The sequence below is a fragment of the Siphateles boraxobius genome, unplaced genomic scaffold (genome assembly GCF_051911475.1).
Source record: "Siphateles boraxobius isolate OS27281-9 unplaced genomic scaffold, OSU_SipBor_1 136, whole genome shotgun sequence".
NCBI classification, from domain to species: Eukaryota; Metazoa; Chordata; class Actinopteri; order Cypriniformes; family Leuciscidae; genus Siphateles; species Siphateles boraxobius.
In genome coordinates, this window is record NW_027508740.1 from 86,158 (window position 1) to 229,484 (window position 143,327).

At 43.9% G+C, this 143,327-nt stretch overlaps 8 protein-coding genes across 8 annotated transcripts in view; 5 read left to right on the top strand and 3 right to left on the bottom strand.

Annotated features, from left to right (window-relative positions):
- Positions 1–3,837: 3,837 nt before the first annotated feature.
- On the top strand, positions 3,838–57,669 carry LOC143738004 (uncharacterized). The gene is made up of 85 exons (XM_077229843.1): positions 3,838–4,240; positions 4,498–4,539; positions 4,873–5,087; positions 5,223–5,366; positions 5,445–5,601; positions 5,850–5,877; positions 6,268–6,379; positions 6,459–6,551; positions 6,643–6,706; positions 6,793–6,891; positions 6,975–7,078; positions 7,259–7,397; positions 7,483–7,601; positions 7,706–7,855; positions 7,944–8,114; positions 8,190–8,496; positions 8,635–8,705; positions 8,785–8,872; positions 8,944–9,061; positions 9,156–9,279; positions 9,372–9,508; positions 9,597–9,852; positions 9,940–10,182; positions 10,267–10,443; positions 10,541–10,686; positions 10,774–10,864; positions 10,971–11,360; positions 11,508–11,634; positions 11,791–11,909; positions 12,009–12,205; positions 12,289–12,472; positions 12,556–12,721; positions 12,810–12,934; positions 13,041–13,349; positions 13,459–13,662; positions 13,758–13,883; positions 14,283–14,453; positions 14,550–14,654; positions 14,737–14,832; positions 14,943–15,074; positions 15,210–15,224; positions 25,132–25,267; positions 25,427–26,021; positions 26,564–26,642; positions 26,844–26,897; positions 29,888–30,023; positions 43,927–44,138; positions 44,274–44,417; positions 44,496–44,652; positions 44,900–44,927; positions 45,321–45,432; positions 45,512–45,604; positions 45,696–45,759; positions 45,846–45,944; positions 46,028–46,131; positions 46,301–46,439; positions 46,525–46,643; positions 46,748–46,897; positions 46,985–47,155; positions 47,231–47,537; positions 47,676–47,746; positions 47,826–47,913; positions 47,985–48,102; positions 48,197–48,320; positions 48,413–48,549; positions 48,639–48,894; positions 48,981–49,223; positions 49,308–49,484; positions 49,582–49,727; positions 49,815–49,905; positions 50,012–50,401; positions 50,549–50,675; positions 50,832–50,950; positions 51,050–51,246; positions 51,330–51,513; positions 51,597–51,762; positions 51,851–51,975; positions 52,085–52,393; positions 52,503–52,706; positions 52,802–52,927; positions 53,327–53,497; positions 53,594–53,698; positions 53,781–53,876; positions 53,987–54,118; positions 57,548–57,669. Exons 3-85 carry the CDS (start codon positions 4,887–4,889, stop codon positions 57,566–57,568), a joined length of 12,627 nt encoding a protein of 4,208 aa, XP_077085958.1. The 5' UTR covers positions 3,838–4,240; positions 4,498–4,539; positions 4,873–4,886; the 3' UTR covers positions 57,569–57,669.
- A 7,463-nt stretch (positions 57,670–65,132) lies between these two features.
- On the bottom strand, positions 65,133–69,019 carry ora2 (olfactory receptor class A related 2). The gene has a single exon (XM_077229845.1). The coding sequence runs from the start codon at positions 66,024–66,026 to the stop codon at positions 65,133–65,135; it is 894 nt and encodes a 297-aa protein (XP_077085960.1). The 5' UTR covers positions 66,027–69,019.
- A 1,574-nt stretch (positions 69,020–70,593) lies between these two features.
- Positions 70,594–71,538, top strand: ora1 (olfactory receptor class A related 1). The gene has a single exon (XM_077229846.1). The coding sequence runs from the start codon at positions 70,594–70,596 to the stop codon at positions 71,536–71,538; it is 945 nt and encodes a 314-aa protein (XP_077085961.1).
- A 2,693-nt stretch (positions 71,539–74,231) lies between these two features.
- Positions 74,232–102,201, top strand: LOC143738018 (rho-related GTP-binding protein RhoA-B). Its single transcript, XM_077229860.1, has 5 exons — positions 74,232–74,313; positions 75,284–75,441; positions 89,691–89,811; positions 101,268–101,398; positions 101,824–102,201. Exons 2-5 carry the CDS (start codon positions 75,286–75,288, stop codon positions 101,995–101,997), a joined length of 582 nt encoding a protein of 193 aa, XP_077085975.1. The 5' UTR covers positions 74,232–74,313; positions 75,284–75,285; the 3' UTR covers positions 101,998–102,201.
- tmem43 (transmembrane protein 43) lies at positions 102,173–117,291 on the bottom strand. The gene is made up of 12 exons (XM_077229858.1): positions 117,112–117,291; positions 116,900–117,037; positions 116,671–116,805; positions 115,457–115,551; positions 110,704–110,753; positions 110,533–110,602; positions 110,327–110,397; positions 108,066–108,193; positions 105,815–105,889; positions 105,482–105,583; positions 105,284–105,401; positions 102,173–102,933 (listed from the first exon to the last, which is right to left on the bottom strand). The coding sequence occupies exons 1-12, from the start codon at positions 117,121–117,123 to the stop codon at positions 102,731–102,733; spliced, it is 1,197 nt and encodes a 398-aa protein (XP_077085973.1). The 5' UTR covers positions 117,124–117,291; the 3' UTR covers positions 102,173–102,730.
- LOC143738010 (uncharacterized) lies at positions 108,300–109,668 on the top strand (the record flags this gene model as incomplete). The annotated part of the gene is made up of 4 exons (XM_077229847.1): positions 108,300–108,647; positions 108,690–108,956; positions 109,164–109,279; positions 109,329–109,668. Coding segments are annotated over 4 exons (1,071 nt in total), but the record flags the coding sequence as incomplete, so codon positions are not given.
- A 9,368-nt stretch (positions 117,292–126,659) lies between the features above and the next one.
- On the top strand, positions 126,660–136,745 carry LOC143738014 (rab GDP dissociation inhibitor alpha). Its single transcript, XM_077229856.1, has 11 exons — positions 126,660–126,823; positions 126,906–127,013; positions 127,355–127,451; positions 128,792–128,926; positions 132,297–132,495; positions 132,689–132,820; positions 132,910–133,009; positions 133,382–133,553; positions 133,646–133,790; positions 133,859–133,913; positions 135,652–136,745. The coding sequence occupies exons 1-11, from the start codon at positions 126,782–126,784 to the stop codon at positions 135,790–135,792; spliced, it is 1,326 nt and encodes a 441-aa protein (XP_077085971.1). The 5' UTR covers positions 126,660–126,781; the 3' UTR covers positions 135,793–136,745.
- A 102-nt stretch (positions 136,746–136,847) lies between these two features.
- ndufaf3 (NADH:ubiquinone oxidoreductase complex assembly factor) overlaps positions 136,848–143,327 on the bottom strand; it is a 7,737-nt gene continuing 1,257 nt past the window's right edge. Inside the window, exons 2-5 of the mRNA XM_077229861.1 lie at positions 140,910–141,105; positions 140,761–140,827; positions 137,106–137,206; positions 136,848–137,026 (exon numbers count right to left, since the gene is read on the bottom strand). Coding sequence (XP_077085976.1) covers positions 136,934–137,026; positions 137,106–137,206; positions 140,761–140,827; positions 140,910–141,105 — 457 coding nt within the window. The 3' untranslated portion in view covers positions 136,848–136,933. The remainder of the gene's footprint in view (positions 137,027–137,105; positions 137,207–140,760; positions 140,828–140,909; positions 141,106–143,327) is intronic.

The window sequence follows — 143,327 nt, forward strand, 5'->3', positions numbered from 1 at the left end:
CTGGCTCTGCCTCCGGCTCTGGAACAGGCACTGGCTCTGCCTCCGGCTCTGGAACAGGCACTGGCTCTGCCTCCGGCTCTGGAACAGGCACTGGCTCTGCCTACGGCTCTGGAACAGGCACTGGCTCTGCCTACGGCTCTGGAACAGGCACTGGCTCTGCCTCTGGAGCAGCAGCCACCGGCTCAGGAACTGCAAACACCGGCTCAGGAACAGTCACTAGAACAGAAATGGTCACAAGGACAGACACAAACACTGGCTCTGGCGCTGGCTCTGGAACAGACATTGGCTCCAGCTCTGGAACAGGCCTTGGCTCTGCCTCCGGCTCTGGAACAGGCACTGGCTCTCCCTCCGGCTCTGGAACAGCAGACACTGGCTCCGGCTCTGGAACGGACACTGGCTCTGCCTCCGGCTCTGGAACGGGCACTGGCTCTGCCTCAGGCTCTGGAACGGGCACTGGCTCTGCCTCAGGCTCTGGAACGGGCACTGGCTCTGCCTCAGGCTCTGGAACGGGCACTGGCTCTGCCTCAGGCTCTGGAACGGGCACTGGCTCTGCCTCAGGCTCTGGAACGGGCACTGGCTCTGCCTCAGGCTCTGGAACGGGCACTGGCTCTGCCTCAGGCTCTGGAACGGGCACTGGCTCTGCCTCAGGCTCTGGAACGGGCACTGGCTCTGCCTCAGGCTCTGGAACGGGCACTGGCTCTGCCTCCGGCTCTGGAACGGGCACTGGCTCTGCCTCCGGCTCTGGAACGGGCACTGGCTCTGCCTCCGGCTCTGGAACGGGCACTGGCTCTGCCTCCGGCTCTGGAACGGGTACTGGCTCTGGAACGGGCACTGGCTCTGCCTCTGGAACGGGCATTGGCTCTGCCTCCGGCTCTGGAACAGGCATTTGCTCTGCCTCCGGCTCTGGAACGGGCAATGGCTCTGCCTCCGGCTCTGGAACGGGCACTGGCTCTGCCTCCGGCTCTGTAACGGCAGACACGGCATGTCCAGGATCCTAGCCAGACGCTCCAGATAGTCCAGGTCCATGAAGGCAGACGGAACGTGAACAGTCTCTGACTGGGCAGACGGAACGTGAACATTCTCTGATTGGGCAGACGGGACGTGAACAGTCTCTGACTGGGCAGACGGGACGTGAACATTCTCTGACTGGGCAGATGGGAACTAAACAGTCTCTGACTGGGCAGACGGGACGTGAACAGTCTCTGACTGGGCAGACGGGACGTGAACAGTCTCTCGCTGTGCAGACGTGACGTGAACAATCTCTCGCTGGGCAGACGTGACGTGAACAGTCTCTGACTGGGCAGATGGAGCGTGAACAGTCTCTGAATCGGCAGAAGTGACGGTAGACGTCTCTTTCTTCCTCCTCCTCCGCCTTCGGACCACCAGACTGGGGACCCCCGGACTCGGGACCACCGGAACTGGGACCACCGGACTTGTGACGGCGTCGGCATAGCGAGGCTCCAATACATCCCACTGACTCCGATGCTCAAGGTATCTGGTAAAACTCCAAAAGTCCAAGACTTCCAGACCCTTCATTTCCCACCCCGGCAATGGGTCATCAAGACAGGTAATAAAAATGTCTTTTAATGCTGCCTCACTGTATCCCATTCCCCTCGAGAGCGTCCAAAATGACTGGGCTATGCAACCCACCGGCAGGCATTGCTGACGAAAGCTCATCAAATTTAGGACACGGCCCATCCTCTCTTTCTCCGTGGTAGGAGGGAGGATACGGAACCCCATCATGCTGGATCTCTTTGTGACGGAGTCCTTCTGTCACGATGCACACACGGGAAACAGAGATCCAATTGCAGTTTTATTTAAAGGGTAATCCGTACTCACAAACTCGTCCAGGCAAGGGTCAAATCCAAAAGGCAAGCCAAAAACAAGAAAACAAACAAGAACAGGCAAAAACAGGCTACCAGAAGTGGTGTGACAATATACAAGGACTCCGTAACAAACACTAAACAGGCAGGGTATATATAACACAGAACTAACAATGATAATGGGGAACAGCTAAGTGCATTGATGATGGGAAACAGCTGAGTGCAATGATGCAGTGATGGGTACAGACAAGGATTGTGGGGAATGCAGTTCATAAAGTGGATGACACCGTGGGGAAGGAGGACATCTAGTGGACACCTGGGGAACACAAACCCAACACTGTGACAACTTCTTGTTGTGAATTCTCCTAAGGAAAGCACTGGAGCAAGAAAGCATCCAAAGGGCCAGAGAATCTCTGTATTAGCGATTACACGATACATAAATTACAGCGATTATAAATACATATTTTTTTAAAGAAATGTTACCTGGCCAGTTCAGCTGAGTCCCACTACTGTATGACAACAACAGGAAAGCCAACGAATGAATCAATGCAAGAACAGCATGCCTGCAAACCAGCTGTTGAATAAAAGCACCTGCTAAATGAATAAATAAAGATAAACACTAATGTAAAGTCTTTCTTTATACTGACCAAACAAAGGAATGACCAATAATAAAGATTAAATTAATCAATAGCTTCCTACAATATTCTTATAAATATGGGTGTCCGAGACGGAGTTGATTAAAGCGAATGACCATCTGATATCAAACTTTCAACTTGACACCACAATAACGCTTATGATCTTTGGCAAATGGCAAAGCCCTGATGGCATAGCTGACCGGCCAGCTATATTTGTGGAAAGTCCTAATATGACCACCCTTAGGGAAAGATGCCTTTTCTCATAAGGTGTCAACATCTTAGAATTTATTCCACAGCCTCCGGCCAAACCCTAACAGTGAAGCCGATTTGAAATTGTGTAGTGTGAAAAGTGCTATACAAATAAATTTGACTATAATATGAATACGACTTTGAGATCAACATCATTTATTCACAAATTAACAGACACCTGATGCCCAATAGACTAGCACAACAATTAGTAGAGTGTAAAACTGAAATAACAAGCTGGAAATGAGCAAAGAGAAATTAAATGCATGGCCAAAAACAAGGTTTGCATTTAGTCCAAATAAGAATCATACGCTCTAATTCACAAAATTTGCTATGCGTCTTATTTATAAGCTATTTCTATTATCCACCTGATTAGGCTGTCTAAAAGAGACTCCTATATATATTTGAAAGTCACACTTTATTTCGATGGTCCAGACATTCTACTAACTATAAGTAACCTGTCAACTACATGCCAACTAACTCTCATTAGAGTATTAGTAGACTGTCTGCTTAATATCTGCTAACACTTCATTTAAAACAGACATTGTACTGACTACAAGTTACTTTGCAAGTACAACCCTATAAACTAACCCTAACCTAGCAGTCTAATAATACTCTAATGAGAGCTAATTGACATGTAGTTGACAGGTTACTTATAGTTAGTAGAATGTCTAGACCATCGAAATAAAGTGTGACCAATTTGACTTATATTAAGAGCTGTGGTTGACCATTACTTGTAAATGTGTTTTTTTAATCCGTTATTAATTTAAAAATTTGACCAGGGGGGAAAGTACACTTCTAAAGCTATGAATGATGAAATTAACTAGTCTCATGCCTTTTCATAGGTTTGTCTACACAGCATTATTCTGCCAGATCTTGTCTCAAGGCCTTCAGCATAAGTTCACAGAATGACAACTGTTGTGCCCAAATTTGCTGCTCTGACACATGAAAAGCTTTCCAGGCTTCTGAGAACAGAACCCCAGTGACATTTGAGAGCTTCTCCACAGCTAAACTGGGCTCTACTGTGGTGCCAAGGCACTTGAAGAAGATTATGCTCTACATAAGACCCAAACAATGTCTGAACTCCAGTAACTGATACCCTTCACATAACAACCCTTTCTCAAGGTTAAGGCGCTTGATCACAAGAGGAACCTATAAATACATCAAGTGTAATTTTTAATCTCAATATTGGTGGCTTATTTTCAAATATTTTTGGTTTAATTCATCTAATGCCAATTTACCTCATCTTACTGAAGGGTTCACTGCCATTATCTCAACCCCATTATCTGTTCTTCTAAAACAATATTTCCTTTAATAAAACTAATTAAAACTGGACCGTTAATTACATCATAGTGATAACATATTTGGCTAATGTAAGGATATTGATGAACGTGACAATCAGTTACACAAATTCCTGTTGAAACGGAGCTAAATTTACATGACCAAATACAGTGAGTGAGTTTTGCTGAGTGAACAGTATTCTGTCTATATAAGAAGCTGCTTCAGGCTCCTTTAAGGACTGACTGGAACTCAAAGGTGGGTGAGTTGTTCATCATGCTCTCCTTCTACTATTAACATAACATCACATCACATACTTGTGTTGACCAGTTTAGAGACTAAATGGCTAACCCTGATGCATGGTAATCAGTCAGATTATTTAAGAGTTTAGAGTGTGGTTATGCACTGTTCAAAATGCTTTTGAAACTAATCTGACTGAATTAATCTAAGTTACACTTGTAATTCATGTCATTCAAAGCAAATATTTGAACTCAAGTTTTTTTCCTTTCTCTCAGCATCTCCTACCTCAGACACATTCTCTCTGGCCAGGACAGCAGGTATTACGAATGTGATTAATAAACAAAATATACGCATACTTATAATCACTGGTTTTCATTTTAGAAGCTAAGAAAATAAGAGATCCTATCTCAGTTCTAAAGCAAACCTTTGGTTGAATAGAGTACCAAATTGTTTTAATTGTTAAACTTGAGTAAAAAGAGAGTTGCTCAGGATAAAAAACTGCTTTAGAACACAGAAGCTCAGAAACATTCACATGGAGTAGCATCATTGCGCTTCATAGGAATTAATAAGTTTCATTCCACTTGCATTTGTTTAATATTTAGAAGTTATGAAAGTATTAATCCCTCTGCACATTCTCTCTCTCTTCTCAGAGTAAACCGCAACCATGGGAGATGGTGAAATGGAGTGCTTCGGCCCGGCGGCCATTTACCTCCGGAAGCCGGAAAAAGAGAGAATAGAGGCTCAGAACACCCCCTTTGATGCCAAAACGGCATATTTCGTGGCAGAGCCGAGCGAGATGTACCTGAAAGGTGTTCTTGCTAGTAAAGAAGGCGGCAAAGCTACTGTCAAAACTCTGTGTGGGAAAGTAAGTAGAATTAAAATATGTGTTGATCTTCTGTAAAACAGTTTTACATGATGCTGTGGACTGTAAAACTACTTGCAAGGTGAAACAAATATAGTGTTTGTACTAAATGTCTCATCCGTGTTGAAAACTTTATAGACGCTCACGGTGAAAGACACTGAAATCTTCCCCATGAATCCTCCCAAGTATGACAAAATTGAGGACATGGCCATGATGACCCACCTCAATGAGCCTACTGTGCTGTATAACCTCAAAGAGCGTTACGCAGCATGGATGATCTACGTAAGTATAAGCAACTCATATTTTATTCCTGGGATGGGGTGCAGCATTGTAAAACTGGACTATCTATCTCCGTTTCAGACCTACTCTGGCTTGTTCTGCGTCACTGTCAATCCCTACAAGTGGCTCCCAGTGTACGATTCAGTCGTTGTGAATGGATACAGAGGCAAAAAGAGGATTGAAGCCCCGCCTCACATCTTCTCCATCTCCGACAACGCCTACCAGTTCATGCTCACTGGTAAGTGGAGATACACATTTTCAATCCGTTTTGCAATCCAATCAACTTGTGCTAAACTTGAGCCTGCTTATATTTTACTTATTACACCTACAATTTCTTTATTTAATGGACTTTTTTTACTTCATGGATCTCTTATGAGTAATTTATGTAGTGGTGCACATTTTGTTACAAATATGATACATACAAAAAAAACTGAAAATACAATCTGTTTAGCGGTTTCACTTATAATAATACTAAATGTGTTTCAGACAGGGAGAATCAGTCTATCCTGATTACGTAAGTAGGCTATGATAATTGCAATTATTGTATAAAAATCATGTAAATGCTAACATTGCTTAAGCTATTGAGAGAAAATAGTTTAACACCTGGCTTTTCTGCTTTTGAAAGCTTGTAACGTAGTCATGTAAATGCATAACCATCGTTCTTATTGGCATGTGCTGGGAAAGACAGGATAACTAAAGTAACAGAAAGGTGTGGGAAAAGCCGCTTACTGACAGTGCTGCATGTATAGGAGTATAAGACCACACTCCCAGCATGATGCATGTACTCAGGTTTCCCATCTGAAATTTATGGATTTTAAAGAAGAACTTACATAAAAGCCAACATATCACAACACTTAAAATATTCTGAAATATGTTATTTTCCATCTTTAACATGTCCACTCAGTGGAGAATCTGGTGCAGGAAAGACTGTCAACACCAAACGTGTCATCCAGTACTTTGCGACAATCGCTGTGGCTGGCGGAAAGAAGACAGAATCTACCCCTGGCAAAATGAAGGTGACTAAATAATCGAATATCATACACAGTTCAGTGATAGAATTATTCTGCATGATGAAATTACTTAACTACTCACCAGGGGTCGCTAGAGGATCAAATCATTGCAGCCAACCCTCTGCTAGAGGCTTATGGAAATGCCAAGACTGTGAGAAATGACAACTCTTCTCGTTTTGTAAGTTACTGTGGCCAGATGAATTGTACTAATTCAGTTAACATTCCAAAGATGGGGAGTTCGAAACTTCAAAATATTTCAATCTGCTTAGGGTAAATTCATCAGAATTCACTTTGGGACCACTGGAAAACTGGCCTCAGCTGATATTGAAACTTGTGAGTCATCACTGTTTTAAGCCAAAATATAAATGTTTAATGTCGAGGCAAAAATGTGGATACATTTTTTTTGTTGTCTTTGTAAGATCTGCTGGAAAAGTCAAGAGTAACATTCCAGCTGTCTGCTGAGAGGAGCTACCACATCTTCTACCAGCTCATGACCGGACACAAGCCAGAGCTGCTCGGTGAGAAATCTACAGTATTATGCATTTCATTTATTTCCATGTTTGAGAACACTGTGAACATACTGCACATCAATTCTTTACAGAGGCCCTGCTCATCACCACCAACCCTTACGACTATCCAATGATCAGCCAGGGTGAAATCACTGTCAAGAGTATCAATGATGTGGAGGAGTTCATTGCCACAGATGTATGTGGACAACTACATTATTATTAGTAGTAGCAAGTATTTTCATATTTTATTAAATTTATCTGAGCAAACAAACATCAAAAAGACACTACAATAAACTGAATGACATAAAATATAAAATACCCTTCTTTTTTACTCGCAAAAGAATAATGTGTGAATCATTTGGTCATATAAAAACAGACTGCCATTGACATTCTGGGCTTCACTGCGGATGAGAAAATCAGTATCTACAAGCTGACAGGTGCTGTGATGCATCATGGAGGCATGAAGTTTAAACAGAAGCAGAGAGAGGAGCAGGCAGAGCCTGATGGCACCGAGGGTAAGACGTACAATTAACACATACTACAAACATGTAAACGTATACTTCATTAGTGACAATAATGCATAAAACTGTTCTTCCTCAGTGGCTGATAAAATCGCCTACCTCATGGGCCTCAACTCCGCTGACATGCTGAAAGCTCTGTGTTACCCCAGAGTGAAGGTCGGAAATGAGATGGTGACCAAAGGCCAGACAGTACCACAGGTGATCACTTGTCTACTCGAATAAAGTGTCTTATAGACATTCATAGTGGTCTTGGGAAGTAAAAGGGTAATGATATGATCTACACTGACCTTTCAATTTCTCAGGTGAACAACGCAGTCTCTGCGCTCTGCAAGTCTGTCTACGAGAAAATGTTCTTGTGGATGGTTGTCCGTATCAATGAGATGTTGGACACAAAGCAGCCTAGACAGTTCTTCATTGGTGTGCTGGATATCGCTGGATTTGAGATCTTTGATGTGAGCATCAGTTTTTATTGTCTGTGTAAGAATCAAGACAATAAAGATAACAGTCAGTATTAAGAACTTGCCTCTGCTTAATTGGCAGTACAACAGCTTGGAACAGCTTTGCATCAACTTCACAAATGAGAAACTGCAACAGTTCTTCAACCACCACATGTTTGTTCTGGAGCAAGAAGAGTACAAGAAAGAAGGCATTGAATGGGAGTTCATTGACTTTGGTATGGACTTGGCTGCCTGCATTGAGCTCATTGAGAAGGTAAGAGGACATTCAGCACATTAAAATGATTATTCATATTGTGCCTGTACTTGAGCGTGAATATTTCTTCAACAGCCAATGGGTATCTTCTCCATCCTTGAAGAAGAGTGCATGTTCCCCAAGGCTACAGACACAAGCTTCAAAAACAAGCTATATGATCAGCATCTGGGCAAATGTCCAGCTTTCCAGAAGCCCAAGCCTGCCAAAGGTAAAGCAGAAGCCCACTTCTCTCTGGTGCACTACGCCGGCACTGTGGACTACAACATTACTGGCTGGTTGGACAAGAACAAGGATCCACTGAACGATTCCGTCGTCCAACTCTACCAAAAGTCATCGCTCAAAGTGCTGGCCTTCCTGTATGCCGCTCATGGAGCTGCTGAAGGTACGACCATTAGCATTTCCTCAATTCCTTTGTGTTATGACACAATTAGACATTCTCTAATAGTGATTTATTGAAAGGGTTGTTGGAAAGCAACACAAGGACAATAAAAAAACTATTTCTTTCATTGACATAAAACAGCTGAGGGAGGTGGAAAAAAGGGAGGCAAGAAGAAGGGTGGTTCCTTCCAGACAGTGTCTGCACTTTTCAGGGTAAAACAGATTATCTTTTAATGAAGAATGTGAATTTTTACACCATTACTGATTAGACTAATGACAAACATTTCCACAGGAGAACTTGGGAAAGCTGATGACTAACCTGAGGAGCACTCACCCTCACTTTGTGCGCTGCTTAATTCCTAATGAGTCCAAGACTCCAGGTAATCCTAATCTCTGAAGACTCAAAGGTTTTGAAAATATCTCTGGAACCTTAAGAACATTTTCATTGCAGGTCTGATGGAGAACTTCCTGGTTATCCACCAGCTCAGGTGCAATGGTGTGCTGGAGGGCATCAGAATCTGTAGGAAGGGTTTCCCCAGCAGAATCCTGTATGGTGACTTCAAGCAAAGGTAAAGACACCTTTTTGCACCACATAATCTTCACCATTTTATGAATGTTTTTGTGGCTCCACGAGAACATGACTGTCCTCTGATTGTTCTCTAGATACAAAGTATTAAATGCTAGTGTCATCCCCGATGGACAGTTCATTGACAACAAAAAAGCTTCAGAGAAACTCTTGGGCTCTATTGATGTTGACCACACCCAATATAAGTTTGGACACACCAAGGTGAGCTGCACAACAAATGGCTAAGCTCAAATCAACAATAGAAGAGAATGGCTTCCATAATATACAGGAAACATCATTATATGTTCTTGCAGGTGTTCTTTAAAGCTGGTCTGTTGGGTACACTTGAGGAGATGAGAGATGAGAAACTAGCAGCGCTGGTTACCATGACTCAGGCTCGTTGTCGTGGCTTCCTCATGAGGAAGGAGTTTGTCAAAATGATGGAAAGGAGGTGAGAGAAATATACATTATTTAATTTACAATTAAATAAATAAAATCTATATTATTGTTAAACTAAAACCAGAAACTCCGTCTCCCAGAGAGTCAATTTATTCCATCCAATACAACATCCGCTCATTCATGAATGTGAAACATTGGCCATGGATGAAGCTGTACTTCAAGATCAAGCCTCTTCTAAAGAGTGCAGAGACCGAGAAAGAAATGGCAGCCATGAAGGAGAACTTTGAGAAAATGAAGGAGGATCTAACAAAGGCATTAGCTAAAAAGAAGGAGCTTGAAGAAAAAATGGTGTCACTTCTTCAGGAGAAAAACGATCTTCAACTGCAAGTATCATCTGTGAGTATTTTAGGTCTTATTGATCCTAATATGAATGCTACAGCTACAAACATAAGCCATTAAAACTAAATCCATCTCAATGAACAGGAATCTGAAAACCTCTCTGATGCCGAGGAGAGATGTGAAGGTCTCATTAAAAGCAAGATCCAGCTCGAGGCCAAACTCAAAGAGACAAACGAGAGACTGGAGGATGAGGAGGAAATCAATGCTGAACTGACTGCCAAGAAGAGGAAACTGGAGGACGAATGCTCTGAACTGAAGAAAGACATCGATGACCTGGAGCTCACCTTGGCCAAAGTGGAGAAGGAGAAACATGCAACAGAAAATAAGGTCAATAATCTTTTCAGCTATTCTTCACACTGCTGATATTTTAGGATCTTGAGAATGAATCCAGTGAACAATGTTTCCATTTAGGTTAAAAACCTGACGGAGGAGATGGCCTCTCAGGATGAGAGCATTGCCAAGCTGACCAAAGAGAAGAAAGCCCTCCAAGAGGCACACCAGCAGACTCTTGATGACCTTCAGGCAGAGGAAGACAAAGTGAACACTCTGACTAAATCTAAGACAAAGCTTGAACAGCAAGTGGATGATGTAAGATATTTGGCATGAGAATAAGAGCGTGAATCAATAGGAAATAAATGTTGTGTCTCTATCTCAGATTTAAAAGCTCTGGTTTCTGTGACAATAGCTTGAGGGCTCACTGGAGCAGGAGAAGAAGCTCCGTATGGACCTTGAGAGAGCCAAGAGAAAGCTTGAAGGTGATTTGAAACTGGCCCAGGAGTCCCTAATGGACCTGGAGAATGACAAACAGCAATCAGAAGAGAAGATCAAAAAGTGAGTGGACATCAGTCTCTACACAATCACACATTTAACAAAAAGTAAGTATTGTGCACATTTTAAAAAACAATACTTTAAAAACAGGAAAGACTTTGAGATAAGTCAGTTTCTCAGCAAGATTGAGGACGAACAGTCTTTGGGAGCACAGCTTCAGAAGAAAATCAAAGAACTTCAGGTAAACCTAACCCTAATATTTTCTATGTGAAACTGTGAAGTAGTTGCAGAGCTGGAAAAATCCACGTTGCCAATACCACTGCATCATTTTTTATTTATTTATTTAGGCCCGTATTGAGGAGCTGGAAGAGGAAATTGAGGCCGAGCGAGCTGCTCGTGCTAAAGTGGAAAAGCAGAGAGCTGATCTCTCCAGGGAACTTGAAGAGATCAGTGAGAGGCTTGAGGAAGCTGGTGGTGCCACTTCTGCCCAGATTGAGATGAACAAGAAGCGTGAAGCTGAATTTCAGAAGTTGCGTCGTGATCTAGAAGAGTCCACCTTGCAGCATGAAGCAACGGCTGCAGCTCTCCGAAAGAAGCAGGCGGACAGTGTGGCTGAGCTCGGAGAACAGATCGACAACCTTCAGCGGGTCAAACAGAAGCTGGAGAAGGAGAAGAGTGAATACAAGATGGAGATTGATGACTTGACAAGTAACATGGAGGCTGTGGCTAAAGCAAAGGTATACTATTGGGAAAACTTCAAGTGAAGATTTAGTTTTAGTTTTACAAAACTACTTTAACTTTAGCAGCTTGAAACATAAATAATTGCCAAAAGAACACACCACAAAGAGGTCAAAAAGTTTGAAAACTTTTTATAATTTATGTAGGCAAACCTTGAAAAGATGTGCCGGACATTAGAAGACCAAACAAGTGAGCTAAAAACCAAAAATGATGAGTTTGTACGCCAACTTAATGATTTAAATGGACAGAGGGCAAGGCTGCAAACTGAAAATGGTACGTAAATAAACTAAATATACCCCGCACACATTGAATACATCATGCATACAATTATAGAACTGAGCAAAAACCTGTGATGCAAAAACCCAATACTGACATGATACAGCTCTTGTGGACACTTATAAAGATAAATTGCCCATTGTCTCATACTAGGGGAAATTGGGCGTCAATTGGAGGAGAAAGAAGCTCTTGTTTCTCAATTGACAAGAGGCAAACAAGCTTATACTCAGCAGATTGAGGAACTCAAAAGACATATTGAAGAAGAGGTCAAGGTATGTACCTACAAAAATGCTACTATTTTCTGTTACCAAGTACCGTGAATAACTATGAACATAGCGGTGTACAATAAAAGGAAACCTTTTGACTTCAAGGCCAAGAACGCTCTGGCCCATGCGGTTCAGTCTGCCCGCCATGACTGTGATTTGCTCAGAGAGCAGTTTGAGGAAGAGCAAGAGGCCAAAGCTGAACTCCAGCGTGGAATGTCTAAGGCCAACAGTGAAGTGGCTCAGTGGAGAACCAAATATGAGACTGATGCCATCCAGCGAACTGAGGAGCTTGAGGAATCCAAGTAAATACATCAATGGAAAAGGTCTTCCTACATTAATATGAAAAATATTATAAGATTTCATAATTTCATATCACTTCACTCAGGAAAAAGCTGGCCCAGCGTCTGCAGGATGCTGAAGAATCAATTGAGGCGGTGAACTCAAAGTGTGCCTCTCTGGAAAAGACCAAACAGAGACTGCAGGGTGAAGTAGAGGATCTCATGATTGATGTGGAGAGGGCAAATGCATTGGCAGCCAACCTTGACAAGAAGCAGAGAAACTTTGACAAGGTAAGAAAGACATGGATAACCTAAAAACCTAAACACTGATGAACTTAGGTAATTCACAATGACTACATTTGTTTCATTTTCAGGTGCTAGCAGAGTGGAAACAGAAGTATGAGGAAAGTCAGGCTGAACTAGAAGGTGCTCAGAAAGAAGCTCGTTCTCTCAGCACTGAGCTTTTCAAAATGAAGAACTCCTACGAGGAAGCTCTTGACCACCTTGAGACACTAAAGAGGGAGAACAAGAATCTGCAACGTAATGCAACTTTTATTTGTTCACCAAGGACTAAAAAAAGAGATGCATTTAAACAAATTTTTACATTTCTGCTTTTTAAACCCTTTAGAGGAGATTTCTGACCTCACTGAGCAGATTGGAGAGACTGGAAAGACGATTCATGAACTGGAAAAGTCAAAGAAGATAGTGGAGTCTGAGAAAACAGAGATCCAGACTGCGCTTGAAGAAGCTGAAGTATTGTTATTTAAAACCGTCAAACCATGGAAAACATTCTAACATGGTGAAAATTACACAATTTTTCTACCAGGTTGATTTAATTCTTACTTTAACTATCCATCAGGGCACCCTGGAGCATGAAGAGTCCAAGATTCTTCGTGTACAGCTGGAGCTAAACCAGGTGAAGAGCGAGATTGACAGGAAGATTGCTGAGAAGGATGAGGAGATGGAACAGATCAAGAGGAATAGCCAAAGAGTGATCGAGTCCATGCAGAGCACACTGGACGCTGAGGTCAGGAGCAGAAATGATGCCCTGAGAGTCAAAAAGAAGATGGAGGGAGATTTGAATGAGATGGAGATCCAGCTGAGTCATGCCAACCGCCAGGCTGCCGAGGCCCAGAAACAGCTCAGGAACATCCAAGGTCAACTCAAGGTATCTTTCTGTAGAATGTGGAAATGCATTAAGCATTGAATGTTTGACAAAATGAATATGATACATGAACCAAAGCAAGAGAACTAACAAAGAAAGAATGTTGCCACAGGATGCCCAACTGCACCTTGATGAAGCTCTCAGAGGACAGGAGGACATGAAGGAGCAGGTGGCCATGGTGGAGCGCAGGAATAACCTGATGCAAGCAGAGATTGAGGAGCTGAGAGCTGCACTGGAGCAAACAGAGAGAGGCCGCAAAGTGGCGGAGCAAGAGCTGGTTGATGCCAGTGAGCGTGTCGGACTGCTGCACTCACAAGTACAAAAAATGACTAAATACTTGGAACAAATTCAGGATACATGATAAACTTTCATATAAAAATGTAGACTAAACTGACTGCTTATATCCCACAGAATACAAGTCTTATTAACACCAAGAAGAAGCTTGAGACTGATCTGATCCAGGTTCAAGGTGAGGTGGAAGATTCAGTACAGGAGGCCAGAAATGCAGAGGAGAAGGCCAAGAAGGCCATCACTGATGTGAGAGTTTACATTCTGCCTCTCTATCCTAATTTAAACAGTTATATGACTTTATATTTAGGTTCATGTGGCAACAAATGGAATATTCATAGAAGGTATTTTTAGCTATGATGTGAAGTGAAGACCAAGTATGGTAACCCATACACGGAATTTGTCCGCTCCATTTAACCAAGTTAGAGTTAGTGCACACACATCAGGAGCAGTGAGCAGCTATTTTTTGTTGTGACACCCAGAGAGCGATAAGGGGTTATGTGACTTGCTGAAGGGCCCCTCAGTCATTACCTGTCAGAATTGAGAATCAAACCCTTGACTTTCGGGTTACAAGTCCGACTCTCTAACCATTAGGCCACAACTGCCCATCTATATTGGTTAGTTCACTTAAATTGGCTTATATTTCAGGCTGCCATGATGGCTGAGGAGCTGAAGAAGGAGCAGGACACCAGTGCTCACCTGGAGAGGATGAAGAAGAACCTGGAGGTGACTGTCAAAGACCTGCAGCACCGTCTGGATGAGGCTGAAAGTCTGGCCATGAAGGGTGGAAAGAAACAGCTCCAGAAACTGGAGTCCAGGGTAAATTTGAGTGTTCAGGAGCTTAACAAAACTCATTCTTAGATGTACTGGTCGTGGCAGAGATTTGACAAGCAAAACAATAACTCTCTACTGAAGGTGCGCGAGTTAGAGTCTGAAGTTGAAGCCGAGCAGAGACGTGGAGCAGACGCTGTGAAAGGAGTGCGCAAATACGAGAGGAGAGTGAAGGAACTTACCTACCAGGTAAAACTAGTAGAATAAGAAATTTATCACCTTTTACAATATACAGTTTAACTAAGACCATGACCAATATTTACACCCAAAGACTGAGGAAGACAAGAAGAACGTGACTCGACTGCAGGATCTGGTAGACAAGCTGCAGCTGAAAGTGAAGGCCTACAAGCGGCAGTCTGAAGAAGCTGTAAGTATAATATCAAATCTTGAGCGTGAAGTTTTAATATTGATAAGAACGTTCAGTGCCATGAATGCACTGCTATGAAATGGGTTGAATATCTTGTGTAATCGTAACAGGAGGAACAGGCCAACACTCACCTGTCCAGGTACAGGAAGGTGCAGCATGAGCTGGAGGAGGCTCAGGAGCGCGCTGACATCGCAGAGTCCCAGGTCAACAAGCTGAGGGCCAAGAGCCGTGAAGTTGGAAAGGTATTGTGATTTTTTTTGCAAAAGGGGTAGGGGGTTCATCTTAATGTTCACTGCTTAATATACATGCGTTTCTGACTGGGGGAAAAACATGCAACTTAATTCTTGTAAATTTAAATTTCGTTTTATTTACTGCAGAGCAAGGATGAAGAATGAAGATATGACATCACACCACATCTACAAGCAAGCATATAATATGACTTGTACTGTGTCTTACATGTCCATTATTAAATGCAGTTTATCAAGGCGCTCTCTGTCTGTCTTTATTGTAGACTGGTAGAGCATGTCAAGATCAAGGGTTCAATTCTCAGGGAGTGCATGGACTAATAAAAAAGAATTCGTACCTTAAATCCAATTTATGTCGCTTAGGAAAGTTTCTACCAAATTTACAGGTGTGTAAATACCTAATTTACTTAATATCTCAAAATACTAATTTTAAAATTCAGCTAAATGAATAATAATTTCATCTGTCAAACATAATACAAAGCTATACAGTCCAAGCTCCTCACTTTTATTAATGAGTGAGAATTGCTGTGTGCAAATTAAATCTCAAATTCTTTAATAATAATTTTAATAATAAATTGATTATATTTATATAGCGCTTTATATAGCTCGGCACTCAAAGATCTTTACATTAGATTAGATTAGATTCAACTTTATTGTCATTACACAAGTACAGGTACAAGGCAACGAAATGCAGTTTGGGTCTAACCAGAAGTGCAATAGCAGCAAGTGTACAGAGCCTGGACACCTTCAAGGCAGAACTGAAGACTTTTTTATTTAGAAAGGCTTTTATGTGCTGATTTTATTGTTCTTAATATTCTGTAGCTATTGTATTGTTGCTCTTTTGTAGCACTTTGAGATTCTTTGGAATGAAAAGTGCGTTATAAATAAATCTATTATTAAGTGCAGGATATACAATGGTTCCGTAAGTGCAGTACATGGATATGTACTGAATAAATATAGAGTTGAATACTATTATAAACAGAATTTTCCAGATAGATTAGTCCTATGAATATGATATACAGATAACTATTATTGTGAACAGAATTTAAAGCTAGATATGTACTGAATATAATATACAGATGGCTATTACTATAAACAGAATTTTTACAGATATGTAAAATTAACATAATATACAGATGATTATTACTATTAACAGAGTTTACAGGTGAATGTGTACTATGAATATATATACAGATGGCTATTACTATAAACAAAATGTGAGCTTAGTATACTAATGTGATATATATAGAATGTGATAATATACAGAATGTGAGCATAATAAACAGATGGTTATTACTATAAACAGGATTTACAGATAGATATATGTAATAAGTAAGGCTAAATGAGCAGTATAACAGGACAGAAGCTATCCGAGTAAAAGTGCAATGGAAAGTAATTGCATATTACAGTTAAAGTACGGTATTGCAAATGTATATGTAAACAATTGGTACTGTAAATAAACAGTCGGCAGTGCAAATTGATATTCTAGTCAGGTGAGTAGTGCAAGATGCATATGTAAACAGTTGTTACTATGATAATAGTAATCAAAACTAACTTTAGCTGGAAAAAACATTTTTCAAGAGCCACTATAAAACCAAACCAATCTATGTTACCTTAAATTATATGTTTATCTCTGTAAAGCTGCTTTGAAACAATCTACATTGTTAAAAGCGCTATATAAATGAGGCTGACTTGACTTGACTTGATAGTCAGCAGTGCAAATTAACATTATAGCATTGCAAATAACAAATAACCAATAACAAAAATGGAGTTAGGTGTGAGGAGGGAGAGGAGAGATTATCAGTATATGAGGGGAGTGGGATCAGTGAGGGTTAGAGTTCAGTAAAGAGACAGCTCTGGGGAAAAAGCTGTTCTTGTGTACATTACATAGGGGGCACTTTTACATTTACATGGGGAAACTTAACATTCAATGATATTATTTATCTGAATGTATCAGAGTGAACAGCAGCGGTCCTAGTACTGAGCCTTGTGGTACGCCATACTGAACTTGTGATTGATAAGACATCTCTTCATTTACTGCTACAAACTGATAACGGTCAGATAAATATGATTTAAACCATGCTAATGCAATTCCACTAATGCCAACATAATTTTCAAGTCTATTTAAAGGAATGTTGTGGTCAATAGTATCAAATGCAGCACTAAGATCGAGTAACACCAATAGAGAGATACAACCACGATCGGATGATAAGAGCAAATAAGAGCAAATCATTTGTGACTCTAATGAGAGCTGTCTCAGTACTGTGATACGGTCTAAATCCTGACAAAAAAAATCATTGCAGATACCATTTCTTTCAAGAAAGGAACACAGTTGTGAAGATACTGCCTTTTCTAGTATCTCTGACAGAAAAGGTAGATTCCAGATCGGCCTGTAATTGACTAATTCTGTAGGATCAAGTTTTTTTAACAAATGGTTTATAATCATAGCCAGCTTAAAAGTTTTTGGTACGTATCCTAATGACAAAGATGAATTAATGATATTAAGAAGAGGATCTATGACCTCTGGAAGGATCTCTTTCAGTAGCTTAGTCGGTATAGGGTCTAACATACATGTTGTCGATTTAGATGATTTAACGAGTTTAGAAAATTCTTCCTCCCCTATAGCAATGAATGAATCAAATGTTTCGTCAGTGAGACTACAATGTCTGATGCGATACTGTAGTAGACGGTTGCATAGTTATAATTTTCTCCCTGATATTATAAATCTTGTAAATGAACAAGTTATTACTGCTGTGCTGCATGCAAAGGTCTGGGCTTGAAGCTTTCTTTTTCGTTAATTTAGACACCGATTCAAATAAATACCTAGGGTTTTGTTTATTTTCTTCTACTAGGGTTGAAAAATAAGCAGATCTAGCAGTTTTTAAGGCCTCTCTGTGTGAGTTAGTGTGTGTGTGTGTGTGTGTGTGTGTGTGTGTGTGTGTGTGTGTGTGTGTGTGTGTGTGTGTGTGTGTGTGTGTGTGTGTGTGTGTGTGTGTGTGTGTGTGTGAGTTGTACCACGGCATTTGACTATTTTCTTTAATCTTCTCTAAGCGCAATGGAGCAATAGGGATGGGCAATATGGACTTAAAAATATATCACGATATTTTCTGGAATTTATTGCGATAACGATATCAATTACAATATAAATATAATACCATATTCACCCCTGTTTTTGGCTACAAGTGATAGCTGCATGCAAAGTAAAATGTACCCTTAATCAAATAGGCTCCTATAAAATACCAAATACCGTACATAAAATTATTTAAAAAACAGCAAAAATCCAAACACCATCCCTTGCAGAAATGGAAACGTTGCATATATACGTTTCTTCTGTAGAAGTGCAGATAATGTTTAAATAGTGCAACTATACTGAAAAACATCACACAGTTCAAATCATTTACAAGTTTGAAATGTAAAAAAACTAACCACGAATTGTTATAGCTACTAATACTACTACTACGAATTCTGATACTAATAACAATATAAACCGCACTAAGGATTGATGAGCTGCTGGGTTCATGAATATTATTACGTCTGCGTTTGCGCATTAGTTTCTGCTTGCTCATTAAAGCTGAATAATTCCAAATCAACTCCATTATTTTTACAGGAAAATACAACAAATAAAATCATTTACATGTAGACGTCTTGTACACTTCAATTCAGCGTGGTAAGTAAGACTCTCTCTCTCTCTCTCATTGAGTGTGTGAGAAACACTAAGCGCTCTCAGCAAAGTGACAGCAAGTCGTTCGCCTCACACTAGTGTTTACTGCGCGTCAAATACACTGTATTCATTGAGATGAACTGATATAGTGGGCTTTACGGATCACTTGACGGAGAGCGAAACTCTCAAGAGCTCAGTCAGTGTTCGGCGAGATGGGCGGGTGAAAATCTATCTGTGTGTACCAGTTCCAGATTGTAGAGGTAGTAAAGATTGGTGTGTTCAATGCACACCGAACGCGAATAGAGCGTCAAATACGCGTCTATCGTGTCTAGTTAGACGCTTGAACATTCGCTCGAGTTCAAATTTTTCGACTTGCCCGTGGCAAACGCGTTGCCGAATTCACGTCATTCACGACGCGAATGATGCGTCTTTTATATTGACTTTGTATGTAATCTACTCGGGCAAATAATTAAATTCGCGTTTGGTGTGAACACACCATTACTTGTTTAGCGATAAACTTCACCTCAGCTTCACGTCCGCCTTCTGCCATGGGCGTGAGCTGCGAATGGGTCCCGTCATCAACTAGGCTTTATCGTTATTATCGCGGGAAGACAAATTGTTATCGTGAGGAAAAATTTTACCGGTATATCGCCCATCCCTACGGAGCAACTGTATCGAAAGTGCTGGAAAAGAGAGAGTTAAAAGTTTCTGTCGCAATATCAAGTTCTTCTAAGCTATCTGGGATGCTGAGATGATGAAACTGATCAGGAAGATTATTCATAAAGCAATCTTTAGTGGCAGAAGTGATAGGTCTAACATATTTGTAACACGGAGTCAGCTTTGAAGCCTTGGCTAAGTGAAGTTTACACGAGACTAGATAATGATCTGAGATCATTTAATGGCATCAACATTGATTCCATACAATAATATTAGATCTAGAGTATGATTGCCACAATGAGTAGGTCCTGACACGTGTTGTCTAACTCCAATCCCAATGTATCTTTTTCCGTTATCTATATGTATTTTAAAATCACCAACAATTAAGACTCTGATAATAAATCAGCAAATTCTTTGATAAAGTCTGTATGTTACCCTGGTGGCCTACACAACTCTCAAACGTGATTTATCATTTACACTGGATAGTGTTACTGTCACAGTGTGGTGCAGGCAGAAGAAGAGGGAGAATAAAAAGTTCCAATGCAAACTTTTACTAAAAATATAATTCAAACAGACAGGCAGAGGGTTCACACACACTTAGTAGGACGGAGATCGCACTACGAGCAATGTAACACACAGAGCTTAAATACATAGGGAAACAGATCAGGGAAACGAGACACAGCTGAAAAGACTAACGAGGTAACAGGTGAGACAGATTAACTAATAAGGGTTACCACTTGTTTACAAATGTTTACTCACTTTGCTGGGGAAGTTCGTGTTAGCCAAATCTGCGCGGATATAGCGCAAATACGCAACTCATGAGTCCTCATGATATATTAAATACAGCGTATTGCGCAGAATCTGCGCATTTCTGGCTTACTTGAACACACACGTCACTAAGCAACAAATAACGGCGCACTTGTTCACTTGCATTGAAGTAATAGCGAATATTAAAAAGCATTTGGTTAACAGAAAAGACATTGTTATTTTCTAACATCCTGACAATTTTCATTTATATATTTCGGTTACACACCACATCCCTTGTTTGAGTTTTAGCGAGTTTAATATATATTTTTTGATCGTCATTCATTCATTCATTCATATAGTAGGCAAGGCTAGCGTGGGTGAAACTGCACACGATGTCAGACAGTGCTAATATTGTCGACCTGATTTTGGCGAAGTCATTTGAAAGTCTTCCTTACGAGGAAAAGCTTAAAATTAAACAGAAGGGCAGATCAACACCTAAGATTGATTTAGTGCAAAAAATAGGGAAAAATAACAGGTCCTTTCAGCTCTCCTGGTATGACAAAATTAGCTGGCTGACTGGAAGTGCTGTGACAAATAAAATGCACTGCTGGCCATGCCTCTTAATGAAACCATTTCACGGATGTGTTGTTTGGTCAAAGGTGGGGTTTGAAGATCTGTCTAACTTTGACAGGGCATATAAAAGACATGAAAAGAGCCATGAACATGTGAGTGCATGTGCAAGATTAAGTTGCATGGACAGGATCAGGGTTGAGCAATCATCCAACAAAGGGGAATTACAGGGAGTTCACAGAAACATTAGCTAAATATGAAAATATAAATAGTCACTGGAAAAGACGCCTAGTTGGTACGACAGAGTCACAGAGCATTTTCTTGAAAAGGAACGCAGGTGTAGGATTACAAATTTTATTTTAAATGTATAATTGAGCTTCCAATACAATAGCATAGAAACTGAGAAAGTTTATTAGTGTGAATTTTGTATCTAAGGTAAATGATGTCACAAACCTGCCTGTTCCTGCCTGTCCAGCTCTCTATTGTAAGTTAAATTGGTCAGAGCACTGAGACTATCACCTTTTGTCTTTATGCACTGCCTGGCCATTAAGATAATGTGAAGGTATCGGTGAAGAGTCTGGCTGATTGGATTAGGATATTTACATTACACTGTTATGCTGATTGGATTAGGATTGGTAACACTCTCAGTCTAGGGCACATCCTTAACCCAGATGCCTCATTTGCATGCTTTTGTTTCCACCTTTATGTAACTCCTCCTCCTGAAAGGGTATATGAACTAAATGTATACTGCCTTAGTTAGACTTGATTGAGATGACTACAGCGACGAAATAAAGAACTTATACCTCAACAATCTCCTGGTCTGCAACTCTATCTTTTCTACACTTGAGAAGAAGAAGTTCACAACAGATGGTGCCCTGTGACCCGGATGGAGAAACTGAAACTCAACAAAGAATGAACTTTTGAAACTTCAAAGCTCAAAGATCTCAACAAAGATCTGACTTTCCAGTTCCAGACTGAATCTTTTGAATCCAGAAAGATCTCAACAAAGCTGCCTGAGTTCGCGAACTGAATCTCAACAAAGATCTCAACAAAGCTGACTGTGTTCCAGAACTGAATCTCAACAAAGATCTCAACAAAGCTAACTGAGTTCCAGAACCAAGCTCAACAAAGATCTCTGACTGAGTTTCCAGACGGAATTTTTTCCATACAACAATAATTTGGTGAGTTTCACTCCATTCAAAGAACCGTTGAAAAACCAGTAAAAATTATCCTCTGTGCCGTCAGAGAAAGAGTTATCAGACAGCTGTAGTGTTTGATTACCCAAAGTTATCCTTTAGAAGTTGTCTTTTAAAGATGAAAATATATCCTCTGTTCAGGCAGGGACGTTTTTAACATCACATGTTAAAAAGATATCCTCTGTGTCAGGCAGGGAAGATTAGTATTATTTTGCTAATTATTTGTTTTGTTGTTTGTTACCTTGTGGTGTTACCCTCTAAAAAATTTCTTTTAGAGAAGAGAGTTTGATCCTCTGAATAGTCAGGGAAGTTGTTGGTATCCTCTGTGCAGACAGGGAAGATTTTAGCATTCAAGTTAAAATATTGTTAGCCTCTGTGCAAGCAGAGAAGAGGTAGTCTTACAGGCTATTTATTTTGGTTACCCTTTTAAAAGTTTTTTCTTTTAGAGAGGAAAGTTTGATCCTCTGTTTCAGGCAGGGAAGAGTTAGCAATACATGCTAGTAATTTTGTTTTATCCTCTAAAAAGTTAGGAAGGTGAAAGATCCTTTCCGTTTCTTTCAGGGAAGATTAGCGTAACGTGCTAATATTTTGTGTTTCATCCTCTGTTTCTGGCAGGGAAGTTAAATGTGATGTGTTGGTAACAAGGAAGGTTTATCAACAGTTTGATCTGTGACATAAGTGTAGACTCTTTTGATCAGAGAAGTTTTAGTGTTTTTGATTGTGTGATAAAGAAATCCACAAAATGGTTAGAACGAATGCTAGGCTGGTTCCAACAACTGAAAAATTTGGTCTTGCGACTCCTTTGTGGTCAGATAGTGAATTTAAAACACTGTTAGGAGAACAAATGAACCTAATAGTCACTGAGAAAGTTAGAAAAGAACTAACGCAGAAATATGAGATTCATCCAGACAAAACTTGGTCGGTAGATGAGTGTAAAAAAGTACTAGGAGCAAGTATTCGCAAGAACAATGTGAAAGGCATAATATGTTGCCATAGAGAATTTGGTTTAGCACTAGCTACAGAACAGTCTAAACGCAACTCAGAGCTAGAGAAACAGATTAATGAGCTCCGGGCTAAAGTTTCCTCTTTAACCAAGAAATTGAACCGCAACAAAGATGCAGAAAAAACTGATGGGGAAGAAGTAAGTCAGCCTGATAACATTTACCCTGATTTACGAACGTTCTTTGAAACAGATGTAGCCGTCCAATCAGTCACTGATAAGCCTGTTAATTCAGTTTATGTGTGTGGAGCTAGAAAAAGATCACAGGGAATTGAGGAAAATGAAAGTGTTTCTACCCACCCTTATGTAGTCCGAATACAAACTGTCGCAAAAGCCCTTGGACCTAAGGATATAGAACGACTCTCTGAGAGTTTACCCTCACCACGTAAACAGTTTTCTGAATTTAGAAGGGCATTCATAGGCAAAATTCGTCTATATGACATGTCGTTAACAGAAGTCACACAGTTAATGTCACAAATTTTAACTGATTCTGAATTCAACAGTTTTGAATCTGCAGTGACTTCTGAACTACAACATGCCAGTAGAGGCGATATGAGAGAAGGTGTTTTGAAAATCCTAAAGACTATCTTAGGACCCAAAATAGACTGGTCTAGAGTTACTAGCTGTGTACAAAAGAAAGAAGAAACGGTAAATGAATATACTGAACGGTTTTGTCAGTCAGCCATAACTTACAGTGGAATAGTGGATGATTCCGAAAGTGTGCTCGATGACAAAGGACCACTAATTCGTATCTGGTCAGATGGCCTTGTAGCCGAATACAGAAGAGCTTTGCCATTCCTAGATCTAACTTGGTCTAACAGAACTCTCAGAAGTAACGTTGACAGGTTAGCTGCATGGGAAAGAGATGCTGATGTTAAAACCAAAGTGAGAGTAGCAGCAGCAGCTACATTTAGCACAGCAAAACAAGAAAACAGGTGGTCTAAAAAAGAAGGGAGCTGCCACTATTGTGGAAGATTAGGACATTGGGAGAAAGAGTGTAGGAAGAAATTGCAAGATACAAAAAGAAATGCTATGCATAATTCTGCTCCTTCTCAGCCTGCTTACAACCCGGAAGCAGTTCCGCAAGTGTCCACTGAAACTTTAGGACAGCTTGTTCAGGCTCTTTTAAGAGCACAAAAAGACCAGGAAAAAAACTAATTGTTGGGGCTGTGAGTAGCTACCTTACCCCTGTAATACATCATAATGACACAAGAATTTTTGTGAAAGGTAGCATACAAGAGAAAGAAATTGATTTTTTGCTTGATACAGGTGCAGAAATTACCATAATTCCTACAAAATTGGCTAAAGGTTTAGACATTCCGTACAAGAAAACCAAATTTTCTTTAACTGGCGTAATAGGTGAAGATTCCGATTTGTATGAAACCCCGCCCATAGATGTACAATTTGGCCCAAAAACTCTGACTACAAAATTGTTATGTGCTCCATTAAATACAGGTGCAATTTTAGGCATGGATCTCCTGAGACAAATACATCTAACTTTAGACGTGTCCTCAGAATCTGCTAGCATTCAAATTTCCTCAGCACAAGTTTCTACCAATAATGTAATCCCTCCAGAGTATGCTTTCTTACAGAATCATCCAATTTGGGCTAAAGACAAGGATGATTGTGGTTTGTTGACAGGTGTAGAACCAATAAAATTGACGGGGACTCCACCTCCGGTCACCAAACAATATCCGATCAATAAGGAAGCTATACAGGGGATCAAACCTATTGTAGAAAAGTTGCTGACGCAAGGAGTGCTAGTTAAAACCAACAGTCCCTGTAACTCACCCATTTGGCCCATCAAGAAATCCAATGGGACATGGAGACTTACAATAGACTACAGAGTAGCCAATAAAAATATTGATAAAATCACCCCTCTAGTGGCAGATCCTTCCACAATTTGTAATGGCATACCATTAGAGAGTAAGATTTTTTCAGTAATTGATATGTCTAATGGATTCTTTTCTGTACCGTTGCACTCTGACAGCCAGCCATGGTTAGCTTTCACAGTTGACTATGAGCAATACCAGTGGACACGTTTTGTCACGATTCATGAGTTCGCTGTTTTCTTCATGTCTCGTGTCATTGTTGTTGTGTGTGTGTGAGTGGGCGTGGCCGCTCGTGCCACTGATCAGCGTGCCAGCTGATCTCGTTCCCTGCACCAGCTGCTGCCAATTCACTCACCTATAAAGACTCAACACACTCTCCTCTCTTTGTCAGATCGTTGGTTTGGTGTTCTCTGTGTCGTGCTTCGTGTTCCTGTCGCAGTCTGTTCCAGTTGAGTTCCTGTTCGGTGTCTTCGTGTCCTGTCTCGTCTGGATGTCCATCTGCACTGGATTCACCATCACCCGCACCGGTATCACCACCACCTGCACGCTGACCACTGAGTCCCTGCGCCACCATCTGCAGTGTTCCTCGTGATTGTCTTTGTGTCTTCTGACCATTAATAAAAGAGTCAACTTGCATTTGCTTCCGTCCAGTTCTTGTGACAGAACGATCTGACCTACAATGGAAGCAGCAGGGGAAACAGCCTCTTCCTTGGAAGACTTCATCAAGACCTGCATGGCGCGGATGGATTCCCAGGAGAGGAATACTAATGAATCGGGTCGAGCTATTCAAGCTCTTGTGGCGCAGGTGTCCGAGCTCACCCAGCGATTCCAACTGATGCAAGCTCCCACTGCGCCACCCACACCAGCCGTTCCTCTCGTACCACCAGAGAGCGCCTCCCAGTCAGAGCCCCGCTTACCTGTTCCTGAGTCCTACAACGGTGAGCCGAACTTTTGCAGAGCATTCCTAACTCGCTGTTCGATGCACTTCTCTTTGCAGCCCAGGACCTTTGCCAGTGAACGCAGTAAGGTCGCGTTCGTGCTCACTCTTCTGACTGGGAAGGCAGCGCTATGGGGAACGGCGGTGTGGGAGAACCAAGACTCGTGCTGTAACTCGTTCCAGACACTCGCCGCCGAGATGAGAAGAGTTTTTGACCGTGCGGTCGCGGGAAGAGAGGCGGCCCGGATTCTAGCAGACCTCAAGCAAGGTGAAGGATCTGTATCTGATTACTCTATCGAGTTCCGGACCTTGGCGGCAGAGTGTCAGTGGAACGAGGAGGCGCAGTGGGATATGTTCCTGCATGGGCTGGCTGACCGCGTCCAGAGAGAGATTTATGCCCTGGACTTACCTACTACCCTCAATGGGCTGATCGAGTTGGCACTCCGTGTGGACTCCCGACTCTCCAGAGTCGAATCTCGGAGGTTACCCGCACGGGTATCTGGAGCGGCGGAGACTTCGCGAACCAGCGGCGGGGACGCGGTCAGCCCCGTCTACGATCACGAGCCCATGCAGGTCGGGCGAGCTCGGCTTTCCCGGGAGGAGAAGGAGAGGCGGAGGTCCCAGGGCCTTTGCCTTTACTGTGGTGCAGCAGGACATTTTGCTTTCAACTGCCCGGTAAAAGGCCAAGCCCGGCAGTAAACCTGAGGCTACTGTCGGGTGGGATCTCCGCCGAGAAGACCTCATCAACATCAACGCTCCTCCCGGTAAGACTCAGGTGGTCCGTTCACTCTCACGACTGTCAAGCACTACTGGACTCTGGGGCTGAAGGTAACTTCATGGACCACACTTTTGCACTCAGGATTCAGGTTCCCCTTCTACCCCTCAGTCACACCATCGCAGTGCACGCGATTAACGGACAAACACTCCCTACCATCTCTTATACCTCTGGACCCCTCACACTCAGCGTATCCGGCAACCATTCCGAAACCATCTCTTTTTATATCTTGGACTCCCCCCTGGCACCCATTGTTTTAGGTCATCCCTGGCTCCTCAAGCACAATCCCAAAATAGACTGGCAGCAGAGATCAGTGTCTGAATGGAGCAATAAATGTCATGAGTCCTGTCTTGTGTCTGCTTGTCCGTCTGTTTCTGTTTGTACGTTTCAGGAGGAAGCAGCGGACTTGTCAAGCGTGCCCACGGAGTACCTAGACCTGAAGGAGGTGTTCAGTAAGTCTCGTGCTGCTTCTCTTCCTCCGCATCGTCCCTATGACTGTGCTATAGAGTTATTGCCAGGTACGTCTCCGCCTAAAGGCAAGTTATATTCACTTTCTGTCCCAGAGAGGGAGGCTATGGAGAAATATATTTCTGATTCTCTAGCAGCGGGGTTCATCCGTCCCTCCTCTTCTCCAGCGGGGGCGGGGTTCTTTTTTGTGGGGAAGAAGGATGGGTCTTTGCGACCTTGTATTGACTACCGGGGGCTGAACAACATCACGGTAAAGAATACTTATCCTTTGCCGTTGATGTCTTCAGCCTTCGAGAGGTTGCAAGGAGCATCTATCTTCACAAAGTTGGATTTACGTAATGCCTATCATTTGGTCCGCATCAGGAGGGGGGATGAATGGAAGACTGCTTTTAATACCCCCAGGGGGCACTTTGAATACTTGGTCATGCCTTTCGGCTTGTCCAACTCCCCAGCGGTCTTCCAGGCACTCGTCAATGACGTGCTGCGAGATATGGTCGACCAATTCATATATGTCTACCTGGATGACATATTGATTTTTTCTTCTTCTCTCCAGGAACACGTGCAGCACGTTCGACGAGTGCTTCAGAGACTGCTAGAGAATGGGCTTTTTGTCAAGGCGGAGAAATGCGCTTTTCATGCACAGTCTGTTCCTTTCCTTGGGTACATTGTGTCGTCTGAGGGAGTGCGTATGGATCCTGAGAAGGTTAAGGCTGTGGTAGATTGGCCAAGTCCAGATTCCCGTAAGGCCCTACAGAGGTTTTTGGGGTTCGCCAATTTTTACCGACGATTTATTCGCAATTTCAGCCAACTAGCCTCGCCTCTGACCGCCTTGACCTCTCCCAGAACGGCGTTCAGGTGGTCAGACGCAGCGGAAGCTGCGTTTGCCAAACTGAAAGGCCGCTTTGTTTCAGCCCCCATCCTGGTTACCCCTGATTCATCACGTCAGTTTGTGGTGGAGGTCGATGCGTCAGAGGTGGGGGTAGGTGCAGTACTATCCCAACGCTCTCTCACAGACGACAAGATGCACCCATGCGCGTTTTTGTCCCATCGATTATCCCCTGCCGAACGTAACTATGATATTGGTAATAGAGAGTTGTTGGCAGTCAAATTGGCATTGGAGGAATGGCGCCACTGGTTAGAAGGGTCGGGGGTACCTTTTGTCGTCTGGACAGACCATAAGAATTTGGAATATATCAGAACTGCTAAAAGATTGAACTCTAGGCAGGCTCGGTGGGCACTTTTTTTCGGACGTTTTGACTTTTCTCTCTCGTACCGCCCGGGCTCCAAAAACATCAAGCCCGATTCTTTATCGCGCATTTTTGACCGTTCCGATCGCCCGTCTACTCCCGAGAGCATTTTTCCAGAGACTCTAATTATCTCTACTCTCACATGGGAGGTCGAATCGAAGGTCAAGACGGCCTTACAAGGGGTAACGCCTCCGGTCGGTTGCCCACCGAACCGTTTATTTGTGCCAGAGGAATTACGGTCCGACGTTGTTCAGTGGGGGCATTGTTCCAATGTGGCTTGTCATCCAGGAGTTAGCCGCACTACATCTTTAGTCAAGCAACGATTTTGGTGGCCTCGTATGGCTCGCGACGTTCACAGTTTTGTTTTGGCTTGCTCAGTTTGTGCCACTGGTAAGACTTCCAATCGACCCCCAGATGGGCTCCTTCAACCGCTGCCGGTTCCTTCGAGACCCTGGTCCCACATCGCTCTAGATTTCGTCACCGCCCTCCCACCCTCTCAGGGTAACACGGTAGTTTTAACCGTGGTGGACCGGTTCTCGAAGGCGGCCCACTTTATTCCCTTGCCCAAATTGCCCTCAGCCAAGGAAACAGCGGTAACAGTCGTTAACCACGTCTTTCGGTTACATGGCCTCCCGACAGACGTGGTTTCCGACAGAGGTCCCCAATTTGTGTCCAAATTTTGGCAAGAATTTTGTAGATTACTGGGTGCGACTGTTAGTTTGTCCTCAGGGTTTCATCCCCAGAGCAATGGCCAAACTGAGAGAGCCAACCAAGATTTGGAGAGAACGTTGCGATGTATGGTTTCCAAGAATCCTTCCTCATGGAGCCAACAACTGTCAATGGTGGAGTACGCCCACAATTCATTACCAGTATCATCCACGGGCCTATCTCCGTTTGAGTGTAGCATAGGGTACCAGCCACCAATTTTTCCTAGTCTGGAACCCGAGGTCGCGGTTCCCTCCGCTCACGCCTTTGTCCAGAGGTGTCATCGCACTTGGACTAGAGCCCGAGAGACTCTACTCCAAGTGGGAGCGCGCACCAAGGCCAAGGCTGATCGCCACCGGCGGAGGCCTCCCGTATACGTCGTCGGTTCCAAAGTGTGGCTTTCTACCAAGAACATTCCTCTCCGCTCCGTCTCGAATAAGCTTGCTCCCAAATTCATTGGTCCGTTTACTGTCACCAAAATCATTAGTCCGGTGGCAGTCCGCCTCAATCTTCCTCCAGTGTACAGGAGAATTCATCCCGTGTTTCATGTATCCAAAATTAAGCCCGTTTTTCGTTCTCGTATTAATCCGCCTGTCCCGGTTCCCCCACCGCCGCGACTCGTAGACGGGGAGACCACATATTCGGTTTATCGTATTCTGGACTCAAGGCGGAGGGGACGCGGGTTCCAGTACTTGGTGGACTGGGAGGGTTACGGTCCGGAGGAGAGAAGTTGGGTGCCTGCTAGAGACATTCTGGATCACTCCCTTATTGATGATTACAATCGACAGGTAAGGGAGTCTGGGGACGCCAGGAGGCGTCCCTAGGAGGGGGGGTACTGTCACGATTCATGAGTTCGCTGTTTTCTTCATGTCTCGTGTCATTGTTGTTGTGTGTGTGTGAGTGGGCGTGGCCGCTCGTGCCACTGATCAGCGTGCCAGCTGATCTCGTTCCCTGCACCAGCTGCTGCCAATTCACTCACCTATAAAGACTCAACACACTCTCCTCTCTTTGTCAGATCGTTGGTTTGGTGTTCTCTGTGTCGTGCTTCGTGTTCCTGTCGCAGTCTGTTCCAGTTGAGTTCCTGTTCGGTGTCTTCGTGTCCTGTCTCGTCTGGATGTCCATCTGCACTGGATTCACCATCACCCGCACCGGTATCACCACCACCTGCACGCTGACCACTGAGTCCCTGCGCCACCATCTGCAGTGTTCCTCGTGATTGTCTTTGTGTCTTCTGACCATTAATAAAAGAGTCAACTTGCATTTGCTTCCGTCCAGTTCTTGTGACACGTTTGCCACAGGGATTTCAAAACTCCCCAACCATATACCATCAGGCTGTCAGACGTGATTTGTGTGACCCAGAATGTCCGGTAAAACAGTCCACTATGATCCAATATGTCGATGATATTTTGATTTCCTCAACAGATCACGAGGTACATCAAACTGAATTGGCATCATTGTTGGACTATTTGCATAAGAAAGGACACAAATGCAGCTTTCACAAAGCTCAAATTGCTAAAAAGCAAGTCACATTTCTGGGTCAAACAATTGGTGCAGGAAATAGATCCATTACACAGGATCGAGCGGCTTCAGTCAAAGCCATACCCCCGCCTACTACCATTAAAACACTCCGATCATTTTTAGGAACAGCAGGTTACTGTAGACCTTGGATTGAAGACTATGCCTCAATTGCACAGCCGCTCTATGACTTGTTGAAAGGCCATGGTAAAGATTCTGATACTGTTTGTATGGAAGAATGTCACCTCAAAGCGTTCAATGATTTGAAGAGAGCACTATGTCAAGCACCAGCATTAGGAATTGCCCAAACTGATAGACCATTTGTGCTTTATGTCCATGAACATTTAAGCTTCATGACTGCATGTCTAATGCAAGATCATGGGGGCAGTTTACGCCCAATTCATTACTATTCTGGTAAACTTGACATAGTAGCTCAAGGTATGGGCCCATGCCTCAGAGCAGTACAGGCAGTGCATCTAGCGCTTCAGGCTTCATCAGGAATGGTGTTAGGACAGTCTGTAAACGTAAGATGTCCGCACGCAGTGTCCGCATTAATGAATCAAGCAAAAGTCACTTCTGTCACTTCCTCTCGCTGGGGAAATTGGTTGGCAACTCTCACAGCCCCGAATATTGTCTTACAGCGTGCACCTGTCACGAATCCGTCCTCATGTATGATGTCTGCTATGACTGAAGTTTTGTTAGAGGATGAAGGAGAAATGACACACGATTGTGTTACGCTTACATATACACCTATGAGTGAAATAAAAGAAACTCCCACAGAGAATTCAGAATTTGAGTTGTTTGTTGACGGTTCAGCTCAAGTAATTGAAGGTAACAGACGAGCAGGTTATGCAGTAACGTCCACCACGGAAGTGTTAGCTTCAGGACGTCTTCCAGATCATTTTTCAGCTCAAGCTGCAGAACTAGTAGCCCTAACAAGAGCATGCACGCTAGCTTCAGGATCAGTTGCTAATATCTACACAGATTCCAGATATGCTTTTGGGGTAATTCATGATTTTGGTGTCATTTGGCAAACCAGACAGTTTCTAACTTCTGCTGGATCCCCCATTAAGCATGCTGAATTAGTGAAAGATCTAATGTTTTCCATGAAACTTCCAAAGAAATTAGCAGTGATCAAAGTGAAAGCACATCTCACAACTAATACTACGGAAGCTAAAGGTAATGCTCTTGCTGATATGGCAGCTAAACAGGCTTGTTTCTATGCAACTGTACAAGTGTGTTCAGGTAGTGCAGCACAGAAGACAATTATGCCTCCTGAATCAATAATTGATCTGTACAAAGACGTTCCTCTGTATGAAGCATGGACATGGTTAGACAAAGGAGCCACAGTGGATTCATCTGGTTGCTGGACCAAAGGGGGAAAGTATGTCGCTCCCGAATCACTGCTGCCATATTTGGCTCAACAAATACACAGTTTAGGTCACAGTGGTCCAGCAACGATGAATCACAGGTTCTCAAATCAGTGGTGGAATCCAAAATTCAGAAATGTAGCCACAGAAACAGCCAAGAGGTGTGTTACATGTCAGAAAAATAATGATATACCAGCAGCCACTACACCAGCAGCACATACCCCAGCTCCACCAGGACCATTTCGTCACCTGCAAGTTGATTACATATCATTGCCTCGTTGTAAGGGAAAAACTGATGTTTTGGTAGTAATAGACAAGTTCTCAAGATGGGTAGAAGCTTATCCAACAGGGCGTGCTACAGCTGCACATACTGCTAAATGTCTTGTCACTGATTTCATTCCCAGATGGGGATTACCAGATTGGATTGACTCAGATCAAGGTACACACTTCACAGGACAGATAGTCAAGGAAGTGTCTAGAATGTTGCAGATTAAGTGGAACCTTCACTGCCCCTATAGGCCACAAGCATCAGGACAGGTTGAACGTGCAAACAGAACAATCAAAATCAGGCTAAGCAAAATGCATCAGGAAGGAGTACCATGGGTTGAAGCGTTGCCAGCAGTACTGTGTAGTATGAGAGCATCACCTAACAGAACAGTAGGACTGAGCCCTCATGAGATTATTACTGGACGCCCCATGCAGATGCCAGGTGTGATTGATCTTAGAAATGCTGATGTACACATTACCTCAGATGCCCTGATTGCTTACTGTGAAAACCTAACAAAGGCGGTACAGAGTGCCAGAGGGAGAGTTGAGTCATGTTGGCAGACTTCACCAGAAGGGGGACACACAATCATCCCAGGTCAATGGGTCATGATAAAGTCATTCAGAAATAAGCCATTAGAACCAAAGTGGCATGGGCCACATCAAGTGATGTTGATTACAGCCGCTGCAGTATTGTGTCAGGGAAGGAAAACCTGGACTCATTGTACACACTGTAAGGTTGTTCCCCCACCAACAGGGATAGGTTAGGACACAGAACCAGTGAGGAGCCCCGGGAAGAACCGAATGCAATAGGCTTCGAGGGTTAACCCTGGGGTGAAGACTTCCCTCATAGGCCCTATCCTAGTCCATCCTTACCTCACTGTTCTTTAGGTGTCAAAGGAATTAAGAAATAGGGAGAGATGGAACGACAATAGCAGACCCAGAAAAAGTTTACAACCCTAGTGTTTGAACAAATACTGCTCTACTGCTTAGCAGACTCGGAAGTTTACAACCCTAGTGTTTGAACAAATACTGCTCTCCTGTCTTTTGTTTTCTTTCTTACTCTGTGCAGATACCACTGATGACTTCCCGAGACCCATACGCACTGACCTCGTCATCTGCGTATGAAGCCACAAGAAAACCTCAAGAAACAACTTGACCCTCTTCCGAGCCAACTATCACAAAAGGATAAAGAAAAGAAAAAGAAAAAAATACACAACGCAGAGACTCACATACGAAACCTTCAGTCATCCATCAACATGATCAAGATTGTCGTACCAGTAACATCACAGACACTCTCGCTTCGCACAAGATAATGATCTTACAGAACAGAGTGGCCTTAGATTACATTCTAGCAACGGAAGGAGCCTGCACCATCATCGGACCTGAGTGCTGCACCGGGTTTTAATGGATCCAACAGAGAACTTGAACAAAATCCAACAAGACATTCTTGATCTTTCAGCAAAATTACACCAGATGACTGAAGTAAATTTTTCATGGTTCGGAAACTTGATTGGGAAACCCTGGCTGTGGATAAAGGAAATAGCAATTCTGCTGTTATTTCTTCTAATAGCGTACTATCTATGCGTCCACAGTATCAAGTGTTTCATTCAACAAATGACTCACGCCCCTCACAAAGAAATGACAGTTCCAAACAGAAAAGACTATTACCCTTAAGAACTTCACGGACCCTAAATTTGCATGTTTGTTTCTGTGTCAGCATGCAATTGCAGAAAAGCAAACATAGAACACGCATTATGTGCCTGTAACGATCACAAGTTACAAGAATGAACTTTTAAGTCTTTAAATTTGTATTTTGTGAGAGTTATTTAGAACTCTCAAAGGGGGAACTGTAGGATTACAAATTTTATTTTAAATGTATAATTGAGCTTCCAATACAATAGCATAGAAACTGAGAAAGTTTATTAGTGTGAATTTTGTATCTAAGGTAAATGATGTCACAAACCTGCCTGTTCCTGCCTGTCCAGCTCTCTATTGTAAGTTAAATTGGTCAGAGCACTGAGACTATCACCTTTTGTCTTTATGCACTGCCTGGCCATTAAGATAATGTGAAGGTATCGGTGAAGAGTCTGGCTGATTGGATTAGGATATTTACATTACACTGTTATGCTGATTGGATTAGGATTGGTAACACTCTCAGTCTAGGGCACATCCTTAACCCAGATGCCTCATTTGCATGCTTTTGTTTCCACCTTTATGTAACTCCTCCTCCTGAAAGGGTATATGAACTAAATGTATACTGCCTTAGTTAGACTTGATTGAGATGACTGCAGCGACGAAATAAAGAACTTATACCTCAACAATCTCCTGGTCTGCAACTCTATCTTTTCTACACTTGAGAAGAAGAAGTTCACAACACAGGGCAGAATTTACTTTTAAATAAATGGACAATTCTATGATGTAGGCCGAAAATGAGCTTCCCCTCTTTGAGAGACCAGCAGCCGCCACTGTAGGAGTGGTAAGGGTGAGAGTAAGGGTGAGAATAGGAGTGGTAAAGGTGAGAAAAGGAGTGGTAAGGGTGAGAATAGGAGTGGTAAAGGTGAGAATAGGAGTGGTCAAGGATGAGAATAGGTGTGGTAAGGGTGAGAATAGGAGTGGTAAAGGTGAGAATAGGAGTGGTCAAGGGTGAGAATAGGTGTGGTAAGGGTGAGAATAGGTGTGGTAAAGGTGAGAATAGGAGTGGTCAAGGGTGAGAATAGGTGTGGTAAGGGTGAGAATAGGAGTGGTAAAGTGAGAATAGGAGTGGTAAGGGTGAGAATAGGAGTGATAAATGTGAGAATAGGAGTGGTAAGGGTGAGAATAGGAGTGGTAAAGGTGAGAATAGGAGAGGTAAGGGTGAGAGTAAGGGTGAGAATAGGAGTGGTAAAGGTGAGAATAGGAGTGGTAAGGGTGAGAGTAAGGGAGAGAATAGGAGTGGTAAGGGTGAGAATAGGAGTGGTAAGGGTGAGAATAGGAGTGGTCCAGGGTGAGAATAGGTGTAGTAAGGGTGAGAATAGGTGTGGTAAAGGTGAGAATAGGTTTGGTAAGGGTGAGAATAGGAGTGGTAAAGGGGAGAATAGGAGTGGTCAAGGGTGAGAATAGGTGTGGTAAGGGTGAGAATAGGAGTGGTAAAGTGAGAATAGGAGTGGTAAGGGTGAGAATAGGAGTGGTAAATGTGAGAATAGGAGTGGATAACGGTGAGAGTTAGGGTGAGAATAAGAGTGATAAAGGTGAGAAAAGGAGTGGATAACAGTGAGAGTAAGGGTGAGAATAGGAGTGGTAAGGGTGAGAATAGGAGTGGTAAAGGTGAGAATAGGAGTGGTAAATGTGAGAATAGGAGTGGATAACGGTGAGAGTTAGGGCGAGAATAAGAGTGATAAAGGTGAGAAAAGGAGTGGATAACAGTGAGAGTAAGGGTGAGAATAGGAGTGGTAAGGGTGAGAATAGGAGTGGTAAAGGTGAGAATAGGAGTGGTAAGGGTGAGAATATGAGTGGTAAGGATGGGACTAGGAGTGTTAAGGGTGAGAATAGGTGTGGTAAGGGTGACAATAGGAGTGGTAAGGGTGAGAATAGGAGTGGTAAAGGTGAGAATAGGTTTGGTAAGGGTGAGAATAGGAGTGGTAAAGGTGAGAATAGGAGTGGTCAAGGGTGAGAATAGGTGTGGTAAGGGTGAGAATAGGAGTGGTAAAGTGAGAATAGGAGTGGTAAGGGTGAGAATAGGAGTGGTAAATGTGAGAATAGGAGTGGATAACGGTGAGAGTTAGGGTGAGAATAAGAGTGGTAAAGGTGAGAAAAGGATGAGAATAGGAGTGGTAAGGGTGAGAATAGGAGTGGTAAGGATGAGAATAGGAGTGTTAAGGGTGAGAATAGGAGAGGTAAGGGTGAGAATATGAGTGGTAAGGGTGAGAATAGGAGTGTTAAGGGTGAGAATAGGAGTGTTAAGGGTGAGAGTAAGGGTGAGAATAGGAGTGGTAAAGGTGAGAATAGGAGTGGTAAGGGTGAGAGTAAGGGTGAGAATAGGAGTGGTAAGGGTGAGAATAGGAGTGGTAAAGGTGAGAATAGGAGTGGTAAGGGTGAGAATAGGAGTGGTAAGGGTGAGAATAGGAGTGGTAAGGGTGAGAATAGGAGTGGTAAGGATGGGAATAGGAGTGGTAAGGGTGGCAATAGGAGTGGTAAGGGTGAGAATAGGAGTGGTAAAGGTGAGAATAGGTTTGGTAAGGGTGAGAATAGGAGTGGTAAAGGTGAGAATAGGAGTGGTCAAGGGTGAGAATAGGTGTGGTAAGGGTGAGAATAGGAGTGGTAAAGTGAGAATAGGAGTGGTAAGGGTGAGAATAGGAGTGGTAAATGTGAGAATAGGAGTGGATAACGGTGAGAGTTAGGGTGAGAATAAGAGTGGTAAAGGTGAGAAAAGGAGTGGATAACAGTGAGAGTAAGGGTGAGAATAGGAGTGGTAAGGGTGAGAATAGGAGTGGTAAGGGTGAGAATAGGAGAGGTAAGGGTGAGAATATGAGTGGTAAGGATGGGAATAGGAGTGGTAAGGGTGAGAATAGGAGTGGTAAGGGTGGGAGAGTGAGAAAGGAAGGCAGGATGAGGATTCTATCCGGACCCAATCTGGTGAGTGGTTTATGAAATGTGAACCTTGCCAGTAAGTCAGAGCTCTTAGGTTACAAACCCAATAATACAAATACAAATTTGGGAGAGCCAGCCGCCACCCTTTTTTCTCTCAGCCCTAGTAGATAATAATAAAGATAATAAAGAAAAACAGAAAAACAAACTCAGTGTTAAGAGATAAGAGGAATGTTCCGCAGGAACACACACGTTCACTCTGGACACAGTAACCTATTCCTGTCTTTTCTTTATCCTGTACATGTAAGAAACGGCTTACATTTATATTTAATTACACACTATCATGATTTTCCAGTTACCACTCTCATAAAATATTACATGTCTGTCCAACAATAGATATTTCAGCAAAATGGATATTTTTGCACTGATTATTAATTGTCTCCCTCTCTTATACATCCCGCCGGCGCTCGTTCAGTAAAGTCTGAAGTTTAACGCAGACAGTCAGGACGAGCCTTCATGCAAAATGGAAATACTCGCATCAATTTGTAAGACTTACAGATATGGATATAACCATAAAATGAAAGTTTTACACCGAGGAAACATCACACATTAAACAGCAAACACATCTGTCAAAGTTCCTGACAGGCAAGCCATGTTAAACATTACGCGAATGCATTACCTTGAAGCTTAAAATAAAGAATGCTCATGTTTTGGGCAGCTTGGATAAAGCACCTTTCCTATTTTTAGATGCATGTGGTCCATAGAAATGCGTTAATCAAAGCTGTAATTTGCCGTGACTGGCGGAAGTTTTCCGAGCCCGGTCGGCAGACGTGACTAACCGATTAGTTGTTGCAGCCCAACAATTTTAGTTAACATGGGCTTTTTATTGGACACTTTTGGCCACAGAACAATTAATCATCATGGCTGATGGCCATTACCCTTTTTACAGTGGCATCATTATCTGAAAAGTCTAAGACGACTGATGTTTTAGCCAGTGTAACAACATTACTGAGCACAACTTTGAGTTCCATGAAAAGAATGTGTGCGTAGATGTGTGTTGATGTATATTTATTCTGAAGCTGTTAGATTGGAGACGATTACAGTACGGTTCTATGAAAAGACAGCATAGATCAACAAAGTTCTGTTAGCGGAAGGGGCAAAGAAAAATAAATAAGAAAATGGAAACACTTTACATTAAGGTCCCGTTATCAACATTAGTTAATAGCTATCATGAATCAGAAATCAGAAAAAATATTTGTTCAGTCTTTATTAATCTTAATAAGCACAGAATTGTTGATTACATGTTCATGTTAGTTCACAGTGCATGTTAACACTCATTAAAAGATAATGTGAAATTTTGTAATGAGTTTTTTGTTTAATTAATATTAAGATTTATTTATGCTGTAACAGTATTGTTCAAAGTTAGTTCATGTTAAATAATGTAGTTACCTGTTCCATCTTAAAAATATAACGTTACTAAAAAATGTTTCCCACTAAATAAATGTAAATGAATAGATCATTAATTGCCATTCAAATAAGAGAGAACTCCATTTCACAACAGAGTTATTACCAAATATATAATCTGACAAAAGCACTCAAATGTATTCTAATGCTCCAGTTTGCATCCCAAAAATATCACATGGTAAATGCCTAGTCTAAGTGTAAAACTCAGGTTTAATCTAAATACTACTAGAAATTCAGAATGACTAACAGATGCCCAAATCACCAGACCCCATCTGTCCTCTAAGACAAATAATACCAAAAACACTACAGGTACATTCTCATCACATGTATTAGAAACTATGTAAACAAACTGTAAACATTTTTCCCCTGAGTCAACCACTTTATTTCTCTAAAGATTTACTTCTTGTTGTGAATTCTCCTAAGGAAAGCACTGGAGCAAGAAAGCATCCAAAGGGCCAGAGAATCTCTGTATTTTCGATTACACATATAAATATTACATATTTTTTTAAAGAAATTTTACCTGGCCAGTTCAGCTGAGTCCCACTACTGTATGACAACAACAGGAAAGCCAAGGAATGAATCAATGCAAGAACAGCATGCCTGCAAAACAGCTGTTGAATAAAAGCACCTGATAAATGAATAAATAAAAATAAACACTAATGTACAGTCTTTCTTTGTACTGACCAAACAAAGGAATGACCAATAATAAAGATTAAATTAATCAATAGCTTCCTACAATATTCTTATAAATATGGGTGTCCGAGACGGAGTTGATTAAAGCGAATGACCATCTGATATCAAACTTTCAACTTGACACCACAATAACACTTGTGATCTTGGGCAAATGGCAAAGCCCTGATGGCATAGCTGACCGGCCAGCTATATTTGTGGAAAGTCCTAATATGACCACCCTTAGGGAAAGATGCCTTTTTTATTGAGAACATGTCCCCTTCTCATAAGGTGTCAACACCTTAGAATTTATTCCACAGCCTCCTGCCATCATTTCAAAGAAACTAAGAAAGCCTGTTGGACACATTGCATTGACCTTACAAGGTAAAGTAAAAGGACATGGGCAGGATCCAAGGAATACGGCATACCCAACTCCACACAATCATGGAGAGCTCTGAAGAAATCAGGGCTGCTTTTTCATGATGCAATCATCCTTGGTTATTGCTCAGAACCACCATACGAGACTTGCTGATCATGGATGTAGTCAGCCAATCATCATCAATTTACTTTAATTTAGCACAATGGGTTTTACCATTAACTGAATATACCACACACTGACCCTGGTCTAGCTTATAACAAAACTGACCAATATTTAAACCTCTTAATTGCCTTGACATCTCCAAGTCACTGCGGCACAACAAATACGGTGAATACAATATATCTAGACCTAAGTCTGAAAAATAAGTTTTCACAGCGATATATATAGCCCAGCTCTAAAATTTGTTCTATGGTAAAGTATAAAGGCATTATAGACATAACAGTGAAGCCGATTTGAAATTGTGTAGTGTAGTGGCCGTTTGTCAACAAACTACACAAATTACCACTACTGAAAGCACACTAATGTAGCTTCAACAGTGTAGTGTGAAAAGTGCTATAGAAATGAATTTGACTATAATATGACTATGACTCTGAAATCAACAGTATTTAATCACAAATTAACAGACACCTGATGCCCAATAGACTAGCACAGCCATTAGTAGAGTGTAAAACGGAAATAAGTTGGAAATGAGCAGAGAGATGAGAGAGGACAAATTAAATGCATGTCCAAAAACAAAGTTCGCATTTAGTCCAAATAAGAATCATACGGTTTTATACATTTAATTCACAACATTTGCTATGCGTCTGTTGTAAACTTTTTCTTCGTCGTCGAAGCAGAGACCAGGAGACGTTGGAATATCTAGCAGAATTTACTCTTAATTGAGAAGTCGCTGTGTGTCACTGTAGTCATCCAAGTTTAAGTCAATAGCTCAGCACAATAGAGTTTACACCTTTCAAGGGGGAGGGATTTACATAGAGGTGGAGACACTCGGAACAAAGCATGCAAATGAAGTACAGAGTCAGCGTTACCTGATCTCATCAGCATAACTGTCATTCAAATGCATAGATGCTAATCCAGTCAGCCTGACAGTATCACACATACCTTCACATTATCATAGCTTAACTTGCGACACTTACACTGCTCAGGAGGTGCTTAAAGACAAAAGGTTAATCTCAGACACCTGGGTTGCTTGACTTAATCTTTTTTGAATCCCATCATCTATGCCTCAAAATGTAAAATAGAATGTACAGAATTTCTCAGTTTATATACTATTGTATTGGAACCTAGATGTAACATTTTATAAATTTGTAATACAACAGTTCCCCCTTTGAGAGTTCTAATAACTCTACAAAATACAAATTTAAACACTTAAAAGTTCATTATTGTAACCTGTGATTATTACAGGCACATAGCACTGGCTCTGTGTTGATTGTCTGTAATTGCATGCTAACACGGAAACAAACATGCAACTAGTAGTCCAGTCATTTAATGAAAAAAGGTTGAACAAATTGCAACAGAAGCAAACTCAACTGATTTTGTATCCTCAGTAAGTCCTGAGTAAGGAAAAAAAGCCCAGAAGGATCCCATTAGGGGAACGTTTAGAAAAAGACCCAAATATAGTCTATTCATACACCTATTCATTCTTTTTCTCACGTGAATAGGGTAAAAATTTTAACCTTTAGATATCACCATGAAAATTGATTGAAATTGAAGAGTTGATTACTTACATCAAGACAAACAAAAAATGTATTATAAGTTTTTTGAAATTGTTTGTTAACATGGACAAACGGTGCATAATCTAATTACATATGTGCTAATTTGCATAAATACCCAACAGACCTAAACATTGGGTATAGCAGATGAAAATGTCTTGTTGAATCTTGTTGACATATAACAGTAAAAGACTTAATGTTAAGGTCTGAATGGAACTCACTTAGGCTACCCATGAACATTAATACATAGAGGCAGGAAGAAGTACTTTAGAAACCAGCCTTTATTAATTATTATTGCAGAGATGGGGGCTGGGGCTGGGTCTGTGAGACTGTTTCTGGGGGGATGAGTCTGAGGGAAGAACAGGAGACAAGGGTAAGGAGAATGGAGAAGGTAGGTAAAATAAATGTGGCTGGATCAAAAAATCATATTACTTACACAGTGCACTCAATGCCCAAACCCCATCTCTGCAATAATAATTAATATAGGCTGGTTTCTAAAGTACTTCGTTCATCGGTAGCCTAAATTGGTTCCATTCAGACCTTAACATTAAGTATTTTACTGTTATATGTCAACAAGATTCAACAAGACATTTTCACCTGCTATACCCAATGTTTAGGTATTTAGGCAAATTAGCACATATGTAATTAGATTATGCACCGTTTGTCCATGTTAACAAACAATTTTTAAAAACTTGTGATACATTTTTTGTTTGTCTTGATTAATTAATCAACTCAGTAATTTTCATGGTGATATCTAAAGGTTAAAATTTTTACCCTATTCACGTGACAAAAAGAATGAATAGGTGTATGAATAGGCTATATTTGGGTCTTTTTCGAAACCTTCCCCTAATGGGATTCTTCTGGGCTTTTTTTTCCTTACTCAGGACTTATTGAGAATACAAAATCAGTTGAGTTTGCTTCTGTTGCAATTTGTTCAAGGTTGACCCCCATTTTGGCTTGAAATGACTGGACTATAGGGTCCGTGAAGATCTTACGGGTAATAGTCTTTTCTGGTTGGAACTGTCATTTTCTCGTGATGGGGGTGAGTCATATGTTGAATAAAACACTTGATACCATGGATGCATAGATAGTACACCACTAGGAGAAACAACAGCAGAATTGCTATTTCCTTGATCCACAGCCAGGGTTTACCTAACAGGTTTCCGAACCATGAAGAATTATCTTCAGTCATCTGGTGCAATTTTGCTGAAAGATCAAGAATGTCTTGTTGACAATCTTGATCATGTTGATGGATGACTGAAGTTCCCATATGTGAGTCTCTCTAATGTATAGGCCTAAGCTATTTCTATTATCCACCCAATTAGGTTGTCTAAAAGAGACCCCTATATACATTTGAAAGTCACACTCTATTTCGATGGTCCAGACATTCTACTAACTATAAGTAACCTGTCAACTACATGCCAACTAACTCTCATTAGAGTATTAGTAGACTGTCTGCTTAATATCTGCTAACACTTTATTTAAAACACATTGTACTGACTACAAGTTACTTTGCAAGTACAACCCTATAAACTAACCCTAACCTAGCAGTCTAATAATACTCTAATGAGAGTTAATTGACATGTAGTTGACAGGTTACTTATAGTTAGTAGAATGTCTGGACCATCGAAATAAAGTGTGACCAATTTGACTTAAAAAATATTAAGAGCTGTGGTTGACCATTACTTGTAAATGTGTTTTTTTTTATCTGTTATTAATTTGGAAATTAATTTGCAAATTTGACCAGGGGGGAAAGTACACTTCTAAAGCTATGAATGATGAAATTAACTAGTCTCATGCCTTTTCATAGGTTTGTCTACACAGCATTATTCTGCCAGATCTTGTCTCCAGGCCTTCAGCATAAGTTCACAAAATGACAACTGTTGTGCCCAAATTTGCTGCTCTGACACATGAAAAGCTTTCCAGGCTTCTGAGAACAGAACCCCAGTGACATTTGAGAGCTTCTCCACAGCTAAACTGGGCTCTACTGTGGTGCCAAGGCACTTGAAGAAGATTATGCTCTACATAAGACCCAAACAATGTCTGAACTCCAGTAACTGATACCCTTCACAAAACAACCCTTTCTCAAGGTTAAGGCGCTTGATCACAAGAGGCACCTATAAATACATCAAGTTTAATTTTTAATCTCAATATTGGTGGCTTATTTTGAAATATTTGTTTAATTCATCTAGTGCCAATTTACCTCATCTTACTGAAGGGTTCACTGCCATTATCTCAACCCCATTATCTGTTCTTCTAACACAATATTTCCTTTAATAAAACTATTTAAAACTGGACCGTTAATTACATTATAGTGATAACATATTTGGCTAATGTCAGGATATTGATGAACGTGACAATCAGTTACACAAATTCCTGTTGAAACGGAGCTAAATTTACATGACCAAATACAGTGAGTGAGTTTTGCTGAGTGAATAGTATTCTGTCTATATAAGAAGCTGCTTCAGGCTCCTTTAAGGACTGACTGGAACTCAAAGGTGGGTGAGTTGTTCATCATGCTCTCCTTCTACTATTAACATAACATCACATCACATACTTGTGTTGACCAGTTTAGAGACTAAATGGCTAACCCTGATGCATGGTAATCAGTTAGAATAATTAAGAGTTTAGAGTGTGGTTATGCACTGTTCAACATGCTTTTGATACTAATCTGACTGAATTAGTCTAAGTTACACTTGTAATTCATGTCACTCAAAGCAAATATTTGAACTCAAGTTTTTTTCCTTTCTCTCAGCATCTCCTACCTCAAACACATTCTCTCTGGCCAGGACAGCAGGTATTACGAATGTGATTAATAAACAAAATATATGCATACTTATAATCACTGGTTTTCATTTTAGAAGCTAAAAAATATGAGATCCTATCTCAGTTCTAAAGCAAACCTTTGGTTGAATAGAGTACCAAATTGTTAAACTTGTTGAGTAAAAAGAGAGTTGCTCAGGGTAAAAAAAACTGCTTTAGCTCAGAAACATTCACATGGAGTAGCATCATTGGGTTTCATAGGAATTAAGTTTCATTCCACTTGCATTTATTTAATATTTAGAAGTTATGAAAGTATAAATCCCTCTGCACATTCTCTCTCTCTTCTCAGAGTAAACCGCAACCATGGGAGATGGTGAAATGGAGTGCTTCGGCCCGGCGGCCATTTACCTCCGGAAGCCGGAAAAAGAGAGAATAGAGGCTCAGACCACCCCCTTTGATGCCAAAACGGCATATTTCGTGGCAGAGCCGAGCGAGATGTACCTGAAGGGTGTTCTTGCTAGTAGAGAAGGCGGCAAAGCTACTGTCAAAACTCTGTGTGGGAAAGTAAGTAGAATTAAAATATGTGTTGATCTTCTGTAAAACAGTTTTACATGATGCTGTGGACTGTAAAACTACTTGCAAGGTGAAACAAATATAGCGTTTGTACTAAATGTCTTATCCGTGTTTAAAACATTATAGACGCTCACGGTGAAAGACACTGAAATCTTCCCCATGAATCCTCCCAAGTATGACAAAATTGAGGACATGGCCATGATGACCCACCTCAATGAGCCTACTGTGCTGTATAACCTCAAAGAGCGTTACGCAGCATGGATGATCTACGTAAGTCTAAGCAAATCATATTTTATTCCTGGGATGGGGTGCAGCATTGTAAAACTGGACTATCTATCTCCGTTTCAGACCTACTCTGGCTTGTTCTGCGTCACTGTCAATCCCTACAAGTGGCTCCCAGTGTACGATACAGTCGTTGTGAATGGATACAGAGGCAAAAAGAGGATTGAAGCCCCGCCTCACATCTTCTCCATCTCCGACAACGCCTACCAGTTCATGCTCACTGGTAAGTGGAGATACACATTTTCAATCCGTTTTGCAATCCAATCAACTTGTGCTAAACTTGAGCCTGCTTATATTTTACTTAATACACCTACAATTTATTTATTTAATGGACTCTTTTTACTTCATGGATCTCTTATGAGTAATTTATGTAGTGGTGCACATTTTGTTACAAATATGATATATACAAAAAAAACTGAAATACAATCTGTTTAGCGGTTTCACTTATAATAATACTAAATGTGTTTCAGACAGGGAGAATCAGTCTATCCTGATTACGTAAGTAGGCTATGATAATTGCAATTATTGTAGAAAAATCATCATGTAAATGCTAACATTGCTTAAGCTATTGATAGAAAATAGTTTAACACCTGGCTTTTCTGCTGTTGAAAGCTTGTAACGTAGTCATGTAAATGCATAACCATCGTTCTTATTGGCATGTGCTGGGAAAGACAGGATAACTAAAGTAATAGAAAGGTGTGAGAAAAGCCGCTTACTGACAGTGCTGCATGTATAGGAGTATAAGACCACACTCCCAGCATGATGCATGTACTCAGGTTTCCCATCTGACATTTATGGATTTTAAAGAAGCACTTACATAAAAGCCAACATATCACAACACTTACAATATTCTGAAATATGTTCTTTTCCATCTTTAACATGTCCACTCAGTGGAGAATCTGGTGCAGGAAAGACTGTCAACACCAAACGTGTCATCCAGTACTTTGCGACAATCGCTGTGGCTGGCGGAAAGAAGACAGAACCTACCCCTGGCAAAATGAAGGTGACTAAATAATCGAATATCATACACAGTTCAGTGATAGAATTATTCTGCATGATGAAATTACTTAACTACTCACCAGGGGTCGCTAGAGGATCAAATCATTGCAGCCAACCCCCTGCTGGAGGCTTATGGAAATGCCAAGACTGTGAGAAATGACAACTCTTCTCGTTTTGTAAGTTACTGTGGCCAGATGAATTGTACTAATTCAGTTAACATTCCAAAGATGGGGAGTTCGAAACTTCAAAATATTTCAATCTGCTTAGGGTAAATTCATCAGAATTCACTTTGGGACCACTGGAAAACTGGCCTCAGCTGATATTGAAACTTGTGAGTCATCACTGTTTTAAGCCAAAATATAAATGTTTAATGTAGAGGCAAAAATGTGGATACATTTTTTTTGTTGTCTTTGTAAGATCTGCTGGAAAAGTCAAGAGTAACATTCCAGCTGTCTGCTGAGAGGAGCTACCACATCTTCTACCAGCTCATGACCGGACACAAGCCAGAGCTGCTCGGTGAGAAATATACAGTATTGTGCATTTCATTTATTTCCATGTTTGAGAACACTGTTAACATACTGCACATCAATTCTTTACAGAGGCCCTGCTCATCACCACCAACCCTTACGACTATCCAATGATCAGCCAGGGTGAAATCACTGTCAAGAGTATCAATGATGTGGAGGAGTTCATTGCCACAGATGTATGTGGACAACTACATTATTATTAGTAGTAGCAAGTATTTTCATATTTTATTAAATTTATCTGAGCAAACAAACATCAAAAAGACACTACAATAAACTGAAAGAGATAAAATATAAAATACCCTTCTTTTTTGCTCGCAAATGATTCATTTGGTCATATAAAAACAGACTGCCATTGACATTCTGGGCTTCACTGCGGATGAGAAAATCAGTATCTACAAGCTGACAGGTGCTGTGATGCATCATGGAGGCTTGAAGTTTAAACAGAAGCAGAGAGAGGAGCAGGCCGAGCCTGATGGCACCGAGGGTAAGACGTACAATTAACACATACTACAAACATGTAAACGTATACTTCATAAGTGACAATAATGTGTAAAACTGTTCTTCCTCAGTGGCTGATAAAATCGCCTACCTCATGGGCCTCAACTCCGCTGACATGCTGAAAGCTCTGTGTTACCCCAGAGTGAAGGTCGGAAATGAGATGGTGACCAAAGGCCAGACAGTACCACAGGTGATCACTTATCTACTCGAATAAAGTTTCTTGTAGACATTCATAGTTATCTTGGGAAGTAAAAGAGTAATGATATGATCTACACTGACCTTTGAATTTCTCAGGTGAACAACGCAGTCTCTGCGCTCTCCAAGTCTGTCTACGAGAAAATGTTCTTGTGGATGGTTGTCCGTATCAATGAGATGTTGGACACAAAGCAGCCTAGACAGTTCTTCATTGGTGTGCTGGATATCGCTGGATTTGAGATCTTTGATGTGAGCATCAGTTTTTAATGTCTGTTTAAGAATCAAGACATAAAGATAACAGTCAGTATTAAGAACTTGCCTCTGCTTAATTGTCAGTACAACAGCTTGGAACAGCTTTGCATCAACTTCACAAATGAGAAACTGCAACAGTTCTTCAACCACCACATGTTTGTTCTGGAGCAAGAGGAGTACAAGAAAGAAGGCATTGAATGGGAGTTCATTGACTTTGGTATGGACTTAGCTGCCTGCATTGAGCTCATTGAGAAGGTAAGAGGACATTCAGCACATTAAAATGATTATTCATATTGTGCCTGTACTTTAGCGTGAATATTTCTTCAACAGCCAATGGGTATCTTCTCCATCCTTGAAGAAGAGTGCATGTTCCCCAAGGCTACAGACACAAGCTTCAAAAACAAGCTATATGATCAGCATCTGGGCAAATGTCCAGCTTTCCAGAAGCCCAAGCCTGCCAAAGGTAAAGCAGAAGCCCACTTCTCTCTGGTGCACTACGCCGGCACTGTGGACTACAACATTACTGGCTGGTTGGACAAGAACAAGGATCCACTGAACGATTCTGTCGTTCAACTCTACCAAAAGTCATCGCTCAAAGTGCTGGCCTTCCTGTATGCCGCTCATGGAGCTGCTGAAGGTACGACCATTTGCATTTCCTCAATTCCTTTGTGTTATGACACAATTAGACATTCTCTAATAGTGATTTATTGAAATGGTTGATGGAAAGCAACACAAGGACAATAAAAAAACAATTTCTTTCATTGACATAAAACAGCTGAGGGAGGTGGAAAAAAGGGAGGCAAGAAGAAGGGTGGTTCCTTCCAGACAGTGTCTGCACTTTTCAGGGTAAAACAGATTATCTTTTAATGAAGAATGTGAATTTTTACACCATTACTGATTAGACTAATGACAAACATTTCCACAGGAGAACTTGGGAAAGCTGATGACTAACCTGAGGAGCACTCACCCTCACTTTGTGCGCTGCTTAATTCCTAATGAGTCCAAGACTCCAGGTAATCCTAATCTCCGAAGACTCAAAGGTTTTGAAAATATCTCTGGAACCTTAAGAACATTTTCATTGCAGGTCTGATGGAGAACTTCCTGGTTATCCACCAGCTCAGGTGCAATGGTGTGCTGGAGGGCATCAGAATCTGTAGGAAGGGTTTCCCCAGCAGAATCCTGTATGGTGACTTCAAGCAAAGGTAAAGACAACTTTTTGCACCACATAATCTTCACCATTTTATGAATGTTTTTGTGGCTCCACGAGAACATGACTATCCTCTGATTGTTCTCTAGATACAAAGTATTAAATGCTAGCGTCATCCCCGATGGACAGTTCATTGACAACAAAAAAGCTTCAGAGAAACTCTTGGGCTCTATTGATGTTGACCACACGCAATATAAGTTTGGACACACCAAGGTGAGCTGCACAACAAATGGCTAAGCTCAAATCAACAATAGAGGAGAATGGCTTCCATAATATACAAGAAACATCATTATATGTTCTTGCAGGTGTTCTTTAAAGCTGGTCTGTTGGGTACACTTGAGGAGATGAGAGATGAGAAACTAGCAGAGCTGGTTACCATGACTCAGGCTCGTTGTCGGGGCTTCCTCATGAGGAAGGAGTTTGTCAAAATGATGGAGAGGAGGTGAGAGAAATACACATTATTTAATTTACAATTAAATAAATAAAATTTAATATTTTTGTTAAACTAAAACCAGAAATTCTATCTCCCAGAGAGTCAATTTATTCCATCCAATACAACATCCGCTCATTCATGAATGTGAAACATTGGCCATGGATGAAGCTGTACTTCAAGATCAAGCCACTTCTAAAGAGTGCGGAGACAGAGAAAGAAATGGCAGCCATGAAGGAGAACTTTGAGAAAATGAAGGAGGATCTAACAAAGGCATTAGCTAAAAAGAAGGAGCTTGAAGAAAAAATGGTGTCACTTCTTCAGGAGAAAAACGATCTTCAACTGCAAGTATCATCTGTGAGTATTTTAGGTCTTATTGATCCTAATATGAATGCTACAGCTATGAACATAAGCCATTAAACTAAATCCATCTCAATGAACAGGAATCTGAAAACCTCTCTGATGCCGAGGAGAGATGTGAAGGTCTCATTAAAAGCAAGATCCAGCTCGAGGCCAAACTCAAAGAGACAAGCGAGAGACTGGAAGATGAGGAGGAAATCAATGCTGAACTGACTGCCAAGAAGAGGAAACTGGAGGACGAATGCTCTGAACTGAAGAAAGACATCGATGACCTGGAGCTCACCTTGGCCAAAGTGGAGAAGGAGAAACATGCAACAGAAAATAAGGTCAATAATCTTTTCAGCTATTCTTCACACTGCTGATTTTTTAGGATCTTGAGAATGAATCCAGTGAACAATGTTTCCATTTAGGTTAAGAACCTGACGGAGGAGATGGCCTCTCAGGATGAGAGCATTGCCAAGCTGACCAAAGAGAAGAAAGCCCTCCAAGAGGCACACCAGCAGACTCTTGATGACCTTCAGGCAGAGGAAGACAAAGTGAACACTCTGACTAAATCTAAGACAAAGCTTGAACAGCAAGTGGATGATGTAAGATATTTGGCATGAGAATAAGAGCGTGAATCAATAGGAAATAAATGTTGTGTCTCTATATCAGATTTAAATGCTCTGGTGTCTGTGACAATAGCTTGAGGGCTCACTGGAGCAGGAGAAGAAGCTCCGTATGGACCTTGAGAGAGCCAAGAGAAAGCTTGAAGGTGATTTGAAACTGGCCCAGGAGTCCCTAATGGACCTGGAGAATGACAAACAGCAATCAGAAGAGAAGATCAAAAAGTGAGTGGACATCAGTCTCTACACAATCACACATTTAACAAAAAGTAAGTATTGTGCACATTTTAAAAAACAATACTTTAAAAACAGGAAAGACTTTGAGATAAGTCAGTTTCTCAGCAAGATTGAGGACGAACAGTCTTTGGGAGCACAGCTTCAGAAGAAAATCAAAGAACTTCAGGTAAACCTAACCCTAATATTTTCTATGTGAAACTGTGAAGTAGTTGCAGAGCTGGAAAAACCCACGTTGCCAATACCACAGCATCATTTTTTATTTTTTTATTTAGGCCCGTATTGAGGAGCTGGAAGAGGAAATTGAGGCTGAGCGAGCTGCTCGTGCTAAAGTGGAAAAGCAGAGAGCTGATCTCTCCAGGGAACTTGAAGAGATCAGTGAGAGGCTTGAGGAAGCTGGTGGTGCCACTTCTGCCCAGATTGAGATGAACAAGAAGCGTGAAGCTGAATTTCAGAAGTTGCGTCGTGATCTAGAAGAGTCCACCTTGCAGCATGAAGCAACGGCTGCAGCTCTCCGAAAGAAGCAGGCGGACAGTGTGGCTGAGCTCGGAGAACAGATCGACAACCTTCAGCGGGTCAAACAGAAGCTGGAGAAGGAGAAGAGTGAATACAAGATGGAGATTGATGACTTGACAAGTAACATGGAGGCTGTGGCTAAAGCAAAGGTATACTATTGGGAAAACTTCAAGTGAAGATTTAGTTTTAGTTTTGCAAAACTACTTTAACTTTAGCAGCTTGAAATATAAATAATTGCCGAAAGAACAAACCACAAAGAGGTCAAACAGTTTGAAAACTTTTTATAATTTATGTAGGCAAACCTTGAAAAGATGTGCCGGACATTAGAAGACCAAACAAGTGAGCTAAAAACCAAAAATGATGAGTTTGTACGCCAACTTAATGATTTAAATGGACAGAGGGCAAGGCTGCAAACTGAAAATGGTACGTAAATAAACTAAATATACCCCGCACACATTGAATACATCATGCATACAATTATAGAACTGAGCAAAAACCTGTGATGCAAAAACCCAATACTGACATGATACAGCTCTTGTGGACACTTATAAAGATAAATTGCCCATTGTCTCATACTAGGGGAAATTGGGCGTCAATTGGAGGAGAAAGAAGCTCTTGTTTCTCAATTGACAAGAGGCAAACAAGCTTATACTCAGCAGATTGAGGAACTCAAAAGACATATTGAAGAAGAGGTCAAGGTATGTACCTACAAAAATGCTACTATTTTCTGTTACCAAGTACCGTGAATAACTATGAACATAGCGGTGTACAATAAAAGGAAACCTTTTGACTTCAAGGCCAAGAACGCTCTGGCCCATGCGGTTCAGTCTGCCCGCCATGACTGTGATTTGCTCAGAGAGCAGTTTGAGGAAGAGCAGGAGGCCAAAGCTGAACTCCAGCGTGGAATGTCTAAGGCCAACAGTGAAGTGGCTCAGTGGAGAACCAAATATGAGACTGATGCCATCCAGCGAACTGAGGAGCTTGAGGAATCCAAGTAAATACATCAATGGAAAAGGTCTTCCTACATTAATATGAAAAATATTATAAGATTTCATAATTTCATATCACTTCACTCAGGAAAAAGCTGGCCCAGCGTCTGCAGGATGCTGAAGAATCAATTGAGGCGGTGAACTCAAAGTGTGCCTCTCTTGAAAAGACCAAACAGAGACTGCAGGGTGAAGTAGAGGATCTCATGATTGATGTGGAGAGGGCAAATGCATTGGCAGCCAACCTTGACAAGAAGCAGAGAAACTTTGACAAGGTAAGAAAGACATGGATAACCTAAAAACCTAAACACTGATGAACTTAGGTAATTCACAATAACTACATTTGTTTCATTTTCAGGTGCTAGCAGAGTGGAAACAGAAGTATGAGGAAAGTCAGGCTGAACTAGAAGGTGCTCAGAAAGAAGCTCGTTCTCTCAGCACTGAGCTTTTCAAAATGAAGAACTCCTACGAGGAAGCTCTTGACCACCTTGAGACACTGAAGAGGGAGAACAAGAATCTGCAACGTAATGCAATTTTTATTTGTTCACCAGGGACTAAAAAAAGAGATGCATTTAAAGAAATTTTTACATTTCTGCTTTTTAAACCCTTTAGAGGAGATTTCTGATCTCACTGAGCAGCTTGGAGAGACTGGAAAGACGATTCATGAACTGGAAAAGGCAAAGAAGATAGTGGAGTCTGAGAAAACAGAGATCCAGACTGCGCTTGAAGAAGCTGAAGTATTGTTATTTAAAACTTTCAAACCATGGGAAAATACTATTCTAACATGGTGGACATTACACAATTTTTCTACCAGGTTGATTTATTCTTACTTTAACTATCCACCAGGGCACCCTGGAGCATGAAGAGTCCAAGATTCTTCGTGTGCAGCTGGAGCTAAACCAGGTGAAGAGCGAGATTGACAGGAAGATTGCTGAGAAGGATGAGGAGATGGAACAGATCAAGAGGAACAGCCAAAGAGTGATCGATTCCATGCAGAGCACACTGGACGCTGAGGTCAGGAGCAGAAATGATGCCCTGAGAGTCAAAAAGAAGATGGAGGGAGATTTGAATGAGATGGAGATCCAGCTGAGTCATGCCAACCGCCAGGCTGCCGAGGCCCAGAAACAGCTCAGGAACATCCAAGGTCAACTCAAGGTATCTTTCTGTAGAATGTGGAAATGCATTAAGCATTGAATGTTTGACAAAATGAATATGATACATGAACCAAAGCAAGAGAACTAACAAAGAAAGAATGTTGCCACAGGATGCCCAACTGCACCTTGATGAAGCTCTCAGAGGACAGGAGGACATGAAGGAGCAGGTGTCCATGGTGGAGCGCAGGAATAACCTGATGCAAGCAGAGATTGAGGAGCTGAGAGCTGCACTGGAGCAAACAGAGAGAGGCCGCAAAGTGGCGGAGCAAGAGCTGGTTGATGCCAGCGAACGTGTGGGACTGCTGCACTCACAAGTACAAAAAATGACTAAATACTTGGAACAAATTCAGGATACATGATAAACTTTCATATAAAAATGAAGACTAAACTAACTGCTTACATCCCACAGAATACAAGTCTTATTAACACCAAGAAGAAGCTTGAGACTGATCTGATCCAGGTTCAAGGTGAGGTGGAAGATTCAGTACAGGAGGCCAGAAATGCAGAGGAGAAGGCCAAGAAGGCCATCACTGATGTGAGAGTTTACATTCTGCCTCTCTATCCTAATTTAAACAGTTATATGACTTTATATTTAGGTTTATGTGGTAACAAAGGGAATATCCATATAAGGTATTTTTAGCTATGAAGTGAAGTGAAGACCAAGTATGGTAACCCATACTCGGAATTTGTCCTCTGCATTTAACCAAGTTAGAGTTAGTGCACACACATCAGGAGCAGTGAGCAGCTATTTTTTGTTGTGGCACCCAGAGAGCGATAAGGGGTTATGTGACTTGCTGAAGGGCCCCTCAATCATTATCTGCCAGAATTGAGAGTCAAACCCTCGACTTTCGGGTTACAAGTCCGACTCTCTAACCATTAGGCCACAACTGCCCATCTATATTGGTTAGTTCACTTAAATTGGCTTATATTTCAGGCTGCCATGATGGCTGAGGAGCTGAAGAAGGAGCAGGACACCAGTGCTCACCTAGAGAGGATGAAGAAGAACCTGGAGGTGACTGTCAAAGACCTGCAGCACCGTCTGGATGAGGCTGAAAGTCTGGCCATGAAGGGTGGAAAGAAACAGCTCCAGAAACTGGAGTCCAGGGTAAATTTGAGTGTTCAGGAGCTTAACAAAACTCATTCTTAGATGTACTGGTCGTGGCAGAGATTTGACAAGCAAAACAATAACTCTCTACTGAAGGTGCGCGAGTTAGAGTCTGAAGTTGAAGCCGAGCAGAGACGTGGAGCAGACGCTGTGAAAGGAGTGCGCAAATACGAGAGGAGAGTGAAGGAACTTACCTACCAGGTAAAACTACTAGAATAAGAAATGTATCACCTTTTACAATATACAGTTTAACTAAGACCATGACCAATATTTACACCCAAAGACTGAGGAAGACAAGAAGAACGTGACTCGACTGCAGGATCTGGTAGACAAGCTGCAGCTGAAAGTGAAGGCCTACAAGCGGCAGTCTGAAGAAGCTGTAAGTATAATATCAAATCTTGAGCGTGAAGTTTTAATATTGACAAGAACGTCCAGTGCCATGAATGCACTGCTATGAAATGGGTTGAATATCTTGTGTAATCGTAACAGGAGGAACAGGCCAACACTCACCTGTCCAGGTACAGGAAGGTGCAGCATGAGCTGGAGGAGGCTCAGGAGCGCGCTGACATCGCAGAGTCCCAGGTCAACAAGCTGAGGGCCAAGAGCCGTGAAGTTGGAAAGGTAACAAGTCAAAATTATAGCTGCAAACAGAAAAGTTGTTTGTTTAATTAGCCCGATAAGTTGATTCAAGCAACTCGACTGTGATCGGGCAGGCTAACACACCGATTAAAAGAAAACAGAGCTGACTGAATGAATGACCAGCTACGACTTTTCTTGCCGATTCACTCTAATCTTGCTGAAATAAGAATCTGAGCACTGCACCATATTGAAATGGACTGAATTAGGGTTACAATGAATGATATATAATATTGACAATTGATAAAACTGTTGAATATTTTTTCTAATAATCAGAAACCAAAATTTTCCCAGCATATTTTTATTATAATTTAAATTTCACAAACAGCAGAACTTGTGTGGATAACCAAATTAAAAGTAAGCAAAAGAAAAAAACAAACAGGCCCATTTCAAACTAGCCGTGTGAAGCGCACATATTTTTTCACCGCTAATGTTATCAATTATGTAATGTTATTTCATAATTGTGTTCTGATTTCAAACTTGGCCGCTGTTTCCTCCAACCATTGTAAGATGCTTGTCTGTCTTTGAGTGGATTGTTGGTGAGGCAGACAGACATCATCTTCCACTCATTCTCTTGTGTAATGGTATTTTACTGCAAGGTAGACTTTAGTGGATACGTATGTCCATATGTCAGCAGATAAAGTCATGTTGAATCAGAAGTAGAGTATTGTGACCTCGGGTAGGGATTTCGTTCTGTACATCGGTTGTTGATTGGATGTTCATATGCAGGCGTTGCACTGACAAAAGGAGGCAGATGAGTGTAAGAGCACTAAATGATTGGAGAAGTCCTGCACATGTCACCAGAGAGAAGAGAGAGATGATATTTTGATTAAAAATTATGTGGTCAAAAAATAAAAAAGGAACATATGCATGGATCAATCTTTCACAATAAGATCAATAAAACAAGATGCCTTTAGAAAATAGATAGAGTGAATTCACATTTCTGCTCCTGACTTTATGGAAAGAATCCCGGTACTTAATCTCCATCACTTTTGTGAATCATGTCCTCCAGGAAAGAGTGTTTTCCACGCTGACTGTTCTTTCAAAGCCTTTATCAGCACATTCAGGATGGCATCAGTTACAACTGCTGGATTCTGGGGGTTTTCCTCCGAACAGATTGCCCGTGAGCTGACATGAAAGACATAATATAAGTATTCAGAGAAGCAATTCATGTGTTACTCAATACATGCCTTCTTTAGTTAATAACTGCTGATTGAAAAAGGAGTTACAACCAAGATTAATCAATTAATGAAGACAAAAGATTTAGAACACCACTTTATGAACTGAGATAACAAGCAAACATGTAATTTTAACCCAAAAAAAGTATATTACTAGCAATGTGAATATAGAGATAAAATGTTAAAAACAATTAAAGTAGTATTTTAAGTATTTATGCACTATTTGTGTGGAAGCACTGTAGTGTCATTATTAATTAAACAGCTCACTTTCACTGTGGCTGATCCTTGCTAACTATAGGTTTACTGTTGTACTTGTCATATTCACTCTGATCCTACCACTTTAAATCACTTATGATAAATAAATGAAACGATTATAATAGTCTGCATAGTCTAATGACAATAGGGCTGGGCGATATGACCAAAATCTCATATCACTGTATAATTTCATTTGTGTTTTTTGAGTGTAATGTAAACATTACAAAACGCCAGATGACATCAATAAAGTTAAATGTACGTCGCATTATTTAATAACATTCGCCGTTATGATGTCATTAGACATGATTATTGCAATTTATCATAATAGTTTGCTAGGCTTATTTGTGTCCTGATAACTTTGTGAGATATTGACAACTGTTCACATGATAATCTCATGATAAATTATTGGACTGGTCTAATTATCAACAATGGATGAATGAACAGCATCGTAAAAAATGACATACTACAAACAAAGCGCAACAACATACAATATAGAACGCAAACAAGTTTACAAAATAAGATATTTACTTACTAGTCCATCAACAAGATGCTGTTGCATCCAGTGCTGCTGTTTAGCTCGCGCCAACGAGTAAATGCCCGAGGGAGTGGGACTCTTGTCCGGTTCCTCACGCAGTCAGATTCTGATTTCCTTTTCCTAGTCTCTTCCGACCGCGTTTTCTTTGCTTTTTCCATCTTCGACTCGAGTATCACGTCTGAAATGCGCGCAAGTGTCTTCGTGCTTCATGTTGTTGTTGATGTGTGTGACGTCGTTGCCGTAAAGCATTTCGTGATTCTCGCGAGATTTGTCGCGGGCGCTCCTCTCACACTTGCATTGCTGGTTTTTCCAGCGGCGTCCCCCCCAAGCTTTACTACCAGGATGATTCGTCCTACTATGAGTTTGTTTACCACCGAAATGACTTTGAAGCTGTTATATTAAGGTAAAATTCTTGCATAGTGTGGCTTTAAGTGCTCACGGAAGAGATGAGTTTTCAGCTGTCTTTTGAATGTTGTCAAGGATTCTGCATTCCCTGAAATAATTACAGATTAACAAAACTAAAGGAAACATTTTGCTGAGCTTCGGTTCATGTGAGGGGGTCCAAAGTTCACAAAAAGGAAACTGAGACGGCATAAAACGGATCGTGCTTGTTTTCTGTATTTTACATAAGCTTTACAGTTTTGAATAATATCTTGTCTCTATCTGTATGACCATAAATTACGGAGTAACCGGTTCCTCAGAAGGACAAAAATTACTGTGATCGCGCCAACGCCTCGGGCGCACACGTTCTTGTTAACTTGACATCGCAGCATGTTCATTATCAAAATATAACAGTCAACCAAACATATATAAATTTAACCTGTCCATGTTCATCTACAGCGGTAGCCCCGCGTTCAGGACCGGCTCGGGGTTCTGCTGGTCCTGCTCGGGTCAGCCAGTTCTGCTCGGGTCAGCCGGTTCTGTCTCCGTCACTCGCCGTGTTATTCATCTTTCTGTCTGCATCCCCATGGCCCTAAGTCATCCAAATGATGAAAAAGTTTTGCAATGTTTTAATGTACACAATGTTTTTTGCGACACCACAATATAAACGATAGAGCATAATATGAAACGATAGACTTTTTAATAACGTCCATCTGATATATATCGTCATATCGCACAGCCCTAAACATGTAAACGTTTTAAGCACGTCACATCAGTCATTTTCAAGATTAAGAGCAGTTTGGATGTAAACAGAAGTTTGAGCTCACCTTTCCATCCATCCATGTAAAAAAGTGTGTGAAAGCGTCTGTCCATGCAGCTTCAGTGAATAAAATAACTCGTTCTGCCACTGTGGATTAAACCTTTTAGTCCTGCTCCTGGAGATCAGCGTTTACTTCCAAACCCTGATTAGGAGTGTTTTAGGAGTATTTCAGGAGCAGGACAGAGGAGCTCTGCATGAAACTCACGCATTGACTGTAATAATAACTCTTATGTTCTTGTTTTCAGAGCAAAGAAGCTGAGGAATGAGGGATCACATCCAGACAACGTAGCAAGTCGTCATACAATATGAATTGCTTGTGAGAAGTCTGTATGCAATTTAGTGACAGTAAAGGTAAACCTGAAATCTTCTTGCTGTTGTGTTTTTATCAAGCGTTCCACCGTACGGGGTGAGAAGCGTCTGCAACAAAACAAATCATAATAAAACAGGAGAATAAGGGTATTAAGTCCTTTAGAATATTTCTTTATCTGTCATTCTGTACATTATTACACTCTGATGCCTAATTTCACTTAGTAGTATCAGCCATTTACTTGTTATAAAACATAACTCAAATAATTATTGTATCGCTGCATCTCTATTTGAATGCAGGAACCTAGTTAAAGTTATTAACCAGATGGTTGAAGACTGTTTTTAATAGATTTCAAGTTCCCAAGTACACTAAAAGAGCTGTCATACATCACCCTTGTAATTATATTATTAGTCCAAAACTTTCCAATGTCCAAGGCATCCCTTCGTAATAACACACACTCAAACTGTGTTCATTCACTCCGTTACTAATGCCTAGGATTTTAAGCCATTATTAGGACGCATTAGAATGACCACAGTTCAATTAATTAACCAATAACATACAGCACTGAAGTGAACATGAAAATATAAAGAATGTTTTTCAGATTAAAAATACAATAACTCAAGGACGACTGAAAACCTGGCATGTCAATGATCATTAGGTTTCAGTCAAGGGACAATTTGATAACCAAACTTACATTTATAGTCATCATCACTTGTTTGCTGTAGGCTGTTAATATCTGTGTTAAGTATATTTACTTGCCTTTAACTTAATGATTTCACTTAATTACGTAAGACAGCCCAGGAGCAGCAGATAGGCTACATCCAGAAAAACTCATAGAACTCAAAAACACTTGCAATAGTATTTTATGAACTGTTCTTATCTGAAGAAGGATCCTCACAAATGGCAGGCTGAAAGTTAAACAACCAAACATGAAGGTGTCCCCTATCACGGGTTTACAACCCAGTAACTCATCCTATCACAAATAAATTAAGACATCATTGTATATTTTTAGATAAGGAACTTTAATGACAATATGTAATGGACTGTGAACTGACACTGTCCTCAGCTGCAGTAAATACTATAATGAATCTGCAGTTGGGTTATGACCCTTGTACAAACTCAAGAAAACGCACAGACCATGAAAAATATTGTGAAGACGTCTGATTCTCTGAGGTCACTTTCATGTGATATAATTTTGCAAACGGAATTTAAAAAAAAGTCAAATTTACCACACGTTTCTGAGCAAAACTTCTGTGTTGATTTGTCGTCGTCACGTGGAAGCAGACCCGATTACTCTTTCGACTAGTCTTCAAGCACGAACTTTTGTTATCCATGAGTGTGTTTTCCGATTAAATTAACATTTTCGTTGGCGCTAGTTCTTCTGTCACCGTTCTCGCAGAATCACCTCAGACCGAAGGGCGCGAATCCGGAGAGATGCGAGTCTCTGTGAGAGGCGCGCGCAGGTGGGCGTGTCTACGCAATCCATTTATCCATAATTCAGTTCACATTTTAAATATTTTTAAAAGTTTTATTTTATTTAACTTCTATTATTATTATTATTATTATTATTATTATTATTATTATTATTATTATTATTATTATTATTAATGCCAGGGTAGAATAACAAACAATACATGCTTGAATAATGTAAAGAAATAAAGAGAATTTAAAAAAACACCAGGTATTTTATTATTTTTATTTATTATTTTTATTTTTTTTAATTAAATGCTCGTAAAAGAAAACAACAACAACAAAAAACATCAACAACAATTATTGTCATTGTCATAACATAATACAACAGTCTTAATCTTCAGTCCAGATTAAGTTCCTTCAGTCTTTTTAATCTAGATTAATTGCCAAGTCCTTAAACGCAGCCACTGTTCTTGCTTTTACATTTTTTGATATTATTTTTTAATATATTTCAACAAGGAACATTACCGTGACGTCAAACAAATGTAACGATGCTTCCACATATTTAGGCATAAACAACTGTGGCTCTCACGATCTGTTAAACTTGTCTAAATTATGAAAGTTGTGTTACATTGATCATTTGTTGTTATTCAGGAATCTGCTCAGCCTATGAGAGAAGTTTAATGCCTTAATTGTAGTTAGTACATTGGACATTTTTGGACTGATATACATATTTTTATTTATTTTTTAATTTAACCCTAACCCTGCAATAAAGTGGATAAATCCTTCTACTACAACAAAAATTAAAAAGCGTCGCCACTGGGATCCATTAAATCAAACTCAGACAATATACTTCTTTCTAACAACTCCATGCGAAAGCCATTCACCCTGTGCAGAATTTATCTGTGAACAAATATTAATGAATGTATTAAGACATTAAGGCAAGATTTGCTGCTTTTTAAAGCGCTATGCAAATAAAAACGACCTGATTTGATCCTCAACAACTCGTCTCAACACCGGCGTGATTACTTGGACTTCTAAAAGATGGAAATGGATACATTTCTAAATGTTCCGATCCAATCTGCCTTGTAATGCTGCCCGAATCATAAATCATGCACTGTTCCTTCGTTGGGCAGAGGAGAACTGGCCCTCCGACTGAGTCTGGTTTCTCCCAAGGTTTTTTTCTCCATTCTGTCACCTGATGGAGTTTTGGTTCCTTGCCACTGTTGCCTTGGCTTTTGGCTTGCTTAGTTGGGGACATTTAATATTCAATAATATTATTGATCTGCCTTACTTAAGGTGGACGTTGACTCAATTTTCTTTTAGAAACAAACTCTGTTATATTATTTTCATGTTATCACTGTGAAGCTGCTTTGATACAATCTGTATTGTAAAAAGCGCTATATAAATAAAGGTGACTTGACTTGACTGATTTGAAAGCGCAGCTGCTGTTCCTGGAGTGTCCAGCAGGGGGAGCTATCTCTCGTGTGTCAGGCGGTTTGATCTATCATCAGGTGTTGTATTGAGTAATAAAGCATCGATTACACCTGGTTTGAGCGTTGAGCTAGGCTATATTTCATATATTTGAGTGAAGAACCCGTATGAGATTTTCACAGCAAATGGAGAGAGTGAAGAACATTTTAATAATCTAAATACCTTTTTTCCACGATAAAGAATCTTTTGTTACAGTGGCGGTTCTAGACCATTTCAACTGGGGGGGCCAAGCTGGGGCCAGTTGTGCTGTTAGAGGGACCAGTTACATATAGACCTTATTGTTGTCATATCATTTTCTGCACTGCAGGCATTAACAGGCAAAATACCATGTTTATAATCATTCAACAATGCATTTGCATTTCCATTATATTTTTACATTTGCATTACATATTCAGTATTAGTCAGAGTAACTGTAATTGACATGATGTCCTTCTTTCTCTTCATGTTGGTGAGAACTATAGAGCAAAAGCAATGGGGACCAAGAAGCGTATTAATACATTTACTGAAAATAACTGACTTGCTAGGCTAGGTAACTACTAACCGTTTACAGGGTTCCTGCACACTTTATAAAGTCAAATTTAAGGCTTTTTAAGACCTGAAGAAATCAAAATTCATACTGTACATTAGGGGTGTGCAATACTGACAAAATATATCTCAATATTTTCAATGTTTTTTTGATGATTAGATGATATTTTACTGATTGGGTTTTTGTGCTGGTGACATGGCTGGTTTAGGCCTGTTGTTGACAGCAGACTCACAAATATATTCATATTTTTTAATATTCTATGATGTGGTGAGTTAACAGCAGGACCGAAATTCATTTTTTAATTATTTTTTTATTAATTTAATTTGCCACCTTAAATTGATTTCCAGGGGCATTTTCTAAATTTATATAGTTATGAATCACCTTTTATGCCAAATACTAACATTCAAATTATACAGTAATTATACTTATTTATACAATAATACTTAATTATACAATAATTATACAGTACCACTGTTACCAGTCAAATTCATTCATTCAATCAAAATCCATGTTTGCAGTGCAGAGGTGCACAGAAGCGGCATTAATATATTTACACTCCATTTATAATTGTATAAATAAAGCTATGAGATTTTTTTTTAAATCAATATTTAAATATGAAATGATTTCTAATTTTAATGTTTTAATTAAAGGGTATTTTAAATATGAAACTAAACCCGCCAGTAGCCGGCGGCAAGTCACTGTCTTAATAAGTGAGTTGAGGGATTCATTCATTCAACCCATTCGTTCAAACGGCTGATTCATTCGGGAAAGAAGCAAGTGATTCGTTCAAAACGCGGATTTCAGTCAATAAATCATCGCTGTCTGTTGCATTGAGACTCTGCTACGGTTTCATTTTGAAATTCTAGTCGGCGAAATAAAGGGAAAACAAACAATATTGACAATATTGTGTCTAAAAAGTAACTCCCAATGTTCACTTATTGTTAATTTAACTGTTGTGTAACATCAATATCACAGTTGCAATTGTGCACGGGAAAACGGCACTCTTGCTGATCTGATATTCTAATATAAGAACATAATATGATATAAATATAAGACATAAACTAATTTGGGGACATAGTCTACCTATGAACCGCACACAGTGAAAGGAAGATAGACAAATGCGATGTCAGCTCACAGTGCCTCGTATACAGTTAAAACATTGATTACAATATCATAATAGACAATACACATCGCACACCCGATACGCACATAAAGAATGAACTTGCAACTGAACTGACATTTACCAGCTTTCTCCTTCTCTCCTCTCTCGCGTGCAGGAGACAGACGTTATTCTGCCGCGATTCCCGCGAATGTGATGCGAATTGTCACGTGAACAAGCAAATCCACAAAGATAGAATAACAAAAAAATAATACGCATACAACGATAAACAACGATAGCAAAAAACAGTTTTGTAAAAATTATTTCACACTCCACATTTAGGGGGGCAAGCTTGCTGTCACAGGGGGCACGCCGGGGCACGCCCCCCCCCTCTAGAACCGCCACTGTTTTGTTAAATGTTCTCCGTGGAACCACAGATGTAAAGAATCTTAATTTTTAAGAGTGTGAAGCTGAAGATGATTATACTCACAAAAACACACCATGAAACTCTGGATTCATCCTGTTCAGCATTACTGTGTGAAAGTGACTTTCATCAACTCGAACTGTAGACTCAACATAAGAACTTTAGATTCAAACATTAAAATGATGTGCTTTATTATCAGGGTGTCTGGAAGCAGATTCTGACTCATGCTTCAAGTGTTGAGATGTGTCCAGATCTGTGTGTGTGTGTGTGTGTGTGTGTGTGTGTGTGTGTGTGTGTGTGTGTGTGTGTGTGTGTGTGTGTGTGTGTGTGTGTGTGTGTGTGTGTGTGTGTGTGTGTGTGTGTGTGTGTGTGTGTGTGTGTGTGTCTGTCTGTCTGTGAAGTCTGGATCACAAATAAAATTATTCGGAAATCAGTCTGGAATATATGCACATTGAGGACACACACATTCAACTGCACCTTTCGACCCGCCATAAGGTCACAAGGTCATAAGGTTACGAAGTCATGAGGTCATAAGGTCACGAGGTCAAGAGGTCATAACGTCATGACTGAGAACATGATCCACAACCGTGGCCCTTCATCAGAAACATCTCTATAATCTCGTCCTCAGTTTTCCTCTGTACTCTTCTTCTCATTTACATTTACATTTATTCATTTAGCAGACGCTTTTATCCAAAGCGACTTACAAGTGAGAAAAGTCTCACATCTTTACTCCTCTTCTCCTTCCCGGCTGGAGACGTTGTTCTTCCATTGTCAGAATTAACTCAGTTTATATTCTTCCCAGATGAAGAGATGAGATGCACATCTGAGCTCTTTTAGAGAAATGGTTGATCTACTGATTTACATTCCCCTTCAGTAGTGAAATGTATAATTCATCAATTCAGGACACAAAGAGCAAGCAACATCCGTCATCTCTCCGTCTGTAGTCCGGCCGTGAGTGACACACTTCTAGACAAAATAACCTTGAATTGATTTTGAGAAATATTGATAGATTCTCATAGGTTTACATCAGATTTATATAGACAGGAATAATATTTATTGAATTTATACCCAAATGGGTTGATGTAATCATTATGAGCGCTGGATACTCTGATGTACTGTGTTTTCAATCCATACTGGCAGCCTGAGGGCGCCGTGCACACATGCAGTCCATATATGGAACACATGAAGAAGAGCCATAATCATGTGACATCCCAGGAAGTCCCTGGCATAAACAAAGCTTCCAGAGATCGCTGTAACATGCAGATAAAGACGTTTTGAAGACAATAAACATGATTGCAATGATATTTGATTTACCTGTGTTCTTCGAGCCATGTCAGGTATTTTCATAATAATAGATTATATGTATAATGTAATGCTAATCGACATAGACTTTATCATTGTGCAGAATACTATAAAATAATATATTTACAGTCTGATTTTTTATCTGAAGCCAAATCAGATCACAGAAGATTATTTAAAACATTCAACTTGCCCTATATAGTAAGTTTGGAGAACAAACATGGTTTTAATCTCATAAATTGTCGTGTATTGATGTTGTGCTAAGCTAACATGCTAGCTAGCCCTCAGATGCACCTGCCACCTAGCGGTTATTTTTATGAATTTTTCTAAATAGGAATGCTTACTGAAATGTTTCTTTTTTCAAGAAGGTCATTTGATACAGTTTCAAATGTGAACTGAGAACTTTGAAAAAAGATATTAGGGATTGAAACAGTGTGAATAGCCAGTCGTTAGTAATTATAATGAAGACAAAAGAAAAACATATTTAGAGCCGTAAGCAGGCCGGAGAGGCGTGAATGTGTGCAGGGGAGACTGAGACTGAATGGGGCTCGTTTGCACCACAAAACAACACAGACAATAGACTGAATAGATGCTTAGAAGATGACAATAAACATCAGTTTGCATTTTAGAGTCTAATCAAAATAAAGTCATATGACATGATCTTGAAAAAAATTGAACTAAATACAGAGTTTTAGACTTGTCATCTTCAGATTTTAGATATAACATGGTCAGACATGTGGCTTCAGCTGCAGTGCATTCATAGATTGATACAATGCCAACTTAAATTTTATTTTCATGAAGATGTTTCATAAAAATAAATGTCTAATAACTTTACAAAACTTTGAAGCTATTTATAACAATTTTTTTTCATTTTGACAATAATTAATTCTACATTTACAATCAACTGCCAGGTGTCAGCTTTCAAATGATAATCATACTTGTACTTTTAGTACAAAGGGTTCATGAACGGTATCCGTTTCAGTTTGGGTATGCCGTTTCTATGGATTTTTCAAACGTGGGGTTGCAGGCTAACAGGCTAATTGATGACTAGTCTATTCTTGGGCTCTGGTTAGACGTCTATAACATTTTCACTGACAGCCCAAATTCAGCCTTGTTTCAGCCTAGACGTCTGGGCTGTGTTTGATGCTATTAGACGTCTTTTAAGCGCAAAATTGTTTGCTGGGAGGAAGTTATTATGATGTGGAGGTTGGACAGTTAGTTTTGAGAATCACAGCTGTGATCTGAGAAATGCACCAACACGTTAGCAGAAGTTAGCAGCGTCTCAGACAGTCTCCGGCTCTCCGGCTAACTCTCGTGTTGGAGACGATGATGACGACGGGACTGACGGCGGCGTAGAGCGAGGAGAAGAAGATCCTGAGGTCGGAGATTAGCGAGGAGCCGAGCGTCTGAGGCACGCTGAGCGTATAAACCCACAGGCCATTGTCCACGCCGTAGAAGAGCAGGTACAGCGAAACTAGCGTGATCACGCCGAGAGCCGCACGACGCTCCGCTAATGAACTGCTACGAGCTGTGGCCCGCCGGCGCCGCAGGAATGCTAGGAGCAGAATGCTAGCACCCGTCATCAGCGCCATCGGCACCACGTCTCTCCCCACCTGCACCGCGCCGTTAGCATCCCGTGCTAGCCTTGACGGGAAGCTCAGGAAACAGAACTCCACGTTGATGGCATTCGGCGAGAGCTTGGAGTCGTTCCGCGCCGCGACGGCGAACAGCAGTGGAGCCGCGCTCATCGAGCCGTTGATTAGCCACAGCGCCAGAAACACCACACACAGCGAGCGGCCCAGCAGAGCACGAGCGCTAGCGCGGCGCGACCCCGGCGGAGACACGCTCAGGCACTGGTACGCGCTCAGCACGAAGGTCAGCCAGATGGACAGAGACCTGGAGGTGCGGTAGAGGAAGATCACGGCCTTGCAGCCGCTATCATCGAACACGTACACGGAGAAGGAAGCTAGCACCTCCAGCACGCTGCGCACCGACAGGTTAGCCAGGTTAGCAATCGCTAGGTGCAGCACGATGGCGTCGGCCGGCGAGAGACGCTCCTGATACGCCAGCGAGAGGAAGGCGAAGATCACAGCGATGTTCCCTGGGACTCCGGTCACCGCCAGAGAGAGGAAGAGCAGACCTCGCGTCAGAGCGCTCGCGTCCATCACACACACACACACACACTCTTCTGAACGCTGCAGAGATCTGTTCTGGTTTATAGTCGAGTCGGAGCCGTGGGACGCTGATGTTCGGGATGGTCCAGTGCCTTCAGTCTCAGATCAATTACACCAATGATGTGCAGCTGAGCGAGTCTGTCACTGACGAGGGGAACAACTCAACACTATTACAGCAGCTCCAGCGCACATTAAGCCATGAAAACCTTCTTTCGGAATGCTCCTTAAACCTTTCAGGGGTTTAAATGTTTCTTCTTGGTTATGTGAATGTTAAAGGTGCATTGTGTAATATTTACATTTTACATTTTTTTTTACATTTTACATTTATTCATTTTTTAGCTGACGCTTTTATCCAAAGCGACTTACAATTGCTATATATGTCAGAGGTCGCACGCCTCTGGAGCAACTAGGGGTTAAGTGTCTTGCTCAGGGACACACTGGTGTCTCACAGTGGATTGGAACCCGGGTCTCTCACACCAAAGGCATGTGTCTTATCCACTGCGCCATCACCACCCCAGATAGGAGGATCTGTTGACAGAAATGGAACATCATATACATAACTATGTTTTCAGTGGTGTATAAAGATCTTACATAATGAACCGTTATGTATTTATTATCTGAGAATGAGCCGTTTCTCTCTACACACACCGCGGGTCTCCTTACATCCACATGTTTCTACGGTGGCCCTGAACGGACAAATGAGTTTCCTCACTATGTTGTTCCTCGTATAAAGAAGCTGCTAAAGTCAGCTAATAAAAACTGACACAATGATGAACAAGTAACAATAATATTCGCAATAACATAATTTTACTGAATAATTAAGTAAACATAATTTCTTAATTTATCTTTGTAAAGAAACCAATGGCTACTCTCTGCTGTCTCAGATGAGGACATCCCTTCCTGTCGGCGTAACTTCTGTTAGGTGCAGTTCACAACCTCACCACTAGATGCAGCTAAAACTTACACACTGCACCTTTAAGGAATGTTCCATTGTATCATTCTTAAAACATTATGGAATGTTACTTTTGAATGTTCTGAAACGAATAACATTTAAAAAAAAAATGTTAGACGAACGTCCAGCTAAAACATTTCTAAAAAGTAACACTCCATGAACGATGTATCTCAATTGCAATTTATTCATAAAGCGCAATTAAAAACAATCACAGTTGACCAATGTGCTGTATAATGTTCTAAATCCAAAAACAATGAATACAACTAAAATAAAACAACAACAGACAACAAGGGACATCACAAGTTATAGGCTACAGTGAAGAAATGTGTTTTTCATTTAAACTTAACAATATGTAATGTTGGTGCATTTCTAATATGAATCGGTAAACTATTCCAAAGCTTAGGTTCAGCTCTGGAAAAAGCTCGGTCACCCCTAGATTTTAAATTTGACTTTGGAACAGTTCACAAACTGTGGTTGGCAGACCTAAGAGTTCTCAATGGATGGTGATACACAACAAGTCTGAAAGGTAAGAGGGTGCGAGGCCATGTAAACATTTAAAAACAAGCAGAAGCACTGTAAAGTCTATTCTACAGCGGACTGGGAGCCAATGTAAAGACATTAAAACAGGAGTAATATATTTGCGTTTGCCAACACCGGTTAAGAGTCTTGCAGCCGCATTTTGGAATCTAGCTAAGGAAAAATTGTTTATTCCCAAATACAAGGAGTTACAATAGTCAATTCTAGAAGAAATAGTTAAGTCAAGTCAAGTCAAGTCACCTTTATTTACATAGCGCTTTTTACAATACAGATTCTTTCAAAGTAGCTTTACAGAGATAACAGGAAAATAATGTTGTAATAGTACAAAATGTCCCCAACTAAGCAAGACAAAAGCCAATGGCGACAAAGGCGAAGAAAGGCGAAAAGGCGACAGTGGCAAGGAACCAAAACTCCATCAGTGACAGAATGGAGAAAAAAACCTGGGGAGAAACCCAGGCTCAGTCTCAGTTCTCCTCTGGCCAATGAACAGTGTATGATTATGATTCAGGCGGCATTATAGGTCAGAAGTCAGATTGGATCAGAACTTTCACAATATTTATCCAGTAAACTTTAGTTCACAAAGACCTGAAACTCACCGAGTGGTCTGGGGTGTTCACTGATATGCTCACACAAACATCGCTAAAAAAGATGCTTTCCAACAGGTGTTTTACCATTCGTTGTAAAACTGTGGACCTATTTTTCCAAAGTCTCACAACCGGACATTCTTCCAAAAACTACGATAAAACCTGTTGGAAAGCTTCTTTTGCAGCGATTGTTGCGTGAGCATATCAGTGAACACCCCAGACCACTCGGTGAGTTTCACGTCTTTGTAAACTAAAGTTTAATGCGTTTATATGAATGATTGTTCCAAGGCACCTATGAAACCATTGTATAGGTGAGTGGTTGCTAACACAAAAACCTAAAATTCTCGGGACAGCAGCATGTGTCCAAATTTTAATCTTAACCGTTCAATTTCATCAGAAACGATCTTAAAACAGGGCTTTACTTGTAAAACGCCGAACTTACCCTTTAAATCTAAAAGCACCAGTACAGCAGAGTCACCCGAGGCAGTAGCCTTTAAAACATCATTTAAAACTTCTACAAGTGCTGTCTCTGTAGAGACTGGAAAACATCAAAAACATTACTGTCATTCCACTCTGCAGCTGATAAATAATGTTTTTGTGTGAGAACAGTATTAAAGACCAAATAACTTTGAATGAACCTTGTATTAACCTTACAAGTAGAACGTTTGTTCATAACCTTAACGGGAAATGTAAAACTTGAAACTGCTAATCGAATCAAAGGCCTGTGTGAATGTTCCTTGATGTAACGTTCCTTGCTTTACCCATGTTATCCCACATTTCCATTATTTAGTTTATTTATTTGGCTGTTATTGCCTTGTTTATAATCCTTGCTTCATATATTATGCTAAAAACTTAATGCCCATCTCTTCTCTTGTCTTTATTTCTGGGAGCAGTTTTGGGACTTTGTATCGCAGCACTTCTTATCGTTTCAAAGCCACGGAAAAAATAATAGAATCAAAGATGCAAAAACAATTCAGTTCAGCTGAGGCATCCAGAAACGAGGACATCTGTTACGCTAGTAACCCTTAATGAACAGAGTGTGTGTGCAACGGGTTTAACGAACAGTGTATGTGTGCGACGGGTGTGATCAGTGGGATGATGTTAAACACGCGTGTAGCGTGTGTGTAGCGTGTGTCGGGCTGCGTTCAGGCGTAAACACGGCTATCCGGAGGGAATGATGGGAAGAAAACAGACCAGCCCAGACCTGTCGTCCCACAGCTCCTCATTAGCTAAATGTTGTCTAATTATCTCCTGAGGACTCTCAATTACAGAACAAACAACACACACGTCATTCCTCACACACACTGTCAGGCCGTTAAACATGGAAATAGATTGATCATTAACAAAATGAGAAACACAGACAAATGAAATACACAAAAATACACAAGATTGACGTGAAGAATCTTAGAATCTTCTGTAACACTTTATTTTACTGTGTCCTTGTTATAAATATATTATTATGTATTTACTATAGTAATAATAGTAAATTATGCATGATTACATGCAACTAACCCTCAACCAAACCCTAAACCTACACTAAACCTATAGTAAGTACATGTTGTTAATTAATATTACTCATTACTTAAATATATTATTACACTGTAACACGGACACCTTAAAATAAAGTGCAACCAAATCTTCATCTGTGAAACATTTCAGCAAAACAATTATATATTGTATTTAAGTACTGAGTAATATTAATTAACATCTACTTACTATAGGGTTAGGGTAGGGTTAGGGTTAGTTGCATGTAATCATGCATGATTTATTTATATTACTATAGTAAATACATGTAACATATGTAACAAGGACACTGTAAAATAAAGTGTTACCAAATATCTAATGCAATTACCGTTTATTTGTTCTTATTTTATCAACATTTGAACTTGACATTAGTTAGGCTCCTTATAAAAACGTGAACTTTCACTGGTAAGTAAATTGTTCGTGTCATAATAATCTTATTTATTCAAATACAAGGTTAAATGGGTCAGAAACAACGAAACAATTAGGTAAATGTGACATTAATTTAAAAGTGATTATATTTTAAGGTAAAAAACACCTCTGAGAAAAGGAGAAGCATTGATCTGGGCTGTGTCCTGATCCCTGGGGCCGGGTGCATAAACCTCGAAGACTAGTCTGACACCACATTTTTTCTATAAGACACTTTGTAGCTTTTTTAAATCAGTTTTATAAAAACATAGATTAGCATAATTTGATAACGAAAACTAAGACTGACTGCCCCTGACTGAGTGCTAGTGGGTCACACTAGAACTTACACACTAGGCACTGTCTTAACATAATGGCTGTGTTTATGCAACCGGCCCCTGGAGTCGTTAGGACGCGCCCCAGCTGGACACTTCTCCTCTCTTCTTCACTAGCTCTCTCTCGTCTCTGCCGTGGGTTTGAGTCGCTCCCGCGGGTGTAGACGAGGCTATATATTGGGCTTTATGTTGAGCCGCGACGCAGACGATCTCTAAGCGGCTCCATGGACCTGTGCGTGACCATCAAAGGCGTGTCGTTCCTGCTGCAGACGGGTCTAGGGATCCTAGCGAACGGGCTGGTGCTGCTAGCGTACGCACACATGCTTCTGAGCGAGTTTCGGCTAACACCTGCGGACGCTATCCTGTGCCACCTGGCGTTCGTGGACCTGCTTCTGCTGCTAACCCGCGGCGTCCCGCAGACCCTGAGCGTGTTCGGCGTGAGGAACCTGCTAACCGACGCCGGCTGCAAGGCGGTCATATACCTGTACCGCGTGTCGCGCGCACTGTCCGTGTGCCTCACCTGCATGCTGAGCGTGTTCCAGGCGGCTAGCGTCGCCCCTGCGGCCGGCCCGCTGCTCTCCCGCCTCAAGCCTCGACTCCCGCGGCTAATCTTCCCCGGCTTCGCTGCGCTCTGGCTCCTCAACATGGCCGTCTGCATCGCCGCACCCTTCTTTTCCGTAGCGCCGCGCAATGGCACCGTCCCGCCGTTCACCCTCAACCTGGGCTTCTGCCACGTGGACTTCCGTGATAACCTGTCCTACGTGGCGAACGGGGTGGCCGTGTCGGTGCGCGACTTCGCGTTCGTGGGCGTGATGCTAGGCTCCAGCGGGTTCCTCCTGGTGCTCCTGTACCGCCACGGCCGGAAGCTGAAGGGGATCCGGCGCTCGCAGGGCAAAGAGACACGCGCCGCTAAGACTGTGTTGATGCTAGTGGTTCTGTACGCGGTGTTCTTCGGCATCGATAACGTCATCTGGATCTACATGCTAACGGTGGCGCAGGTGCCGGCGGTAGTGGCCGACATGAGGGTGTTCTTCTCCTCATGCTACGCCTCGCTCAGCCCGTTCCTCATCATCTCCTCTAACAAGAAGGTCAAAGCGAGGATGGTGTGTGCAAGCGCGGACCCGGCGGACGACAGCAAGCAATCAGACGTCAAAAACTCTGAGTCCTAGTTAAGCTAATAGTGCTACTTACAAACTCTATGTTTGTAAAGAAAGACTATGCACCTGCGCACATATATATTCAAACGCACATAAACACGTAATATGCATTTCATGGATTCATGTTTTGTTTTTCAAAAATTTTCAAAACCTGCACCTTGGAACCTGTTTCAAAGCTTGCATTCTCGAGCCTCCAAACACTGTTGTCGTGTGGCTGGAACACATCAAAACTTTTCTGTTTTCAGTTAAAAAGGTGTTGTGTTTGCGGCCCCTAAGTTAATAACTAATGATCTTTGCAATGGAAGTGAATCAATCAAAACTAACTTTAACTGGACAATAACTTTATTCTAGATCTGCTGTAAAGCCAAAACAATGTCTGTTACTTCCATTTCCTATTATCACTGTAAAGCTGCTTTGAAACAGTCTATATTGTTAAAAGCTCTGTATAAATGAAGGAGACTTGATTTGATATATTGTCTCTGTGTTTGAATGTGAAAAATCTATGCACTTACTAAATGAACAGTTAGAAAGTGAATGGTGAGGACTCTTATTTTGATGGGTAGTTTAGTTAACCAAGCAGAGGACGGCAAGCTGAACTCTTGGTCTTAGTTAAGCTAATAGTGCTGACTTACAAACTCTATGATAGTACAGCGCACAGACTCTTGATTATTGTGGTGAAATTGCTGTTTTATTTTTGCACCGGTGACGTGTGGTGAAGTTTTGGGTCCCACTGAAGTGATGGGTGCCAGCCTAGGAGGACCCCATTAGTATGCCAGTAGTATGCCTGATCTAAATCTGTTCTCGCAATAACTACATGGTTCTTTTAATAACAAAATATTGCGCTGATTATTACGATAAAAATAAGGACATAATTATAATTTCATTACTAATTATTGTGAATACGTTAAGGCAGTATAAGCTCAGGTAAAGCTCAGCAAGCACGCTCATCGGATAGCTGCATGCTATGCTACTATGTAAGCTAACTAAAAAACACTAAGAACGAGAAATGTTTAAATTCACAATCTATAGCTTCGGTTATATACTCAGTGGCGCATCTGGGGGCCCGTTTCAATAACTAACATAGGGCCATACCCACATAAAACATAAACATAGAGCAGAAAAGGCAAGAATTCCTGTTGGTTCGCATCAATTGTATATTATTTTAATATGTGCACTTTCAGCTTCATGAACAGGCAGCTCAACATATAAATAATCCAACCTTATTTGATTAAAAATATTACAATTATACAGCGTTTTACGTTGGAATAAGCCTCGCCCTTAAATTACTATTATTTGAAGTTAACATTATACAATACGTAGACCTACACGACAAAACTAGTTGAGGATAAATTCTTTACAATTGGGGAATCCGTTACGGACGTGAGCGCTCTGATAGCGGCACTAAAAGACTGCTTTTGCTTTAAAACTTTCACAGAGACCTCAAACAGAAAGCACAAAGCCTTTCTTTAAAAGGAATATCATTTTGTACTAATTGTATCTTAATTTTAATCAATGTTTAATCAACCAATTGCCTGGATTTAATAAATAAGAAGTAAATATAGCAGATAGGCTATATAATCGCGACACGGAGGTGCCGGCGCGTGAACTGGAGCTTGTCTCATAAATTAACCAAAACTCAGCATATAAGGTAGCCTACTTGCCTCACAGACCTGAGAAATATATCTAAAATGTCTACTTCTAAAAAGAACTTTTCAAAACGAAAGAAAACAGACTGCTCTCTGTTTAATCCGTATGAAATGTGCATTTCTCTCTGGCGCGTTCCCTACACACGATCAGCATCGTCAACTTCATCTTTGCAGGCGACAGTGACACAGAAAACACTTGTTTATAAAAAATTAAAATGTCTCCTTGCTATATTCGACATATTCATAAACATTACTTTCGCCGGTTCTTTGTGACAACTTTTAGGTGCTTGATTGCTAATCCACAACATTTAACGATTATTAGGTTAAATGTTCAGAATACGATTCCATATAAGGTTATATTTCAGCACTTCGCAAATGGACAGGGACTCTTAAGTAGTAGCGTTCTCGCGCGTTCACGTTACGTGCATTTTTGGGAAGCTCGTGAAATTCCGGTGAGCGTTCGTAACCTTGCACGTAGAGAGTGAGATACATCATTATCGGGAAACCCAGCCCAGAAACGTTTGTTTCACAACTTCGTAGCTCGTGGTCAATCGATCTTGGATGGTTTACTTTAGACTTTATGGCTAAAAACGGAGACAATGAATGGGATTTTGCTGGTCTGAAACTGGTGAAACATAGGTAAGGCCGCCAGTGTAGTATATGAAACATATAAGTTAAAAGACATTAATGACTCGTTATAACGTAGTTCATACGTGATTTTGTCTGATTTGTAACCAGGCACTGAAGCGATTACCCATAAAACGTGCTTTGAACCAATCGGATTGCTTGGGTCCTAAACTGGGACCCAACACTTCACCACATCGGCAGTTATTACGGTTAACGCCGGAGAGTTCCTAAGCGTGAAGTAAAGAAGTGAGTGAGCAGCCCTTCTGTTCTGCGTTCTGAGTAAAAGTTCAGAATCTAAGCCTCCCTTGTCTGTCATTCTTCAGACGTTACTAAATATTGTCTGTGTTTGAATGTGAAAACTCTTTGCACTTAATAAACGAACTGTTGGAAAGTGAACTGTGAGGACTCTTATTTTGACGGGTTGATTGTTCAGCCGCCATCTTGTCTGGTTGTGTCTGGCTTCAGGCGCGCACACTGAACCGACCCGGAAAACTCGAGCCGAGTTAAACTGACGGTGAGACCGAGTTTAATTAGATTTCCCCCCCGCTTTACCAAGTTTTAAAAAAAGACCAAGACTCTTATTAAACTTCACTTGCCGGAGAGAGTCGGTCGGGTCCTTGATGTTCGGTGGTTTGAATGATGACTTTACTGAGAAGAGTCGATCACTTCCGGTGGTGTAGCTGTTAGCATCGCAGCGATAAGTTTTTCACATTGAAAATAAATACAAACTTTTAAAACAAAAACAAAAAAACGTATATGTAAATCATAAACGAATCCCTGTGAGTGACATAATAATAAGATTATTCACCCTTACGCTGTAAGAATCTGCATTTGTTCCTGAAAAGAAAGTGCTCAAAACTGGTCAGATAGCAGCAAATAAACACATATTTAAAAACAACTGCGTGTTGATCATTCATGTGTAACTCTTACTGAATTAACCGTGCGATTATCATTCATTTCTAGTTTTCCATGACAGTATTTTTAATGTGTCAGCATTTAACGGGTGAATCTCATGAAATCTAATGAGCAGCAGCGCATTTCATTTACACACTGATAATAACAATATTTCACATGGTAAAAAAAAATAGCAGCCTGTTTACTAGCTATCGTGTGACTTTAATTTGCGTGTCATTTTTGCACTTGATGTATTATTTTACTCTAATGTACGTCATATTTGATCAGCAAATCTGGTTAATTGTCAAGATGCAAAAATATTAAATTTAATGTTATAGGATCGCATTCTATTTAGTTAGAATATAAATAAAAAATATAGTTATATTGTTAATATGTGTGTGTGTATATACTGTTGAATTAATTTAATATTGAAACAATTTTATATAAATAGATATATAGTTAACATGAAAATAATAAAAGGCATTTCTGTAGCTCAAACTGTAGATTACGGCATTAACAACACCAAGGTCATGGGTTCGGTTCACAGGGAAACGTGAACGTATGATATTAATCTGTGCGTGTGTTTTCAGAGATGGCGGCGATCCGTAAGAAGCTGGTGATCGTCGGGGATGGTGCGTGCGGGAAGACCTGCCTCCTCATCGTCTTCAGTAAAGACCAGTTCCCCGAGGTCTACGTGCCCACCGTCTTCGAGAACTACGTGGCCGACATCGAGGTGGACAGCAAGCAGGTGAGCAGCGTAGGCGTGCGTCATGTGACTGGCGTGTGGCTGAGCGTGTGTCGTGTGGCTGAGCCTGTGTCATGTGACTGGCGTGTGTCATGTGACTGGCGTGTATCATGTGACTGGCGTGTGGCTGAGCGTGTGTCTGAGCGTGTGTCATGTGACTGGCGTGTGGCTGAGCGTGTGTCATGTGACTGGCGTTTGTCTGAGCGTGTGTCATGTGACTGGCGTGTGACTGGCGTGTGGCTGAGCGTGTGTCATGTGACTGGCGTGTGGCTGAGCGTGTGTCATGTGAGTGGCATGTGGCTGAGCGTGTGTCATGTGGCTGAGGGTGTGTCATGTGACTGGCGTGTGGCTGAGCGTGTGGCTGAGCGTGTGTCATGTGACTGGCGTGTGGCTGAGCGTGTGTCATGTGACTGGCGTGTGGCTGAGCGTGTGTCATGTGACTGGCGTGTGACTGAGCGTGTGTCGTGTGACTGGCATGTGGCTGAGCGTGTTTCGTGTGACTGGCGTGTGGCTGAGCGTGTGTCATGTGACTGGCGTGTGGCTGAGCGTGTGTCATGTGACTGGCGTGTGGCTGAGCGTGTGTCATGTGACTGGCGTGTGACTGAGCGTGTGTCGTGTGACTGGCATGTGGCTGAGCGTGTTTCGTGTGACTGGCGTGTGGCTGAGCGTGTGTCGTGACTGAGTGCGTGTCATGTGACTGAGCGTGTCATATGACTGAGCGCGTGTCATGTGGCTGAGCGTGTCATGTGACTGAGCGTGTGTCATGTGGCTGAGCGTGTCATGTGACTGAGCGTGTCATGTGACTGAGCGCGTGTCATGTGGCTGAGCGTGTCATGTGACTGAGCGTGTGTCATGTGCCTGAGCGCTTGTCGTGGCTCAGCGTGTGTCATGTGACATTAGGTGTGTTTGGCCGCGGCTGGATGTAACTGATCGGCTAGAGTTGCGTGCAGGGGAGGAGCTGCAAACGGAGACGTGAAGTCGGACACTTTCTGCTTCCCGTAGTGACGCTCACGCTGTGTTTGCATACTTTACCACAGCTGAAGTGAAATAAATGCAATATTTGCCAAATACACAGATGTTTCAGAGACATTTTCATTCAATACTTAATGCACTACAGCCTACAGCTACTATCAAGGAAGTGAAGTTATGTTTTTTAATCAGTTTTACAGGGCTCCAGACTAACTTTTTTCACCTACGTCCTGGAACCGTCCTGAAAAACAATATGAACCGTCCTAAAGTGAATGTCAACTGTCCCAAAATCAAAATGTTTTTTCTGTACTTTGTTATTATCATCTATAGTTGTTAGTCACATAATAAAAACACCATTAAAAACACCATCTTTATGATATATATTATTATATTTATTTAGCTCCATTCAAAGTAGTTATCTTTAAACAGGTAAAAAACAGATTTAATAAAAAATATCAGGAGTTAAATGCTTTTTTGTATTCATGCAGAACAAATCTTTTTTCTTTTTTTTTTACATATACAAAAATTAAGAGAAAAATACATACAGCTCAAAACGTTTTTGAGTTGGTTGGATTAAACAATAACAAATAAATACTGGGCTCGTCCATTTTGACCCAGGCCTATGGTGACTAGTGAGTGATTTTCATTTTAGCAGTTCATCCAATAAGCAGCCCGAGGAAAGCTTTGAGTGAAAGCTTCTCAGCCAATCAGCGGCTTCTACCCCACGTGTGGACTCTTAAGCCTGCCCACACTGCATCGTCACCACAAGTGATCCAATGACATGAATGACGTTGGCGCGCAAGCTTTTCAAAGCAAGCTCTATGGTGCTGTTTACACCTGGCCACTTCATACGTTTCCTGTGATGGGATAGCTCTCCGATCGTGAAAAGACCAGGTGTAAATGCCCTCCGAAACGCATTCGAGACGGATTTAAATCCGATCACTCAAACCACTTCAGGAGGAGGTCTGAGACTCATTCCAGACGAAACTGGACAAGTGTAAATGCATCTGGCTTTTGAAAGCACATGTAGATTTAACTCCTCTCAACCATGCTTAAAAAATAAACGTGTGATATGTTATATGTCATGTTATAGCCAGATATGAGGGCGCTACTTCAGCATCACCGCAGATGAGCGATCTATTCATCAAGCCAGCGTGCAAACTACCACAAATCAAAGTTGCAGACGCTTAAGACATAATCATCTTCATTAAAAGTAAAGAAGCGGAATGATCTCACCAGTGCTGTTGCCACTCTCTTATTGCGGTCTTTGATTTTGATTTTAGCTGATGATCAATAAAATGCAGCTCATATCTGTTGCTTTCGGTGACGTGAACTCTATTAAATCTGCATATAGCGCGGGAATTGAAGATCGGATTTATTTCCGTTTTGTGAAAAACACATTTGTGTGTCCAGATGTAAATGGAATCGTTTTGATAAATCCGATAGCTATCCGATCTGAGAAAACGCATGAAGTGGCCAGGTGTAAACAGCCCCATTGAGACAGACACAGACGGCAGCTATTATTTAGCAAATATGAAAAGCAAAGCAATCTGTTTTACCGTTGTTTAACCAGCGCAACATATTTGCGATGTCATTAAGTCATTTGATAGATGCACCCATATGCACCCGGTACCGCGGAACACGTCTCCGGGTGAGTAGCGGCCAGTGATAGTAACTATAGTAACAGCATGAGAAGATTCGCTCCGTTGTAGTCAGCGTTTGATCGGTTAATTTTGGCATTTTCTAAGTAAGTTAGCCTAATAGGATGGTAATAAATGAACACACATACAAAAATGTCTTTCGTCCTGTAGGCGTCCTGGAGAATATTTCTGTTCGTCCTAAACACATTTTCTATCGTCCCCAGGACGATAGGACGCCGTTAGTCTCGAGCCCTGCAGTTTTATTTCGATAAACATGACACAATATAACATCACGACTACATGAAAAAAGCGTTTCCTGTTATAAAAAACTGATTTGTGAGCTTTAGTGGAACTAAAGGTGTGAGAATAAACACGAAACAAAGGTGATTGTTGTCATGTGGTGAATCCGGCCAATCGTGGAACAGCTGTGTCGTCATCAGAGCTCGTGGATTCGGCCAATCGTGGAACAGCTGTGTCGTCATCAGAGCTCGTGGATTCGGCCAATCGTGGAACAGCTGTGTCGTCATCAGAGCTCGTGAGCCGCTCTGGAGAAGCTGCGCTGTCTGAGTTCACCGGCTGCTCTCTTATCGCTCTCGCGGGACTTTTATGGCATACTTCAGTCACGTGGTGTCGGCGCTGTATCGAGTCGGACAACATTTCTAACTGGCATGCAATGCGTCAAGTCAGCCGCCGATCGGTCTGCGCAGAGCTACATGACTGGCATGTGTCCAGACTGAGTGTGTGTCATGTGACTGGCGTGTGGATGAGCGTGTGTCATGTGTCTGGTGTGTGTCGTGACTGAGCATGTCATGTGACTAGCGTGTGACTGGCATGTGTCTTGACTGAGCGTGTGTCATGTGACTGAGCGTGTCATGTGACTGAGCGTGTCATGTGACTGGCGTGTGTCATGTGACTGGCGTGGGTCATGTGACAGCGTGTGTCTGAGCGTGTCATGTGACTGAGCGTGTGTTCGAGCATGTGTCAAGTGACTGAGCGTGTGTCCATGTGACTGAGCGTGTGTCTGAGCGTGTCTCATGTGACTGGCGTTTGTCTGAGGGTGTGTCATGTGACTGGCGTTTGTCTGAGGGTGTGTCATGTGACTGGCGTTTGTCTGAGGGTGTCTCATGTGTCTGAGCGTGTGTCATGTGACTGGCATGTGGATGGGCGTGTGTCATGTGACTGGCATTTGTCTGAGCGTGTGTCATGTGACTGGCGTTTGTCTGAGGGTGTGTCATGTGACTGGCGTTTGTCTGAGCGTGTGTCATGTGACTGGCATGTGGATGGCCGTGTGTCATGTGACTGGCATTTGTCTGAGCGTGTGTCATGTGACTGGCGTTTGTCTGAGGGTGTGTCATGTGACTGGCGTTTGTCTGAGGGTGTATCATGTGTTTGAGCGTGTGTCATGTGACTGGCATGTGGATGGGCGTGTGTCATGTGACTGGCGTTTGACTGAGGGTGTGTCATGTGACTGGCGTTTGTCTGAGGGTGTGTCATGTGACTGGTGTTTGTCTGAGGGTGTGTCATGTGACTGGCGTTTGACTGAGCTTGTGTCATGTGACTGGCGTTTGTCTGAGGGTTTGTCATGTGACTGGCGTTTGTCTGAGGGTGTGACATGTGACTGGCGTTTGTCTGAGTGGGACATGTGACTGGCATTTGTCTGAGGGTGTGTCATGTGACTGGCGTTTGTCTGAGGGTGTGACATGTGACTGGCGTTTGTCTGAGCGTGTGTCATGTGACTGGCGTGTGTCTGAGGGTGTCTCATGTGACTGGCATTTGTCTGAGCGTGTGTCATGTGACTGGTGTTTGTATGAGGGTGTCTCATGTGTTTGAGCGTGTGTCATGTGACTGGCGTTTGTCTGAGGGTGTGACTTGTGACTGGCGTTTGTCTGAGGGTGTCTCATGTGTCTGGCGTTTGTCTGAGGGTGTGTCATGTGACTGGCGTTTGTCTGAGGGTGTCTCATGTGTTTGAGCGTGTGTCATGTGACTGGCATGTGGATGGGCGTGTGTCATGTGACTGGCGTTTGTCTGAGCGTGTGTCATGTGACTGGCGTTTGTCTGAGGGTGTGTCATGTGACTGGCGTTTGTCTGAGGGTGTCTCATGTGTTTGAGCGTGTGTCATGTGACTGGCATGTGGATGGGCGTGTGTCATGTGACTGGCGTTTGTCTGAGGGTGTGACATGTGACTGGCGTTTGTCTGAGGGTGTGACATGTGACTGGCGTTTGTCTGAGGGTGTGACATGTGACTGGCGTTTGTCTGAGCGTGTGTCATGTGACTGGCGTTTGTCTGAGGGTGTGTCATGTGACTGGCGTTTGTCTGAGCGTGTGTCATGTGACTGGCGTTTGTCTGAGCGTGTGTCATGTGACTGGCGTTTGTCTGAGGGTGTGTCATGTGACTGGCGTTTGTCTGAGCGTGTGTCATGTGACTGGCGTTTGTCTGAGGGTGTGTCATGTGACTGGCGTTTGTCTGAGGGTGTGTCATGTGACTGGCGTTTGTCTGAGCGTGTGTCATGTGACTGGCGTTTGTCTGAGCGTGTGTCATGTGACTGGCGTTTGTCTGAGCGTGTGTCATGTGACTGGCGTTTGTCTGAGGGTGTGTCATGTGACTGGCGTTTGTCTGAGCGTGTGTCATGTGACTGGCGTTTGTCTGAGGGTGTGTCATGTGACTGGCGTTTGTCTGAGCGTGTGTCATGTGACTGGCGTTTGTCTGAGGGTGTGTCATGTGACTGGCGTTAGTCTGAGCGTGTGTCATGTGACTGGCGTTTGTCTGAGGGTGTGTCATGTGACTGGCGTTTGTCTGAGCGTGTGTCGTGACTGGCGTTTGTCTGAGGGTGTCTCATGTGTCTGGCGTTTGTCTGAGGGTGTCTCATGTGACTGGCGTTTGTCTGAGCGTGTGTCATGTGACTGGCGTTTGTCTGAGGGTGTCTCATGTGTCTGGCGTTTGTCTGAGGGTGTGTCATGTGACTGGCGTTTGTCTGAGCGTGTGTCATGTGACTGGCGTTTGTCTGAGGGTGTGTCGTGTGACTGGCGTTTGTCTGAGGGTGTGTCATGTGACTGGCGTTTGTCTGAGGGTGTGTCATGTGACTGGCGTTTGTCTGAGGGTGTGTCATGTGACTGGCGTTTGTCTGAGCGTGTGTCATGTGACTGGCGTTTGTCTGAGGGTGTCTCATGTGTCTGGCGTTTGTCTGAGGGTGTCTCATGTGACTGGCGTTTGTCTGAGCGTGTGTCATGTGACTGGCGTTTGTCTGAGCGTGTGTCATGTGACTGGCGTTTGTCTGAGCGTGTGTCATGTGACTGGCGTTTGTCTGAGGGTGTCTCATGTGTCTGGCGTTTGTCTGAGGGTGTCTCATGTGACTGGCGTTTGTCTGAGCGTGTGTCATGTGACTGGCGTTTGTCTGAGGGTGTCTCATGTGTCTGGCGTTTGTCTGAGGGTGTGTCATGTGACTGGCGTTTGTCTGAGCGTGTGTCATGTGACTGGCGTTTGTCTGAGGGTGTGTCGTGTGACTGGCGTTTGTCTGAGGGTGTGTCATGTGACTGGCGTTTGTCTGAGGGTGTGTCATGTGACTGGCGTTTGTCTGAGGGTGTGTCATGTGACTGGCGTTTGTCTGAGCGTGTGTCATGTGACTGGCGTTTGTCTGAGGGTGTGTCATGTGACTGGCGTTTGTCTGAGGGTGTGACATGTGACTGGCGTTTGTCTGAGGGTGTGTCATGTGACTGGCGTTTGTCTGAGGGTGTGTCATGTGACTGGCGTTTGTCTGAGCGTGTGTCATGTGACTGCCGTTTGTCTGAGGGTGTGTCATGTGACTGGCGTTTGTCTGAGCGTGTGTCATGTGACTGGCGTTTGTCTGAGCGTGTGTCATGTGACTGGCGTTTGTCTGAGGGTGTGTCATGTTACTGGCGTTTGTCTGAGCGTGTGTCATGTGACTGGCGTTTGTCTGAGGGTGTGTCATGTGACTGGCGTTTGTCTGAGCGTGTGTCATGTGACTGGCGTTTGTCTGAGCGTGTGTCATGTGACTGGCGTTTGTCTGAGGGTGTCTCATGTGTCTGGCGTTTGTCTGAGGGTGTGTCATGTGACTGGCGTTTGTCTGAGGGTGTGTCATGTGACTGGCGTTTGTCTGAGCGTGTGTCATGTGACTGGCGTTTGTCTGAGGGTGTGTCATGTGACTGGCGTTTGTCTGAGCGTGTGTCATGTGACTGGCATTTATCTGAGGGTGTGTCATGTGACTGGCGTTTGTCTGAGCGTGTGTCATGTGACTGGCGTTTGTCTGAGGGTGTGTCATGTGACTGGCGTTTATCTGAGCGTGTGTCATGTGACTGGCGTTTGTCTGAGGGTGTGTCATGTGACTGGCGTTTTTCTGAGCGTGTGTCATGTGACTGGCGTTTGTCTGAGCGTGTGTCATGTGACTGGCGTTTGTCTGAGGGTGTGTCATGTGACTGGCGTTTGTCTGATGGTGTGTCATGTGACTGGCGTTTGTCTGAGCGTGTGTCATGTGACTGGCGTTTGTCTGAGGGTGTGACATGTGACTGGCGTTTGTCTGAGCGTGTGTCATGTGACTGGCGTTTGTCTGAGGGTGTGTCATGTGACTGGCGTTTGTCTGAGCGTGTGTCATGTGACTGGCGTTTGTCTGAGCGTGTGTCATGTGACTGGCGTTTGTCTGAGGTTGTCTCATGTGTCTGGCGTTTGTCTGAGGGTGTGTCATGTGACTGGCATTTGTCTGAGGGTGTGTCATGTGACTGGCGTTTGTCTGAGCGTGTGTCATGTGACTGGCGTTTGTCTGAGGGTGTGTCATGTGACTGGCGTTTGTCTGAGCGTGTGTCATGTGACTGGCGTTTGTCTGAGGGTGTGTCATGTGACTGGCGTTTGTCTGAGGGTGTCTCATATTACTGGCGTTTGTCTGAGGGTGTCTCATGTGTTTGAGCGTGTGTCATGTGACTGGCATGTGGATGGGCGTGTGTCATGTGACTGGCGTTTGTCTGAGCGTGTGTCATGTGACTGGCGTTTGTCTGAGGGTGTGTCATGTGACTGGCGTTTGTCTGAGCGTGTGTCATGTGACTGGCGTTTGTCTGAGGGTGTGTCGTGTGACTGGCGTTTGTCTGAGGGTGTGTCATGTGACTGGCGTTTGTCTGAGGGTGTGTCATGTGACTGGCGTTTGTCTGAGGGTGTGTCATGTGACTGGCGTTTGTCTGAGCGTGTGTCATGTGACTGGCGTTTGTCTGAGGGTGTGTCATGTGACTGGCGTTTGTCTGAGGGTGTGACATGTGACTGGCGTTTGTCTGAGGGTGTGTCATGTGACTGGCGTTTGTCTGAGGGTGTGTCATGTGACTGGCGTTTGTCTGAGCGTGTGTCATGTGACTGGCGTTTGTCTGAGGGTGTGTCATGTGACTGGCGTTTGTCTGAGCGTGTGTCATGTGACTGGCGTTTGTCTGAGCGTGTGTCATGTGACTGGCGTTTGTCTGAGGGTGTGTCATGTTACTGGCGTTTGTCTGAGCGTGTGTCATGTGACTGGCGTTTGTCTGAGGGTGTGTCATGTGACTGGCGTTTGTCTGAGCGTGTGTCATGTGACTGGCGTTTGTCTGAGCGTGTGTCATGTGACTGGCGTTTGTCTGAGGGTGTCTCATGTGTCTGGCGTTTGTCTGAGGGTGTGTCATGTGACTGGCGTTTGTCTGAGGGTGTGTCATGTGACTGGCGTTTGTCTGAGCGTGTGTCATGTGACTGGCGTTTGTCTGAGGGTGTGTCATGTGACTGGCGTTTGTCTGAGCGTGTGTCATGTGACTGGCATTTATCTGAGGGTGTGTCATGTGACTGGCATTTGTCTGAGCGTGTGTCATGTGACTGGCGTTTGTCTGAGGGTGTGTCATGTGACTGGCGTTTATCTGAGCGTGTGTCATGTGACTGGCGTTTGTCTGAGGGTGTGTCATGTGACTGGCGTTTTTCTGAGCGTGTGTCATGTGACTGGCGTTTGTCTGAGCGTGTGTCATGTGACTGGCGTTTGTCTGATGGTGTGTCATGTGACTGGCGTTTGTCTGATGGTGTGTCATGTGACTGGCGTTTGTCTGAGCGTGTGTCATGTGACTGGCGTTTGTCTGAGCGTGTGTCATGTGACTGGCGTTTGTCTGAGGGTGTCTCATGTGTCTGGCGTTTGTCTGAGGGTGTGTCATGTGACTGGCGTTTGTCTGAGGGTGTGTCATGTGACTGGCGTTTGTCTGAGCGTGTGTCATGTGACTGGCGTTTGTCTGAGCGTGTGTCATGTGTCTGGCGTTTGTCTGAGGGTGTGTCATGTGACTGGCGTTTGTCTGAGCGTGTGTCATGTGACTGGCGTTTGTCTGAGGGTGTGTCATGTGACTGGCGTTTGTCTGAGCGTGTGTCATGTGACTGGCGTTTGTCTGAGCGTGTGTCATGTGACTGGCGTTTGTCTGAGCGTGTGTCATGTGACTGGCGTTTGTCTGAGGGTGTCTCATGTGTCTAGCGTTTGTCTGAGGGTGTGTCATGTGACTGGCGTTTGTCTGAGGGTGTGTCATGTGACTGGCGTTTGTCTGAGCGTGTGTCATGTGACTGGCGTTTGTCTGAGGGTGTGTCATGTGACTGGCGTTTGTCTGATCGTGTGTCATGTGACTGGCGTTTGTCTGAGGGTGTGTCATGTGACTGGCGTTTGTCTGAGGGTGTGTCATGTGACTGGCGTTTGTCTGAGGGTGTGACATGTGACTGGCGTTTGTCTGAGCGTGTGTCATGTGACTGGCGTTTGTCTGAGGGTGTGTCATGTGACTGGCGTTTGTCTGAGCGTGTGTCATGTGACTGGCGTTTGTCTGAGCGTGTGTCATGTGACTGGCGTTTGTCTGAGGTTGTCTCATGTGTCTGGCGTTTGTCTGAGGGTGTGTCATGTGACTGGCATTTGTCTGAGGGTGTGTCATGTGACTGGCGTTTGTCTGAGCGTGTGTCATGTGACTGGCGTTTGTCTGAGGGTGTGTCATGTGACTGGCGTTTGTCTGAGCGTGTGTCATGTGACTGGCGTTTGTCTGAGGGTGTGTCATGTGACTGGCGTTTGTCTGAGGGTGTCTCATGTTACTGGCGTTTGTCTGAGGGTGTCTCATGTGTTTGAGCGTGTGTCATGTGACTGGCATGTGGATGGGCGTGTGTCATGTGACTGGCGTTTGTCTGAGCGTGTGTCATGTGACTGGCGTTTGTCTGAGGGTGTGTCATGTGACTGGCGTTTGTCTGAGGGTGTCTCATGTGTTTGAGCGTGTGTCATGTGACTGGCATGTGGATGGGCGTGTGTCATGTGACTGGCGTTTGTCTGAGCGTGTGTCATGTGACTGGCGTTTGTCTGAGGGTGTCTCATGTGTCTGGCGTTTGTCTGAGGGTGTCTCATGTGTTTGAGCGTGTGTCATGTGACTGGCATGTGGATGGGCGTGTGTCATGTGACTGGCGTTTGTCTGAGCGTGTGTCATGTGACTGGCGTTTGTCTGAGGGTGTGTCATGTGACTGGCGTTTGTCTGAGCGTGTGTCATGTGACTGGCGTTTGTCTGAGGGTGTGTCATGTGACTGGCGTTTGTCTGAGGGTGTCTCATGTGACTGGCGTTTGTCTGAGGGTGTGTCATGTGACTGGCGTTTGTCTGAGCGTGTGTCATGTGACTGGCGTTTGTCTGAGCGTGTGTCATGTGACTGGCGATTGTCTGAGGGTGTCTCATGTGACTGGCGTGTGGCTGAGCGTGTGTCATGTGACTGGCGTTTGTCTGAGGGTGTCTCATGTGACTGGCGTGTGGATGGGCGTGTGTCATGTGACTGGCGTTTGTCTGAGCGTGTGTCATGTGACTGGCGTTTGTCTGAGGGTGTGTAATGTGACTGGCGTTTGTCTGAGGGTGTCTCATGTGACTGGCGTTTGTCTGAGCGTGTTTCATGTGACTGGCATGTGGCTGAGCGTGTGTCATGTGCCTGAGCGTGTGTCATGTGCCTGAGTGCGTGTCATGTGGCTGAGCGTGTCATGTGACTGAGCGCGTGTCATGTGGCTGAGCGTGTCATGTGACTGAGCGCGTGTCATGTGCCTGAGTGTGTCATGTGACTGAGCGTGTCATGTGCCTGAGTGTGTCATGTGACTGAGCATGTCATGTGACTGAGCGTGTGTCATGTGACTGGCATTTGTCTGAGGGTGTGTCATGTGACTGGCGTTTGTCTGAGGGTGTGTCATGTGACTGGCGTTTGTCTGAGGGTGTCTCAAGGGTCTGAGCGTGTGTCATGTGACTGGCATTTGTCTGAGGGTGTGTCATGTGACTGGCGTTTGTCTGAGGGTGTGTCATGTGACTGGCGTTTGTCTGAGGGTGTCTCATGTGACTGCCGTTTGTCTGAGGGTGTCTCATGTGACTGGCGTTTGTCTGAGGCGGTCTCATGTGTCTGAGGGTGTGTCATGTGACTGGCGTTTGTCTGAGCGTGTGTCATGTGACTGGCGTTTGTCTGAGGCGGTCTCATGTGTCTGAGGGTGTGTCATGTGACTGGCATTTGTCTGAGGGTGTGTCATGTGACTGGCGTTTGACTGAGGGTGTGTCATGTGACTGCCGTTTGTCTGAGGCGGTCTCATGTGTCTGAGCGTGTGTCATGTGACTGGCATTTGTCTGAGGGTGTGTCATGTGACTGGCGTTTGTCTGAGGGTGTGTCATGTGACTGGCGTTTGTCTGAGGGTGTCTCATGTGACTGGCGTTTGTCTGAGGGTGTCTCATGTGACTGGCGTTTGTCTGAGGCGGTCTCATGTGTCTGAGGGTGTGTCATGTGACTGGCGTTTGTCTGAGCGTGTGTCATGTGACTGGCGTTTGTCTGAGGCGGTCTCATGTGTCTGAGGGTGTGTCATGTGACTGGCGTTTGACTGAGGGTGTGTCATGTGTCTGGCGTTTGTCTGAGCGTGTGTCATGTGACTGGCATTTGTCTGAGGGTGTGTCATGTGACTGGCGTTTGTCTGAGGCGGTCTCATGTGTCTGAGGGTGTGTCATGTGACTGGCGTTTGACTGAGCGTGTCTTATGTGTCTGAGGGTGTGTCATGTGACTGGCGTTTGTCTGAGCGTGTGTCATGTGACTGGCGTTTATCTGAGCGTGTGTCATGTGACTGGCGTTTGTCTGAGGGTGTCTCATGTGACTGGCGTTTGTCTGAGCGTGTGTCATGTGACTGGCGTTTGTCTGAGGGTGTGTCATGTGACTGGCGTTTGACTGAGGGTGTGTCATGTGACTGGCGTTTGTCTGAGGGTGTCTCATGTGACTGGCGTTTGTCTGAGCGTGTGTCATGTGACTGGCGTTTGTCTGAGGGTGTGGCATGTGACTGGCGTTTGACTGAGGGTGTGTCATGTGACTGGCGTTTGTCTGAGGGTGTGTCATGTGACTGGCGTTTGTCTGAGCGTGTGTCATGTGACTGGCGTTTGACTGAGGGTGTGTCATGTGACTGGCGTTTGTCTGAGGGTGTGTCATGTGACTGGCGTTTGACTGAGGGTGTGTCATGTGACTGGCGTTTGTCTGAGGGTGTGTCATGTGACTGGCGTTTGTCTGAGCGTGTGTCATGTGACTGGCGTTTGTCTGAGCGTGTCTCATGTGACTTGCATTTGTCTGAGGGTGTGTCATGTGTCTGAGCGTGTGTCATGTGACTGGCATTTGTCTGAGGGTGTGTCATGTGACTGGCATTTGTCTGAGGGTGTGTCATGTGTCTGAGCGTGTGTCATGTGACTGGCATTTGTCTGAGCGTGTGTCATGTGACTGGCATTTGTCTGAGGGTGTGTCATGTGTCTGAGCGTGTGTCATGTGACTGGCATTTGTCTGAGGGTGTGTCATGTGACTGGCATTTGTCTGAGGGTGTGTCATGTGTCTGAGCGTGTGTCATGTGACTGGCATTTGTCTGAGCGTGTGTCATGTGACTGGCATTTGTCTGAGGCGGTCTCATGTTTCTGAGGGTGTGTCATGTGACTGGCGTTTGTCTGAGGGTGTGTCATGTGACTGGCGTTTGTCTGAGCGTGTGTCATGTGACTGGCGTTTGTCTGAGGGTGTCTCATGTGACTGGCGTTTGTCTGAGGGTGTGTCATGTGACTGGCGTTTGTCTGAGCGTGTGTCATGTGACTGGCGTTTGTCTGAGGGTGTGTCATGTGACTGGCGTTTGTCTGAGCGTGTGTCATGTGACTGGCGTTTGTCTGAGGGTGTCTCATGTGACTGGCGTTTGTCTGAGGGTGTGTCATGTGACTGGCGTTTGTCTGAGGGTGTGTCATGTGACTGGCGTTTGTCTGAGCGTGTGTCATGTGACTGGCGTTTGACTGAGGGTGTGTCATGTGACTGGCGTTTGTCTGAGGGTGTGTCATGTGACTGGCGTTTGTCTGAGCGTGTGTCGGGTGACTGGCGTTTGTCTGAGGGTGTCTCATGTGACTTGCATTTGTCTGAGGGTGTGTCATGTGTCTGAGCGTGTGTCATGTGACTGGCATTTGTCTGAGGGTGTGTCATGTGACTGGCATTTGTCTGAGGGTGTGTCATGTGTCTGAGCGTGTGTCATGTGACTGGCATTTGTCTGAGCGTGTGTCATGTGACTGGCATTTGTCTGAGGGTGTGTCATGTGTCTGAGCGTGTGTCATGTGACTGGCATTTGTCTGAGGGTGTGTCATGTGACTGGCATTTGTCTGAGCGTGTGTCATGTGACTGGCGTTTGTCTGAGCGTGTGTCATGTGACTGGCGTTTATCTGAGCGTGTGTCATGTGACTGGCGTTTGTCTGAGCGTGTGTCATGTGACTGGCGTTTATCTGAGCGTGTGTCATGTGACTGGCATTTGTCTGAGGGTGTCTCATGTGACTGGCGTTTGTCTGAGGGTGTGTCATGTGACTGGCGTTTGACTGAGGGTGTGTCATATGACTGGCGTTTGTCTGAGGGTGTGTCATGTGACTGGCGTTTGACTGAGGGTGTGTCATGTGACTGGCGTTTGTCTGAGGGTGTGTCATGTGACTGGCGTTTGTCTGAGCGTGTGTCATGTGACTGGCGTTTGTCTGAGGGTGTCTCATGTGACTTGCATTTGTCTGAGGGTGTGTCATGTGTCTGAGCGTGTGTCATGTGACTGGCATTTGTCTGAGGGTGTGTCATGTGACTGGCATTTGTCTGAGGGTGTGTCATGTGTCTGAGCGTGTGTCATGTGACTGGCATTTGTCTGAGGGTGTGTCATGTGACTGGCATTTGTCTGAGGGTGTGTCATGTGTCTGAGCGTGTGTCATGTGACTGGCATTTGTCTGAGCGTGTGTCATGTGACTGGCATTTGTCTGAGGGTGTGTCATGTGTCTGAGCGTGTGTCATGTGACTGGCATTTGTCTGAGGGTGTGTCATGTGACTTGCATTTGTCTGAGGGTGTGTCATGTGTCTGAGCGTGTGTAGTGTGACTGGCATTTGTCTAAGGGTGTGTCATGTGACTGGCATTTGTCTTAGGGTGTGTCATGTGACTTGCATTTGTCTGAGGGTGTGACATGTGTCTGAGCGTTTGTCATGTGACTGGCATTTGTCTGAGGGTGTCTCATGTGACTTGCATTTGTCTGAGAGTGTCATGTGTCTGAGGGTGTGTCATGTGTGACTGGCGTTTGTCTGAGGGTGTGTCATGTGACTGGCGTTTGTCTGAGGGTGTGTCATGTGACTGGCGTGTTTGTGTGTTCCAGGTGGAGCTGGCGCTGTGGGATACGGCGGGACAGGAGGATTATGATCGGCTTCGGCCGCTCTCCTATCCCGACACTGACGTCATCCTCATGTGCTTCTCCGTCGACAGCCCCGACAGCCTGGGTGAGTCTCGCCACACACACACACACACACACACACACACACACACACACAGGGTTCGTACGGGTGCTTGAAATCCTTGAAAATGCTTGAATTTTTATGTTGTTTTTTCAAGGTTAGAGAAGTGCTTAAATTTTGGATAAAATGCTTGAAAATGCTTGAGTCCGTGATGCTTTCACATTCACGAGAACCGCGGCACAGTTCCAGCGCAGCCGAACTCACAGCGCCTCCTGCAGTTAGTCTCGGGCTCGGGACCCCAGTGCGCACCCGGGGCCGCACGACAGCGTTCACATTAGTGGTGTTTCATGCGAACCGTGCCAGTTGCGTTCTGAACTAAACTGGCAGTGTTTACGCTAGGGATGTGCCGATAGACGATATCGTGTATCGACGATAGTCTGAGATTTCGCCGATGGCAGATGCCTTTGACGATATCAATACGATAATTGGCTCGTTTTACCATGAACGTATTAAATTATTATTAGTAGTAGTATTATTATAAAGCTAGTATTGTTATTAAATTTATATTAGGAAGGAACTACAGTTAATTTGCCTTGCCTAAATTCATAACGACATCACCACATAGCCTAACACTTGCGACAACATGAGCGTATGAGGACTCCTGTAAGAAAATGTTTTTAAAACAGAATAAAAAACTAGGCCTACATCCCACATCAACATTGAATTGCAAGGTGATCCATTCACAAACTGTTAAGAGTTTTAACAGACGCACGCATATCTTATACAGATCCGAGATGAAAACGGCATCGTTATTCATCAGTATTTTGTTTCCATAGCACATTAACAAAACGTTTAATGACACTAATAACACTAAAAACAATACAATTAAATATTTATAATAATAATAAAATAATAATAATAATATCACTAAAATTATATAGGCCAGTCTTTAGTTCAGGAACACAGCACAACTCTGCCATCTATGGAAATCAAAAGCAGCTTCAAACACTTGTTTAAGAAGAAATATTCTTCTAATTTTTTCCCTGTCATCAGATAGGTCCACAAGAGAAATATTAAGCCAGTAAATTAAGATAGTCGTCGCTATACCGTTATATCCCATCGTCGTCTCTGAGAGAACGCGGCGTTAATGCAGCAACAGAAGCTGAAAGCTCAGTCCGTTTCTACTATCACTTTCAGAGAATGAGTGCGTTTACATGCACGTTCCAACACGATTATGCTGAATAAACTGACAATACATGTGGTCATGTAAACACATTAACCTGTTTTCCTTTATCGGAGTCAAGTCATAAGTTTAAGTATAAACCGATCGACTCAGCTAGATTTCTGCTCCTTACTCTGATTTCTCCCGGCATTAACACCCGCGTTCTTCGGGCTTATTGAAGTGCGCATATGTGAAGTGCATCCAGACAGAGAGAGCACTGGTAGGAGGACAAATATATCACAAACTCTGACTCTTTCTTGACCTTAGAAATTATTAAAACGTGTTTTCATCTCGTGCAGAAGTACAGTCAAAATGCTGCATCTGTAACGGCATGAGAGGATCATGTGTGTCCGTAAATTTCCTTCTGACATGTTGAAATACTCGAGTCAGATACACAAATGATTAGGATCTTTTTTTTACCTCACTAAACCGGGAAATAACCTGATCTAGCCTAGTGTTAATTTCGTTAACGAAAACTAAACTAAAATATTTTCGTCAACGCACATTTTTCACCGAACGAAAACTAGACGAGACGAGACTAAAATCCCCACTAATAAACAATAACTGGGAGTAAATCATAAATAATTTTCGTAGACGAATAAAGACGAGACGAAAATGCAGTTCGGTAAATAAAAGACTGGGCTAAAATCTATGGACATTTTAGTTCCCGAACAAAGGCGAGACGAAAATTACATATTATTATATGATATGTTTTTGTCAAATCCTGTCTCCTCCTCCGCCTCCTCCTCGTCAGCTCTTCCGCCACACACCCACTTTCAAACCTGGAGCGGGCGGGTCGGGCACAGAGTAGCCTACACAACACATGGAGCAGACAGGAGCTGGATTCACGTCGAGGCGGCGACAGGTTAAAAGTAAAACATGCTTTGCACGGGGCTCGGGAGAAAGAGGAGACGTGATATATGGACACATTTTCGCTTCATTGAAGTGGAGAACAAAACCAAATGCTTGATTTTAGTCGAAGGGAAGGAATGTGGCCACATGGTAGCTGGAAAAAACACAACAAGCCTGAAGAGACACGTCGCAGTTCACCACAAAGACATTGTGGTAAATTAACAGAGAGATTGTTGGTGGTTGTTTATAATCTAACATTCTTAAATTGTGTTTTTATCAAAAAAATGAGAAAATGTTGAAATGTGAAATAATTTTAGGAAATGTTAAATATTATCTGCTGACAAAAAAGTAAAAGGTTAAAATGATGTCCTGACTAAAACTAGACTAAAATGTTGACAGTTTTTGTTGACTAAAACTAAACGAATAAAATTATGTTTTCTTGGACTAAAATAAAGACTAAAATGCTCGACTCATAGTCGACTAAAACTAGACTAAATAAAAATGGGATGATGTCCACTAAATGTGATAAAAACTAACAAGCGATACTGAAACTGGACTAAAACTGAAACTAAATTTAAAAATGGCTGGTAAAATTAACACTAATCTAGCCTAGTAATAAACACTCCACCTTTGCTAGAAAAATATTCTCGTATAAAATGAAGTAATAAAACAAGCAAATTAATGAGTAAATAATCAAGTTAATAAATAAATAAGCCCCGCCCCCTCACGATAATATCGTGTATCGCCGATCTCACAGGCTGGTGATAGGACGATATGAAATGGAGCATATCGCCCAACACTAGTTTACGCTAGTAACTGCTAGCTAGGAATTCGAAGGCTAAGTGACTGAGGGTGCTTTCACACTGGCAGTTTAGTTCAGTAACTAACTAACGTTAGCTCAGTGCATAACAATCGTTTGCTGAACAGAAATCGTGTCAGATGGGATGTCACACAAGTAATAAGGGTGCTCCGATTGATCGGTCGCCGATCATAATGGGCCGATAATTGCTGTGGGATGTGTGATCGGCGGCCTCTATAAAGGCCGATCCAGAAAAGCCAATCAGATGACGCAAAACTCGCGAGACAATTTTTTATGCCCTGGTAAAAATGGCTTCACCGGTCTGGCAATTCTACAAGGTGTGTGAAAAGGTAAATTCATTAGCAATCAATCTGCAATGTGTGTACCTGACCGCTGCCCGCTGGTCAAACTGTGCAGCCTCTCCGTTCAACCCGTAAATAAATCCATCAAACTACGTTTGAGTTCTGAAATGGTCTAGCGGAAGATCTTTTGCCAAGCGTGTCAGAGGTCTCCACAACGGCGATAGATTGAAGAGCGTGTGCGAGTGAAGACTGCGCGAGACACAGAGAACACTGTATCCATGACACCGATCGCCGCGGCAACAAGCCTCAGCTTGAGTAAAAAACAACACCACATTTTAGCGCTAGATTTCTTATTTAATAGCGAACTAAATCAGGGGTTCCCAAACTTTTCAGCCCACGACCCCCAAAATAAAGGTGCGAGTGATTCTATATCCTCGGAGGTGGTTAAAGTATACAAACATTACGTGAAACTGTGCACACGCACTAATAGGCATACTTACAACACAAAATAACACAACAGTCAAAACAACCATTATATTATTTTATATTAAATATTAACATCACCTAATGAGTTGGGTGCATAGACGTTGGAACAGGGGGGGTCGGCTGCCCCCTAAATTTACATAAGTACTAAAAAAACAATACATTTAGAGTTTGTAAAAAACACACTGATGTTTATGGAAGAGGTAATAATAATCCTTTCCATTATAATTCGACACGTTTTACTCATATCAGATACACATTGTGTAAGTAACTTTAATGTTTACTCTATTCTTCCAGTTCACCAGCCACTACTTTTAAGTATTTCGGGAGTGGATGAATTCACATGTTGTGATCCTCTCCCTCGTTCATTTCACCTAGGGGTTCGATTTAATTACCATTTGTTCATTTCATTCATTGCGCCTTGACACCAGTTCAAAACTGAGTCCCAAAAGTCCGTGCAAGAAGCTTAACTGTACGTTCACACCGCCGCCGACTTGAGCGGCAAAGAAGCTCTGGCCGCCCTGTCGAGGACGCTTGTCAAAAAGTACGGGGAAGCTTATTGAAGCTTGTTGACGCTTGTTAAAGCTTGTTGGCGCTTGTTAAAGCTTGTTGGCGTTTGTTAAAGCTCGTTGGCGCTTGTTAAAGCTTGTTGGCGCTTGTTAAAGCTTGTTGGCGCTTGTTAAAGCTTGTTGGCGTTTGTTAAAGCTTGTTGACGCTTGTTAAAGCTTGTTGACGCTTGTTAAAGCTTGTTGGCGCTTGTTAAAGCTTGTTGACGCTTGTTAAAGCTTGTTGACGCTTGTTAAAGCTTGTTGGCGCTTGTTAAAGCTTGTTGGCGCTTGTTAAAGCTTGTTGGCGCTTGTTAAAGCTTGTTGACGCTTGTTAAAGCTTGTTGGCGCTTGTTAAAGCTTGTTGGCGTTTGTTAAAGCTTGTTGACGCTTGTTGAAGCTTGTTGGCGCTTGTTGAAGCTTGTTGGCGCTTGTTGAAGCTTGTTGACGCTTGTTGAAGCTTGTTGACGCTTGTTAAAGCTTGTTGACGCTTGTTGAAGCTTGTTGGCGCTTGTTAAAGCTTGTTGACGCTTGTTGAAGCTTGTTGGCGCTTGTTAAAGCTTGTTGGCGCTTGTTAAAGCTTGTTGGCGCTTGTTAAAGCTTGTTGACGCTTGTTGAAGCTTGTTGGCGCTTGTTAAAGCTTGTTGGCGTTTGTTAAAGCTTGTTGACGCTTGTTAAAGCTTGTTGACGCTTGTTAAAGCTTGTTGGCGCTTGTTAAAGCTTGTTGACGCTTGTTAAAGCTTGTTGGCGCTTGTTAAAGCTTGTTGGCGCTTGTTAAAGCTTGTTGACGCTTGTTAAAGCTTGTTGACGCTTGTTGAAGCTTGTCGGCGCTTGTTAAAGCTTGTCGACGCTTGTTAAAGCTTGTCGACGCTTGTTAAAGCTTGTCGGCGCTTGTTAAAGCTTGTTGACGCTTGTTGAAGCTTGTTGGCGCTTGTTAAAGCTAGTTGACGCTTGTTAAAGCTTGTTGACGCTTGTTAAAGCTTGTTGACGCTTGTTGGCACTTGTTAAAGCTTGTTGACGCTTGTTAAAGCTTGTTGACGCTTGTTAAAGCTTGTTAAAGCTTGTCGGCGCTTGTTAAAGCTTGTTGACGCTTGTTGAAGCTTGTCGGCGCTTGTTAAAGCTTGTCGACGCTTGTTAAAGCTTGTGGACGCTTGTTAAAGCTTGTTGACGCTCGTTAAAGCTTGTTGACGCTCGTTAAAGCTTGTTGACGCTTGTTGAAGCTTGTTGAAGCTTGTTGACGCTTGTTAAAGCTTGTTGACGCTCGTTAAAGCTTGTTGACGCTTGTTAAAGCTTGTTGAAGCTTGTTGACGCTTGTTAAAGCTTGTTGACGCTCGTTAAAGCTTGTTGACGCTCGTTAAAGCTTGTTGAAGCTTGTTGACGCTTGTTAAAGCTTGTTGAAGCTTGTTGACGCTCGTTAAAGCTTGTTGACGCTCGTTAAAGCTTGTTGACGCTTGTTAAAGCTTGTTGAAGCTTGTTGACGCTTGTTAAAGCTTGTTGACGCTTGTTAAAGCTTGTTGACGCTTGTTGAAGCTTGTTGGCACTTGTTAAAGCTTGTTGACGCTTGTTAAAGCTTGTTGACGCTTGTTAAAGCTTGTTGACGCTTGTTAAAGCTTGTTGAAGCTTGTTGACGCTTGTTTAAGCTTGTTGACGCTTGTTAAAGCTTGTTGAAGCTTGTTGACGCTTGTTGACGCTTGTTTAAGCTTGTTGACGCTTGTTAAAGCTTGTTGAAGCTTGTTGACGCTTGTTTAAGCTTGTTGACGCTTGTTAAAGCTTGTTGACGCTTGTTAAAGCTTGTTGACGCTTGTTAAAGCTTGTTGAAGCTTGTTGACGCTTGTTTAAGCTTGTTGGCGCTTGTTAAAGCTTGTTGAAGCTTGTTGGCACTTGTTAAAGCTTGTTGACGCTTGTTAAAGCTGGTTGACGCTTGTTAAAGCTTGTTGACGCTTGTTGAAGCTTGTTGGCGCTTGTTAAAGCTTGTTGACGCTTGTTAAAGCTTGTTGGCGCTTGTTGGCGCTTGTTAAAGCTTGTTGACGCTTGTTTAAGCCTGTTGACGCTTGTTAAAGCTTGTTGAAGCTTGTTGACGCTTGTTAAAGCTTGTTGGCGCTTTGGCCGCTCTGACGTACCAGCATTATGTTCGAGAGAAGAGAAGTGTCACAACATGAAATGTAAACAGAAAAACAAGCAATACATTGACACTAGAAACCTTTTATAATGACAGCATTTTTATATTGCCTATTCCGCATCTCAACGCACGCATACAGCTTGCCACAAAGAACCGGCCAAAGTAAGGATTGTGCATTAAACATTTGAATTGTTTATTAATAAACTAGTGTTTTCTGTCAGTTTTCGGTTCATTTATGAGAAACGCTCCAGTTCACGCGCCGGCACCTCCGTGTCCTAATTATATTGTCTACTATATTTGCTTTTTGTTTATTAATCCAGTCAATTTGTTGATGAAAACATTGATTAAAATGAAGATACAATTTATACAAAACGAAATTTACTTAAAACAAAACTTAATAAGTGGTCAGAATTATGTCTGACCCATTCCAAATGTTTTCCGATATATGGTGACTCAAGCACTGATGGACCAAAGAGCGCGCATTTCGACATTTGCAGCAAGAACTAGAAATATAAATTCTCAGAAAATGCATTTAATACAAATATATTGAAACGTCTGTTTATATAGGCCTACTCCGTGAATAAAGGAGTCCGGACATTGGAAAAATATCAGTCCACATGCGTTTTATATTTAATATGAGGGAAATAGACATGCATGCATGCGTGACACAAATACATCTTTAACCTTTAGGTAGCAAAATATTTTTTAGAAAATTCTACTAGACTAACGTCACTCATAAATCATGAAATTCCACACATCCACCATCTCTTGAGTTTTATTAAAAATCTTTAACTTTTAGGTAGCAAAATATTTTTTAGTAATTCTGTCAATTACACTTCCGGAAATCATCTCACGACCCCCCCTCGCTGTCTCGCGATCCCCCCTCGCTGTCTCGCGACCCCCCCCCCCCCCCTCGCTGTCTCATGACCCCTACTCACGACCCCCCCTCGCTGTCTCGCGACCCTCCCTCGCTGTCTCGCGACCCCTCCCTCGCTGTCTCACGACCCCCCCTCGCTGTCTCGCGACCCTCCCTCGCTGTCTCGCGACCCCTCCCTCGCTGTCTCACGACCCCCCCTCGCTGTCTCACGACCCCCCATCGCTGTCTCGCGACCCCCCCTCGCTGTCTCGCGACCCCCCCTCGCTGTCTCACGACCCCCCCCTCGCTGTCTCGCGACCCCCTCCCTCGCTGTCTCGCGACCCCCCCTCGCTGTCTCATGACCCCTTCTCACGACCCCCCCTCGCTGTCTCATGACCCCTTCTCACGACCCCCCCTCGCTGTCTCATGACCCCTTCTCACGACCCCCCCTCGCTGTCTCATGACCCCTTCTCACGACCCCCCCTCGCTGTCTCATGACCCCTTCTCACGACCCCCCCTCGCTGTCTCGCGACCCCCCCTCGCTGTCTCACGACCCCCCCTCGCTGTCTCACGACCCCCCATCGCTGTCTCACGACCCCCCCTCGCTGTCTCGCGACCCCCTCCCTCGCTGTCTCACGACCCCCCCCCTCGCTGTCTCACGACCCCCCCCCTCGCTGTCTCACGACCCCCCCCCTCGCTGTCTCACGACCCCCCCTCGCTGTCTCACGACCCCCCCTCGCTGTCTCACGACCCCCCATCGCTGTCTCACGATCCCCCCCTCGCTGTCTCACGACCCCCCCTCGCTGTCTCAAGACCCCCCTCGCTGTCTCAAGACCCCCCCTCGCTGTCTCAAGACCCCCCCTCGCTGTCTCGCGACCCCCCCTCGCTGTCTCGCGACCCCCCCTCGCTGTCTCGCGACCCCCCCTCGCTGTCTCGCGACCCCCCCTCGCTGTCTCACGACCCCCCCTCGCTGTCTCGCGACCACCCCTAGCTGTCTCGCGACCCCCCCTAGCTGTCTCACGACCCCCCCCCGCTGTCTACCGACCCCCCCTCGCTGTCTCACGACCCCCCCTCCCTGTCTCACGACCCCCCCTCCCTGTCTCACGACCCCCCCTCGCTGTCTCACGACCCCCCCTCGCTGTCTCAAGACCCCCTCGCTGTCTCGCGACCCCCCCCTCGCTGTCTCGCGACCCCCCCTCGCTGTCTCATGACCCCTTCTCACGACCCCCCCTCGCTGTCTCGCGACCCTCCCTCGCTGTCTCATGACCCCTTCTCACGACCCCCCCTCGCTGTCTCGCGACCCCCCCTCGCTGTCTCGCGACCCCCCCCTCGCTGTCTCGCGACCCCCTCCCTCGCTGTCTCGCGACCCCCCCTCGCTGTCTCATGACCCCTTCTCACGACCCCCCCTCGCTGTCTCATGACCCCTTCTCACGACCCCCCCTCGCTGTCTCATGACCCCTTCTCACGACCCCCCCTCGCTGTCTCATGACCCCTTCTCACGACCCCCCCTCGCTGTCTCATGACCCCTTCTCACGACCCCCCCTCGCTGTCTCGCGACCCCCCCTCGCTGTCTCACGACCCCCCCTCGCTGTCTCACGACCCCCCATCGCTGTCTCACGACCCCCCCTCGCTGTCTCGCGACCCCCTCCCTCGCTGTCTCACGACCCCCCCCCTCGCTGTCTCACGACCCCCCCCCTCGCTGTCTCACGACCCCCCCCCTCGCTGTCTCACGACCCCCCCTCTCTGTCTCACGACCCCCCCTCGCTGTCTCACGACCCCCCATCGCTGTCTCACGATCCCCCCCTCGCTGTCTCACGACCCCCCCTCGCTGTCTCAAGACCCCCCTCGCTGTCTCAAGACCCCCCCTCGCTGTCTCAAGACCCCCCCTCGCTGTCTCGCGACCCCCCCTCGCTGTCTCGCGACCCCCCCTCGCTGTCTCGCGACCCCCCCTCGCTGTCTCGCGACCCCCCCTCGCTGTCTCACGACCCCCCCTCGCTGTCTCGCGACCACCCCTAGCTGTCTCGCGACCCCCCCTAGCTGTCTCACGACCCCCCCCCGCTGTCTACCGACCCCCCCTCGCTGTCTCACGACCCCCCCTCCCTGTCTCACGACCCCCCCTCCCTGTCTCACGACCCCCCCTCGCTGTCTCACGACCCCCCCTCGCTGTCTCAAGACCCCCTCGCTGTCTCGCGACCCCCCCCTCGCTGTCTCGCGACCCCCCCTCGCTGTCTCATGACCCCTTCTCACGACCCCCCCTCGCTGTCTCGCGACCCTCCCTCGCTGTCTCATGACCCCTTCTCACGACCCCCCCTCGCTGTCTCGCGACCCCCCCTCGCTGTCTCGCGACCCCCCCTCGCTGTCTCGCGACCCCCCATCGCTGTCTCGCGACCCCCCATCGCTGTCTCGCGACCCCCCCTCGCTGTCTCACGACCCCCCCTCGCTGTCTCAAGACCCCCCTCGCTGTCTCGCGACCCCCCCCGCTGTCTCGCGACCCCCCTCGCTGTCTCGCGACCCCCCTCGCTGTCTCCCGACCCCCCCTCGCTGTCTCCCGACCCCCCCTCGCTGTCTCACGACCCCCCCTCGCTGTCTCGCGACCCCCCCTCGCTGTCTCGCGAGCCCCCCTCGCTGCCTCGCGACCCCCCCTCGCTGCCTCGCGACCCCCCCTCGCTGCCTCGCGACCCCCCCTCGCTGCCTCGCGACCCCCCCTCGCTGCCTCGCGAGCCCCCCTCGCTGCCTCGCGACCCCCCCTCGCTGCCTCGCGACCCCTACTTTGGGAACCCCTGAACTAAATGAATGCTCTGCTAGTTAACTGGAGATGTTTTATTCATTTGTAATAGGTACATCTGTGCCTCAATGTTACAAAAATTGGTGGGGGTCAATATCGACCCTGAGAAACAGCTGTGGGACACGACTTCACAGGACTTTACCAAAATATTGGTGCTTAAGAAGTATTTTTATTTTTATTTTATTTTTTTGCTGTGCACTTTTTTTTTTTTAACTGTGGTCCTTTAAGTGTATTAGAAAAACTGATGGCTGACTGACTCAAAACATTATTTTGGCTTTAGCCTTTTTTGTTGCAGTTTTTATTTTAAAGTAGTCTAAAGCTAAATGTAAAGACTCATATGTTCTGTCTTTTATCTTTTTTTATTTTATATTCTACAGGAAAGTTGTATTTGTCGAGCCCTAAGCTGTTCCCAATAGCCAAGCACAGGCTGCTAATGCTAAGTTAATATGCTGGACATGTTGCTTGCAAATAAATACACAAGTGTCAATTCATGATACATGGTCTTCTCTTACTTGAAATACTTAATGTACATTGATGTAAAATGTAGTTTAATAAATAATGCTACATGATAAATAGAAGGCTTCAAATATACCCTGTAATCGGTGATCGGCCCCAAAAATCCTGATCGGAGCGTACCGTTAGCCGACTGTAAGGTTGAGGACGGCCTCATGCAATATTTACACTGCTCTATTCCAGTAGATAAATGTATGTCTTGACAATGAAATAAAAAAAAAATGTATTTATCAGGCAGGGCCTGTGCACTGTCAGAGTCTTCTGGGTTAAAATGGAATTACAGTTGTTGTTGCACTATCTCATATTTTGTTCAAACCTTGTCTATATCAAGAATGTGTCCCAAAACCAAGGCCTGTAAAATATTTCTGTTCAAAATCCTGTCTTCATATTTTCAGCCCTTGAAATTTCTACAGTTTACATTCTGAAAATCATATTATCTGGGAAGCAATATTTGGACATTAATATAATGAAAAGTATTACTCATAGGCAGCCCAAACTGTGTAGGGTGAAAGACAAACATGCCAATATGACTGAACCATTACAAGTTTGTACGGCATTCCTTAGATATTTGGAAAAAAGTGTGAAAAGACTGACAGTAGCATAAACTTAGAGCAAAATCTAGGAGGATGCAGCAACTGTTTTCCAGGATGTTGTCGGATTTGACCCAGCATGACCCAGCTGCATGTCATTGGTCAAATCCTCCCACTCACTGCTACTAGACAGTGATACATTTGGAAAAATAAAACCTGGAAAAATAAAACCTGTGTTATTCTTAAATGTCTAATCCTTCTGGTATTATGACACAATTTTGGCTGTTTATAGCATTATCTCTTTTAATGTGATAAAAAACAAAATAATAATTTTGACTATGTATTATGTAATTTACGTAGTGCTTGAATTTCACCTTGGAAAAGGTGTACTAACCCTGTATACATCACATCACACATCTATACACACACACACACACACACACACACACCTCTCAGCTGCTGCTTCATCTCAACTCTGACCTTTCTGGCCCTCAGAGAACATTCCTGAGAAGTGGACGCCCGAGGTCAAGCATTTCTGCCCCAATGTTCCCATAATCCTGGTGGGCAACAAGAAGGACCTGCGGAACGACGAGCACACGCGCCGCGAGCTCTTCAAGATGAAGCAGGTGCGTTTCTCTCTCAGTGTTGTGAAGAGCACCAGAACACGTTATTGCCCCATATTATCCATTGTTGCGGCTCCTCTCTTCCCAGTCTGTCAGTAACGCTCTGTTTACTTCCTGTCTCTATGAAGCCCCTCCTTCTGAAAAGCACACTGTGCTCTGATTGGTCGGCTGGAGCAATGTGTTGTGATTGATCGAGCGCTTCGAGTGTGTTTGGGAAATGTCCCGCCCCTTACCATAACAACCAGTTTAACACACTACTAACTAATCAAACCAGGCCCCGCCCCTTTATTCTTCGCATGAAAAATAGAAAAAATACACTATAGTTTTGCTGCCGTTTTCCTTAATTCTGTTGAATTTCTTCATTCTCAGACAAAATAAATGTAAAATTGGGACCATAAAAGTGAATCCTCTGTGTGTCCGTCCCGCAGGAGCCGGTCAAACCCGAGGAGGGCCGAGACATGGCCAACCGCATCTGTGCCTTCGGATACATGGAGTGCTCTGCCAAAAGCAAGGACGGCGTGCGTGAGGTGTTCGAGATGGCCACCAGGGCGGCGCTGCAGGCGCGCAAGGGCAAGAAGAACAACAAGTGCCTCCTGCTGTGAACTCACTCTGCAACTCCGGCAGTTCCTCTAGTGCTGAGAGTTCATGTCAGTATTTAACGCTTTCAGACTCGCCGCAAACACACACATATGCAACCCATCCGGACCAGCCCTGCACACACACTCCTACACACTTGAAGATCATTTTTTTGTCTTTCACAATAAACAGACTTTGGTATGTTTGTGTATTAAAGCCTTTATAAGATGCTTGGTGTTTCTCGTGCATTGCTTTACATTCATTCATTGAGGAACACAGCTTGAACACACACGTGAGGATTTCAGCAGTCACACACACACACACACACACACACACACACACACACACACACACACACACACACTGTACATGAAGTTCCTGCTCACACTGGAAAACAGGAGCTTCTTCTCCAGTTGTTCTCTATCAAATATCTAATATTTCTTAAATCAAGATAGATTTACTGGAGAGGAAACATGACTGAGGATATTAAGGCTCGATTTCTGAGAAATGCGTTTAAAAAAAAGAACAAAAATCTTCCAATGAAGTCAGAAAATTCAAAGTTAAAACAAGATTATTTTTAAGGCCCCATTGACAGATATTAGTTATTTTTAGGCACAAACTCACTTCATGTTTCTTCTCCAGTAAATGTGTGTTGATGTAAGAATGTTTAGATGTTTGTGCAGGAGAACGAGACAGAAACACTGAGGAAGAGCAGAAGCTGAAGGACACACGGGTCACTGGTGCTTCTCGTCACACGGGTCACTGGTGCTTCTTGGCCTCCGCGCGTGCGCGTGTGATGACTAGCGGCAGGAGTGCTAGCAGTGCTATCATCACGCCCAGCAGGGGGCGGTAGAAGATCCAGCCGGCCGAGACCGTCAGCAGAGACAGAGAACAAGAGACGCAGAGAGAGAAGATCTTCAGCCCCCCCGACACCAGCTCACGCACCACAGGAACACACTCCACTGAGAGAGAGAGAGAGAGAGAGTGCTCGAGAACACACATTTTTAAAACAAGATCCAAGGTGCAAGTTTTGAGAAAGGTAATCATCTCTGTGTAAACCATAGACTGTAAAAAAATATGGACGTAGTGTCGATGACGTTTTTGAAGCCTAAAGTGGGCGGAGTCGCTCGTCGCCATCTTGGAAGCGCGTCACAGTGCGTCACTCCCGGATAAACGAAAATGGGCAAAAAGGCGGGACGTGGGTGGAGTTGAGGAGCCCGGATGCTGAAACCACGCCCGCCCAGCTCGACGTGATCGAGTTTGCTCAGGCTAAGAGCTAATGCTAATGTGCTACTGGCCTCGCGCTAAAGTGACAGCTGACTTGAAGTAGACCTAAAGCCAATAGTTAAAGTTCATGTTTTTGCCCTTTGAAATACTATAATAGTTAAAAGACATAACTAACCGTGAGACTATGTGTATTGTGATGCATTATTATTCTCATGCAGTAACTTACAATATTTGCTCTGAGCGTGTGTGTGACAGTGATGCGGATACATGTCAGTCAGCGCGGCACCGCACGTCAAGTTCGTAGAGAGCTTTATTCAGTCCATTTTAAATTCTGATAGATATTACCTAAGAAGTTCAAGTAATGCACTAGAAATCCGCGCTCATTTAAGGGACGAATAGAAAGCAGTGACTCCTGCAGGATTTAATCTGACGGTACTTTTTATTGAACACTAAACAGTGAAATAAGCATATTATAGTCTATCTGCTCCGTAAGATCAACGGTACAGCAGAACGAGTGTCTCTATATCTTAGATGTTTTAAATCTGAACTCCAAAAAGCAACGATATTGTCAGACATCCATGAGTGCATGTTCAGAGGAAAACAGCTGAAGAACAGCACTGGTTGTTCTCTCGATACTCCACAACGACGGAATCCAACGGCGTGGGCGAAGGTATAAGGGCGGCGTGTAATAAACTGTATGAAATAATCCCGAAAAAAGTACAAACAGGGCAGAGATGACGAGTTCAGCAGCTGGGTTAGCTGAGGTGACGTGACGCTAACAGAGAGCAGACAAACGGCTAGTAACAGCAGCGGCAATCCACATGTCACTCAAGTGGCCACGCCCTTGATTATGCAGCATTTTAAGGCTTAATATAATTTAAACGGATGAGTTCTAAAAAAATTAACCCCCCTCACAGTCACCACGAAGGGCAAAATTAGCTGTATAGACCAAAACAACTTTAGACACCAGGCTGTAAACATATTTGTTTCTGCGGTAAAGTTGGGCATTTTAACATGGGGGAGATACAGATTTGACTCACTTTTGCAGTCAGCCTCAAGCGCCCAGGCGATGAATTGCAGTTTAATTCACTTCCGTGTTGGTTTCAAGAGAGAGACAGGGAGGTTGCCGCTTGGTGTAAACTTCAAAAACGTGAATCTGTGAAAACGCTGAGGGCATGCGCATGCGTATTACGTGTTTAGTCTATAGATATGCGCGTTTGAATATGTGCGCAGGCGTGTGGTCTTTCTTTACAAATGGACATCACCAAAATTATTTGTCTGGTCTGCGTAATACAGAATTTTTAAATCGCTTCCGCGCGTCCATGCGAACTGCAATCATTTTCATAACATCAAAAAGCAGATCTGGATACGGCCTGGATCCGGCAGGCTGCGGGAAAACCTCGGGATAAACAAAGACACTAAAATTAGCGTAGATGCCATTCTTCTTATGATGTAACTAGTACATCAGGATTTAAGGGTGTTCCCAGTTCCGGCCGACCTAATCTAAGCAGCCTTATATTGAATTATAGAAGTCTATAGAGTGTTATGTGAATGCTAGGTCAAAGAGATGTGTTTTTAGTCTAGCTTTGAACTGACAGACTGTGTCTGCTTCCCGGACAATGTTAGGAAGATTGTTCCAAAGTTTTGGTGCTAAATAGGAAAAGGATCTACCGCCAGCAGTCGATTTATATATTCTAGGTATTATCAACTGGTCAGAACTTTGAGATCGCAATAGACGTGAAGGACTATAATGCGTTAAGAGCTCGCTCAAGTACTGGGGAGCTAAACCATTTAGTGCTTTGTAAGTAATCAACAATATTTTAAAATGTATACGATGTTTAATAGGGAGCCAATGCAGTGTTGACAGAACCGGGCTAATATGGTCGTACTTCCTGGTTCTGGTAAGAACTCTAGCGGCTGCGTTTTGAACTAGCTGTAGTTTGTTTATTAAGCGTGCAGGGCAACCACCCAGTAGAGCAGGGGTCTTTAATTCTGCTCCTGGAGGGACACTGTCCTGCAGATTTTAGTTCCAACCCTAATCAAACAACTGAATCATAGCAATGTGTGTGTGTGTGTGAGTGTTACCCAGTGTGTAGATGATGCGTGTGCTCAGACTGACGGACAGAAACATGAGCATCCATCCACCGAGTCTCAGCGCCCAAGTCTTCATTGTGTTCAGCTGATGTTCTTTAGCAAACACCTCCTGCAGAAACAAACACACACACAAACACGTGTCAGCAGCACGACTGCAGCGGTGGATCTGTGTAATGTGACGTGACGCACCTCTGCTGTCAGATCTCCCATATACAGGATCTCCAGTGTCTCTCCGGCTCGAGTCCTGAAGGCCGTCAGCCGATCCGCCTGCTGCATGGCCACAATACTGACCTGCAACACACACACACAGATACACACACACACACACACACACACACACACACACACACACACACGCATACACACACACACACACACACACACACACAGATACACAAACAGATACACATACACACACAGAGATACACACACACACAAGAAACCCTCAAATACCTGATGATCATATTTGCTACTCATGAAGCAACTGAAGCCGCTGCAGTCCAGCTGATTGGCTGTTCTCACCTTATGGGCGGAGCCAGGATATAATCCGTCACCGCAGAGACCAGCGTAAGCGAAACGAACACGCACATCACCAACCTGAAGAACAAAACGACAACATCACTGTGTTTGTGTGTATCTGTATGTGTGTGTATCTGTGTGTGTGTGTGTGTGTCTGTGTGTGCGTGTGTGTATCTGTATGTGTGTGTATCTGTGTGTGCGTGTGTGTATCTGTGTGTGCGTGTGTGTGTATCTTTGTGTGCGTGTGTGTGTATCTGTGTGTGCGTGTGTGTATCTGTGTGTATCTGTGTGTGCGTGTGTGTATCTGTGTGCGTGTGTGTATCTGTGTGCGTGTGTGTATCTGTGTGCGTGTGTATCTGTGTGTGCGTGTGTATCTGTGTGTGCGTCTGTGTGTGTATCTTTGTGTGTGTGTGTGTGTGTATCTATATGTGTGTATCTGTGTGTGTGTGTATCTGTGTGTGTCTGTATCTGTGTGTGTGTGTGTGTGTGTATCTGTGTGTGCGCGTGTGTCTGTGCGTGTGTGTATCTGTGTTTCCGTGTATCTGTGTGTGCGTGTGTGTGTATTTGTGTGTGCGTGTGTGTGCGTGTGTGTATCTGTGTGTGCGTGTGTATCTGTGTGTGTGTGTGTATCTGTGTGTGTGTGTGTGTGTGTATCTGTGTGTGCGCGTGTGTCTGTGCGTGTGTGTATCTGTGTTTCCGTGTATCTGTGTGTGCGTGTGTGTGTATTTGTGTGTGCGTGTGTGTGCGTGTGTGTATCTGTGTGTGCGTGTGTATCTGTGTGTGTGTGTGTATCTGTGTGTGTGTGTGTATCTGTGTGTGTGTGTGTGTATCTGTGTGTGTGTGTGTACGTGTCTCTGTGTGTCTTCATCTGTGTGTGTGTATCTGTGTGTGCGTGTATCTGTGTGTGAGTGTGTGTGTATCTGTGTGTGTGTGTGAGTGTGTGTATCTGTGTGTGTGTGTGAGTGTGTGTATCTGTGTGTGTGTGTGAGTGTGTGTATCTGTGTGTGTGTGTGTGTATCTGTGTGTGTGTGTGAGTGTGTGTATCTGTGGGTGTATCTCTGTGTGTGCACGTGTATCTGTGTGTCTTCATCTGCGTGTGCATGTGTGTGTGTATCTGTGTGTGTATCTGTGTGTGTGAGTGTGTGTGTGCACGTGTATCTGTGTGTTTTTATCTGCGTGTGTGTGTCTGTGTATCTGTGTGTGTGTGTGTATCTGTGTGTGCGGGTATCTGTGTGTGTGTGTGTGTGTGTGTGTGTGTGTGTATCTGTGTGTGTGTGTGTGTGTGTATCTGTGTGTCTTCATCTGCGTGTGTGTGTCTGTGTATCTGTGTGTGAGGGTATCTGTGGTTGTGTTTGTGTATCTCTGTGTGTGTGTGTGCACGTGTATCTGAGTGTCTTCATCTGCGTGTGCATGTGTGTGTATCTGTGTGCATGTATCTGTGTGTGTGAGTGTGTGTGCACGTGTATCTGTGTGTCTTCATCTGCGTGTGTGTGTGTGTATCTGTGTGTGCGTGTGTTTGTATCTGTGTGTGTGTATGAGTGTGTGTGTGTGTGCACGTGTATCTGTGTTTCTTCATCTGCGTGTGCATGTGTGTGTGTGAGTGTATCTGTGTGCGTGTATCTGTGTGTGTGAGTGTATCTGTGTGCGTGTATGAGTGTGTGTGTGTGTGTGAGTGTATCTGTGTGTCTTCATCTGCGTGCGCATGTGTGTGTGTGTGTGAGTGTATCTGTGTGCGTGTATCTGTGTGTGTGAGTGTGTGTATCTGTGTGTGTGTCTGTCTTCATCTGCGTGTGCGTGTGTGCGTAAGATAAAATAAAATTCTGCATCAAATTTTATAGACAAGTAGTTTGTTTAGGCATGGTTTGTAAGGAATTATAAACCTGCGCACATATATTCAAACGCACATAACTATAGAATCAATTCTTAATGCGCATGTGAACGCCATCAGCGTCTATCACAGGTTCACGTTTAAAGTCTGTTTAGAGAGAACGGTGTCGTCTTAGCGGCCCCTAATTTAATAACAAATGATCATTTAGACGGAAGTGAATCAATCAAAACTAACTTTAGCTGGAAAAAACATTTTTCAAGAACCACTATAAAACCAAACCAATCTCTGTTACCTTAAATTATATGTTTATCTCTGTAAAGCTGCTTAGAAACAATCTACATTGTTAAAAGCGCTATATAAATGAGGATGACTTGACTTGCGTATGTGTGTATCTGTGTGTGTGTGTGTGTGTGTGTGTTCACTCACCTCTGGACGTCGAGGGTTTGCCGTGTGGTAGAAATAATCGTCCTGCACTGTCAGGAAGGGGTTGGTAACAGGAACAGGATGTCCTGCAAGGCTAAGCGTCTGGAAGTCATTGATCTGCTCCACCAGCCCTGAAACACACGCTTGTGAGCAACACATGACACGCCTGATGAAGAGCAGGAGGAGGAATAGCAGGAAGAGGAGGAGCAGGAGGAGGAAGAGCAGGAGGAGGAAGTGCAGGAAGAGGAGGAACAGGAGGAGGAAGTGCAGGAAGAGGAGGAACAGGAGGAGGAAGTGCAGGAAGAGGAAGGGCAGGAAGAGGATGAGCAGGAGAAGGAAGAGCAGGAAGAGGAAGGGCAGGAAGAGGATGAGCAGGAGCAGGAAGAGGATGAGCAGGAGCAGGAAGAGGAGGAGCAGGAGGAGGAAGAGCAGGAAGAGGAAGAGCAGGAGGAGGAAGAGCAGGAGCAGGAAGAGCAGGAGGAGGAAGAGCAGGAAGAGGAAGAGCAGGAGGAGGAAGAGCAGGAAGAGGAGGAGCAGGAAGAGGAGGAGCAGGAGCAGGAGGAGAAAGAGCAGGAAGAGGAAGAGGAGGAGCAGGAGGAGGAGCAGGAGGAGGAAGAACAGGAGGAGGAGGAGGAGGAAGAACAGGAGGAGGAGGAGGAGGAAGAGCAGGAGGAGGGGGAAGAGCAGGAGGAGGAAGAGCAGGAGGAGGAGGGGGAAGAGCAGGAGGAGGAGGAGGAAGAGCAGGAGGAGGAGGAAGAGCAGGAGGAGAAGAAGGAGGAGGAAGAGCAGGAGGAGAAAGAGCAGGAGGAGGAGGAAGAGCAGGAGGAGAAGGAGGAAGAGCAGGAGGAGGAGGAGGAAGAGCAGGAGGAGAAGGAGGAAGAGCAGGAGGAGAAGGAGGAAGAGCAGGAGGAGGAGGAAGAGCAGGAGGAGGAGGAAGAGCAGGAGGAGGAGGAGGAAGAGCAGGAGGAGGAGGAGGAAGAGCAGGAGGAGGAGGAAGAGCAGGAGGAGGAGGAAGAGCAGGAGGAGGAGGAAGAGCAGGAGGAGGAGGAAGAGCAGGAGGAGGAGGAAGAGCAGGAGGAGGAGGAGGAAGAGGAAGAGCAGGAGGAGGAGAAGGAGGAGGAAGACCAGGAGGAGAAAGAGCAGGAGGAGGAGGAGGAGGAAGAACAGGAGGAGGAGGAACAGGAGAAGGAGGAAGAGCAGGAGGAGGAGGTGGAAGAGCAGGAGGAGGAGGAGGAGGAGGAAGAGCAGGAGGAGGAGGAAGAGCAGGAGGAGGAGAAGAGCAGGAGAAGAGCAGGAGGAGAAAGAGCAGGAGGAGGAGGAAGAGCAGGAAGAGAAAGAGCAGGAGGAAGAGCAGGAAGAGAAAGAGCAGGAGGAGGAGGAAGAGCAGGAGGAGAAAGAGCAGGAGGAGAAAGAGCAGGAGGAGGAGGAAGAGCAGGAAGAGAAAGAGCAGGAGGAGAAGGAAGAGCAGGAGGAGGAAGAGCAGGAGGAGGAGGAAGAGCAGGAGGAGGAGGAAGAGCAGGAAGAGAAAGAGCAGGAGGAGGAGGAAGAGCAGGAAGAGAAAGAGCAGGAGGAGAAGGAAGAGCAGGAGGAGGAAGAGCAGGAGGAGGAGGAAGAGCAGGAGGAGGAGGAAGAGCAGGAGGAGGAGGAAGAGCAGGAAGAGAAAGAGCAGGAGGAGGAGGAAGAGCAGGAGGAGGAGGAAGAGCAGGAAGAGAAAGAGCAGGAGGAGGAGGAAGAGCAGGAAGAGAAAGAGCAGGAGGAGGAGGAAGAGCAGGAGGAGGAGGAAGAGCAGGAGGAGTAGAAAGAGCAGGAGGAGTAGAAAGAGCAGGAGGAGAAAGAGCAGGAGGAGGAGGAAGAGCAGGAGGAGGAGGAAGAGCAGGAAGAGAAAGAGCAGGAAGAGAAAGAGCAGGAGGAGGAGGAAGAGCAGGAGGAGAAAGAGCAGGAGGAGAAGGAGGAGTAAGAGCAGGAGGAGAAGGAGGAAGAGCAGGAGGAGGAGAAGGAGGAGAAAGAGCAGGAGGAGAAAGAGCAGGAAGAGGAGGAAGAGCAGGAGGAGGAGGAAGAGCAGGAAGAGGAAGAGCAGGAAGAGGAAGAGCAGGAGGAGGAAGAGCAGGAGGAGAAAGAGCAGGAGGAGAAGGAAGAGCAGGAGGAGGAGAAGGAGGAGGAAGAGCAGGAGGAGAAAGAGCAGGAGGAGGAGGAAGAGCAGGAGGAGGAGGAAGAGCAGGAGGAGAAGCAGGAAGAGCAGGAGGAGGAGGAAGAGCGTTTTCTACCTGTGGACAGGAAGAGCCTCCCGACCCAGACGTCCGGAGCCACGACCGTCACACTCTCCACCGCCATGGCACTAAGAAAAACAAGCACGCGTCACACACTCACACACGCGTCACTCACACACACACGCGTCTCACACACACACAAACACACACACGCACACACACACACACACACACACACACACACACACACACACACACGCCACCTGGGGTTCATGTGTCCGACCTCCTGATCGAAGTGTCTGCTGTTGATGACCTCTGACTTCCACTCAGTGTCTGTAAGAAACACAAGCTCAGTGAGAGTGTGTGTGTGTGTGTGTGTGTGTGAGACGTTCCCGAGACGCTGCGAGAAGCGACAGGTGTCTGTCGACACTCACTGTATGAGTACGTGGTTTCAGTCTTCGTTTCGCCGTTTTCCTTAATGTCCCTAAAAGGAATGAGATCAGTGTGATAAATGTAAGTGAATCAGATGATGAATCAGCATGAAGAATGAATTAATCATAATGAATCAGTATGATGACTGCAAGTGAATCAGATGATGAATCAGTATGATGAATGTGAATGAATCAGATGATGAATCAGTATGATGACCGCGAGTGAATCAGATGATGAATCAGCATGATGAATTTGAATGAATCAGAAAATGAATCAGTATGATGACTGCGAGTGAATCAGATGATGAATGAATGAATCAGAAGATGAATCAGTATGATGGATGCGAGTGAATCAGATGATGAATCAGTATGTTGAATCAGCATGATGAGTGCGAGAGAATCAGATGATAAATCAGTATGATGAATCAGTATGATGACTGCAAGTGAATCAGTATGACTGCGAGTGAATCAGTATGACTGCGAGTGATTCAGTATGAATGTGAGTGAATCAGTATGATGACTGTGAGTGAATCAGTATGACTGTGAGTGAATCAATCAGTATGATGACTGCGAGTGAATCAGTACGACTGTGTGAATCAGTATGACTGCGAGTGAATCAGTATGATGACTGCGAGTGAATCAGTATGACTGCGAGTGAATCAGTATGAATGCGAGGGAATCAGTATGAATGCGAGTGAATCAGTATGACTGTGAGTGAATCAGTATGATGACAGAGTGAATCAGTATGAATGCGAGTGAATCAGTATGACTGCGAGTGAATCAGCATGATGACTGCGAGTGAATCAGTATGACTTTGAGTGAATCAGTATGATGACTGCGAGTGAATCAGTATCCATGCGAGTGAATCAGTATCAATGCGAGTGAATCAGTATCAATGCGAGTGAATCAGTATCAATGCGAGTGAATCAGTATCCATGCGAGTGAATCAGTATCAATGCGAGTGAATCAGTATCAATGCGAGTGAATCAGTATGACAACTGCGTTTGAATCAGTATCAATGTGAGTGAATCAGTATGACTGCGAGTTAATCAATGAGTATGATGACAGCGAGTGAATCAGTACGACTGTGTGAATCAGTATGACTGCGAGTGAATCAGTATGATGACTGTGAGTGAATCAGTATGACTGTGAGTGAATCAGTATGAATGCGAGGGAATCAATATGAATGCGAGTGAATCAGTATGACTGTGAGTGAATCAGTATGATGACAGAGTGAATCAGTATGAATGCGAGTGAATCAGAATGACTGCGAGTGAATCAGCATGATGACTGCGAGTGAATCAGTATGACTGCGAGTGAATCAGTATGGTGACTGCAAGTGAATCAGTATGATGACTGCGAGTAAATCAGTATGATGACTGCGAGTGAATCAGTATGATGACTGCGAGTGAATCAGTATGATGACTGCAAGTGAATCAGTATGACTGCGAGTGAATCAGTATGGTGACTGCGAGTGAATCAGTATGATGACTGCGAGTGAATCAGTATGATGACTGCGAGTGAATCAGTATGGTGACTGCGAGTGAATCAGTATGGTAACTGCGATTGAATCAGTACGACTGTGTGAATCAGTATGACTGCGAGTGAATCAGTATGATGACTGCGAGTGAATCAGTATGACTGCGAGTGAATCAGTATGAATGCGAGGGAATCAGTATGAATGCGAGTGAATCAGTATGACTGTGAGTGAATCAGTATGATGACAGAGTGAATCAGTATGAATGCGAGTGAATCAGTATGACTGCGAGTGAATCAGCATGATGACTGCGAGTGAATCAGTATGACTGCGAGTGAATCAGTATGGTGACTGCGAGTGAATCAGTATGATGACTGCGAGTGAATCAGTATGGTGACTGTGAGTGAATCAGTATAATGACTGCAAGTGAATCAGTATGACTGCGAGTGAATCAGTATGGTGACTGCGAGTGAATCAGTATGATGACTGCGAGTGAATCAGTATGATGACTGCGAGTGAATCAGTATGATGACTGCGAGTGAATCCGTATGGTGACTGCGAGTGAATCAGTATGGTGACTGCGAGTGAATCAGTATGGTGACTGCGAGTGAATCAGTATGATGACTGCGAGTGAATCAGTATGACTGCGAGTGAATCAGTATGACTGCGAGTGAATCAGTATGAATGCGAGTGAATCAGTATGATGACTGTGAGTGAATCAGTATGATGACAGAGTGAATCAGTATGAATGCGAGTGAATCAGTATGATGACTGTGAGTGAATCAGTATGATGACAGAGTGAATCAGTATGAATGCGAGTGAATCAGTATGACTGCGAGTGAATCAGTATGACTGCGAGTGAATCAGTATGATGACTGCGAGTGAATCAGTATGATGACTGCGAGTGAATCAGTATGATGACTGCGGGTGAATCAGTATGGTGACTGCGAGTGAATCAGTATGATGACTGCAAGTGAATCAGTATGACTGCGAGTGAATCAGTATGGTGACTGCGAGTGAATCAGTATGATGACTGCGAGTGAATCAGTATGATGACTGCGAGTGAATCAGTATGATGACTGCGAGTGAATCAGTATGATGACTGCGAGTGAATCAGTATGGTGACTGCGAGTGAATCAGTATGGTGACTGCGAGTGAATCAGTATGATGACTGCGAGGGAATCAGTATGGTGACTGCGAGTGAATCAGTATGGTGACTGCGAGTGAATCAGTATGATGACTGCGAGTGAATCAGTATGGTGACTGCGAGTGAATCAGTATGATGACTGTGAGTGAATCAGTATGATGACAGAGTGAATCAGTATGAATGCGAGTGAATCAGTATGACTGCGAGTGAATCAGTATGACTGCGAGTGAATCAGTATGATGACTGCGAGTGAATCAGTATGATGACTGCGAGTGAATCAGTATGATGACTGCGGGTGAATCAGTATGGTGACTGCGGGTGAATCAGTATGGTGACTGCGAGTGAATCAGTATGATGACTGCAAGTGAATCAGTATGACTGCGAGTGAATCAGTATGATGACTGCGAGTGAATCAGTATGATGACTGCGAGTGAATCAGTATGATGACTGCGAGTGAATCAGTATGATGACTGCGAGTGAATCAGTATGATGACTGTGAGTGAATCAGTATGGTGACTGCGAGTGAATCAGTATGGTGACTGCGAGTGAATCAGTATGGTGACTGCGAGTGAATCAGTATGGTGACTGCGAGTGAATCAGTATGGTGATTGCGAGTGAATCAGTATGATGACTGCGAGTGAATCAGTATGGTGACTGCGAGTGAATCAGTATGATGACTGCGAGTGAATCAGTATGGTGACTGCGAGTGAATCAGTATGGTGACTGCGAGTGAATCAGTATGATGACTGCGAGTGAATCAGTATGATGACTGCGAGTGAATCAGTATGGTGATTGCGAGTGAATCAGTATGATGACTGCGAGTGAATCAGTATGATGACTGCGGGTGAATCAGTATGGTGACTGCGAGTGAATCAGTATGGTGACTGCGAGTGAATCAGTATGATGACTGCGAGTGAATCAGTATGGTGACTGCGAGTGAATCAGTATGATGACTGCGAGTGAATCAGTATGATGACTGCGGGTGAATCAGTATGGTGACTGCGAGTGAATCAGTATGATGACTGCGGGTGAATCAGTATGGTGACTGCGGGTGAATCAGTATGGTGACTGCGAGTGAATCAGTATGATGACTGCAAGTGAATCAGTATGACTGCGAGTGAATCAGTATGATGACTGCGAGTGAATCAGTATGATGACTGCGAGTGAATCAGTATGATGACTGCGAGTGAATCAGTATGATGACTGCGAGTGAATCAGTATGATGACTGTGAGTGAATCAGTATGGTGACTGCGAGTGAATCAGTATGGTGACTGCGAGTGAATCAGTATGGTGACTGCGAGTGAATCAGTATGGTGACTGCGAGTGAATCAGTATGGTGATTGCGAGTGAATCAGTATGATGACTGCGAGTGAATCAGTATGGTGACTGCGAGTGAATCAGTATGATGACTGCGAGTGAATCAGTATGGTGACTGCGAGTGAATCAGTATGGTGACTGCGAGTGAATCAGTATGATGACTGCGAGTGAATCAGTATGATGACTGCGAGTGAATCAGTATGGTGATTGCGAGTGAATCAGTATGATGACTGCGAGTGAATCAGTATGATGACTGCGGGTGAATCAGTATGGTGACTGCGAGTGAATCAGTATGGTGACTGCGAGTGAATCAGTATGATGACTGCGAGTGAATCAGTATGGTGACTGCGAGTGAATCAGTATGGTGACTGCGAGTGAATCAGTATGATGACTGCGAGTGAATCAGTATGGTGACTGCGAGTGAATCAGTATGATGACTGCGAGTGAATCAGTATGGTGACTGCGAGTGAATCAGTATGATGACTGCGAGTGAATCAGTATGACTGCGAGTGAATCAGTATGGTGACTGCGAGTGAATCAGTATGATGACTGCAAGTGAATCAGTATGACTGCGAGTGAATCAGTATGGTGACTGCGAGTGAATCAGTATGGTGACTGCGAGTGAATCAGTATGGTGACTGCGAGTGAATCAGTATGGTGACTGCGAGTGAATCAGTATGGTGACTGCGAGTGAATCAGTATGATGACTGCGAGTGAATCAGTATGATGACTGCGAGTGAATCAGTATGATTGCGAGTGAATCAGCATGATGCAGGTGAACTGATGTGTGTGTGTCAGTCAGGTGTGTGTGGACCTGCTCTCGCTGTACTCCACCCACTGGTACATCTCCACCTGCCTCTGCAGCTTCACCGCCTGCACCGTCACACCGTAGTTTGGGTCGTACAGCGGCTGCGAAACACACACATCCATCAGTCCATTCCCCGACACCTGATTCCATTCAGCTCACATTTTGATTCCATATCCATTCATTATGGATCAGATACAATACATCCATTTTTCTCAAGAAAAACAATCTCTCTGAACTAATCCTGTAAACTATTTAGAAGCCTGTAATCTTGCTGAACACAAAAGAACATATTCTGAAGAAAATTCGGGTTGGCGATGGCGCAGTGGTTAAGACACATGCCCTTGGTGTGAGAGACCCGGGTTAGGGTGTGTGCTCTGAAATATAGCAATTGTAAGTCGCTTTGGATAAAAGCGTCGGCTAAATGAATAAATGTAAATGTAAAATGGGGCACCAAACTGTTGATGGGCCCCATTGACTTCCAGAGTATATTTTTCCCAACGGGGTAATCCATCAGCCGGAAACTGAAGCCTCGCGGGAGCCGCCTTTGTAGCAGAACTTCTCCTGCTGTTAGCATTACATTGACTCCCATTCATTTTGGCGTCACTTTGACAGCTAATAAATTTACATCTGAGGCGTCCAAAAACTTCATTTGTCCATTATTTATTTCTAAAGAAACACGAGAATGTATAAAAGGCTCCATTACTTTGTATCTTACGTTATGGCCCCGTAGAAGCCGTTTTTATAAAAATAAGCTAACGATTGTGTCATATCCATATATGACCGTATAGACAGGAGGAGAAGCTCGCAGGCAATCTTTTACTGTCTATGAGGCAATCGGGGGACATTGCTGCATAAAGTCAAGGAGAACCCCATATATAGAGAGTCCATAAAAGCAACGGGACAAAATATTTCAACAACGTGTTTGAGGAATTAGGTGATTCAGATTTGTCTTGCCACAGCTACTAGAAGATTTACAGCTGTCAGACTGTCATCAAACTCAGTTTGAGCCTGCAGTCGCTCAGACATCAGACAGGAAGTGCAATAATCGGGCTTCAGTCTTCTCCGTTGAAATCAATGGGGTCGCTGTGTCCATTTCTTTTACCATCTATGATTTTCCCCCATAATATGGAAGTCAATGGGTGAACTATCCCTTTAAGAGTCGATGTCGGTTAATCTAAATGATGATTGATTAAAGTCGACTAAATAATCAGTATTGTTACCTGTGCGGTCTGCAGGGTTCCGGTCAGGTGAACCAGGCGATTGTTATTCTGAGGGTCCAACATCAGGTGTGGATGAAGAGAGAGGACCTGAGAGAGACCCTCATCCAGAGACGAGCTCGTGCGCAGCGCGCGACCCTGCGGACACACATGATGGACAGGACAGATGACTGACAGATGATGGACAGACAGACAGACTGAATGAATGAATGAATGATTCACTGACTCTCACCTCATTCGTGAACAGCACGTATATCGACAGCGCGAACAGACACGCGCCCGCGATCACGCCGCCGGTGCTCGCGCTCAGACGCTCCAGGAAACCCTCGGGTTTGCGCTCGTGAACGCGCGTGTGCTGCTCGCCTGAGAACTGACAGGTGAAGACAGCGTTATTTCCGCAGCAAACACACATCACACACATACAGATACAGATGAGTGACTTACTGCATCAGTCATGCTGTGTGTTTGAGGAAGAAACACTGATCAACACGGTCGCGAATGTAAAATCCTTTACGCGTGTCTTTTTCTGATCAAACTATCGCTTTTAAACGACCTTGCAGCCCGAAAAAGCGAAACTCACGAAACTCAACCGGTTCACTTCAACAGATCTAGGAAGTTTCTGGCGCTGAGCATGCTGGGGGGTGTAGTCACTTTCGCGCTCGCTGAGCATGCTGGGAAATGTGTGTGGACGGTCTAAAACTCAACTGTTTGATTGTCATCGCAGAATGTAAACTATATTGTCGTTCAGTTCTAATCTCATAAATGGGTCAATATCACTGCAGGGTGCCTTTTGGTGTCCTGAACATAATTTTCCATTATAGCTTAACATACAAATGACTATGAAAGGGTGTGTTATATAAGGCTAAGTTGTTTTATTCATAGCAGTAGCATTATTTGGCTCTTTAGATTCATTTTTAAGATTTTCTATAATTTTGTATAAGAGGATGTATGTTATTTTGCGATGTCCCAGGCACTGCTCATCAAATTTGAATGAGAGTAAAATAGTCAAATCATATTTATTTTTTACTTTTTTTTTCCTATTAATATTTTGTTTAATAAGATATTACCCAAATTGAGTGTATTGATCAGTTTATAATAAAAACAATATATTTATTTAATAAAAAAGAAGAGTTTGTCCATGTCCCTTAAATGGTTGTCCACCCTGTCGTATTGTGGAATCTGCCCCTTTAAGAATAGGCCACCCCCATTAGTGACATCAGGACAACAGATGTTTGTATCTCTATAGTGGCGGGAAATTCTTCAACTGCTGAGGCGAGTAGCTGCTGATTTTACAACTAACACATTTTCTTCATATGAGTTTGCTTACTTGTTTTGCCAAAGCTTAACATGTCCACCCTGTCGGCATAAAATATACTGGAAGTGATTCAAATACAATAATTTCCAAATTTGTACGTTTTAATATACCACATTTTCTTCAACAACCAGACTAACTATTTACCTAGTCACAGTTTGTTGTAAGCTAATATGCTAATTGAAGCTCAAAATGTCCACCCTGTCGGCCACTTAGACTCGACAGGGTGGACATACACATGACAGGGTGGACATCAGAGCCGGATTATCCATAAGGGCACTTGGGCCAGTGCCCAGGGGCACCAACCATTCACAACCACTAGGGGGGCACCACATGACACAAGCTTTAGGCTGAATCCCGATTCTCTGTCTTACCCCTTCCCCTTAGTTTTGCATGTTCACGTGAGAGTAAGGGCTATCCCAATTCTCATTTTGATCTAGGGGTAGGGGTAAGGGGAAGGGGTGTTTACCCCTTAAGACCAAGAATTTTCGCGAGCTTACTTAAAACCAAGGGGTACCCAGAATGCACTGCGCAACTGGCAACAATGGCGGACATACCATCCAGAGTGTCTCATAAATGTAAGTTTTTTCGGCTTAAATGATTGATAAAAAATGTATGACAGTCTTGTTTTGTGCTCTACACAGTTATGTACATATATATTTGCAACTATGTTGTTTTTTGAAACGTTTTTAACGTTTTTAAAAATCGCTAGTTTGCTACGCTAGGCTATGCTAACGTTACATTGCTGATTTGCACAATCAGTCCCACATTTCGAGATCACCCAAAATGTCTGGGATTCAGCTTTTGCTTTCTACAGTTGCCATTCATTATCTGTACATTATTTGAAAATGACACGTACGTGATCAGCTTATCAGGTGATGCATTCAGCTTCAAACGGATCCCGACTGGAGACGATCAACACGGGAATATTAGATAAACAATACATTCAGATTCACCGATTTAAATGAACGAATTCAGTCCGATAGAAACAACACCTTGTGCATGTAAACATAATGAATAGTGAAGGCAGAAAGCAAAAGCCGAATCCCGGACATTTTGAGCGATCCCGAAATCCAGGCGACATGTCCGGGAAAAGGAAGACGTTGTATGTCACCCTGGAGACATCAATACGTGCTTTACATATACTGTCCTGTATCACACAGGGACGCATGAGGAAACCAGGCAGCTGATACACTTTCGGGATGAAAACGAGCTGAAGTTTTTACGATCAAAATATGCTGCAAAGCAACTATGGGAGTGAGTCATGCGTTCATGTTGTAGCCATTCATTATTGTATTGTATTATTTTAATCATTTGTAATTAATTCCTGTTCATTCACCTGTACATTGTTGTTGGTTATGATACAGGACACTGATGAAAGAAATGGGTTTGGAGGGAAGGGTTTCTGGCCAACAGGCATCAAAGAAGTGGGAAAATCTAAAGCAAAGATACAAGGTAACTTATGTGATGTTCTGTTAAAGAAAAAAAACATACATCTTCAATCTCAATGCAAGGCAATGAATGCATACTGTATAAGTTATTATTGTATTTTGTATTAGATTTCGACTTCCAACGATTATGAAAATAAGATCCAACAATAATGAAAATAACATAATTGATAGTGCCTAATCGGTCAGATAGCTTACACACAAACATGTGGTTGTTAGTATCCAATCAATACTCTTAAATAAAGTCCTAGTTCTAGGCATTATTTAATTTTTTTGTGTGTTGTGTGTCCTTCCAGGAACTAAGAACTCCCAAAACAGGGTCAGGTACAGACAGGGGGGAAGTGACCGCTGCAACCTGGCAATATTATGGTGATATGCATGAGGTTTTGGGTGCCAGGCCCTCACTGGACCCTCCTGTGGTGGTGGCATCCTTTTATGAGGATCCTATTACAATCCTCATGGTATGTAATGCAGCACATGTTAACATGTTCTTATTGTAATGCTCTTATATATATATATATATATATATATATATATATTAGGGGCTGGGTAAAAAAATATAAATTTCTCGATTTTAATCTATTCTCATTTTTACGAACCAATATCGATTCTTAAATCCCAACAATCGATTAGTCATCCTGTTTTCAGTTGATGAATGAATGGTTCATTCTGCCCTACAAAGGCAAAAATGGTAACACTTTACAATAAGGTTCGTTAGTTAACATTAGTTAACTACATTAGTTAACATGAACTAATAATGAACTACACTTATACAGCATTTATTAATCTTTGTTCATGTTAATTTCAACATTTACTAATACTTTAGTACTGCATTTTTGTGGTCCAGGGACTGTTTATTCTGTTGAATAACAAATTTTGACTATTTAGGAGATTGTTGAGCCCTCATCCCCAGCCAGCACTTCTGCAGCCAGCAGTTCAGAACCCTCTACCTCTGCCTCTGCCTCTACCTCTGCCTCTGCCTCTGCCTCTACCTCTGCCTCTGCCTCTACCTCTGCCTCTGCCTCTACCTCTGCCTCTGCCTCTACCTCTTACCTCTGCCTCTGCCTCTACCTCTGCCTCTGCCTCTGCCTCTGCCTCTGCCTCTACCTCTGCCTCTGCCTCTGCCTCTGCCTCTGCCTCTTACCTCTGCCTCTGCCTCTGCCTCTGCCTTTGCCTCTGCCTCTTACCTCTGCCTCTGCCTCTGCCTCTGCCTCTGCCTCTTACCTCTGCCTCTGCCTCTGCCTCTGCCTCTGCCTCTTACCTCTGCCTCTGCCTCTGCCTCTGCCTCTGCCTCTACCTCTGCCTCTGCCTCTGCCTCTGCCTCTGCCTCTGCCTCTACCTCTGCCTCTGCCTCTGCCTCTGCCTCTGCCTCTTACCTCTGCCTCTGCCTCTGCCTCTACCTCTTACCTCTGCCTCTGCCTCTGCCTCTGCCTCTGCCTCTTACCTCTGCCTCTGCCTCTGCCTCTGCCTCTGCCTCTGCCTCTGCCTCTGCCTCTTACCTCTGCCTCTGCCTCTGCCTCTGCCTCTGCCTCTGCCTCTGCCTCTGCCTCTGCCTCTACCTCTGCCTCTGCCTCTGCCTCTGCCTCTTACCTCTGCCTCTGCCTCTGCCTCTACCTCTTACCTCTGCCTCTGCCTCTGCCTCTGCCTCTGCCTCTTACCTCTGCCTCTGCCTCTGCCTCTGCCTCTGCCTCTGCCTCTGCCTCTTGCCTCTGCCTCTGCCTCTGCCTCTGCCTCTGCCTCTGCCTCTTACCTCTGCCTCTGCCTCTGCCTCTGCCTCTGCCTCTGCCTCTGCCTCTGCCTCTTACCTCTGCCTCTGCCTCTGCCTCTGCCTCTACCTCTTACCTCTGCCTCTGCCTCTGCCTCTGCCTCTACCTCTTACCTCTGCCTCTGCCTCTGCCTCTACCTCTTACCTCTGCCTCTGCCTCTGCCTCTGCCTCTGCCTCTGCCTCTGCCTCTGCCTCTTACCTCTGCCTCTGCCTCTGCCTCTGCCTCTGCCTCTGCCTCTACCTCTGCCTCTGCCTCTGCCTCTGCCTCTACCTCTGCCTCTGCCTCTTACCTCTGCCTCTGCCTCTGCCTCTGCCTCTTACCTCTGCCTCTTACCTCTGCCTCTGCCTCTGCCTCTGCCTCTACCTCTGCCTCTGCCTCTGCCTCTGCCTCTGCCTCTGCCTCTTACCTCTGCCTCTGCCTCTGCCTCTGCCTCTTACCTCTGCCTCTGCCTCTGCCTCTACCTCTTACCTCTGCCTCTGCCTCTGCCTCTGCCTCTGCCTCTACCTCTTACCTCTGCCTCTGCCTCTACCTCTTACCTCTGCCTCTGCCTCTGCTTCTGCCTCTACCTCTTACCTCTGCCTCTGCCTCTACCTCTTACCTCTGCCTCTGCCTCTGCCTCTGCCTCTACCTCTTACCTCTGCCTCTGCCTCTGCCTCTGCCTCTGCCTCTGCCTCTGCCTCTGCCTCTGCCTCTACCTCTTACCTCTGCCTCTGCCTCTGCCTCTGCCTCTGCCTCTTACCTCTGCCTCTGCCTCTGCCTCTACCTCTTACCTCTGCCTCTGCCTCTGCCTCTGCCTCTGCCTCTACCTCTTACCTCTGCCTCTGCCTCTGCCTCTGCCTCTACCTCTTACCTCTGCCTCTGCCTCTGCCTCTGCCTCTGCCTCTGCCTCTGCCTCTGCCTCTTACCTCTGCCTCTGCCTCTGCCTCTGCCTCTGCCTCTACCTCTTACCTCTTACCTCTTACCTCTTACCTCTGCCTCTGCCTCTGCCTCTGCCTCTGCCTCTACCTCTACCTCTTACCTCTGCCTCTGCCTCTGCCTCTACCTCTTACCTCTGCCTTTGCCTCTGCCTCTGCCTCTTACCTCTGCCTCTGCCTCTGCCTCTGCCTCTGCCTCTACCTCTTACCTCTGCCTCTGCCTCTGCCTCTGCCTCTACCTCTTACCTCTGCCTCTGCCTCTGCCTCTGCCTCTACCTCTGCCTCTGCCTCTGCCTCTGCCTCTGCCTCTGCCTCTGCCTCTACCTCTTACCTCTGCCTCTGCCTCTGCCTCTGCCTCTGCCTCTGCCTCTGCCTCTACCTCTGCCTCTGCCTCTGCCTCTGCCTCTACCTCTTACCTCTGCCTCTGCCTCTGCCTCTACCTCTTACCTCTGCCTCTGCCTCTGCCTCTGCCTCTTACCTCTGCCTCTGCCTCTGCCTCTGCCTCTGCCTCTGCCTCTACCTCTTACCTCTGCCTCTGCCTCTGCCTCTGCCTCTGCCTCTACCTCTGCCTCTGCCTCTGCCTCTGCCTCTGCCTCTACCTCTTACCTCTGCCTCTGCCTCTGCCTCTGCCTCTACCTCTGCCTCTGCCTCTGCCTCTGCCTCTGCCTCTGCCTCTGCCTCTGCCTCTACCTCTTACCTCTGCCTCTGCCTCTACCTCTTACCTCTGCCTCTGCCTCTGCCTCTGCCTCTGCCTCTTACCTCTGCCTCTGCCTCTGCCTCTGCCTCTGCCTCTGCCTCTGCCTCTACCTCTTACCTCTGCCTCTGCCTCTGCCTCTGCCTCTGCCTCTACCTCTGCCTCTACCTCTTACCTCTGCCTCTGCCTCTGCCTCTGCCTCTGCCTCTGCCTCTGCCTCTGCCTCTACCTCTACCTCTGCCTCTGCCTCTGCCTCTGCCTCTACCTCTGCCTCTGCCTCTGCCTCTGCCTCTACCTCTACCTCTGCCTCTGCCTCTGCCTCTGCCTCTGCCTCTGCCTCTACCTCTGCCTCTGCCTCTGCCTCTGCCTCTGCCTCTGCCATGGCAAGCCCCTCACCCCCCCCCCCCCCCAAAAAAAAATCCGATCCTGGATTTCCTCACTGAGGAATCCAAAAAAGAGCAGAGGCGCCATGAGGAGAGCGAGGCCAAGACAGAGAGGTTCTTGGTCCTTTTTGAAAAGATGGTTGATAAGTTGTAGTTTTTGTATGTTTTTTATGTTTACTTTATTGGTTCTTTAATAAAATATATTTTATAAAAAATAAGTTTGGTCTCTTTTTAAAGAAGACACTTGTCAAATTATTGCTGAAGTGAAAAAAAAAACAATTGCCTGTTATGTTTACTTTACTGGGCAATAAAGACAGATTTTTGTAAACAATGAAAGTGTTTCTGAACACCAGTGACATTCAAAACAGTGATAACTGAAACAGATATACAAAACACCATGCAGTGTATAAAATATTTATTGCAAACAGACGTATTACACAGATAAGAACATCTGCATTCAAATCTAACACCAATGAACAAAAAAACATTTTTTATTTTATCCAAAGCAACTAAAGATGTATATACATTTTCCAGTCTTACATTTTCAATGTACATCGCCTGAAACTAGGACAGCCAGTCTGTTTCGTGTGTCATTTCCAGAGGTTTCGTTGTTTGCCATGGGTTCACGGGGTGGTTGGGGGTCATGCCTATCCCTTAAGATGCCTTCATCGGGATCCAGTGTGTCACCATTGTCCATACACACATTGTGCAAAAAAGCACATGAGGCGATCACCTGGGGTGCAAACGTGGGCTTGACCTCCAAAAGCTCTGAAGAGTGTTGACCTCCACCTGGTCTTCATCATGCCAAACGCCCTTTCAATTATGCTGCGCCCCCTTGACTGACAGTAATTAAACTGTTGCTGTACTCTTCCATGCACTGGCTCCTTGAATGGGGTGATGAGGCAAATCGGCGTTTCCAAACAAGGATACCCACCATCATCCAGAAGGATGTAGCCCATTGGTGGATACCGTCTTGCGATATAAAAACTGCTATTCTTCATAATTCGTGTGTCATGGACAGACCCCGGGTACCCCCACATAAATGTCCAGAAACCTGCCATTTGAGTCACATATTGCCTGCATGCTGATGGAGTAAAATCCTTTATAATTTAAATAATCTAACCGGTGACGCTGTGGTGGTTTTATTCGTATGTGGCTGCCATCGATTGCGCCAACCACATTGTGGAATGCAGGGGTTCCTGAAATGCTGACAAAACCCTGACCAACTGCAGGCAGGTCCACTGTCAGAGGGAAGCAGATTGCTCTTCTCAGATTGTCCCATATGTGCTGGGCCACTCTGTGGATGATGCGGTGAACTGTAGCCTTCGGAACATTAAAGACACTGGACACCACCCAATAAGAGAGTTAGTTCGGTAAACGTTGTTTGTTACCAATCCATACATACCATAAATACCATAAGCGGATCCACCAGCATTCGTAGGCGTCGTAGACCTCTTCTTCTCCCTTGATTTCTGACAATCGAAAATAAATCTCCAGTACCCACGCAATCGACATAAACATACTTGCAGGCGGCATCTTGAAAGTTTCGAGAAGTTTCGAGAAGTTTGTGATAAACGCTTGTCGCCCCGGGTGACACAGACGCCGGTTAAGGACGATGTAAGATGACGTAACCAAGTGGCGTCTCACCATGACGTAACCGAGTGGTGTCTCATTTCATAGGGGTATGTTTGCACTAGCGCTTACCACTCGGTTTCAAGGGACAAGGGCTAGGGGTAAGACGAAGGGGAAGGGGTAAGGGGAAGGGGTAAGACAGAGAATTGGGATTCAGCCTAAAACATATTTTTCGTAAATTGTTGTATTATTAACTTGAAATTCTTGAAAGACCACACATGTCTCGTTTATGAACACTAATTTAACAATAATAATAATAATAAATTATAAATAAATAAAGATTACATTACCACTATCACTCCCCCCTCCCCAATCTGTCAGAGTTGAGTTGGTCCACAACAAGTACGCGCAAATGTGTCATTTTTTTGACAGCTACAGAAAATGAATCTAAATCCAAAATGGAAAGACGTCAATTGAGTGGTTTTGCAAAAAGAAAGTTAAAGAAAGACAAGGATGCAAGACGTTTAGTTACAATTCAAAATGTTTCAGGGATATAATATAATATAATACAACAAGATAATATTTTGTTATATAAAAAAACATAAAATCATTGCTGTTCTCAGGACATGTCTCTGAGTGCGGCAGAAAGTGCCCGGCAATACCAGTTTGGGGCAAGTTGTTCCACGTGTTGTAAATGTTACAAATTGACAGAATTTATTTACTACAATATTTCTTAGCCACAAATAAAAAAACTAATTGTTACATTTAATGTACTTGCCTTGTCATGTTTTGTAATTATAATTTTCCTGATGTTTACATTTTGCTGAAAAGACGGGCAGGTTTTTGAACTTCCTGCCCTTTTCATCTCAACCAGAGAGGCCATTCTAAATTCTCAGTTACATCAATGTGATTGAGAATGTAATTATTTATTTATGTATTTAAGTTGAATAAATGTTTCATTGTCATATTTTGTCATGCTTTTTGTGTTATGCTTTGTGTGTCCACTCCATCATGTGCTCTTCCACCCTGTCATCTTGGTATTTTTAAATAATATTTAAAATAATAATTTAATCATACCTATATAATCCATTGTGCTAGGTGTGGGGGCAATAACATGCAAACGAAAAACTGCATCCAAATAATTAAATATTTCTCCAAATAAGAAAAAATACATGTGCGAATTGTATGAGTTTCTTTAAAAACACATGATTTACATAAAATCTTTTATGTATTTATAATTTAAAGCAAAAAAATAACCCTGTTTAGGAAAGGGACGTAATACCTTTCAGAAAGTATCATTTGTATCTTAATAATGCAATGAAAACATATTTAAAGGTAATTTATATCTCCACGACAGGGTGGACATACCTATGTTTTATGCTCTAAAAAATGGCCCATAATTAAAAAAAAAAATTGTGGGAGCTCAGATAATATATTTATTATAGTATTTGAGTGTCTACTATTATGACATGACATAAAGCGAATGGTAAATTAAAATCGAAATGTGTGAGTATTGTGAGAGTTGAAAGGCACTCTATGGTGATATTGACCCTAATACGACTGTAAGGCATGAAGATAAGCTATTATAACTTTAACATCATGATTTTCTGTGAAGCTGATTTGAATCAATGTGTGGGCGCTATGTAACTGACTTTAACTGAGCACTCAATTAATAATAATATATATTGATAAACATAGTTTTATTACAATTATTGTGTATTAGAATTTTATTATTATTGTCCAAAAATTGTCTCAAATCTAAAAATGTAGCAAAATCTTAAGTACTAGTCTAGACCTCAGACAGACAGAGATACTGAGTGTGTGTGTGTGTGTGTGTGTGTGTGTGTGTGTGTGTGTGTGTGTGTGTGTGTGTGTGTGTGTGTGTGTGTGTGTGTGTGTGTGTGTGTCAGTGATCCTCACATGACGCCTGGATTATGAGTTTAGGATAATAAAGTAATTACACACACACACACACCGCTGAGACAGACGGATGAAGTGTGTGTTTCAGACGGTCGAGTGTCAGAATGCCAGAGTTTGATGTGATTGTTCTGGGAACGGGACTGAAGGTAAGAAACATCAGACTGGTTGATGTCAGTTATTGATGATGATGATGATGATGATGATGATGATGATGATGATGATCTGCAGGAGTGTGTTTTATCTGGACTGATGTCCGTCAACGGGAAGAAGGTCCTTCATATCGACTGTAACCCGTATTATGGTGGAGAGAGCGCCTCTATTTCACCTTTGGAGGAGGTCAGCTGTCACATACACACACGACACGTACACACACTCACACATGTACACACACTCTCTCTCTCACACTCACACACATACACACACTCTCTCTCTCACACACACATACACACTCACACACGTACACACACTCTCTCACACACACACACACACACACACACACACACACACACACACACACACACACACACACACACACACACACACACACACACACACACACACACACACACACACACACACACACACACATTTGCATCACTAATTCTGTTATTTTCTTGTTGCATTGAAACACTCAGTGTTATAGAAATAAATCTGACTTGAGTTGTTCTTCTGCACAGCTTTATAAGAGGTTCCAAGTTTCTGCTCCATCGACATCAATGGGAATCGGGAAAGACTGGAATGTGGATCTCATTCCCAAGTTCCTCCTTGCAAACGGTGAGAGTCGTGTGTGTGTGTGTGTGAGAGAGAGAGTGTGTGTGTGTGAGTGTCTGTGAGAGTGTGTGTGTGTGATGGTGATGATGATGATGATGCTGATGATGGTGATGATGATGATGATTATAATGTTGATGATGATGATGATGATGATGGTGATGATGATGATGATTATGATTATGATGATGATGATGATGATGTTGATGATTGTGATGATTATGATGATGATTATGATGATGATGATGGTGATGATGATTATAATGTTGATGATGATGATGTTGATGATTGTGATGATTATGATGATGATTATGATGATGATGATGGTGATGGTGATGATGATTATAATGTTGATGATGATGATGATGATGGTGATGATGATTATAATGTTGATGATGGTGATGATTATGATGATGATGATGATGATGATGATGGTGATGATGATTATAATGTTGATGATTGTGATGATTATGATGATGATGATGATGATGATGATGATGGTGATGGTGATGATGATTATAATGTTGATGATGGTGATGATTATGAAGATGATGGTGATGATGATGGTGATGATGATGATGATTATAATGTTGATGATGATGATGATTATAATGTTGATGATGATTTATTGATGATGATGGTGATAATGATGATGATGATGATGGTGGTGATGATAATGATGATTATGATTATGATGATGATGATTATGATGATGATGATGGTGATGGTGATGATGATTATAATGTTGATGATGATGATGATGATGGTGATGATGATTATAATGTTGATGATGGTGATGATTATGATGATGATGATGATGATGATGATGGTGATGATGATTATAATGTTGATGATTGTGATGATTATGATGATGATGATGATGATGATGATGGTGATGGTGATGATGATTATAATGTTGATGATGGTGATGATTATGAAGATGATGGTGATGATGATGGTGATGATGATTATGATGATGATGGTGGTGATGATGATGATTATAATGTTGATGATTTATTGATGATGATGGTGATAATGATGATGATGATGATGGTGGTGATGATAATGATGATTATAATGTTGATGATGATGATGATGATGATTATAATGTTGATGATGATGATTATGATGATGATGGTGGTGATGATGGTGATGGTGGTGATGATGATGATGATTATAATGTTGATGATGATGATTATTGTGATGATGATGGTGGTGATAATGGGGATGGTGGTGATGATGATGATGATGGTGGTGATGATGGTGATGGTGGTGATGATGATGATGATGGTGGTGATGATGGTGATGGTTGTGATGATGATGATGATGTCACCTCTTCATTACAGGGCAGCTGGTGAAGATGCTGCTCTACACTGAAGTCACTCGCTATCTGGACTTTAAGGTGGCTGAAGGCAGTTTTGTGTTCAAAGGAGGGAAACTTCACAAAGTTCCCTGCACTGAGACCGAGACACAAGCATCAGGTAGTGTTCCTTCATTCACATTTACAGTTCATTTTTATATCTTTCATTTTTTTAGTACTTTAATATCAAGTAAATGTTCACGAGCAAGGACCACATCACAACCATGAATGTGGGAATTATTTATTGAAGAGAGTTGGGGATGAAGAGAGTGGGGGATGGACAGAGTGGGGGATGAAGAGAGTTGGGGATGAAGAGAGTGGGGGATGAAGAGAGTTGGGGATGAAGAGAGTGGGGCATGAAGAGAGTTGGAGATGAAGAGAGTTGGGGATGAAGAGAGTTGGGGATGAAGAGAGTGGCGGATGATGAGAGTGGGGGATGAATAGAGTTGGGCATGAAGAGAGTTGGGGATAAAGAGAGTTGGGGATGAAGAGAGTTGGGGATGAAGAGAGTGGGGGATGAAGAGAGTTAGGGATGAAGAGAGTGGGGATGAAGAGAGTTGGGGATAAAGAGAGTTGGGGATGAAGAGAGTGGGGGATGAAGAGAGTTGGGCATGAAGAGAGTGGGGCATGAAGAGAGTTGGAGATGAAGAGAGTTGGGGATGAATATAGTTGGGGATGAAGAGAATTGGGGATGAATAGAGTGGGGGATGAAGAGAGTTGGGGATGAAGAGAGTTGGGGATAAAGAGAGTGGGGGATGAAGAGAGTTGGGGATGAAGAGAGTGGGTGATGAAGAGAGTGGGGGATGAAGAGAGTTGGAGATGAAGAGAGTCGGGGATGAATAGAGTTGGGGATGAAGAGAGTCGGGGATGAAGAGAGTGGGGGATGAATAGAGTTGGGGATGAAGAGAGTTGGGGATGAAGAGAGTGGGGGATGAAGAGAGTTGGGGATGAAGAGAGTGGGGGATGAAGAGAGTGGGGGATGAAGAGAGTGGGGGATGAAGAGAGTTGGGGATGAAGGGAGTGGGGGATGAAGAGAGTTGGGGATGAAAAGAGTGGGGGATGAATAGAGTTGGGGATGAAGAGAGTTGGGGATGAAGAGAGTGGGGGATGAAGAGAGTTGGGGATGAAGGGAGTGGGGGATGAAGAGAGTTGGGGATGAAGAGAGTTGGGGATGAAGAGAGTGGGGGATGAAGAGAGTTGGGGATGAAGAGAGTGGGGCATGAAGAGAGTTGGAGATGATTATGATGATGATGAAGAGAGTGGGGATGAAGAGAGTTGGGGATAAAGAGAGTTGGGGATGAAGAGAGTGGGGGATGAAGAGAGTTGGGGATGAAGAGAGTGGGGGATGAAGAGAGTTGGAGATGAAGAGAGTTGGGGATGAAGAGAGTTGGGGATGAATATAGTTGGGGATGAAGAGAATTGGGGATGAATAGAGTGGGGGATGAAGAGAGTTGGGGATGAAGAGAGTTGGGGATAAAGAGAGTGGGGGATGAAGAGAGTTGGGGATGAATAGAGTGGGGGATGAAGAGAGTTGGGGATGAAGAGAGTTGGGGATAAAGAGAGTGGGGGATGAAGAGAGTTGGGGATGAAGAGAGTTGGGGATAAAGAGAGTGGGGGATGAAGAGAGTTGGGGATGAAGAGAGTGGGTGATGAAGAGAGTGGGGGATGAAGAGAGTTGGAGATGAAGAGAGTGGGGGATGAATAGAGTTGGGGATGAAGAGAGTCGGGGATGAAGAGAGTGGGGGATGAATAGAGTTGGGGATGAAGAGAGTTGGGGATGAAGAGAGTGGGGGATGAAGAGAGTGGGGGATGAAGAGAGTGGGGGATGAAGAGAGTGGGGGATGAAGAGAGTGGGGGATGAAGAGAGTTGGGGGTGAAGAGAGCGGGGGATGAAGAGAGTGTGGGATGAAGAGAGTGGGGGATGAAGAGAGTGGGGGATGAAGAGAGTGGGGGATGAATAGAGTTGGGGATGAAGAGAGTTGGGGATGAAGAGAGTGGGGGATGAAGAGAGTTGGCGATGAAGAGAGTTGGGGATGAAGAGAGTGGGGGATGAAGAGATTTGGGGATGAATAGAGTTGGGCATGAAGAGAGTTGGGGATGAAGAGAGTTGGGGATGAAGAGAGTTAGGGTTGAATAGGGGAAGGATGAAGGGGAAAAGGAGTGGTAGTCAGGTTGATATGTTACTGTAGAGAGTTGGGGATGAAGAGAGTTGGGGATGAAGAGAGTTAGGGATGAAGAGAGTTGGGGATGAAGAGAGTTGGGGATGAAGAGAGTTGGGGATGAAGAGAGTGGGGGATGAAGAGAGTTGGGGATGAAGAGAGTTGGGGATGAAGAGAGTGGGGGATTAAGAGAGTTGGGGATGAAGAGAGTGGGTGATGAAGAGAGTTGGGGATGAAGAGAGTGGGGGATGAAGAGAGTTGTAGATGAAGAGATTTGGGGATGAAGAGAGTGGGGGATGAAGAGAGTTTGGGATGAAGAGAGTTGGGGATAAAGAGAGTGGGGGATGAAGAGAGTTGGGGATGAAGAGAGTTGGGGATGAAGAGAGTTGGGGATAAAGAGAGTGGGGGATGAAGAGAGTTGGGGATGAAGAGAGTTGGAGATGAAGAGAGTTGGGGATGAAGAGAGTTGGGGATGAAGAGAGTGGGGGATGAAGAGAGTTGGGGATGAAGAGAGTTGGGGATGAAGAGAGTGGGGGATTAAGAGAGTTGGGGATGAAGAGAGTGGGGGATGAAGAGAGTTGGGGATGAAGAGAGTGGAGGATGAAGAGAGTTGTAGATGAAGAGATTTGGGGATGAAGAGAGTGGGGGATGAAGAGAGTTTGGGATGAAGAGAGTTGGGGATAAAGAGAGTGGGGGATGAAGAGAGTTGGGGATGAAGAGAGTTGGGGATGAAGAGAGTTGGGGATGAAGAGAGTTAGGGTTGAATAGGGGAAGGATGAAGGGGAAAAGGAGTGGTAGTCAGGTTGATATGTTACTGTAGAGAGTTGGGGATGAAGAGAGTTGGGGATGAAGAGAGTTAGGGATGAAGAGAGTTGGGGATGAAGAGAGTGGGGGATGAAGAGAGTTGGGGATGAAGAGAGTTGGGGATGAAGAGAGTTGGGGATGAAGAGAGTTGGGGATGAAGAGAGTGGGGGATTAAGAGAGTTGGGGATGAAGAGAGTGGGGATGAAGAGAGTGGGGGATGAAGAGAGTTTGGGATGAAGAGAGTTGAGGATGAAGAGAGTGGGGGATGAAGAGATTAGGGATGAAGAGAGTGATGTAGTCATTGTAGAAAATAACAAATGCTATTCCAAGGACTGTTGCCAGAGGCACATTTCAATTTGCATGCATCATCTAACATGACTCTGTAGTGGAGATAAGGGGTGGTTGCTGCCCCCACACACACACACACACATTTTTTTCTATTTTATTTCGGTTTAGTTCCACTGATGTTAATCTTTTTCTGGATGTTTTTAGTTTGAGTTACCGCTGATAACCCCAGTGTTTCTCCAGATCTGATGGGGATGTTTGACAAGCGCAGGTTCCGTAAGTTCATGTCCTTCATCCTGAATTTTGAGGAGAACGATCCACGGACGCATCATGACATGGACCCACGCAGAACCACCATGAGGGATGTGTTTCGTCACTTCGACCTGGGCGATGATGTCGTGGAGTTCACAGGTCACGCTCTCGCCCTTCACGTCAGTGACAAGTGAGACAAACTCATACGATAATGAACAGTATTAGGGAAATATAACATTGTCTATGCAAAACTATGCTAATGTCTTCTGGGAGCCTCAGTCTATTCTGTTGTGTAGATGTTACTCAGTTCCTCCTTCAGTGTGTGAAACCGTCTGTAAATGACACTATGCCTGTGTATGTGTGTGTGTGTGTGTGTCGGTCAGTTATCTGGAGCAGCCGTGTCTGGCGACCATCAACCGGATCAAGCTGTACTCCGAGTCTCTGGCGCGCTACAGCCTCAGCCCGTATCTCTACCCGCTGTTTGGTCTGGGAGAGATTCCGCAGGGATTCGTCAGGTAACTGAGGTTGACACACATGACATGACAGCAATGAGCACTCACACACACACACACACGAGGCGTGACAGACGCTTGTCGCTTCGCAGACTCAGCGCCGTCTACGGGAACAGCTACATGCTGAACAGACGCGTGGACGGGATCGTGATGGAGGGCGGACGAGTGGCGGCGGTGCGATCCGAGGGAGAGGTGAGCAGAAACACACGTTCATGATGATGATCATGATGATGATGATCTGTTATAGTTATCGTTACAGTTATAGTTATCATTATAATTATCATTATCGTTACAGTTATAGTTATCATTATCATTATCGTTACAGTTATAGTTATGGTTATAGGTATAGTTAAAATTAAAGTTACCGTTATCATTACAGGTATAGTTAAAGTTACAGTTATCGTTACAGGTATAGTTAAAGTTTCAGTTACAGTTATTGTTATAGGTATTGTTATAATTACCGTTTTTGTTACAGGTATCGTTATAGGTATAGTTATCGTTATAGTTATCGTTATTGGTATAGTTATCGTTACAGTTATTGACGGTGTTTGCGTCCCGATGCAGGTCTTCCGCTGTAAGCAGCTGATCTGCGACCCCAGTTATACGCCGGAGCGCGTGAAGAAGGCCGGCCGCGTCATACGGGTCATCTGTCTGCTCAACCACCCCATCAAAAACACGCATGACGCCAACTCCTGCCAGATCATCCTCCCGCAGACGCACCTCAACCGGAAGTCAGGTGAGCGCTGGAACACGTGTGTGTGTGTGTGTGTGTGTGTGTGTTGGTCTGCCGCTCGCAGTCAGACGCGTCTGCTGTGTGTGTGTGTGCAGATATCTACGTGTGTCTGCTGTCCTACTCTCATAACGTGGCAGCCGAAGGGAAGTACATCGCTGCCGTGAGCACCATGGTGGAGACCAGCAACCCTGAGAAGGAGGTTCAGCCCGGGCTGGCCCTGCTGGAGCCCATCATGGAGAAGTGAGAACTCAAGCTCTCAGCTGAGGCCTGGTGGACATGCGTGTCACTCACGTGCTTTTGTCCCGCAGGTTTGTGTCGGTCAGTAACCTTATGGTCCCGACGGACGACGGCCGCCGCAGTCAGGTAACAAACCAGCTTAATTAATACAGATTGTTTCGAAGCAGCTTTATTTTATAATCGACACAGAGTCAAGCGTCATGTAGAGCTGCACGATTCTGAAGACATTGAGAATCACCATTATTTTTGTTTCAAAAAGTGATCACGATTCTGAACAGAAAACTAAACAAAATAACATCTTATTTACTAGAGGTTCGGACAAAATATTAGTTGCTGCATTCCATTTAAAATGTTTCATTAAAGCTGCAGTCGGCAAGTCTGGCAGATTGAGTGGACTTAGGCAAAATTTTTAATGTTTACAACTCTCATGTCCCTCCCCCACTATCAACGAATTCCCTCCCATCGAGTTCGTGCTCGTCTGTGCGTGTGCACCAGATTTTCTGTGAACGCGCCCGTCTCATCCGCATCCATCAACACCATGGAGTATTTGGAGCTAGTCAGATAGCACATACAATAATAGTAGCTTTACTACTGTTCTCACTCTCATAAGAAAGATAGAGTAGCATTGATTCTTCCAAAAAGCCGAACTTTATCCCTTCATCTGGACATGTTTATCCACCTAACGTTATGTTCACACGGATCTTAGTGCAAACAAAGCTAACGAACCTGCCCAACAAGTGCTAACGTTAGCTATCCATACCAACACATTTGGGCAAACATACTTAGATTACTAACATAACACTAAGAAATAAAGTAACTGGTTGATAAAGCACAATTACCTGTTGAGAAGAAATGTTGCAAGCTCTGCATCCAGCTTGAACCCAATTAAATCACGTAAATCTCTCCACCTTTCAAATGCCGATCCGATGTTGATCCTGGTTTTATTACGGGCACGGTCGCTTTCTTTCTGTACTTCTTTCTTTTCAGCAGGTGTTCTCTTTTCCTGTGTTGTTTTTGACCTCCTAGCTCTTGAGATTAACCGAGGAATTGGACAATTTTCCGCCATCACTCGTCCTTACTGCGCGGACTTCAGGCGTGTGCATGTGATTGTAACGTGCGCGAGGGGGGCGTGTGCACGACCTGTGATTGACAGTCAGATCTCACACCCCCCTGCGCTGATTGGACCCGATGATCCGGGAGTGGTGGATTTTTGCAAAACAAATAACACGCTCCAGGTGGAGTTAGAAGCTTGGGTTTTTTTCTAAAATCACATTATTTATGTTGTTCTGTCGGATTATAGTGTAGATTTCACTGAATATGATAAAAAAAAGTTTTGCCGACAGCAGCTTTAATCTGAATTAATTATTGTTGAGTGAATGATTCAATGTCTCACCAGTAAAGACTTCACTTGTTTTATTACTGGATGAATCAGCGATTTTGAACAAATCCTTTGAATAAATGATTCAATGACAAACACATGTTTTTAACAGTAACTTAAAAACAGTAAACTACTGGTGTAATGATGTAATCAATTGTTATTATGTCAAGTTACTTTCAAACAGTGGTTTACTCTATTTTGATCTCTACCATAGATATCAGTGTTTATATCTGAACTATAAACTTTTATCCCAGTTCTTCTGTGATAATATGAATGATAAGTAACAGAAATAAGTAGTGTGTGTTTTATTCCTGTACATGACAACGGCTCTCTCTGGCTCAAACGTAGATCTGAACGTTCGCTGTGTTTAACAGACACAGCCGAATCAATGTCATTTAGGAAGGAGATTGCGTGAGTGTTTAAATCTCTAGAGTCACGTGACGCCGGCGCTGCTGATTCATGGGTTTCATTGTGTTTTCCGTCTAGATCTTCATCTCTCGATCGTATGACCCCACGACGCACTTCGAGACGGAGACCGAAGACATCATGGATATGTACCGCCGAATCACGGGGTCAGAGTTCATCTTCAGGAATCCCCGAGACGGAGACGGCGACTCTGACGAGTGAACGATCAGCCAAACTTCATCGTTCTGTCACCATTACCGTTCCAACACAGCTGAGAAACTGTATGTGGGTTTTTTTTGTCCTGCAAAATATCGATTGAAGAACGAGTCATGCAGGTTTTGAACGAGTAAATGATGTCAGAACGATGGTTTTTGGGTGGACGATCCCTTTAAGTGTCAGTAATTCCCCCTGCTTTTGGTTTTCAGGGTCAGAAACACGAAACTTCAACCGAATCAGGCTGCGTCTACATTAATCCAGATCATCGGAAATCCACTTCTCCAAAAGTTTCTTGTCCACACTGAAAACACTTACTGCATGAAACTTGATAAAAGCTCCAGATCATAGCAAGAGACCAGACTTAATAAAATTCTTCTGACATGATCATTTTATTAGCAAATTATCTGGCCATTTTTACTGGTCTCACTAAATCGCCATTCCATGTTCGGTCTCAAATGCAATCGTTCTCATGTTGGACCACAGTACACTTTCTGTCACCTGTGCAGGGATGTAATATGAAGATTGGACAAAGTTAGATTCATCTTTGGCAACATTATGAAAGTGAATTGCACAAATAGACATGGGTATTTATGGGTATGATCTGTGTCACATGACTAAACGTGTGAATCTATTTCAAACCCCTTCGTTTTCAGTCCAAACTATAACATGTATCCGCTTGAGAAGGACAAACTATAGAGAAAATGATGCATTTTCACGTGTGTCTGGATTAATGTAGACGAAGCCTTACTAATTCAAATCAACTCTAGAATCAAACCAATACATGAACTCAATGAAAGGACTGATGGTAGTTTGTGCAGATATTTTCTTTTGAATATGATCACTGATGTTTGTTGTAAGCGTTTCCTTCACGTTCATGTTTTCCTGCAGTCCTACTGTAGTCCACTTCTGAGTGTTCTGTGGTGTTTGTGTGGTAGATGGTAATAAAGATGTGCACATGATGACGAGTGTGTATTCATGAGCTCAGATTAACCCATTATCACAGAGGACAGAGAGACGGATTAACAGCCTCCATCTGGGACACACACACACACACACACACAACTGTTTAATACCTTTAATCTGTATTCACTCTACATTCATCAGCATAAAGACATTTACAGAGGTCACGTGATCAAACGTGACGCTGTCATTCGCCGGAGCTCGAGGGGGGCGGGATCAGAGCGGCTGCTACCAATCGTCTCTCGCTAGACAGAAAGTTGAACGTCGCACATGCGTTCGGCTGCAAGAGAAGAGTTTCAAGCGGTCATCCTGAGCTAACGTGATGTTTATTAAAGTGTGGAGAATGCGAGGGCGTTTACCGTGTCCTGAACCTCCACAGCGATGCCTTTCTTCCTCAGAAAATCCAGCACGTTTGGATCCAGACGTTCAGTACGAGCTCCCGTCCCCAAAACCAGAACCTCTGCAACATCATCCACAGTTACTATGAGCTAAAACATCATTTTCATTGCTTGAAATAAAATAATCATACATGGAGCTCCGCACATGACATGGGGGAAATTCATGGCCACCTTGAACTAATTCATTCCCACGTTTCAATTTAACTAAAACGAGGGAATAAATTATTACAACATGGACATGATTTAGTAAAATGAGGAAACAAATTACTATATTCATTGATCACATGATTTACTAAAAAAGCAGGAAAGATTTACTATATTGTAGGCTACGCACGATTTACATTTAAAAACAAGGGAACCAATTATTTTGTGTACACGATTTACTTAAGAGAACAAATTACTATATCGTACGCTATTTACTTAAAAAGCGGGAAAGAATCATTATATCGTACGCACTAAAACGAGGGAACGAATAATTATATTGTACGCATGATTCATTTAAATGAGGGAACGAATAATTTTATTGTACGCATGATTCATTTAAATGAGGGAACGAATAATTAGTAGCACGATTTACGTTTAAAAACGAGGGAACCAATTATTATAACGTACACAGAATTTACATTGAAAAAAGAGGTAACGAATTGCTATATTGTATGCATGATTTACATTTAAAGACGAGGCAACGAATTATCATACCGTTGCCATGATTCAGTAAAAGAAGGGCACCTTACATTAGTAAAACGTGCAAGTCGTGGGAACGAATTGTTTATTCATGGCCATGATATACATTTTTATTTCTGAATATCATGTGTGGGGCTCCTTAGAAATGTATATTATTTCAGCTAGTTGCCATGGTAACAGTTCTCATTTTCATTTAGTTTAACTTGATGTACTAAAATGACTAAAACTGAAATAGAAATGAATTAAAAACTATACAAACATATTTAAAAAAACAAAAACTAATAAAAGTCAAACAACTAAATTTTAACTAAAATAATGAAAGTACAGACACAAAAACTATAATAGTATCTCATTGTAGGGTATGGACCAATCAGACACACACTAATTATTCATTATATACAAAGGTTTATGAAACTCCTGACACAGCCCAAATGAACGAACACAAGGGCAGAAACAGTGTCATGTTACAGGGCATGATAAGGAGATTTTACGACCTCCGAGGAACTTTGCTGCATTAATCATAGACTAACTGATCTATAAATGAACATGCATAAAACTGTGAAAGAAACAGTGTAAATGGTTTACTGTCTCGTGTACTATTAGCTATATATTATGGTATGTATCCTGGTATACAACAAACTAACGATCAATGTAACCTCACCTGTATAATGCCTCCTACCTAACTAATCCTCATTTAATGACTCACACTTTGATGTACATCACCTTCTTCTAGAATGCAGTGTGGATGTGTTATATCTATCTGAGCATTAATGAAGGTATAATCATGCTAGGGACAAAGATCCGTAAATCAACTAAGAGCCACTTTCCCTCTCAGACATGTCACCGGTCTTATTGGTCGAGTTCAACCCTTAGGGGAGGATCCTTTCCAGGCTTTATTAGAGACAGTCCACATGTGACCTCCCTCTCTTAGTTCTTTCATCCAGCCGCAACACTGTTCTGGTGAGACTGGGGAACCCCCTTCCCCTCCACGGGGGCCCCAGGGCCCAGCAGGCCTCGATCCAACCAGATATGGGCTCAGGGAGGAGAGAGATGACTCTCTCACAAAGAACCAAGGACAATCTCAAGAGTTTTGGAACAAAGACTCCAACCAACAACGACTCCAATCACCCATCCTTCCGACTTCCTCACTTCTCCTGGGTGCTCGGCGTGGCCTCAACAGAGTCCCAGGCCTTGACCAAACCAGCCATGCGTTCCTGGAGAAAGAGAACGCTCAACCAACTTCCACTTGACACTGCCAGAACCATCAACGACTCCAATTTTCAACAACTTCAAGAATTGTTCCCATTACAAATGCAAGTATTCAATTAAATGAAATGTGAAAATGAAATTCTGATGGTTCTTCTCATAGACCCTCTTCCGGTTTCCAATTTCATCCTATCACTAACCTATTTCTGTATATATGTGTGTTTAGTTTATTTATGTTTATGATTTAGTTAATAAAACTTATGCACTTTATGTATTTGGTTCTGATTTGCTTGCAATATGAAGTCCCTTTACGGTTTGTTCTTGCTACATGCTCAAAACGCTGTACATGCTAAGAAATAATTATTCTTCTGTGGCCAGGGAAGATACCCTTTTCTGAGAATAAATTAATTATCAAAAGTGTTCGTTGGACGAACTGATTAATTGATTGTAATATTAATTTAGCCATGTCAAGTTAATCTAATTAACTGACCCAAATATTCATAATTAATCATAACAAGTTATTATTGATTATTAATATTTCATAAAGCTAAGGTCCTTACATCATTCATGCTAATATAACCCAGCTGCATACTGACTATGAGCTTTTACAGTAGAACACTACAGTATCATCAGTATTGTAACCGTCTACCTATTCACTCCTAGTGAGACAAGCTACAAGATAATTTTGAGGGAGGGCCCCACAGACCAAACTTTGTTGAGAATATAATGAGTGAAGAAACAGTTGAAAGATAAACCTCAATACGCCAATAGAAATGCTTTCATTTTATATCCGATGACCCACACAAAAGTATTTACATGTCTTCCTCACCCAGCAAACACTGAATATACAATAACATACCCTAAAGCTTCACACTAATGCAATACTGTCTGATGAGTAGCAAAAAAATAAACCTCAGATGAAAACCTTAGTTTTTCATTGTCCTGTAATACATAGAGTACATCCAAGGTTTTGTATCATAGAGTCAATGGTTCAATTGGCAGTGATGGACAGCAAAGGAACAATCGTCCTGTGACAGAGGTGAAGCAGTTACAAGTTGTATTCCACATTGATTCCAAATGACTGCAGTCAAGCTTTGAAAACACTATCCTTAGTGTATAGATTTCTCATGTTCCAAGTCGAATTCCAGCCTTGAGCCTCATCGAACATATGAAAAACAGATGACATTCAAAAAGTCCTTTTGATTGAGCTTGAAACAATAGTTTCTCAATCTGGACTCTAAACAAAGTGTGTGAACATAAAGAGAAGAACCATGCTTCCCTCTCCACACCCTGTCCTAACTTCTTCTCCTACATGGCTATATGAAAGGGAGTATGACACCCAGAGCCCCCTACTGCATAGTAGTGGTATTACCAACGAAGAAAGAAAACCAGGAACCAAACTCTGGGTGGTTACAGTATACAGTGTCAGTACTGCATCACACGCACCAGTGAGCCAATTTTGTCGCTAGATTACCGACTTTTCACAACACTTTACCTACTTTTGTTTAAAAACTGCTGGTTAACATGTAACCAGTCATTATTTCATACTGGTTTTGTTGCCTGACAGAACATATGTACATGAGAACAGCTTTATAATATATATAAATACAGTATGTGAGCTCAGATTAGGAGAGATAACAGAAGTGAAGTGAGGATACGTCATCTAGCGGCTCTTCAGACTGAAGACAGTAGGGGGCGCTGTGTGCAGGAGTGTGTGTGTGCTCACCGATGCGCGGCTCCAGCAGGTGAAACAGAGACAAGCTCTCGGCTGTGATGTCGGTGTGATGGCCCACCTGCGACAGCAAACACACACAGTAGTGAGCGCGCAGCTAGCGTGAAGCACGAGTATCTGTGCGCGTTGGACCGCTAGCTCACGTTCCACTGCAGGATGGCGGGCGGCACCAGGGCACACGGGCCCAGCACTCGGTTGCCGCTGATGTTGAATCCTCTGGGGCTGTAGCTGTAGATGATGGCGGCCCCGTCGGGCTCCTTCTGCATCACGGACACTGAGGTCCTCTGGTACAGCTCGTCATCAGCGGGGCCGAGCCTGTGGCTGCGCACAGGGGCCGCTCTTCAGGAACACAGCACAGATTACAGGAGAATTAAAGGGGACCTCACTTTACATGGTGTATGTACATAAATGTGTGTCGGCAGTATGTACCTCCCTATAATGATAAAAATCCACCCACTCCTTTTTTTTAATCCCCATAAATTATAAGCAGTGTCTCAGAACAAGCCGTTTGCAGATTCTAGCAGTGTGACGTCACACATGCTTAGGCCCCGCCCATGACTGCAGAAGGACTCCGCCCTATTGGCATAGACCCCGCCCACAGACCCCACCCACGTATGCTTACGGACTCCGCCCTATTAGCATTGACCCTGCACACGGACTCCGCCCTAATAGCATTGGCCCCGCAGACGGACTCCACCCTATTAGCATTGGCCCCGCACACGGACTCCGCCCTATTGGCATAGACCCCGCCCACAGACCCCACCCACGTATGCTTACGGACTCCGCCCTATTAGCATTGACCCCGCACACGGACTCCGCCCTAATAGCATTGGCCCCGCAGACGGACTCCACCCTATTAGGATTGACCCCGCACACGGACTCCGCCCTATTAGCATTGGCCCCGCACACGGACTCCGCCCTATTGGCATTGGCCCCGCCCACAGACCCCACCCACGTATGCTTACGGACTCCGCCCTATTAGCATTGACCCTGCACACGGACTCCGCCCTAATAGCATTGGCCCCGCAGACGGACTCCACCCTATTAGCATTGGCCCCGCACACGGACTCCGCCCTATTGGCATAGACCCCGCCCACAGACCCCACCCACGTATGCTTACGGACTCCGCCCTATTAGCATTGACCCCGCACACGGACTCCGCCCTAATAGCATTGGCCCCGCAGACGGACTCCACCCTATTAGCATTGGCCCCGCACACGGACTCCGCCCTATTAGCATTGGCCCCGCACACGGACTCCGCCCTATTTGCATAGACCCCGCCCACAGACCCCACCCACGTATGCTTACGGACTCCGCCCTATTAGCATTGACCCCGCACACGGACTCCGCCCTAATAGCATTGGCCCCGCACACGCACTCCGCCCTATTAGCCTTTGCCCCGCACACGGACTCCGCCCTATTAGCATTGGCCCCGCACACGGACTCCGCCCTATTTGCATAGACCCCGCCCACAGACCCCACCCACGTATGCTTACGGACTCCGCCCTATTATCATTGACCCCGCACACGGACTCCGCCCTAATAGCATTGGCCCCGCACACGCACTCCGCCCTATTAGCCTTTGCCCCGCACACGGACTCCGCCCTATTAGCATTTGCCCCGCACACGGACTCCACGCTATTAGGATTGACCCCGCACACGGACTCCGCCCTATTAGCATTGGCCCCGCACACGGACTCCGCCCTATTGGCATAGACCCCGCCCACAGACCCCACCCACGTATATGCTGACGGACTCCGCCCTATTAGCATTGACAACGCACACGGACTCCGCCCTATTAGCATTGACCCCGCACACGGACTCCGCCCTATTAGCATTGACCCCGCACACGGACTCCGCCCTATTTGCATTGCCCCCCACACAGGGACTCCGCCCTATTAGCATTGGCCCCGCACACGGACTCCGCCCTATTACCATTGACCCTGCATACGGACTCTGCCCTATTAGCATTGACCCCACACACGGAGTCCGCCCTATTAGCATTGGCCCCGCACACGGACTCCGCCCTATTAGCATTGGCCCCGCACACGGACTCCGCCCTATTAGCCTTGATCCCGCACACGGACTCCGCCCTATTAGCATTGACCCCGCACACGCACTCCGCCCTATTAGCATTTGCCCCGCACACGGACTCCGCCCTATTAGCATTTGCCCCGCACACGGACTCCGCCCTATTAGCATTGGCCCCGCACACGGACTCCGCCCTATTAGCATTTTCCCCGCACACGGACTCCGCCCTATTAGCATTGGCCCCGCACACGGACTCCGCCCTATTAGCCTTGATCCCGCACACGGACTCCGCCCTATTAGCATTGACCCCGCACACGCACTCCGCCCTATTAGCATTTGCCCCGCACACGGACTCCGCCCTATTAGCATTTGCCCCGCACACGGACTCCGCCCTATTAGCATTGGCCCCGCACACGGACTCCGCCCTATTAGCATTTTCCCCGCACACGGACTCCGCCCTATTAGCATTGGCCCCGCACACGGACTCCGCCCTATTAGCATTGGCCCCGCACACGGACTCCGCCCTATTA

Bases quoted from the DNA above. Each gene is read 5' to 3' on its own strand.
- ora1 (XM_077229846.1), top strand. From the start codon at position 70,594: ATGGACCTGTGCGTGACCATCAAAGGCGTGTCGTTCCTGCTGCAGACG.
- LOC143738004 (XM_077229843.1), top strand. From the start codon at position 4,887: ATGGGAGATGGTGAAATGGAGTGCTTCGGCCCGGCGGCCATTTACCTC. The intron at 44,928-45,320 runs GTAAGTAGGCTA...ATGTCCACTCAG, and splicing joins AATCAGTCTATCCTGATTAC to TGGAGAATCTGGTGCAGGAA. The intron at 46,644-46,747 runs GTGATCACTTAT...TGAATTTCTCAG, and splicing joins AAGGCCAGACAGTACCACAG to GTGAACAACGCAGTCTCTGC.
- ora2 (XM_077229845.1), bottom strand. From the start codon at position 66,026: ATGGACGCGAGCGCTCTGACGCGAGGTCTGCTCTTCCTCTCTCTGGCG.
- tmem43 (XM_077229858.1), bottom strand. The intron at 110,754-115,456 runs GTCCACACACAC...CATTCCTTTTAG, and splicing joins GTGGAGTACAGCGAGAGCAG to GGACATTAAGGAAAACGGCG. The intron at 108,194-110,326 runs GTAGAAAACGCT...CGTGTGTTTCAG, and splicing joins GAGGCTCTTCCTGTCCACAG to GGCTGGTGGAGCAGATCAAT.
- LOC143738018 (XM_077229860.1), top strand. From the start codon at position 75,286: ATGGCGGCGATCCGTAAGAAGCTGGTGATCGTCGGGGATGGTGCGTGC. The intron at 89,812-101,267 runs GTGAGTCTCGCC...TCTGGCCCTCAG, and splicing joins CGACAGCCCCGACAGCCTGG to AGAACATTCCTGAGAAGTGG. The intron at 101,399-101,823 runs GTGCGTTTCTCT...TCCGTCCCGCAG, and splicing joins AGCTCTTCAAGATGAAGCAG to GAGCCGGTCAAACCCGAGGA.
- LOC143738014 (XM_077229856.1), top strand. From the start codon at position 126,782: ATGCCAGAGTTTGATGTGATTGTTCTGGGAACGGGACTGAAG. The intron at 133,010-133,381 runs GTGAGCAGAAAC...GTCCCGATGCAG, and splicing joins CGGTGCGATCCGAGGGAGAG to GTCTTCCGCTGTAAGCAGCT. The intron at 133,914-135,651 runs GTAACAAACCAG...TTTTCCGTCTAG, and splicing joins ACGACGGCCGCCGCAGTCAG to ATCTTCATCTCTCGATCGTA.